Source organism: Loxodonta africana, chromosome 10 (assembly GCF_030014295.1).
Source record: "Loxodonta africana isolate mLoxAfr1 chromosome 10, mLoxAfr1.hap2, whole genome shotgun sequence".
In the NCBI taxonomy this organism is placed as follows: domain Eukaryota; kingdom Metazoa; phylum Chordata; class Mammalia; order Proboscidea; family Elephantidae; genus Loxodonta; species Loxodonta africana.
The window spans coordinates 14,732,051-14,846,865 of NC_087351.1; the positions used below are offsets into that span (position 1 = coordinate 14,732,051).

The window sequence follows — 114,815 nt, forward strand, 5'->3', positions numbered from 1 at the left end:
GGTCTTTTGGAAAGCTGCTCTAGCACAAGGGTTGGCATCCTTTCTGAGGCCATATTGTTGTTGTTAGGTGCCATCGAGTTGGTTCTGACTCAGCAACCCTCTGTACAACAGAACGAAACACTGCCAGGTCCTGCGCCAGCCTCACAATGGTTGCTATGTTTGAGCCCGTTGTTGCAGCCACTGTGTCAATCAATCTCCTTGAGAGTCGTCTTCTTTTTCAATGAACCTCTACTTTACCAAACATGATGTCCTTCTCCAGGGACTAGTCCCTCCTTCTGAGGGCATAAAAAACCAAAAAACCAACAAACCCGTTGCCGTTGAGTCGATTCCGACTCATAGCAACCCCGCAGGACACAGCAGAACTGCCCCATAGGGTTTACAAGGAGCACCTGGTGGGTTCAAACTGCCGACCTTTTTGGTTAGCAGCTGTAGCTTTTAACTACTACACCAGGGTTTCCTCTTAGGCCATACCAGTTGCTAAATAATTTAAACATCATTTCTGCTTGTAACTACGTAAAATAAGAATTTATATACGCGATACCAGGAAGAGGATTTGGAGTAATATTGTTTTTAATTGAATGCTTGTCTATTGAGTTCTCTTTTTATAAAGCTGTTGATGTTCATCATGCTCACGACTGTCATCATCACCATCAAACAGTAACACACACTCTAAGGTTATCCCCAGAGATCTGAATGGACCTCAGCAGTAGCAGGCCTCGGATTCCGTTCATGAGGAGGTTGTGGGCCAACCGAGCCAGTCTTCAGGGAGAAGCAGTTGAAGATGCGGCTGGGCCATGCGAACAAGTCTCTGTAGGATCAGGGAAGGTGGGACTGCCCGCCAGCCTTTTTATCATTTGCGCAAACCATGCAGGTTCCTCACCATTCATTTATTCACTCATTCACCCCATAAATAGTTAATGAGCTCCTACTAAGTGGGATGTCACTGTGCTGGAGCAACAAGATCTAGAAGGTATATATAAGACCTTCTCTGTCCTCTAGTTCTTACAGTCTAGTTGAGGTATGAGACAGGCAAACAGGAAACACAGAGTATTCTTAAAATTAGTGAAACAGGCAACTAGTTCAGAGAAGGGGTTACTGACATGGGGTAGAGCAAGGTTGGGGGAACAGGTGAGCCCTGTTTTGTTCACCACTGTATACCCACGGGGCCCCAGGGGCATAGTAAGAGCTCGGCTGCTAACCAAAAGGTTGGTAGTTCGAATTTGCCAGCTGCTCCTTGGAAAACCTATAGGGCAGTTTTACCATGTCCTATAGGGTTGCTATGAGTTGGAATCGACTGGGCAGCAATGGGTTAATGGGTATACCCACCACTTTCCATAGTGCCCTGCCCACAGGGGGTTCACAAACACACCTCACTGAATGAATAAATGAGAACCACACTACAATAATCCTACCATTCAGAAAGAATCACTGTTGATATGTTGGTGCATTTCCTCTTCTTTTCTAAATATACAATACATAATTTTTTAAATTTCCAATAACTTTTTTCCTTGCAAAAGTAACATGTTCATTGGAGAAAATACCAATAAGCAATATAACATTAAAAGCTACATGTGCTTATTAGTGCTCATTATATGTCAGGCAAAACAATTTTAGCAGAATTTCAAATTCTCATGGAATACAGACTCTCCGGAGCCACTGAGGCTAGATGAACCCCCGAACCATTGCCCTGAAATAATCTTTAAACTTTAAGCCTTAAACGAAAAATATCCCCTGAAGCCTTCTTTAAACAAACAAACATAGTTTAGCCTAATTAGTAAAGAATGTCTGCCTTAAGCATTGTGCTCTTTTAAAGAACTATCTATTATGTAAGATCAAATTGATAACAGCAACTCAAAAGGTTAGAGAAGAAATTTAAGAGGCAGTGAGTTTACATTAATGGAGGATGAATAATTTGGAAAAGGAGGGCGAGAATGGTTGCACAACTTGAAGGATGTGATCAATATCACTGCATTGTACATGTAGAAATTGTTGAATTGGTGTATTTTTCCCGTGAACATTTTCAATAAAACTGAACTAAATTATTAAAAACAAAAAACAAAACTCCACATTTTGATACAAGTCCCTCCTATTGGTCTCTATTTTATTCCAACAATTTTTTTTTTTTTTAATACTTGGGCTCAAATTGTTTCTACGATTCTGTATTTAACATTATCTTTTTTAAAATTGTTTTATTGTGGTAAAACTATATACAACAAAAACATTGGCCAATTCAACGTTTTTTACATGTACAATTCAGCTCATTTAATACTATAACATTTTCCCATTCTTGAAAGTTGTCATTAAGAATCATTTTTGGTGGCTGATTATTATTCCATCCTGGAGATGTGCTCTCATCCAGGACGTATGAAGCCACGTACACTCTATTCTGTGACTAACAGGGTTTCTCGGGAGGTTTTGGAGTAGAAGACGGACAGAATCAATTTGTTGTCTTAGGAAGTTTGGATGCGCTAGACATGAACAAGATGAAGACGGGGAGACGTGGATAAAAAAGAGAGTCAAGTACATCAGTCAGGAACTGAGGAGGAAGGAGTCCAAGTGGACTGTGAGTTCTGAAGCCCACTGAGTTTCCAATTCTTTCCAATTCATTAGATGGAGAGAATTGCCCTATCATTGTCAGAAATAAGGAAGTTAGAAGAGGGAGCTCAATTATTTAAAGTGGAAGTGAGTCCTTTGAGAGGAACTTTTAGGTGACAACTCCAGCAGACTTTTGAAAAATACTGGTCAGGGCTTGAATGAAAGGTCTGGGCAGGAAAAAGAGGTTTGAGGGGAACAACTGCAGTTGGGGTCAGTTGGATGGAGAAACCCAGGGAGAAGTGGAGGCTAATCCACAGTGTGAGGAAGGGAAAGGTGAAAGTGGAGGTGCCTCCCAGAGCAGTGGTGGAGGTGGGGGTCCTGGGCGCTAGGAGGCTGGCCAGTGGCTTCCTGGAGGGGTAGCGGGGTGGGGTAGGATGGGGTGCGGGAGGCCGAATTTGCCACAAACTCCCTCCTGAGACCCCAGCATACTGAGTAGGGAAAACCTCCAGTGACGCAATTAATGGGAAAGCTCAGAAAATGTGTGTTCTAATTATTACATTGTTATTATTAGGAGTCCCTGGGTGGCACAAGGAGTCCTGGTGGCACAGTGGATAAGAGTTTGGCTGCTAACCAAAAGGTCGGCAATTCGAATCCACCAGCTGCTCCCTGGAAACCCTATGGGGCAGTTCTACTCTGTCCTATAAAGTCGGCTATGAGTTGGAATTGACTCCATAGCAATCAGTGGGTTTGGTTTTTTGATGGTGCAGATGGTTAAGCGCTCAGCTACTAACAGAAGGTTTGGAGGTTTGAATCTACCCAGAGGTGCCCTGGAAGAAAGGCCTGTCGCTCTGTGTCTGAAATATTACAGACATTGAAAAACCTTAGGGAGCACCGCTCTATTCTGACCCAGAGGGTGTCACCACCAGTCAGAATTGACTTGTAGGCAACTGGTTTGGTTTTGGTTATTATCATTATTATGTTGGTAAATAAGTGTTAAATATGAAATGATTTTGTCTTTAATCTTTTTTTATTTTGAAGCTCTCTGACCCACCTAGCTCAGTCCCTGGGCTCATTCTGAGCAACAGGCCTGACTTGGGGGCTTAAAGTGAGGCTGGCAGAAGAAATGGAAAAGACTGGGGGAAGTACATTGCACTGTTTGAATCAACTTCTCAGGACTGGAATTCTTTTGGTAACCCCTTCTTCGGCAGCAGGATAATCAGGGTGGGGTGGGGTGGTTTTCCTTTCTTTTGGTGTGTCTTTGTGGAGCTGAAGTTTTGCTACAGATATCCCAGCAGGTGGAGTAAATTTAAATAAGATAAGGGAGGAACAGGAGTGCCTAGTGAGCTCCTGACCACACCTGAAGGTGGACCTGTGGCCTTAATACTCAGATTGCAGGTGCAGGGACTGTCTACACTTACTAGCGTCTTTGATCTTGAGGCAAGACTACTGACTTCTCTGGGTCTCAGTATACACACTGACAAAATGGAATATCCCCTAACACAAACACACACAGACACCACCTCCTATCCCCAAACCTGTCCTCCATACTAAAACGATTTTACACGTCTAAAGCCATGTGTTTGAGCAAAAAAAGACCAGACTTACTGCTCTGACAGAGACTGGAGGAACACCCAAGACTATGGTCCCTGGACACGCTGCTAACCCAGAACTGAAATCACGACTGAAGCCCACTTTTCAGACAAAGATTAGACAGGCCTACAAAACAAAAAACACAGGTGAGGAACGTGCTTCTTACTTCAATCAAATACACAAGGTCAAATGGGCAGCTCCTGTCCAAAAGCAAGACAAGAAGGCAGGAAGGGACAGGAACTGGACGAATGGACACAGGGAACCAGGGGTGGGAAGGAGGAGCGTACTGTCACATTGTGGGGATTGCAACCAATGTCAGAAAACAATATGTGTATAAACTTTTGAATGAGAAATTAACTTGAGCTGTAAACTTTCACCTAAAGTGCACACACACACACACACAAAAGCCATGTGTTTTGGGAAGGAAAACCACAGAGGTAAAATGCCATTCTTATCATATCACATCAAGAGTACAGGCTATCACCTTGACTTATTACTGTTGATGTTAACCTTGATCACCTAGCTGAGGTAATGTTTGTCAGGTTTCTCCACGTAAAGTTCCTGTTTGTTTTTTTTTTTTCACCCTTTCCATACCTGCAGTCTTTGGAAGTCACTACGTGTAGCCCACAATTAAGCAGTGGGGAGTTACGTACCATCTCCTTGAGGGCAGAGTATCTATATAAACTATCTGAAATTTTTCTGCACGGGAGGCTTGTTTATTCTCCCCCATTTATTTATTCAGTCATTTATTTCCATCAGTACGGACTTGTGGATATTTATTTTATACACTGGGTTATAATCCAAAACGACTTTGTTCTGTTGCTCAGACTGTTTCAGCTTGGGCCATTGGGGGCTCTTTCAGCTGGCTCCTGTGTCTCTTTGTGGGTTTTTTGTTTTGTTTTGGGTTTGTAAGCATTCTTTGCTCTTTGCACTATAAGATGCTCCAGGCTTGCCTTGTATATTTCCTGCTCTAGACCTAGAGTCAGTCACTTCTCCAAGGAGAAAGTGAGGCCAAGTTTTAATCCTAGAGACTGGCTGGAAGCTGGGCAGAAGATCTGGCAGGTGGGGAGGAATAAGGCCCAACCCACCCATAGAATGGGACTTTCCCAGCAGTAGCAGCCAGATTTGCAAGTCATTAGTGAGAAATAGGTGACTCACCAGCTCCCCAGGTTGTCTCCTCCCTCCCCCTCTTGCTGACAAGACTGTCCCTGAACCAGCTCCGATAAAGGGACCTAGGTAAGAAAGTGTCCCCACCCATGGGGCCGGAGAGGAATGACCCATTACAGGCAAAGTTAGCAGACACCACCACCACCCCCCCCCACACAAACGGAAGACTTCATTTCATACATTTATGTGTTATTTATGCCCTTCCTACCTGCAGGAAATATGAAATAACATTACTCTCAAATTTACAACTACAATAAAACTATTATTAAAACCCATGTAAAAGGACAAACCAAAAAACTAAACCCATTGCTGTGCAGTTGATTCTGACTCATAGTGACCCTACAGGACAGAGTAGAACTGCCCCACAGGTTTCCAAGGCTGTAAATCTTTACGGAAGCAGACTGCCACGTCTTTCTCCCTCGAAGCCATCGGTGAGTTTGCGAATCTGACCTTTTGGTTGGCAGCCAAGCGCTTTAACCTCTGTATCACCAGGCTCCTTGTAAAAGGACAAAAGCAGTATAAAAAAGAGAGTACAAGTGTGTGCACGTGTGTGTGTAACAATTTTATCCCACACACCTGGCTGAGGCAGCCTCCTGGGATGCCTGAATCACAGCTTGCTAGCACCAGGACTTTCAGAGATGAACAAGCTTCACCTGTCATTTTACAGAGCTGAAACTGATCAAGTGATTTTCGGGGGGGAGGGAAGTTGGGGCACTGGGCAGGGAGAGCACACAGCTAGGGAGCTGAAGAACTGGGAACACTGGGACAGGTCTCCTGATGTCCAGGTCTTTTCAAATTCCCATTCATGATTCCCTTTCCAGGAGAATAAAAAGAAGAGCTTATAGTTGGAATCCCCCGCTGCCGTTGTGTCGACTCCAACTCATAGTGACCCTATAGGACAGAGTAGAACTGCCCTATCAAGTTTTTGAGGAGCGCCTGGTGGATTTGAATGGCCAGCCTTTTGGGTAGCAGCCGTAGCACTTAACCACTACCCCATCAGTAGTGGTTAAGTGCTACGGCTGCTAACTAAGAGGTCAGCAGTTCAAATCCACCAGACGCTCCTTGGGAACTCTACAGTGCAGTTCTACTCTGTCCTGTAGGGTCGCTCTGAGTCGGAATCAACTCAACAGGAGTGGGTTTTTTATAGTCGGAATCCACTTGACAGCAACAGGTTTGGTTTTGGTTTTAGGGGGATACCATGGCAGGGCAACTTTGGGGCCCCTTTCATTTGCCAGATGAAATAGCTTAAGTGAATATGTCTGAGAAGTCTTTGGGGCTGTGGGGCTATAACTCGGCATCAGTAGCAGCCCCAGACATGCAGACATGTGGGGAGTGCAGAATGTAGACATTGGGATGTAGAAGTGGATACTGGGGACCCTACCATTTCCTCATAGTCAAGATTTTAATGGTTAAGTCAGCAACTTTCCAGCTGTTGCCTTCTTTAAAATAAAGAAGAGAAAAATCAGGGATCCTTCCTGCCTACAACAGCTCACGAACGAATGGCTATTCCCCGTGTTAAGGTGTCTTCCATGATCTTTGTATAGGCTACGATGAAAGACCGCCTTGGGGATCACAAGAAGGGTTACGGGCCTGGTGTCCCTTGGTGTGGCTGCAACAAAGAGATGAAATTAGCATTCACTCTACTGGTGACCTTTCTAGTGCTACCTGGGAGATCTTGTCTCAGTCTGCAAACTCCTTCTAGGGCAAGGAGAGTGGGTGGTCCAGAACACTATCTGCAAATAGGTAATCAATATGGTTTGGATGATGATAATATTATGTTCTTTGGGGATTTAGGGAAACCCTGATGGCATAGTGGTTAAGAGCTACGGCTGCTACCAAAAGGTCAGTAGTTCAAATCCACCAGGCACTCCTTGGAAACCCTATGGGGCACTCTGTCGTACAGGGTCAATATGAGTTAGAACAGACTCGACGACAATGGGTTTGGTTTTGGGGATTTAGAAAATATTCAAAAGGGGCAATGTCCTTGAAAAGCCACTCTGGCTAGTTTCTCCAGCACCCTGAGTCCCTCCAGGCTGAGTCTAGAGGAAGTCTTTCCATGGAAGGGCTGCCTGCTGTGCTCATGCTTGAGGTTCTCTGCCTTGCAGCTTTCATTTTCTGTATATTTTCAAATTCATTTTTTATTAATAAAATTATTATAAAAGTAATATATGGCTGTAAAAAAAATTCAAATATGTAACTATGAAGTAGATACTGAAATTGAAATCTCCCCACCCCAACTCCCCGAAGTAACCACTATTACCAACTCTGCGCATATCCAGCCAGACTTTTTTACGCTCCTACAAGCATCCCGACCCATTGCCATAGAGTCGTTTACGACTCATAGCGACCCTCCTACAGAACAGAATGGAACTGCCCCATATGATTTTCAAGGAGCAGCTGGTGGATTCGAACTGCCGACCTTCTGGCTCGCAGCCAAGCTTTTAACCACTGCACCACCAGGGCTCCCATACAAGCATATGTATAGATTTTTCTGTCTATACATTTGAACACATGTGGGCTCATACTGTATTACGTGTTCGGCACCTTGCTTTGTTCCCCCTAACAATACATCACGGATAGCCTTCTCGGCCTCATTTGAGCGACCCTTTGTCCTTGTACCTGGGTGCTGGCTGGAGCGTCAGCTCTGCGCCTCTCTCCCTTCCGGTGTTTTGGAGACCGCCGGGCCGGCCTCGTGCAGTGCCTGGCGCAGGTGGGCGGGGTCCCGAGCGGCTGGGTATGCAGATGAGGTGGGCGGGGCCTGGCACGTACCCGCGGTTAGCGGCGGACCCGAGCTCCCTGCCTCTACAGTCTCAGTCCGAGGCTGCCGGCGAAACCAGCTTCCCCAGCTTAGCCGCGCCTGGTCCCGGGCTGGCCCCTCTGCTGCCCCCTGAGCGGGCCATGCCCCCGCGGGATCTGAGCGAGCCTGAGCCACCGCCCCTCCGGGCCCCGACCCCTCCCCCGCGGCGGAGCAGCGCGCCCCCGGAGCTGGGCATCAAGTGCGTGCTGGTGGGCGACGGCGCAGTGGGCAAGAGCAGCCTCATCGTCAGCTACACCTGCAATGGGTATCCCGCGCGCTACCGGCCCACGGCGCTGGACACCTTCTCCGGTACGTTCAACGGCCCCGGCGGCCGCGTGGCTGGAGGGGGGGATGTGCACCCGGGAGCTCCGGGGAAGGGAGGCGGGCCTCGAGGTGGCGCTGATAGGCATGGTGGGGTCAGAGGACGCTCCTCCTAACTCAGGCTGTCCTTCGTCCCTGCAGTGCAAGTCCTGGTGGACGGAGCCCCGGTGCGCATTGAGCTCTGGGATACAGCGGGACAGGTGAGAAGCGGGGAGTAGCCTCTACTCGTCTGGGGCGCGGTGGGCTGGAGGCGGGGGACGGAACCCCGGATCAGCCGCAATGGGGAAGACCATGAGCTCTTGGTTACAGGGCTCAGGTTTTCCAGCCCCACGTGAGGGGCCAGTTCCTGTTCCATGTGGCAGGCAAAAATCCCATTAACTACCTGGCCTTCCCACCCCAGGAGGACTTTGACCGGCTTCGCTCCCTCTGCTACCCGGATACCGATGTCTTTCTGGCCTGCTTCAGCGTGGTGCAGCCCAGTTCCTTCCAAAACATCACAGAGAAATGGCTGCCGGAGATCCGCACTCACAACCCCCAAGCGCCGGTGCTACTGGTGGGCACCCAGGCCGACCTGAGGGACGATGTCAATGTACTAATTCAGCTGGACCAGGGGGGCCGGGAGGGCCCGGTGCCCCAACCTCAGGCTCAGGGTCTGGCCGAGAAGATCCGGGCCTGCTGCTACCTTGAGTGTTCAGCCTTGACGCAGAAGAACTTGAAGGAGGTATTTGACTCGGCCATTCTCAGTGCCATCGAGCACAAGGCTCGGCTGGAGAAGAAACTGAACGCCAAGGGCGTGCGTACCCTCTCCCGCTGCCGCTGGAAGAAGTTTTTCTGCTTTGTTTGAGCAGCTGTGGCAGCATAGCCAGCGGTGGACAGGTGGCCAGAGACTTCTGGAACCTGGGGCACTGGGCCTTGGAGGGGGCTGCTGACAGGGCCAGGCCACCCCGTGGGACTCAGTTGCCTTCTGAACACTGTGGGGCAGGAAAGAAGGCTCTGAGCCAGATTTCTGTGGTCAAAGCCCCAGCACTTTTATTTTCATGGGGTAGCCCCAACAATGTCAGCCACCTCTGAGCAGTTTGGGATCCAATTCCAGGTTTCTCATCCTGGGCAAGCAGTGCTGAATTAGGACCTCTTGTAATGATCCCCAATCCTTCCTCAGCGTGGAAGAGCCTGGGAACAGCTTGGGTGTCTTGGAGGGGTGGAAGGTGTCTAGCCAGATTTGGAAAGAAGTTTGGGCTGGACTGTGTCAGAGGTCTGAGAGACTGAAGCGAGCAGAAACAAGGCTTTGGAGCCGTGGGACTGCGGGCAGGCTGGGGTAGGAGGCAGGTCAGAGGGCTTGGCCTAGAAAGAGGATGAACAAGGAGGACAGCAGGAAAGCAGGGCAGCTGAGAGGAAGACTTGACACCTGGGCTGCCCTCAACCCTCAAGCCAGGGATGGCGGGGCAGCTGGTCCCTGGGAAGAGCTGGATCTCAGGGCTCCCTAGGCACTGCCCAAACTGGCTGGGCCAGAAGTGGGGCAGGAAGTGAGAGGCAAGCAGCAAAGGGTGGGGGAAGGAGTTGTAAATTAGAGCCCCAGGAAGGAGCTGGAGGTGACCCCTCTCCCCAGGGTCACAGTCTAGGGGGTATGACGGTGCATAGTGTACAAATAAAGCCTCAAGTTTCTGAAGCTGCTGTCTTCCAGTGTCATTTCCTAGATTGGTCAGCAAACCTATCTGCCTGTTGCCCAGATCACCCTCCTCAAGTCCCAACAGCCTGGATAGAGACAGGTTGAGCACCAAACAACTGTTTAAGTGCTGAGGCTGGACCGGAGGGTAGGGGCTGGACCAGGTGCCTAATGGGACAGTGTGATGGGAACTGGACTGGGGGGGCAGGCGTGGGGCTCCCTGCTTGGGGCTTAGCTAGTTCCCAGGAGAGCTACCGTGGGAAGCAGCCTGGAAACGGGTTTCCCCAGGTGTCAGCGCCAAACCTGCTTTCCCATGACCTCACCTGGCAGATGGGGCCCCTCCCCTCTCCCCCTCCTTTCCAGAGGGCAGTACTCAGTGCTGCTGCTCTGGGGCAATCTCAAGCCTTCTAACTTTCCTGCTTCAATCTGGCTGAGGCCTGCTCCTTCGGACTGTCCACAGGGTCTTGGGCTAGGGGGCCTAGGTTCAGGACCTGAACAAGGAGGGAACCCCACATAACCTAGATTTCAGCCACTAGACAAGACTTCCCGCTGGTCAAACTTCTTGGACTTCGGTTGGCTGGACCAGTCTTCAGCCATGGTCCTCAAGTCCACTTCAAGGACCTAGTAAAGATCAGATGTCAGTTGTGAGCAATTTAAATAGAAGTTTGGTTCTAGGATTCCTGTGGAAGTAGGGTTCATTGGAAGAACCCTGGAGAGGAGCAGGGGCCCAGAGAACATTCTCTGGAACTGAATCTGGAGGGAACTTTAAAGGCCACCTTGGCAAAATGGACAAACCTTGTTTTACTTAACCATAGGAAACAGGCCCAGAGAAAAAAAAAAGCCGTATCTCAAAAAAGATATTACAGGGTGCCTATAAGAGCACTTCGTAAATTCTAGAGTTGGGTACCATGGTAAGTGTTATTCTTGTGAAGAGGTTTTTTAAAGGCAAACTGGCATTGCCTCGGGCACAACCTGGTACACCTGCTAGGCAGCTGCCAGGTAAGCATTCACCTGTCCCAGCTCACCTCTGGACCAGCTCCCTCTGCTGGAAGCTACAGCTATGTGTGTGTGAAAAAGAGCATGGGTGAGAGAAATCCTAGCCAAGTGAAACCTCAGATAATCCCCAAATGCAGTTTTAGCCAAGACTGTGCAGCCCTTGTCCCACCAGGGCCCATCTTCCAGAGCTCCAGCCGTCTCACTCCCCTTGTTGCCTTATCCTCTCAGGTGGAGGTGCTGAGCTGCATGCATCGTTCCATCCAGGTCCTGAGGTTCCCCATTTCCAGGGCCAGCTGTCGCCTCAAGCCAGCCTGACACTCTCCTCCACAGCAGAGACCTGGATTCAAATTCAGGCTCTGACATCAACCAGCTCCATGACTTTAAACAAATCTTTTTCTTTCTCTGTGTCTCAGTTTCCTCATTTGTAAAATGAAGGACTTAGGACTCTGATTGGATTAGAGGTGCTATGGGTAGAGGAAGAAGCCTAGTCAGGTGATCTCTGAACCTCCCACCTCCAACTTCTTCCCTGCTTCTCTAATGGTACCAGCACATCCACGTCACCCAAAGGTGGTCACCATGCCTCCTCCCCCTGCCCAGTCACCAAGCCTCGTCAGCAGCACCTCTGTCAGTTTCACCCCCCCCATCCCTGCCACTGCTGCTTCCCAATCCATTCAGTGTCACTGCCTTCTCCTGGGGATCCACCAACTCAAGACTGGAGCCGGCCCTCACTGTCTCTGATGAGCTCCCAGCTCCTCATTTTATGTCTTTGACTGGTCTTCTTGAATCTGTCACCAAGCTGGGCCAGCTGGAGTTCTCTGATTCCAAACCTTTTGTTTTGCCAAATCCCCTAGTTCAGAAGGTACCCCCTCCCACCTCCCAGATGCTTTCTTTGTTTCTCTCTAACCATCTTCCAATACCTGCCTCTTCCGGGAAGCCTCTTCTACCTGTATTAGTGCTGATGACACTCCAAGTTTGGTCACTGACACCGGCTGCAGAAAGATACAACTCGAGAACGCAGTCCCTGGGTGATGCAAATAGTTAACACACTCAGCTGCTAATCGAAAGGTTGGAGGCTCAAGTCCACCCAAAGGCACCTGGGAAGAAAAGCCTGGTGACCTACTTCTGAAAAATCAGCCATTGAAAACCCTATGGAGCAGAGTTCTGTTCTGGCACACATGGGGTTGCCGTGAGTTGGAATTGATTCAATGGCAACTGGTTTTATCCTCCTAATGCCCCAGTAGGAAACCCTGGTGGCATAGCGGTTAAGTGCTACAGCTGCTAACCAGTTCAAATCCACCAGGCGCTCCTTAGAAACCCTATGGGGCAGCTCTACTCTGTCCTATAGGGTCACTAGGAGTTGGAATCGACTCAAGGGCAACAGCAATGGGTTAATGCCCCTGCAGCGTCTCGGACTTCAAATGCCCCGCTGGCTCCAAGTGCTTAAAAGTAAAAGCAACGTGACTTGGAGACAAGGCCCGAGATGGCTTGCTGGAAATGTCCTCTGAAGCCCGGCGTCTGAGCTTGTGCAGGCTGCAAACCCACTGGCTCTCTCAAGTTCTGTTTCTCTCACTAATATGGTATGGCTCTTTACTTTCTGGGACAGCTCTTTTGTTTTTTGTATCTTTGCCTGTCCTTCCTTTGCCTCTTTTCCCTGCCTTCTCCCCACTCTTGAATCGATCTTTAATGGGATATTTATGATTATATTAATTGGATAAAAATTCTGTGTTTCTTAGCCTTAAATATTTAAATCAAGGGATTTATATCTTCTATACATATTTTTTTTATACATATACATGTTCTTATCTACGTAAACTGTATTTAACACCTGTGTAATTAGCAATTGATTTCTTAAAAATGACATCATTTTTATTTTTGCCATAATAAATACTCATAGAAAAATTGGAAACATCCAAAAAATTAGGAGACTGAAAAATCACACATAGCCTTAACTGTCCAAAACAATCAGTAACAACATTTTGGTTTTCTTCTATTCCAACTTTTCTGCTATGCACATTTTTTTTGAGACTTTCTTTGTAATATATACAATTTTGTATTTTACTTTTTTCGTTTAAAATTACAATAATGTCTTTTCATGTTCTAAAATCTGACCAGAAGTCTGTTATGTTCTTTAGTATTTTTATCTTGACCAAAATTTCTTTAACTAGAGCCCCATTTGGGAACATTTAGGTTGTTTTCTTTTAACCTTTTTTCCTTACTAAAAATGATATCACACTGACAATTGATTTTTTTTCCCACCCATGAGTTGGTGATCAACTGCAGAAAAAAAAAATTTCCACCTCTAGCTTGGAGGCTGGGCCCCAGTGCAATCCCGAGTGGATCTTGGGAGGTAGCTTGGATTTCTGTGTGTGTGACTGTAGCGGGGTGGGGGGGGGGGCCTTTACTGTTGGAGCATGCCTAGCAGATTGTGGGTGTTCAATAAACACTAAATGATGACAAGGTGTGTATACATTTGTTTCACGTATGTTTCTCTGCGTCCATGTGTTTGCTCTTGTATATTTAAAGTAAGTGTCATCTTTGTGCGAAACACTGAATAACTTCGTATGTGCACGTGTCTGTGTATCAGTGTCTGTAAATGCGAGTGTCTGTCTTCATGCCAGATGTCCTTAGATCTGCATTGGATATGTCTATATATCCTTTGGAGTGTGTATTACAGTATATGTGTGTCTGGGTGTATATGTGATCTGTGCCTGTGTGTATACATTTTGGTTGGACCTAGTTTCTTGAGGCTGTGTATCTGTGTGAGACTGCTCAATTCTGTGTGTGTGTGTCTTTCTCCCTGCACCATTGTGCTGGGTGCATGCTGGGCCTAGGCCGGTGTGAGTGCACAGGATCTGTGTCCTTGCTTTCTCTCTGGGAGCACAGTGGTGCCCAGGGCAGAGGTGACGCACCCTCCCTCAGCTCCCCATTCTCTTGGGAACCAGCTCGTGAGAGTGAGACCGAGAGCAGACTGCGTCAGGAGCACCAGCCCCTTTTGCAACCAGCCCAGGCCCCAGGCGGTAACCGTGGCTCTCACAGGTCAGACCTGCCCACTTTGCCTCTGCTGCCAGGAAACCCGGCTCCCAGGCAGGGCTGCGCTGTCAGTGCCCTCCTTGGGTCTGGGCCAGATCCCCCGGTGAGCAGAACCTAGCCAAGGGGCCACATGAGTCACCCTGTGGCAACACAGGAAGTGATTTCCTGGACCTGGGCAGTGCTGGCTGTCCCAAGGAAGCAGGGCTTTCTGCCTCTGTATGCAGTCATGCGTAGGCAGCCTTATCTCTCCCATCATTGCTTTCCATCCTTACAACTGAGCTTCAAGATAGGTCAGACGGCTTTTATTAGCTCCACTTTAAAGATGAGGAGACCAAAGCACAGAGCCACATGACCGAGGTTAAGGCAGAGCTGGGCCTTGGACCTGGTATCCTGACCCCAGGCCTAGGCCCCCTCCCAGTATCCAAGGGAACAGTAGGTTCTGCTTCCTAGAAACTGTTCTCTTAGAGGGCAGGGCAGGGAGGCAGGGTTTATGGGGCAGGCTAGGTTATCCTAGGCTGGGGAATGAGGTAGAGGGAGACAAGCCTGGAGCTGGGAGTTTTAGACTCCCGGGACAGATGTCAGCACTGAACCAGGCCTGCTCTCCTAGGGGAATGTGCTCAAGGCTTTCTTCACTGAACAGAGGCTAGTAGATTTGCCCCATAACTGGGATGGCCATTTATGGTAATTCACTGTCAAACTCAGGACATTTTTTGAGACTGAATGGGACCTCTGTTACTAACTACATGGGACAATAGGCATAAACCTGGGCTATGGTCACCCTACTCATCACCTTTCTACAAAGCAGGAGTCAGTCGTTGTCATCAGCTCCATGGCCTCCTTGACCTTCACCTGTGTCAATTGCCCTTTCTCCCCAGGTGTCCAGATGACGCCCTGGCCCCTTGGCACCGAGGGGTAGCTGGGGAGTCTTTAGGCCCAGTGTGGGCGTGGGAATTCCCTGCGACCCCTTGAAGCTGGCAGAAAAGCAGGCAGCATAGACCCTACCCAGGGATCCCTGAACATGACTGCTTCCTCCCTGAGACCTCTATTCTCTGAGGCCATGTTCTGCTGCTTCTGCCTGTCTTCCCTCCTTTCCCAGTGCCCTGCACCCTCTGGGGAGCAAGGGGAGCTTGCCCCCACAGGTCTCCCTCTGGGACCTACGAGATCACTCTCCTGGTGAGACAAGGGGACCTCCAGGGGCTGTGTGAATTTCTCTCCCTACCACCCCCTCCTCTGCCCAACAGGCACTGTGGTCTGCTGACCACCCCATCTCCCACTGGGCCTCAGGCTCTGGCTCAGGCTCACAGCCCCATCCCTGACTAGCCGGGTGACTCTGGGCAAATTACCGCTTTCCTCCTTGTCTGAGTTTCTCCCAGGTGTGAAGTGGGCTAATACTGTCTGCCCCTCCTTGGCTCCCAGGAAACCCGCAGGGATAAGTGAGATAATAGCGGAACCGATTTGGAGGAAGTTATTGAGAGCCAAGTAAGAGGTATCAGTGCTGGCCTGTGTTTACGTGGGTGTGGACCTGTGGTTCCCAGCCTTCTGGGGTCTGTTCCAGCCCTGACAGCTTCTTGGCCTGCCGGGGCTCATGGCCTTTTTATACCATTTCCAGAGAACAGAAAGAACCCGGAGCCAGGAGCCTAGTCGTCTGGAGAAGGTGCAGGGAACAAAGAGTTTGGGGCTCAGGAATGCTGGCCTCCCAGCCTGCTCTGCCCCTAACTACGGGCATGTGGCCTTGGGCCAGTCACTGCCCCTCTCTGAGCCTCAACTCCTCAGCTCTGACAGTCTCTTCCAGTTCTGAACTCCAAGGACCAGAGAGCTTGGCCACAGTCATGGTTTGGGGACAGAAAGGATCTCAATGTTTAGTCAAACTCCATTATTTTTCATAGACCGCTATGGGTTCTCCCTTTGGGAGACACGGACTAACCCCATGGTCAGCCTGGTTAACTCACTGTCATAAAGTGGCTCCAAATGGGGTCGCCAGGAGAGTCTGAGGGGTCAGGGCAAACCCACTGAGAAGAAAGCCCCAGGTAAGTTCATGGGTCAACAACGCGATGACTCCATCAGAGTTTGTGTGTCCCTTGTATCTCCAGCCTCCCCCTCGTGCTGGTTCCTTTCTCGCAGACAAAAACCCAGCACAGGCCTCTCCTCAGCCTTCCACTCTCTGTGTGTGGCAAGGGCTCTGCTCTTTTTTCCTCTCCACTCCACCCAAAACAGCCTCCAAACCCCCGTCCGACTCCCGGCCCTCATTAGTTTTCTGCCTTGGTCACCCTTATAACGCTGCTCTCTCAACCATTAGCGATGGTCTGCCCACCTCCTCATCCCCAGCTTTCTTCTTCCTGACCTCCTGCAACGGTTGAAACCCCCGCCTTTTGAACTTCTCTCTCTCGTGACTCCTGTTTCCCCTGAGCCCTTCTCTTCTGCTTCCTCCTGCCACCAGTCCTGCCTCACCTTCTGCTCCTCCCCGCTCCCACCCCTCTATTGCTCTCACAGCAGTCTTGCCCACTCCTCCATTTCACCCTTACACCGACCACCCCAAATCCAGAAGCCCCAGCCTCTCCATGGAGCCCAGGCCCCTCAACTCTAGAATATTCACGTGTGGGGCCTCACCAGACACCAGACGGGAGGCTCAGAGTATGGCCCAAAGGCTTTAAGGCTCCTGTGTTTGCATCTCACCCCTGGCCCTATTTTATGTTTTCTCACTTTGTTTCCCTGGTTTCTATCTTATACTCAAGTTATTTCATAATTTATTAACCCTTTTAACCTGCCTTAAACCCTCCTCCAGTAAGGCAAGGCAGAAGCAAACAAAAACTAAGTAACCAACCATAAAAGCAATACGACCAGTCTCCATCTGGTACCTGGCAGCCCCTCACCTCCCTCCCTTCTCTGGGAGCTGCCCCTCCTCTGTTAGTGGCATTGCCAGCCCTCCAGGCTCCAGGTCAGAAAGCCTGGACGCTCCACTGACCAAGCTCTCCTTCTGCACCACCTAGAGTTACCAAGCCTTCAGTGTTTCCCTTCCCCAGATCTCTAGAAGCCCGCTGCCCTTCTCCATCCCTTGTCTCTATCCCATTTCAGGGCTTCATGACTGGATGATTCAATTTGTTTCTTTCTTAAGTATATCTGAATATTTAAAGAAAAGAAAAAACTCGTTACAAAAGCAATAGATGTTCATCATAGAAAATTTAGAAAATGCAGATTGACAAAAGAAAATAATCTAATTTTATCAATAAGAGATAACTCTATTGACATTTGGGTGAATATCCTTTATCCGTCTTTTTTTAAAGCTAAACATATACCTTTTTTTTTTTTTTTTTAACCCCACAACAAGGGGCCTCCTTATTTCTTCAGCAGTCTGTTTTCCTCATCTTTCTGGTTCTGGGCTCTGCTGATACAATCCCCAGGAGCGGCCGCAGGTAGAGGCAGGAGATACTGGCTCTCAAGCGAGGAGGCCATGTGGAAATGACACGTGAGACACAGGTGGGCTAGTTAGAGGGCTTAGGCAACCCCCAGGCTGAAGCTGGGCTTCTGGGTTTGGTAAGGAAGTCCAGGTGGGGCCATTGACAACCGCCCCCCCGCCCAAAAAAAGCCCATTGCCATCAAGCAGATTCTGACTCAGTGGCCCTATAGGACAGAGCAGGACTCCCCATAGGGTTTCTAAGGCTGTAAATCTATGGAAGCAGACTGCCACAATCTTTCTCCTGCTGTTCGAACTGGTGGATTCAAACTGCCAACATTTTGGCTGGCAGCCGAGCGCTTTAACCACTGTACCACCAGGGCTCCCTGACCTCTCTCCAGGGGAGTTTAAAGGTACCTTCCCAGGCTTTAGTCTCACTGCAGCTGGGCGGGGAAGGGAGTGGTCTTGTGCAATAGAACAAACCTCTCCTGGTTCAGGGCTGTTTGTTTAAGTGGGCAGGGAGGGGCTCAGGAGAAACCATCCAGTTTTTGTCAGTGTTTGTTTGAAATGTTGGGGCCAATGTGGTTTTAGAGACAACTCCCGAATATGGGGAAGGCAGGGTGGGTTCTAAGGGACAAGAGGATGGGGGTCCCAAAGCTGAATACCTGGAGGGTCCAGGCAAGCACCTAACCGTGGAAGCAGCAGCCTGGATGAAGGCTGTGGATGGGATGGCACCTGCCTGGCTAAAGAAGACCCCAAAACTCAGCACTTAACGTTACTGCTATGCGGGAATGTGGGTCGAGGACTGCCAGGTCCCCCACCTTTCCAAAAGAAGCTAGAAATACGGATTTTTATGTGAAATCTCTCGATTCTTTCAATGTTGGCAACCAATTCAAGAAATGAAGCCACTGTTTGGGTCAAAACAAAGCGTGGTTGCAGGCTGCCAGCGAGCAACCTCTTTAGCAGCCTTTGCTGACCATGTTACCTTGCTGAATTTACTGGTGTTTCCTCCCTCTGTCCTCCACATGGTGTGACCTTTCGTGGTGTGGCCTGCTTACCTGTCCCAGGCCCTCCGGCCAGATCCCCTCCCTTAAAGCTGAGTTTGGGTCTCTTTCCCCTGCTCACATCTCCAAGATCCACCAATGTGGCCTCTGGCCTCTTAGCTTTCCCTCTCACTGCCTGGTCCACACTAAGCAGCTTGCTGGCACCCAAACCCAACAAGGCCATGACCTCCACTGCCCAGTTTTTGCTATGATTTTGTCGTTCTTGGAACACCCCCACCCCACCCCTACCTGCTCGTCTCATTCTGTACCTCCTCCAGGAAACCATTTCTCCGCCTCCTCCTTAATCCTCACAGCTGGACCAGTCTCTGCTTTAGGTCAACAAGCAGGGTCCAGCCTGGGGGATACTGAGGTAAGTAAGACCCGGAGTCTGCCCCCAGGAGCTTCCTGTCTAGATGAGAGCAGACTTGCACTAAAAAAAACCAAACCAACTGCCGTCGAGTTGACTGTGACCCATTGTGACCCCTGTGTGTCGGAGTAGAATTGTGCTGCATAGGATTTCCGATGGCTGATTTTCCAAAAGTAGATCACCAGGCCTTTCTTCTGAGGTGCCTCTGGAGGGACTCAAACCTCCAACCTTTTGGACAGCACCCAGGGACTCCAGACATGCACTAACATGGTCCACATGTATGCAGCAGGGCTGTGAACAGTATGAGAATGGAGAGGGAAGTGAAAACCTCCTGCTGGAGCCGAGGGAGGCTTTTTGAGCTGGATCGGGGTGGGGGGGTAAGTCAGAGCTTTCCACGGGCAAAGGGTCATTTGAGGTAAAGGCAGCCACCTGTGCAAAGTTCCGAGAACGGGGCTTCATTTGGGTAGGTGGAGCAGAGGACGGCTGGGGAAGTCAGAGAGATGTGGAGTGGTCTGGGGACAAGTGTATTTCCATCCCTGCTGCCAGCAATCCGGAGTGTAAACTCCAGGAGAGCAGAGGCTTCATCGCAGCTTCATTGCTCCATGCACCAGACACCTGCCTGTGGGCCTCTCCTCAAACCTGTGCAGCAGAGAACACAGTGCCCAGAGCAGTGAGAGCACCCCCTAACGGCTCCCTGCAGGATCTTCTACCGCCAGAGCTGGCCCAACACCAGGTCCCAGCAGCTGGTACTAGGCATAGCACTTTGCCTGGCATCGTCTCACTTGCTCACTGCCCCACCCAGACAGCATGTTCACTTTGTACTATTAAGCACTTACTCTGTGTTGATCATTGTTCCTAGGCACTGGGATACAGAGATAGACTTTAATAAGTCATATCACCCCAGTCTGGGAAGTACTCATAGAGAAAGAACTAATAATGGGGGTTAGATCATGAAGGTGGATGAGTGGCTGGCAAAAGTAGGGTGCTAGAAAGGAAAACATGATGCCCCAGGTGCCAAAGCAGGGTAACTCAGCATCATTTACTGCAGATGGAGGGAGTATGGATGGAGTGTTGGAAACCAGGGATGACACTGGTCGCTTGGCGCTCATACCCAGAGGGAAGCCAGGTAAATGAAGCAAACGTTGCTCTGTGCCCAGGTCTTGTTAGCAGACATAGGCATGTGGAGCAGGGAGAGCCCGACCTGGGTGTGTGCAAGTTTCAGGAACGAGAGCATAGGCTGAGGGATGAATGGTGGGGAAGTGGTCTTGGCTGAGAGCACATGTACAAAAACATGGAGGTGTGACAGTGTGCCCCACCCAAAGGAGCTCCATCCTTCTGGGGTGCTAATGAGTCTGATCTGGGTGCTTGCCTCAGAGGGGTGTGCAGTTATGGAATTCATTCAGCTGTACGTTCATGGCTTCCTATGTAGGTTGTTTTCCACTTGCCAGGAAGTAGGCTCAACCTTTCACATTCCCATTTATGTTTCTGCACAGCCGTTACCACAATCTAAAGTTCTCTCTTAGGCTCTGGACCCTTACTGTAGGGTTTGAATCCAATTCTCCCAGGTGGTTCTAGGACCTTGGGAGCTCACTTAACCTTGCTGAGTCAGTCTCCTCATCTGTAAAATAGGGATAATAGTAGCTAGATCACAGGGCCTTGGAAACCCAATAGGGCAGTTTTGCTCTGCCCCACAGGGTCACTGAGTTGAAATCAACTCGATGGCAGTGGGTTTGGTTTTATATCACGAGGCTGTGTGCAATCACTTGAGCTATGTAAAGCACTTACATACTGCTTTCCATGTGCCAAGAACTATTTAAGTGCTTGTCTTGACAAACTAATTTTTTTTTTCAGTTTATTGTGCTTTAGGTGAAAGCTTACAGCTCAAGTTAACTTCTCGTACAAAAACTTATACACATATTGTTATGTGACCCTAGTTGCTATCCCTATAACATAACAGCACATTCCCCCTTTCCACCCTGGCTTTCCCGTATCCATTCAACCAGCTCCTGTGTCCATTCAATCAGCTCCTATCCCTTTCTGGCTCCTCATCCCACCTCCGGACAGAAGCTGTATTGTGTATCTACTTGAACTATGAAGCACACTCTTCCCGAGTATTATTTTATGTTTTATAGTCCAGTCTAATCTTTGTCTGAAGAGTTGGCTTTGGGAATGGTTTTAGTTCTGGGTTAACAGAGTCTGGGGGCCATCCATGTCTTTTGGGGCTCCTTGTCTGTCAGACCATTATGTCTGGTCCCTTTACTAGAATTTGAGTTCTGCACACTTTTCTCCTGCTCTGGCAGGGACTCTCTGTTGTTTCCTATCAGGGCAGTCACAGGTGGTAGCTGGGCACCATCTAGTTCTTCTGATCTCAGGCTGATGGAGTCCCTGCTTTATGTGGCCCTTGTCTCTTGGGCTAATATTATCCTTGTGTCTGTGATGTTCTTCATGCTCCTTCGTTCCAGGTGGGTTGGGGTCAATTGATGCATCTTAGATGGTTGCTGGCAAGCTTTTAAAACCCCAGATGCCACTCACCAAAGTGGAATGCAGAGCATTTTATTAATAAACTTTGTTATGCCAATTGACCTAGTTATCCCCTGAAACCATGGTCCCCAGACCCCTGCCCTTGCTACTTTGTCCCTCAAAATGTTTGGTTGTGTTCAGGAAACTTCTTAGCTTTGACAAACCAAATTCCTAGTGACTGGCAGTGCCTGGCACATAGGAGCTCAGCAAATTGTTGAATGAATACAAGTAGGATTTTTTGGAGGACTAGGAGAGGATCAAAGAATAAAGGCTGCTGGACAGGAGTGTGGAGCTGCGCAGGGGAGGGGGGCTGCATTCCTGTGAAGAAGCCAAGGTGTCTGTGAATGGGGGGACAACTGGTGACCTGGGCCAAATGGGACCCCCATTCCCAGCCACTACACCAAAGAAAGTTGGAACTAGAGGCCAGGGTTCAAATCTGCAACCCCTCCCCCATCCCCATCTAACACACTAAGGGTGCCCCAGCTACTGAACAGGCTTGTTGGGAGGCTCAGACCAGGAAGAAACTATCCTACACAGCAGCCCTGCAGCTTCTCTGGCCCCCAACCCCCATGGCCCTCTCACCCCTCCCCTCTGGTGGTCAAATTTAACACTTCTCTCCACCCTTAGGGGCTGGGGCAGTTTCGGGAGAGGTAGGAAAACCTGCTGAACAGGGTGGCCAAAGACTGAACCGGTTGGACTTGGACAGGGCGGTCCCATCTCCCCCCAAGCAACTGTATCCCTTCCCTGGCCCACAGAATGGAGGCAGAAGCCCACAGACCAACCCATTTTATTACACTGTGGGTGGACAGGGCCCTATGGCGAAGTGGGGAGGGGGTGGAGAGGTGAATGCAGGTGAGTGGTGGTGGGGGATGAAAGCATGCAGCCCCCCCACCCCTGCCCTACCCCTGGGCCTTTTCTGGCTCTGCCAGCCAGGCCAGGCCAGCTGGGGATGGTCAAGGTCAGAGGGCTCAATATTGGAGGAAGAGGAAGACAGAAGGCAAAGGCCAGACAGCAGTCTTCCACTCCTCTTTGCCCACCTCCATGGCATTAAATAAACAAAACTCTTTACAGCACAAAATATACAGAGAGGTCCTTCCCCCCTGGCCTGGATTGGGTGGAGGGGAAGAGGCAGGTTTGGAGGACAGGGTAGGGGGCCTCCAGCTTCTGACACTGCCTCAGGTCTCCCCACACCCTGCGGTGGCCACAGGGTAGGGGGTAGGCAGTTTTGAACAGGAAACAAAATGTCAGCTTCATCTGAAATCCTAGGCAGATGGCTGAAGAGACAGGTTCATCTGAGTACAGGACTCGTGGCTCAGGGGTTTTTCCTGTCCCAGGCCCTTGAGCCTTTTCAGAAACACCTGCCCCCAGCTCAGCTGAGGCACCTCCAGGAGGAGCTGGAGCCCTGGCCTCTGAGCAGAGTGGCCCTAGGGGACAGGCTGGAGAAATGTGGTCCCAAAGTTTTTCCCAGCCCAGGCCTCCATCTTGGAGAGGAGGAAGCAAGGCCAGGAGAGCTGGTGAGCATCCCAGCTGAAGGACCAAGGCAGCTCCCGGCTCAGAGGGGCCGGGTCGTGTGGTTATAGACCAGGTGCTCTGTGTCCTCGGTGGTGGAGACCGTGGAGCTGGCGGGGGTGGGTGGTGGGTGGTGGCGGTGACGGTGTCTGCGCAAGCCCTTCCTCTGGTTCTTGAAGAAGCAGTAACCCAGGATGGCTATCACCACCACAATGCAGGCGGCCAGGAGCACCGCAATGGCCACCTCCACAGAGCCTGGGGAAGAAGCAGCAGAATGAGGGGCTCCCAATCCTACACTGTATCCAAGGGACCGAGTCAGAATGGGTGCCAGCTGTGGAAGGCTGTGGGTACTCAACTCAAAGCTCTAGCACATGAAGAGCCTGACAACTCTTTAAGGAGTTATGATGGAGGGTTTCTGGTGGGCCTCAGGTCCAGGCTCCAGGTGGCTCTACTTGAAGGAAGCTTGGAGGAAGGCCCGGGACCCTGATGGCCAATACCCGGCATGCATTTTATTATAGTTTCCTCCCTTGCCCATTGCAGGCATCACTATTTAATTATGGCACTCGGTCCCTTTAGGCAACCTCAGGATCCTTCTCAACACAGCTTTAGGTAGTCCCCACTGATCCTGTGGAGTTGATCCTTGAATTGATACCTGTCCATCAACCTCAGCTACAGGGCAGTACAGGGCTTACCTACGCTGGGGGTGGGGTTTTCTCGCCGCAGACCAAACACATCCTTCTCTGCAAAGTGATGGGGGAGACAACAGTCAACGCTGAGGGGCTCTGAGACTCAGCTGCTCCCCAGCGTCCCAGATGCCCTGTAATGGATTGAACTGTGTCCCCCAAAATATGTGTTGGAATCCTAATCCCTATATCCATGCATGGTGTTTTGTTATGCAATGGAGCCACAGCAGTGTAGGGTGCGTCCTAAATCTAATCACTTCTGAGCTATAAAAAGAGAAAATCAGATACAGAAGCGAGCACAAGCGGGCGAAGACAGATGTCATGTGAAGATCACCAAAGAACTGAGGGACGCCAAGGCTACAGAAGCTGAAAGAGACAAGGTTTCCCCCTCAGAGCTGACACCCCTAGAGCTGGTGCCCTGAACTTGGACTTCTAGCCTCCTGAATTGTGAAAAAACAAATTTCTCTTCTTTAAAGCCACCCACTTGTGGCACTTCTATTACAGCAGCACTAGGAAATGAAGACACCCCCCACTGCCATCTCCCCCCACTCCCACTCCAGGCACTCTGGGGACAGCGGTGTGGTCAGCCTGCGCCTTGGGACAAAGCAGAGAGCTCTAGCTAAGTCCTTCCTCTCCCATTTCCACCACCCCTCCCTGCCTCTGCCCTGCTCACTGGAGATGCCACGACAGGACTCCAGACAGTGCTGCTCCTCCTCAAAGTTGTTCTTGTTGCCATGACAACCGCCATAGGTAAAGCGAGAGCAGTGCTCAGTGAAGGGGTTGTAATACCAGCGAGGGATGCTCTCCTGACAGAGTCCTGTGTCTGGCAGGTCCACGCAGTGCCCTGGGGGGAACAGCCAGCAGAGCGGCAAATGAGTCCAGGGGCCTCCCAGCACCATCCACCAGTCTCCCACCATCTCCCAACCTCGCCTCATGCTGGGAGGGGGCTGTGGCTCACGGGGCCTCAAGAGCCCAGGGCAGTGTTGCCAGAAGCAAGGGACACAGATCCTGGACAATAACCCTGGGCACAGAAGTAAACTACACTGACTCATAGAGTTATTTCCTTTTCCATTTCCTCCCAACTTTTCTAACTGCTGAAGAAGCAGCCTCAATTTTCTAACACGGGCTGACCTGCCTTTTTAACCAAGAGGATGGGCTTCAGGTCTGATCCTTGGCAGGTAACAAAATCCAGCTAAGACTCATGAACACTGATTTATTATACTTATTTTTATTGTTGTTCTCCACTTGTGGCAAGTAACAGTGGCTTTTCATTTATGGTAGTGATGTGAAATTTTCTTTTAAAAATGCATTAAAAAAAAGAGTTGATTTATAGAAAAAAATATTCATTAAATAACATCTCAATGCTACGTGGGCATGGCTGAAGTGATGACAGTGTTAAGACAGTGACGGAGGCTTGGGAACCATGAGCCGGAGAAGAGAGCCTAGAAGCTCATCTGGAGAGCTGGGCCCACCCCGGGATCCTTCTGCCCACAGCCTGGCACACACTGCAGGCCCCGTCTGAGCGTGACATAATGAGCGAGGCCGGAAGATCGGGTTGGCGGTGCCAATGTCGGCCCTGACCCTCAGGGGGTGGAGCGCTCTCACCTTTGTCACTGGGGAAATGGAAGCTCTGGAGCTCATCGAAGCCGCTGGTGTCTGCGGAGATGAAAGGTCAAAGGTACTGACCCAATGCGGGTCTCCCGGGGTACAGGGCAGAGCTGTCAGGACCCCTGCAAGCCTCCATGCACAACCCTCTCCCTTTCCCAGGCCTCACATTTTTCACAGGTGGCCTCGTCAGAGGCGTCAGGACAGTCGGGGGTGTCGTCACACTCCAGGAAGCCATCGATGCAGCAGCCATCACCACAGCGGAACTGGGTGGCCTGACAGGTGCCAGAGCATACTGCGTGGGGGTAGGACGGGCGGGGCGAGGTCAGGGGGAACACAGAGGTCACCACTTATCCAGCCTCTGCCCCAGCACAGCATCATGCAGGCCCACTCTTCCCCTTCCACCACCGCCTCGGCCTCTCCTACACACGAGCTGGGCGGACCCTGGCAGGGGTGTGCTGGGCCGGCAGGGGCGGGGTACGGGTGATCCCTCCACATCTTATTGGGGCAGGAATGGTTGGGGTGCGGACATCATATGGGGGTCCCCTATAGGGTCGTTACTGGGTTTTTATGGGGCTGTGGGAAAGAGGGAAAGAAGCAAAGCCCACCTGGATGTTGCCTTTCCATTGAGGGGCCTGGGAGAGAGAGAACAGAGACGTGAGCAGAAGCAGGGCCAGGCCCCAGCAGGGATGACATGTCGGGGAGAGAGCTGGGAACAGGGACGCCCACCACCCACCTCCCTGATCAGTAAGGAGACCACCCTCCCTGGGGGAAAGTTGCCTGAGCCCCAAAGTGGCCTTTGAAGGCCCACCTTGCACATCCCGGCAGGCGAGCTTGCACTCTTCTTCCCGAAGGTAGTTGTTCTTGTTGCCCAGGCAACCTCCGTAAATGAAGCTCTTGCAGACCTGTTCCGGAGGGCTGTAGTACCAGCGAGGGAAGGCGCCCCGGCAGCGGCCCACCTTGTAGGACGCAAGGCAATATTCTGGGGGGAGGGGAGTGTGTGAGAGGGGGGCGTTTGGGGCCAATCAGCAGAGTGTGGCTCCCAGTGCGGCCTCCCCTCCCCTCCCCTCCCTCTCCCTCACCTTCTGTCTGCTTGGCAGACAGCACAGTGACCGTGAGGTTGGCAGTGTTATCTGGCTGGTCTGAGTTGGTCACTGTCAGCTGGAACAGGTAGGTGCCTTCTTGGAGTCCCCATAGCTTCACCTGGTCCGGGTCATTTTTCTATACACAAGAGTGGCCATCAGGCCGGATGCCACCTGATGCCCTTGGGCTTCCTCAGGCTCTCCCAGCCCAATATCTACCCCTGGGGAGAGCAGAGGAACCGGCCATTAAATGCATCCTCAGCTTCTATCACTCCCACCATGTCCCCTGCCACTGGCTGGCCTAGCCTCCAGATAGTTGAGGAGGGTCAAGGACCCAGCCCGGTGCCTTACCTCTACCCTGACAGCCGTGTCACCTTGCAGCAGGTGCCACTCTGTGTTCTCATCACTCCTCAGCACCAGGGGTTCCTGGGGCTGTACCTTCAAGTCCATGCCCGCCCAGGCCTTGGGGACCCGGGACTCTGTGGAGAAGGGGAGGTTAGGTCAACTCCCACTACGGACCAAGTGTCTCCTGGGGGTCAGGGGATCGGTATGGGCCAAACCTAGATCCTACACGGGGTGCAGGCTGGAGCTTACAATTAAACCATCTTTTCTGCTCTTCATTCAGAGATATTGTCTTTGGTATGTTGAAGACATTTTTATGTTGTAAAACCCTTTTTTTTTTTTTTTAAAGCAAATTACTGAACAGCGTATGCCATCTGTCCCACTGCAGGGAGAATATACATATTTATGGAGCCCTGGTGGCACAGTGGTTAAGAATTTGGCTTTTAACTAAAAGTTCAGTGGTTCAAATCCACCAGCCACACGTTGGAGACCCCTATTGGGCAGATCTGCTCTGTCCTATAGGATTGTTATGAGTTGGAATTGACAGCAATGGGTTTACACACACACACACACACGCACACACACACACACATACATATGGAGCCCTGGTGGGCCAATGGTTAAGCGCTTGGCTGCTAACCAAAAGGTCAGTAGTTCAAACCCACCAGCAGCTCTACGAGAGAAAACACCTGGTGATCTGCTCCTGTAAAGATTACAGTCTAAGAAACCCTATGGGGCAGCTTTACTCTGTCTCATAGAGTCACTATGAGTCGGAATTGACTTGATGCTCCCGACATACATGCATACACACGTATATATATATTTTTTGGCTTGTTCCTATTTCCTACGATAAGCAAGTACTTGTGCTGTTTAAAAAGTAACAATATTTTCAGAAAACCAAATAAATAAATGTGTGATTAAACCCATCACCCCTCACTCTGCTGGCCAGAGGCTGGGGGAGGCCCCTGACTGACCACCTGGATAGCGTCCTTAAGCACAGTCTCTGGGCAAGAACCTGGCAAACCCATGGTGCCCCAGGGTGAGCAGCTGAGGAAAGAGAGTGCCTCCTCTGCCACTGTGAACAGACTCTGCCCCTAGGTACAATAGGTCCTGAGGCTACCGTGCCCTGCCTCTACCTGAGGTTTCTCCAGTCTCAGGGTTAGGGGCTGGGAGAGGGAGAAAAGCACACAGCAGGATTTCTGTCTCTAGTGGGCTGAATGGTGGCCCCACAAAATACATGGCCACATCCAATCTCTGGAACCTGTGAATGTGACCTTATTTGGAAAAAGCATCTTTGCAGATGTAACCAAGTTAATTATCTCAAGATGGGATCATCCTGGGTTACCTGGGTGGGCCCTAAACCCAACACCCAGTGTCCTCACAGAGGCAGAAGAGAAGACAGGAGGAGAAAGACAAGTGAAGGTGGAGGCAGAGATTAGCCCAAGCCAAGGAACGCCTGAACCACCAGAAGCTGGAAGAGGCAAGGAAGGTCCTGCCCTAGAACCTTCAGAAGGAGATCTTGGACTTCTGAGCTCCAGAACTGAGAGAATAAATTTTTTCATTTGAAGCCACCTAATTTGTGGTCATTTATTACAGCTGCCACAGGAAATTAATATGCTCCCCTTCAAGAGATTGCAGTCCATTTGGGAGATAAAAGCCTCAGAACTCCAACAACATGAGCAACAGGTGCTAAGTGTACACAGAGAAGGTAGTGGACATTCGGAGAAGGGAGAGACCACAGCAGGCTAGGGGGATAAGGGAAGGCTTTCTGGAGGAGGGAGAAAGGATGTCTTTGTTTGGCTGTGAGGAAGAAAGTGTGGTGTCCTTGATGATGGCAGAAAACATGATAAACCAAAGAGTGAGGAATTTGCAAGGCTAGTTTGGTGGACAAGAAGGAAACAAGCTAGGCTGGGACAGAGCTCAAGGGTCCTGGAGGCCAGACCAGGACATTTGGACATAGGCCCACAGCGGCAGTGACTTTTAAGTATTTAACAACTAGGTTGTTTGTTTGTTTTTTTGTTACAGGAAGGGGAGAGACACTGCTGTGGATGGTGGGTCCAGGAATCCTAAGGGAGGGGTCAAAGGATAGGGGCAGCAGGGGGCACTCAAGAGCTCTCTAGGCAGTAGCAGCTGTTTACCAACCCCCATTAGGAAGTATTCCTATGGGGGTGGGAGGTTGAGTGGAGCAGTGCAGCGGGAGTGGTCTGACTTGGAGGGCCAGCCAAGGAATGGGAAGAAAGCAGGATGTGAGAAACAACTGGGCCACTTCAGGCTCCTGGGGAGTCAGCACAAGAGGAAGGGAAACCAGATTTAGAGGGAACATGTACATTCGGTTACACAGAAGTTAGATTTGAGGGAAGAAAGACCATCCAGAGAGGAAGTGAGCAGCCGGCAGTGGGAGATGTGGTGGGAGCTCCAGAGAGGCCAGGGCTGGAGACAGACCTGGAGTTGCATATTATACTCTGTGAAGACATGTGGTAGGTACTTTAGATTCTCATCATGTGTTCTGTCTGTTGTGATATTACATGCCATGTTGTCATTGTCAGTTGCTCTCGAGTCCAGTCAGTTCCAACTCGTGGCCACCCCAAGTGTGCAGAGTAGAACTGCTCCATAGGGTTTTCAAGGCTGTGACCTTTTGGAAGCAGATCGCCAGGTTTGTATCCCCAGGCGCCTCTGGGTAGGTTCAAACTGCCAACTACTGTGGTTGACTTAGTAGTCAAGGGCTTAACTCCAGCATCTAGGGAACCAGAGACAGGTACTTCACCTGCATTGCCTACATCAGGAGTTGGAAGACTATGGCCCAGAGGCCAAATGTGACCCACTGCCTATTCCTTTTTAAATAATTGGAAAAAAAAATCAAAAATTAAAAGGAGAATAATATTTTGTGATACCTGAAAATTACATGAAATTCAAATTTCAATCTCCATAAACTGGAACACAGCCACACCCATTTGTTTACATACTGTCTATGGCTGCTTTCCCACTATCACAGCAGAGCTGAGTAGCTGTGACAGAGACTGTATGGCTCACAAAGCTTAAGACATTTACTATTTGGACCTTTACAGAAAAAGCTTGCTGACCTGCATCACCTACCTTCATAACCACCTGCCTCAGCTGCGTTCCCAACCCTCTTTACAGATGAGAAACTACACCAGGTGAAATGGCTTGTTCAGGGTCTCCCAGTCACTAACCGGCAGAGCTAGAATTTGAACCCATGTCTGTCTGATTCCACATCTTCTTCTCTCTCCAAAACAGCTGCTGCAGCTCACTCACCTGCTTAGAGATATGATTTTGACTGCTATTCTAATCTCAGGTTGTCGTTTTTTCTTAACGTAGGCAATACATTTACATGATATAAAACGTAAAAAGTACAAAAGTGTAGTGGAAAGTTAGGTCCTATCTTTTTCTTAACCCCTCAGGTTCTTTCCTCAGAGGTTTCTACTTTCACCGGTTTGTTTTTGCGTGTATGTGTGTGGATAACCATAGATATTCTTTACATTCACACGCACGCAAGTTCTTCATCTTGTTTTTCCCTTAATACGGATTGGAAATTATTCCCTAGCAATACAAATGGAGTTCCCTTTTGTTATTGTTGTTGCATAGTATTCCACTGTATAATTTATTTAACCATTCTGGAGCCCTGGTGGTGCAGAGGTGTAAGTGTGTGACTGCAAACCAAAAGGCTGGTAGTTTAAATCTACGAGCTGCTCCTCGGAAACTGTGAGGCAGTTCTACTCTGTCCTATAGGGTCGCTATGAGTTGGAATCAACTCGATGGCAATGGTTTGGTTTTTTGGTTTACCAGTCCCCTGTTGCTTTAAGTTAATTAATTCTTCCTTCCTTCTGCAACTAAGAACTACGCCATGCTGCTTTAGGTCTGATTATAATACTCAATTATAGGGTGTGTAGACAGACATGTAGATTCTTTCCAATTCTTTGCTGTTATAAACAATGCTACAGCCAATGACTGGCTGGCCAGTTGTTCCACACACATACAGGTACAGCTGTGAGATGAAATCCTAGAAGTGAACTGTGTCAAGGCTTATGTGCATTTGAAGTTTTGATGGATATCGTCAAATTGCCCTCCAAAGAGGTTCTACCGAGGGTTGCTTCCAGCGTAAGAGCGAGTGCACAGGAAGATGAGAAGGTAAAGTGATAAGAACAGCTGGTAGGAGGCTGAGTCACAGGGATTCCTCTTTGATGAGACAGAGAAAGCAGGGCCAGTGGGGAACTCAGAGTCACAGACAGGGAAGACCAGGACATGAGTGACAGCAAAGAGAAGGGAGGGGAAGAGTTTCCACAGAGCTATATGTCAAATGCTACAGAGGATTGCTGTTGATAGTTGTTATCTGTAGATTCTGACTCATGGTGACCCCATGTTTGCAGAGTAGGACTGCTCTATAGGATTTTTAAGGCTGTGATCTTTCAGAAGCAGATCGCCAGGCCTGTCTTCCAGGATGCCTCTGGGTGGGTTTGAACCATCAACCTTTCTGGTAGTAGTCAAGCACTTAACCATTTGTTCCACTCAGGACTCTGGTACAGAGGGAGGCCTACAAAAACGCAAAAAGGGAACTTGGTATCAGGGGTTCAGAGGAAATAAGACAGGGAGTGTGGGAAAAGAAAGTGCCTGTCTTGATCTAACCCCCAGCCCAGTAGTTAGGTTGGTAATCAGGTGAAGAGGGGCCAGGCCCTAAGACAACCCCAGAGAGACAAAGCCAAGAGGCAACGCAAGGGGTCTTTGAGCTGGGAGGGCCCTGTTCCTCCCTCCTTGCATTTTTCAGAAAATAATTCGCTCTCTGAAAAAGGTCTACCTAGCAGAAGGCTAGCCCCACTAGGCCCCCATCGGGGAAGCGGCAGGCAGTGTGATGCATCAGAACTTGGGCCAAGTCTGGAATGACCTGTCCCCAGGTAGCTCTGTCCTCTCAAGCCCCAGCCCCAAGGACCAAGGGGCAGATGCCCAGCCCTACCACTCCCTCTTCCCAGCCCCCAAGAGAGCAAAGGGCTCAAGGTAATAAAGCCAGCCCCTCCCCCAGCTGCCAGACCTCAAAACATCTCCAGGAAAACACGGGCTCCACCTCCTAAAGCCACTCCTCTAAAAGAAAGAGCGGGGAGGGGAGAAGGGGCAAGGAGGAAGGAGCAAGCTCCTCCAGCCTGCTACCTCAGGAATCTGGACTGAACTGGCCTGGCCGCAGGCAGAGAAAAGGGAACAAACCAACCCATCCTGGGGAGGATTTCTCTACCCAACACAAGAATCAAAGGTTTAGAAGGTGTGACCACCCTCCTCCCTTTGCTTGCCTTGTCCCTGTCCCCCTAGCCTCCCAGAATGCCTTTACCCAGGTCTTACCCACCTCCAACCTCTCTAGCTGAACCCAGCTGAGAATGGACCCCTTAACATAACCCAACTTCCCCCATTTCCTAGAGTGCCATCCAGGCCCTACCCAGCTCCCGAAATGCCCCAGGAAGTCCCCACTCCACTTTCCTGTGCCAAGCAGGCCAGTCCTGGGGGTTTCCAGGTATGGAAGGTTGGTCCCAAGGCCATGTGGCCTCAGTCCAGCTAGCTCCCTGAACAGCCCTCAGAGTGTGGGGCTCTGGCCTCTGTTGGAGAGGAAGTGCACAGGCACCGCAGGCCAATTAGAGGCATCACCACCTACACTACCTGCCACTTCCTGAGAAACAGGCTTGGGGCCCAGCCTGGCCCAGAGATCATGGCCCCCTTGTCAAAGCCCCATTCCATTCCATCCCATCTCTCCTCGATGACCCAGAAGAGCCACTGCAAGGATAGGGAGAAATGAGGACCCTCAGCGTGGGGGAGGGACTGGCTCAGGAAAAGGCCAGAGAGCTGACAGAAGAGTCCCTTCCCCACTTTACAGAACAGAGACCACCCCCAGGCTCAGCCCAGCCCAGCCCAGTTCTGGGCCCTGCTGGGTTCTCTTCCTCTGGTCTGTCCTGTTCTGGGCTGTCTCAGGTCAGAGTGCTAGGTTTCTACCAGGAAAGTGCTCTGATATGAAAAACAGCACAGGCCCTTTGGGGTGGCTTTGGGTTGGAGGCCCAAGCCTACCATTTACAGGCATGTTACCCTGGGCAAATTGTTTAATAACACAGTCTTAGTTTCTTGATCTAGAAAGTGGGTTGACTGCTGAGAATGTGTGGGGCAGCACTCAGTAAACTGTAAAGTGCTAACAGAAGTTAACAGTCTAGACCTGCCTCTGCACTGGAGCCCCACCTGGCCAGAACAGCAGGTAAAGAGAATGGGGAGCAAAGGTCTCTTAAGGGACCTGGCCCCCACTTTGAACCCTTATCCCTGGAGGTAAACAAGGTGAGTAGATAACTTGGCTACTAGACCCTAAGCAGGGACAGCCCTGTCTGGCTCATTCTAGAAGTCAGCTGGGTCAGCTGGGTCCACACACACACACCTGCCAGGACAGCTGACATCCCTCCCCTACCAGGTATACATATCAGGTGAGCTGACTCACCCAGCAGCCCTCCTCACCCCCCCACACCCAAGAGCCTCCAGGCTATTATGCCTACAACTCCCTTCCACTCTCTTGGATTTGGGTCCACTTCAGACTGGGCTTAATCTCTGGGGTCTGGTGGCCCTTCCCAGACCACCAAAGAGCTAATATGTCCTGGGAGGTGGGAAGCAGAGAGATGCTAACCAGTTCCAAACCAGCCACTGGAGGAGACTATCAGGCTCAGCTGACAGGGCCCCAAGGTACCTAGGGCAGTGCGTGTCCAGAGGCACCTTTGTAGTCACCAAGCTGCATCAAGACACCTCACTCCCAGTCTCAGCCCATAGGTGCCAGAAGTCAGAAAGCCTGGGTAGTTGCCTCCTCTCTCCCATACCCATACCCATAGCTGAAGGTCTTTCTCCAACATCTCTGAACATCTTGAATTCAGAGCCTGGACTGTAGGATGTCACCCTCCCACATCCCCTTTCCTCTGTTTACTATTTTATGCTGCCTATTTCTGAGGAGAAAACCCTGGTGGCATAGTGGTTAAGTGCGGCTGCTAACCAAACGGTCGGCAGTTCAAATCCACCAGGCCTTCCCTGGAAACTTTATGAGGCAGTTCTATTCTGTCCTATGGGGTTGCTATGAGTCAGAATCCACTAGATGGTAATGGGTTTATTTCTGGGGAGGAACTGAGGTAGCATGGATTCTCCTCTTTAACTCTTTTCTGATGCTCACTGTCCCCAGGCCTCCTCAACCAGCCCCTTTCCCGAATCTCCGAATCCACCCAGCCCGGCACCCTGCTCCTTACCTCCAAAGCCCTGGGTCTGAAGCTCCCGGTACGAGCTATAAACCTCTCGCATGAGGTAGTTGATGAAGCCCTCCCTGGGCGCGAACTTGCACACAAAGTTCTGCTCGTAGAGGCAGTTCATGAGGAAGCAGGAGGGGGTGTCGTCCTCCAGGCCGTTGGGCCGCAGCTCCACCAGCGCTAGGTTGCAGCTGTGTGTGGCACAGCAGGCGCGGACGCAGTCCCAGTCGCGGCGCACGGCGGGGGAGCCCAGGAAGGTGGCCCCGTTGCTGACCGAGGCCTCGGTGTCGAGCACAAAGGCAGGCACCCCGGCGGTAAAGAGGTCCAGGCAGGCGGTTCCGGCCGGCGGCCGGAGGGGCAAGGGCGGCGGTCCGGCCTCGGTGCCCGGGAGGCCGAGCGCCCACAGGAGCCACACCGCGGCGGCGGCGGCAGCGGAGATGCGGGCCTGAGCGAGGCGGGCGCCGGCCATCGTCCTCCCGGGGGCCGTCGGCCTCCTCCCGCAGGGGGTCACCTTCACAGTGCCGGCCTCTGGACTCCGAGAGCGCTCGGGACCTGAGAGAGGGGAGGGGACAGAGGAGGAGACACACCTGATCAGCCCGGGAGACCTCGAGGAAGGCGGTCTGCGGGGAGGAAGTGAGGGCGAGGGCGGGGAAGCAAGGGGCGCCCTGCCAGCAAAGTGGGGTTCGCGGGCCCTGCCCTCCCACGCACCGTGCGGTGACCAACCGCCCGACGGACGTTCAGGTGGACGGCTAAGAAACTCGTACCCGGACACACGCACGAGCGCAGAACAAAAGGCCAAACACGCTCCGAGCCCGCTCCGCCCCGCGCTCCCGGTCCCAGGTTACCTGCGCAGGTGAGCGGGGTGGGGCCAGGCCCGCCGAGGTTCCGGTCCCGGCTTCCTGCGGGGCTCCTGCCGCCGCTTCCGTACCGGTGTCCGGCTCGCTGGCGATCAGCCACCTTCTCCCGGTAGTTTCTGGTGAAACTGAGTCACCGCGGCGGGGGCGGGGCCGGACATTAACCCCTGCGCCGCCAGTCCCGCCCCCGGCCGGTGTGCGGCGGCCCTGCCTCCCAGGGCGGGCTTCCGGGCGACCTCCCCGCGGGCCTGCGGCTCCCAGCCCCCCCCCCAGCCTGGTCCCCCGAGGGGCTCCGGGGCCTGCGGGCGCCCTCCTCGCGCCTCGCCTTAGAGGCTGCTCTCCGCCGACTCCTCCGAGCCCGGCCCCGCGAGGGGCCCCGCGTTGCAGAAGTGCACCCCGACCCGCGGAGGCCGGGACACGGCTGGGGCGCTCCAGCGAAGTCGAGCACGCACGGGTCCGGCGCTCTGGGGCGGCTGCCGCCAGCCTCCCTTTCCCGTCCTGGGCAGCATTCCCAACCCCAGGCCTGGGGCGCTGGTGGAGGGGCTGGGGGAGGTGAAACTGGGGAAAGCCCAATGCAAATTACTTCGCCGCCCGTCGCCTGCCCTCGGGAAATCGTTTCCATTGCTCTGCAGGAAGAGAACCTTTGATTATGGAAATTCGGGATGCCTGTTTTCTGGCCTTGCCAGCGTTGGGAAACCCTTCTTTCTGCCTCAGAGAGAAAACTGAGGCAATTTCCTGAGTCCGGGCTTAACTGCTTGACCCACAATGGTTCCCTTTTGTTTGAGGCCCTTCCTCATTTTATATTAAAGTTTACCTTCCCGTCTCTTGTGGAAGCGGAATCTCAGTTACTGCGGATTGGCCCTTTTCCTTGAAGTTCACGTTCCCTCGCCTTTCTTGGTTAAGAGCTGACCACTTTTTTCCCAGTAAAATTGCCATTTTCAACCCCTTAGACGCTTAAAGGTTCAGTTCGCCAAAGTCACTGAGTCAATGCCCTTCACCGAACCGTGGAGTCCTTGAAGCCAAGCTCCTTGCTCTTCCTGGATGAAGAGCCCCTCTTAAAAGACCATTCACTTCAGAACCAGATTGGTCTGGTCTCCCCCCAAAAAAGGAATCCCACACCTTTCCATGATGGCTTAACATCCTCCGTCCAATGGGACTGGTCTTCTGGATTTCTCACCTGGGGCAGCTTTATCTGGCCATCCTGTAGCCAACTTTTTGAACCTTTCCCTTGCTAAACTACAAGATCCCCCAGCTGCCCACATTATGGGTGTTGAGTATGGGAATCTGAGGTCTGTGTCTTCCTTTTTCTGGATTTTCTGGACTTCCAGAGCCCCTGGCACAGTGGTGGACATAGAGCAATGATGGTGTGCTGGGAATGGAGCAAATGCCTGTGCAGTTACCAGAAGTAAAGGATTTTGTTGTTCCCCACTGCACCCCTAATACCTTAAGCATACAAGGACCCTAACACAGGAGGATATTACCTTATGGGCATGTTGTTTGTGCATGTGTCAGTCAGTTACAAAGACCTACATTTATCAAGCACTGACAACGTCCCAAACCCTTGTTTCTTAGCCATTCCCACACTCTATCCCATTTCATACGCAAGCCAAGGAAGTGGATACCATTTTTGCCCCCATTTTACAGCTGAGAAACAGGCTCAGACAGGTGAACTAACTTGGGTCATGCAGCAGCCAGGTGGCAAAGCAGGGAACAGAGCCCAGGGAGGCCAGCTTCATTGCTTTGATGACCAAACATTCACAGCACTTGGAATTCTCTCTTCATCTGGAGGTTCCACCCCCTCCTCGATACAACTTGGGTGGGACTAAAACTCATTTTCAAGTGGTGAACAGCCATCGTTTCTTGAGATGGCTACTGTGTGCCGGGTCGTATTTAACATATGATTGCTAATGCTTACAACTAAAAGAATTGTTTCCACTTTGCAGAGAGGTTCAGTAACTCCATCAAGGTCCCGTAGTGAGGAGTGGGAGACAGGTTATACAGGAGTTGAGTTTGTGGGCTCAGAGTCAGATTACTGGGTTCAAGTTTTCATCTGCCACTTACCTATCTGCGTGACCTTAGGCAAGTTATCTAACCTTTCTGTGCATCAGTCTCTTTGTATATGAAATGGAGCTTCATAGGGTTGTTGTGGGGATAAAATGAGTTAACACAAGTCAAACATTTGACAGCACGAGTGCTCTGTAAATGTGACCCGAAAAGAAAGTGACAGCCAGGATTTTATCCCACTATTCTCTGACATAAAATATCACACTTTCGCCACTACCTCATGCTGCTTCTTACACGTAGAAAGAAAATCTACTCATGAGGAACAAAGACCTTAAAATAACCCAACCGTGTTGAAAGTGATTGTTGTGTAGACAGTAGATAAGAATTATCCTAGGTGAAGGGGAGGACAACACACAATACGGGGAAAGTCAGCACAACTGGACTAGACCAAAAGCTAAGAAGTTTCCTGAATACAACTGTCTTAGTCATCTAGTGCTGCTATAACAGAAATACCACAAGTGGATGGCTTTAACAGACAGAAATTTATTCTCTCAAAGTCTACAAGTCCAAATTCAGGATGCCGACTCCAGGGTAAGGCTTTCTCTCTCTGTCGGCTCTGGAGGGAGGTCCTCGTCAACAGCCTTCCCTTGGTCTGGGAGCATCTCAGCACAGGAACCTCGGATGCAAAGGATGCGCTCTGCTCCTGGCACTGCTTTCTTGGTGGTATGAGGTCCCCATGTCTCTCTGCTCACTTCTCTCTTTTATATCTCAAAAGAGATTGGCTTAAGACACTACCTAATCTTGTAGACCTTGTCAGTATAACTGCTGCTAACCCATCTTACCACATCATAGTGATAGGATTTACAACATATAGGAAAATCACATAAAATGGTGGACAACCACACAATACTGAGAATCATGGCCCAGCCAAGTTGACAGATATTTTGGGGGGACACAATTCAATCCATGACAACAACCAAACACTTCGAGGGACAGAGTAGCAGGGGCAGGGGTCTGGTGACCATGGTTTCAGGGAACATCTAGGTCAATTGGGATAAAAAAGTTTATTAAGAAAATGTTCTGCATCCCACTTTGGTGAGTGGTGTGTGGGGTCTTAAAAGCTAGTGAACAGCCATCTAAGATGCATCAGTTGGTCCCAAAGGAGAATGAAGAAGACCAGAGACACAATGAAAATATTAGCCCGAGACAGAAAGGACCACGTAAGCCAGAGACTCCATCAGCCTGAGACCAGGAGAACTAGATGGTGCCTGGCTACCACCAACGACTTCCCTGACAGGGAACACAACAGAGAGTCCCTGACGGGGCAGGAGAAAAGTAGAGTGCAGACTCAAATTCTAGTAAAAAGACCAGACTTAATGATCTGATTGAGACTGGAGGGACCCCAGAGATCATGGACCCTGGACTTTCTGTTAGCTGAGAACTGAAACTATTCCCAAAGCCAACTTTTCAAAGATTAGACTGGACTATAAGACATAAATGATAACTCGTGAGGAAAGTGCTTCTTAGCTCAAGGAGATACATGAGACTTAATGGGCAACTCCTGTCTGGAAGTGAGATGAGAAAGCATAAAAGGACAGGAGCTGGTTGAACGGACACGGGAAATCTGGGGTGGAAAGGAGGAGTGTGCCGTCATATTACAGGGATTGCAACTAGGGTCATAAACAGTATGTGTTTAAATTTTTGTACAAGAAACTATCTTGAACTGTATACTTTCACTGAAAGCATAATAAAGAAAAAAAAAAGTGTTTTGAATGGAATCATATCCTCCCAAAATATGTGTTGACTTCCTAACCCCTGTACCTGTGGATGTGATCCTGTTTGGAAACAGGACTTTTCTTTTGTTGCATTAATGAGATAAAACCAGTATAGGGTAGACCCTAAAACTAATCACTTCTGAGTTATAAAAACACCAGCATAGACACACAGAAGCACATACAAGGGGAAGACAGACTCTAAGGAACACCAAGAAGTACCAAGGATCGCTGACAGATACCAGGAACTAGGAGAGAGGCTCACAGAATTGATGCAACCAAGACCCTAAATTGGACTTTTAGCCTCCTAAACCGTAAAAAAATAAATTTCTGTTCTTTAAAGCCATCCACTTGTGGTATTTCCATTACGGCAGCACTAGATAACTAAGATAGTGATGGTATTTGAATGGTGAGAATATGATGTAAGATTTTCTTATTTCTAGTTTTTAAGATACTTTCCAAGTTCCTGTTAATGAGCACAAAATGCTTCAATATGAAGAAATAAACACATTATGACAACCTCCGTATTCATCATAAAACCAAACCCATTGCTGTCGAGTAGATTCCAACTCAAAGCAACCCTACAGCGACCCTATAGGACAGAGTAGAACTGCCCTAGAGGGTTTCCAAGGAGCAGGCTAGTGGATTTGAACTGCTGACCTCTTGGTTAGCAGTGGAGCTCTTAACCACTGTGCCACCAGGGCTCCACATATTTAGGCTCAAATCTCTCTTCTCTCCACTTGTCTCCTGTTCTCACTGTCCTAGTCACATTGGCATTATCTGTGCCCCTGCTTTTCCTTGGGCTTTCCTCACAAACACCCAACCAGCCCCTGAGTCCTGATTCTCTTCCTTGGTAGTCGTTCCCATCCATCCCATCTTGTCTATTGTCACTGCTGCCCTTGCCCTGAGCTCTGTGCCAGCTTCCTGAGGGACTCCAGGCCACCCTGCACACTGCCACATGGTTCCTTCCTTTGGCCCTGTCTTCATCTGCCCTTCATATGTTCAGACCTTCAGTGACCCTAAGATCCTCTCTGGAAATATGCCTAGAGCCAACTATTCCCTGGATGGATTCATAAAGTTTGGTTTGTGAAGAGGCAGAGAGTTTCCGAGCTGTAGGGGCCTTAATTAAATCTCTTTCTCTTACATATAGGGAACTGAGGCCTAGAGATGTCTTGATTTGTCCAGGAACATTGAGCTAAAATGTAACAGAGCGAGCTCCAGACCCCAGGTCTCCTGACTACCAGTCCTGGGCCCTTTCCATTATTCTGAGCTGCCTTCCTGCAAAGCTTTTCCAAATGATCTCATTTTCTAATTCTATATTGCAGGCAGAAGGACAGTTATCTGGGTGAGTAAGCTCTTTTGTTACACCATGTGGCTCATTTTCCCTCTGCGAGGTTTGGGAAGAGAATGGCCTAGGTTCTGTGCCACAGACTTCATTCTTATTTGCTACATCACCAGTACTGACCATTGTTTTTAGGTATGGGCAGTTTGGTGACAATATTTAGTCCTCAACACCACTACTAAAAAGGGAACACTGAATGCCTTGTCTTGGATGGTGGTCTGCTGGCATCTGTGGGAAGGTGTGGTGTCTTGTCTACAAAGGTGGTCCACCAATAGTACCTGTTTGTACTGTAACTTACTTTGACTAATAAAAGAAACCAATCCACTGCCATCAAGTCAATTCCAACTTGTTGCAACCCTGTAAGACAGGGTAGAACTGCCCCATAGGATTTCCAAGGAGTGGCTGGTGGATTTGAACTGCCAATCTTTTGGCACCAGGGCTCTATTGCGCCACCAGGGCTCCACTTTGACCAATAGAATGTAGCAAAAGTGGCTGCCATTTTTCCCTCTTGGAGACAGTTGCAATATAAATAAGATTGACCACCCTGCAGGAAAGGCCACCTGAAGCGAGCAAGACCTTAGAGAATGAAAGACTATGAAGGGAGAGAGAGGCCCGGTTAGCTCCCAGTCATTCCAGCTACCCCAGCTCAGGAGCTGGGTGAAACCATCTTGCATCCTTATTGTCCCAGCAGAGGCTAGCACTGTGTGCCAAGTTCTGCCCAAATTGCAGAACTGTGATCAAATAAATGTCTGTTTGTTTTAAGCTTCTAAATTTTAGGGTGGTTTATTACATGTCGGTAATAACTGAAACAGAGGGTAATATATCATAAAAATGATATGTAGGGGACGTCTGACCTCCTCTAACTTCACAAGAGGGAAGGAGAATCAAGATCAACAGCCCAAGGCTGATTGGTATGCCGTGGGCGTCAGACGTGCCTCCACCCTCCAGCCTTTTTGCCAATTCTGACACCATCCATCCCTCCCACAGCACTTGTACTTCTCTGCTGGATTCAATTAATTCCTTGCAATGATTGCACAAGAACTCACAGACCATACTCTTGATGATGGGGTTTATTAGGGAATTAACAGGTTACAATTCAGGATCAGAAACAACTCAGGATAGAGTTCTTCAGTCAGGACAGACTCTTTTCAGCCATGCCTATAGGCTCACCTCTGCCTAGACCTCGGCCTCTGTCCTGCTCAGGCAAGTGTTACAAAGCTCTTTTAGCTCTGCCAGTAAGTGTCCAGAGGCATCCCATTCCTCTAGTAAGCCTCCTGCCCAAAGGTGCTCAGCGTTCTCACTCCATTGGCTGGGAAGCCCACCATGCCATCTCCTGCCTATCTCCTGGTTCTGCTCTCTCTATTGCCACCATTTCTCTGCTGCTGCTTCTTGCTATATTTTGCCATCTCTGATGTTACAGCTCTCTCTCCGTCTCCTGAATCTAGGAGGTTCTCAGCGCAGGGATCCCGGGTCCAAAGGATGCTCTCCACCCCTGGGTCTTCTTTCTTGGTGTTGATGAGATCCTCCCTTCCTGCCTCTTAGATGGCTCATTTTAAGTCTAGCAGGATGGCAAAACTGATCAATCCCCTCATTAGGGTTCCATACACCTTGTTTGGGTGGTACTACCCCCAAGACGGTACCACGTACCTTATTTACATTATTAGCAAGCTATCCAATCCCCTTGGTGGGCCATAATCACCTCATTTGCATAGCCCCACCCAGTCATTCTGTGAGAGCTACAAAGACTATGAGTAGAAGGGATGTATTAAGTAATTCACTGTACCATATATATTTACAGAATAAATTTTTCTTTTAACGCTCTAAGTAAAAGCCCGCTAACTCCCTTGATAACACAGAAACAAGGATTTTTGTTAAAGAACTGGGGGAAAAGTAATACAGGCCTGCATCCTCTTTGTTGCCCTGCCCTCATATGGCCCTTCAGTCCTGGTGGCTTTTCCTTCCCATCTTATCTGGGATCCTGAGCTCCTTTATCTTGTGCAAACTTACTGATGAATGGTGACACGACACGAGTAGGCCTGTGAGATGTGTATCAATGCCAAGATGGAAGAATGTAAATAAGGAGCCTCGCACTACAGATAATGGATGTAACTCATTTGTGTGCAATTGAATTTCAGTTTATAGACGAGCAAACAGGTTCAGAGAGGCTCCTTGCTGCTGGGTGTCTGTGCGTGAACCTGTGTCCCTGTGTAGGCATCCTGTGATGTCTGCATCTTTGTGTCTCTCCAATCTGTCACCAAGTTCTGTTAAATATTACCCCTAAATAGCTCTATCCCCTGTCCACTTCTCACCATCAACAGAAACCCCTTCCCCAGCCAAGCCCTACTGCAATGGCCTCCTGACTATCTCCTTGAACCCTTCTGTACCCTCTGATCCTTTCTCCACGTAAAAGCCAGAACACTGTTTTGGAAATTTAAATCTGAATATGCCTACCTGCTCAACCACCACTGCTCAAGACCCTTCGGTGATTGCCCAGTACCCTTGGAATGGAGACAAAACTCCTCAACCAGCTCACAGAGCCCTGCATGGTTACCCACATCCCCTTTCCTGCCTCATGGCTCACTTTTCCCTCCTTCTCCTCTCTGTTTCAGCCCCACTGACCTTCTCTTAGTCCCTTGTACTCACCATCTCCTTCCTGCCACAGGACCTTTGCATATGCTGTGCCTTTGGCCAGGCCCACTCTTGCTGACCTCTTTGCTTAGTTAATTCCTACTCACCCTCAGAACTCAGTTTAAATGTTGCCCCTCACTAGGTCACACCCTCACTAGACACTCATACAGCACCCCCTACTTTTTCTTTACATTGTTAAATGCAGGTGTAGTTTTACATTTATTCATTTTATTATTTGATAATGTGAGTTTATTTTCACACTAGAGTGTAAATTCTAGGAAGGAAAGGATTGGTGATTGATCATAATGCTTGGCTTATTGAAGGAGCTCATACAATCTTTGCTAAATGAATGAACAAAACCCAGTAACTCTTCTAACTCTGTTCCTTTTTCTAGAAAGGGCCCCAAACCCTTGGGAAGGTAGGAAACAGAGGAGGGAGGGAGCTATCATAATAATGTCTGCAGGTCACAGAGTGTCAAAGTAACAACTGTGTCTACAAGCTGTGTTAGTAGGGGCATGTAGAGGCCGCCCTACCCCTACTCATCTCCATCCTCTTCTGGACTTCTGGCATTTTCCAAAGAGTACACAAAGAGAGACACTGCAGGTAAACCCCAGGGCCAGCCTTCAGCAGGCCACACCCTCACCAGGAAGACAGGGAGAATGGGAGGGTGAAGAGAAGGAGGGAATGGATGTCTCCTGAGAAGGAACTCTGTTTTGGACGCCATGCTGAATATTTCCATATATCCCTCACTTAATCGGAAACCCTGGTGGTGTGGTGGTTAAGTGCTATGACTGCTAACCTAAAGGTCGGCAGTTCAAATCCTCCAGGCGCTCCTTGGAAACTCTATGGGGCAGTTCTACTCTGTCCCATAGGGTTGCTATGAGTTGGAATCGACTCGACGGCAATGGGTTTGGTCTTGGGTTTTTCTCACTTAATCCTCCTAACAATTCATCTTTGCAGATGAGAAAACAAATTCAAAAAAGTTGTGAAACTTGGCTAGTTACAAAATGAATGAGTGGTAAAGCTAACTTTGAAGTCAGACCTGTCATCCTTCCTTCCAAAGCCTGGTCTTTTCCAGTCTATTATCCTGGCTTCCAGCCCTTGAACACCTCTCCCACTCTGTTAACTTAGGGCCTGAATTCCATCATGAAAGGCTGTTTCACTGCTCTTTTCCAAAAGCTCTCTTTTAAGGTGTCTTGGTCATCTAGTGCTGCTATAACAGAAATACCACAAGCGGATGGCTTTAACAAAGAGAAGTTTATTCTCTCACAGTCCAGTATGTTTGAAGTCCAAATTCAGGGCACAAGCTCCAGGGAAAGGCTTTCTCTCTCTGTCAGCTCTGGAGGAAGTTTTTTTGTCATCAGTCTTCCCTTGGTTTCTTTGCTTAGGAACCTCAGGTCCAAAGGACATGCTCTGCTCCTTGCACAGCTTTCTTGGTGGTATGAGGTCCCCCTATCTCTCTGCTCGCTTCTCTTGTATATCTCAAAAGAGATTGGCTTAAGACATTATCTAATCTTGTAGATCTCATCAATATGTTGTTGTCCTTAGGTGCCCTTGAGTTGGTTCTAACTCATAGCGACCCTATGCACAACAGAACAAAACACTGCCCGGCCCTGAGCCATCCGTACAATCACTGTTATGCTTGAGCTCATTGTTGCAGCCACTGTGTCAATCCACCTCATTGAGGGTCTTCCTCTTTTCCTCTGATCCTGTACTCTGCGAAGCATAATGTCCTTCTCCCGGGACTGATCCCCCCTGACAACATGTCCAAAGTATGGAAGACGCAGTCTCGCCATCCTTGCTTTCAAGGAGCACTCTGGTTGTACTTCTTCCAAGACAGGTTTGTTCGTTCTTTTGGCAGTTCATTGGTATATTCAATATTTTTCACCAACACCACAATTCAAAGGCGTCAATTCTTCTTCAGTCTTCCTTATTCATTGTCCAGCTTTCACATGCATATGATGCGATTGAAAATACCATGGCTTGGGTCAGGCATACCTTAGTCTTCAAGGTGACATCTTTGCTCTTCAACACTTTAAAGAGGCCCTTTGCAGCAGATTTACCCAATGCAATGTGTCTTTTGATTTCTTGACTGCTGCTTCCATGGCTGTTGATTGTGGATCCAAGTAAAATGAAATCCTTGACAACTTCAATCTTTTCTCCATTTATCATGATGCTGCTTATTGGTCCAGTTGTGAGGATTTTTGTTTTCTTTATGTTGAGGTGCAATCCGTACTGAAGGCTGTGGTCTTTGATCTTCATTAGTAAGTGCTTCAAGTCCTCTTCACTTTCAGCAAGCAAGGTTGTGTCATCTGCATAACGCAGGTCATTAATGAGTCTTCCTCCAATCCTGATGCCCTGTTCTTCTTCATATAGTCCAGCTTCTCGTATTAGTTGCTCAGCATACAGATTGAATAGGTATGGTGAAAGAATACAACCCTGATGCACACCTTTCCTGAGTTTAAACCAATCGGTATCCTCTTGTTCTGTCCAAACAACTGCCTCTTGATCTATGTAAAGGTTCCTCGTGAGCACAGTAAAGTGTTCTGGAATTCCCATTCTTCGCAATGTTATCCATAATTTGTTATGATCCACACAGTCGAATACCTTTCCATAGTCAATAAAACACAGGTAAACATCTTTCAGGTGTTCTCTGCTTTCAGTCAGGATTCATCTGACATCAGCAATGATATCCCTGGTTCCACATCCTCTTCTGAAGCTGGCCTGAATTTCTGGCAGTTCCCCGTCAATATAGCGCTGCAGCCATTTTGAATGATCTTCAGCAAAATTTTGCTTGCATGTGATGTTAATGATATTGTTCTATAATTTCCACATTCGGTTGGATCACCTTTCTTGGGAATAGGCATAAATATGTACCTCTTCCAGTCAGTTGGCCAGGAAGCTGTCTTCCATATTTCTTGGCATAGATGAGTGAGCACCTCCAGCGCTGCATTTGTTTGTTGAAACATCTCAATTCATAGTCCGTCAATTCCTGGAGCCTTGTTTTTCACCAATGCCTTCAGAGCAGCTTGGACTTCTTCCTTCAGTACCATCGGTTCCTGATCATATGCCACCTCTTGAAATGGTTGAACATCGACTAATTCTTTTTGGTATAATGACTATGTATTCCTTCCACCTTTTTTGATGCTTCCTGAGTCATTTAATATTTTCCCCATAGAATCCTTCACTATTGTACCTCGAGGCTTGAATTTTTTCTTCAGTTCTTTTAGCTTGAGAAACCCTGAGCATGTTCTTCCCTTTTGGTTTTCCATCTCCAGCTCTTTGCACATGTCATTATAATACTTTACTTTGTCTTTTCAAGCCGCCCTTTGAATTCTTCTGTTCAGTTCTTTTACTTCACGAATTCTTCCTTTTGCTTTAGCTGCTCGATGTTCGAGAGCAAGTTTCAGAGTCTCTTCTGATATCCATCTTGGTCTTTTCTTTCTTTCCTGTCTTTCCAATGATCTATCGCTTTCTTCATGGATGATGTCCTTGATGTCATTCCACAAGTCCTCTGATCTTCGGTCACTAGTGTTCAATGCATCAAATCTATTCTTCAGATGGTCTCTAAATTCAGGTGGGATATACTCAAGGTCATATTTTGGCTCTCGTGGACTTGCTCTGATTTTCTTCCGTTTCAGCTTGAACCTGCATATGAGCAATTGATAGTCTGTTCCACAGTCGGCCCATGGCCTTGTTCTGACTGATGATATTGAGTTCTCCATCGTCTCTTTCCACAGATGTAGTCAATTTGATTTCTGTGTATTCCATCTGGCGAGGTCTCTGTGTATAGTCGCCGTTTATGTTGGTGAAAGAAGGTATTTGCAATGAAGAAGTCGTTGGTCTTGAAAAATTCTATCATTTGATCTCTGGCATTGTTTCTATCACCAATGCCATATTTTCCAACTACTGATCCTTCTTTGTTTCCAACTTTCACATTCCAATTGCCAGTAATTATCAATGCATCTTGAATGTATGTTTGATCAATATCAGACTGCAGCAGCTGATAAAAGTCTTCTGTTTCTTCATCTTTGGCCCTAATGGCTGGTGTGTAAATTTGAATAATAGTCATATTAACTGGTCTTCCTTGTGGGAAAAAAAAAGAATTTTTAGAATTTTTTTTTTTTTGTAGGTGTATGGATATTATTCTATCACTGACAGCATTGTACTTCTGGATAGATCTTGAAACGTTATTTTTGATGATGAATGCAACACCATTCCTCTTCGAGTTGTCATTCCCAGCATAGTAGACTATATGATTGTCCGATTCAAAATGGCCAATACCAGCCCATTTCAGCTCACTAATGCCTAGGATACTGATGTTTATGTGTTCCATTTCATTTTTCATGATTTCCAATTTTCCTAGATTCATACTTCGTACATTCCAGGTTCTGATTATTAATGGATGTTCACAGCTGTTTCTTCTCATTTTTAGTTGTGCAACATCAGCAAATGAAGGTCCCGAAAGCTTTACTCCACCCACATCATTAAGGTCGACTCTACTTTGAGGAGGCAGCTCTTCTCTAGTCATCTTTTGAGTGCCCTCCAACCTGGGGGGTTCATCTTCCAGCACTATATTAGACAATGTTCTGCTGCTATTCATAAGGTTTTCACTGGCTAATGCTTTTCAGAAGTAGACTGCTGGGTCCTTCTTCCTAGTCTGTCTTAGTCTGGAAGCTCAGCTGAATCCTGTCTTCCATGGGTGATCCTGCTGGTACCTGAATAACAGTGGCATACCTTCCAGCATCACAGCAACACACAAGCCCCCACAGTAGGATAAACTGACAGACACGTGTGGGCTCATCAATATAACTACCACTAATGCATCTCATTACATCATTAAAAAAAAAAAAAACCCGTTGCCATCGAGTGGATTCCGACTCATAGCAACCCATAGGACAGAGTAGAACTGGCCCATAAAATTTCCAAGGAGTGCCTGGTGGATTCGAACTGCCAACCTTTTGGTTAGCAGCCGTAGCTCTTAACCACTGTGCCACCAGGTTTTCCCAATACATCATAGCGATAGGATTTACAATATATAGGGAAATCATATCAGATGACAAAATGGTAGACAATCATACAATACTGGGAATCATGACCTAGCCAAGTTGACAGATATTTTGGGGGGGACACAATTCAATCCATGACATAGGGGTCAATGTATGATAGTTGGAGTTGATACAGTGGAAACAGACATTCAACATCATAAAGACAACCACTACAAGACCTAAAAGGAAGCACATAAACAAAAATTGATATGTGGGACAAATGTGCCTGATGGTCCCACGAATCTGTCTCTTGCTCCAACAGCATTTGGACAGAACAGACCCAGGGACTCCACACCTCCAGCCTGTGACCACCATCCAACGTCTTCTCCAGACTCGATTTCTGGGACCATCTTCTCGGTCAAACCCTGTTTCCAGGACCACTTAACACTGTTTTATTTGTTTCGTTTTTCTTATTGTTGACCAACCATGAGCTCCCAGATCCATCAGAATTAATCCAACAAAATAGAGGCCTTTGTCAACCGCCTGGTCAACCTGCATCTGCAGGCCTCTACATCTACCTTTCTCCGGGCTTCTATTTTGAATGTGATGATGTGGCCTTCTAAGGGGCCTTCCACGAGTTGGTGAAGGAGAACTGCAAGGTGCCCAGCATCTCTTTAAGATGCAAAACTAGTGTAATGGTGTGCCCTCTTCCAGGGCATGCAGAAGCCACCCAATGTGAATGGGGTAGGACCCTGGATGCCATGGACACTACCATGGTCCTGGAGAAGAATCCGTATCAGGCCCTTTTGGGTCTGCATGCCATGGGTTCTACCTGCACACACCTCCATCTCTGTGACTTTCTGGAGAGCCAGTTCCTAGGCGAGGAGGTGAATTTCTTCAAGAAGGTCGGTGCCCACCTGACCAACCCCTCCATCTCAGGCTGGCCTGGGAAGTATCTCTTGGGAAGGCCCACCCTCAAGTATGACTAGGGGCCTCCAGAGCCCAGTGGCCTTTGAGGGGCTCCTCTGCATTCTCTTGACATCTGGGCTTCTGCCTGATCCTCTCTCTCCAGCCAAGAGGCAGCTTTTAAAGCACCCTGGAGCCCTTTCCTAAACCATGGACCAAGTGGAAATAATAGAGCTTCTTTCACAGCAAAAAAAAAAAAATTGGTTTGTGTGTAAAAATGGCATGACCTCTTCTAAATCTCACAAGGGGAAGGAGAATGAAGACCAATAGCCCAAGGCTGATTCCTGAGGCAGAGATCAGACATGTCTCCTCTCTCCACCATCTTTATCAACTCTGATACCATCTATCCCTCCCACGGTATCTCTACTTCTCTGCTGGGTTCGATAATTCATTACAATGACCACACAGAACTCATAGACCATACTCACGATTACGGAGTTTATTAGGGGAGTAACAAGTTACAATTCAGGTTCAGGAATGCTCAGGATACTGTTCTTCCATCAGGATGGCCTCTTTCCAGCCACACAAGTCTCTCCATGGCCCTCAGCCTCTGCCCTGCTCAGGCAAGTGTTTCAAAGCTCTTTTAGCTCTGTCGATAAGCGCCCGGAGGCACCCTACTCTACCAGTAAGCCATGGCCCGAAGGCGCTCAACTTTTTCTCTCTGTAGGCCGGGAAGCCCATGTACCGTCCCCTGCGAGTCTCTGCTGCTGGTCTCTCCTGCCGCCATTTCTCTGTCACCGCTTCTTGCTGTCTTGTGTTCTAAGCTCTCTCTCTCTCTGTCTTTCTTGGTCTCCTGGTTCCAGGAGCTTCTCTGTGCAGGGATCCTGGGTCCAAAGAACACACTCCACCCTTGGCTCTCCTTCTTTGGTGGTGGTAAGATTCTCTTTTTCCCCCGCCTCTGGAATGGCTCATTTCAAGCTCAGCAGGATAGCAAAATTGACCAGTCCTCTCGGTGGGCCTCATTATCCTATTTGCACAGTCCTACCCAGTCACTGGAGTGAGAATTATAAGACCATGGACAGAAAGGCCACACAAAAGTGATCCATCACATTGCAGGCCGCCCCTTGGCTTTTCTAGCCCTGATTCTTTCATATTGAAGGGTCACTTCCCCCTCCCAGTCATTTTACCAGTCCAAAACAGTTATTAACAATTAGTCCTTCAGTAGATCAAAAGAGTCTTCAAGGTGAGGGTACTCAGGTACCAGCCATTCAGGTCTGCTGCAGGTGTCCATTTGACCTGGCCAGGTTCTCCAAAAGTCACCTTGGCTTCACCCTTCCTGGTGTCTGATAAAATTTAACTGAGAGAAGATTATTCCCTTACTCTGAATCTCATGAGGTATCAGCATAACAAAACCTTTAAGAGACTTTAGGTTTGGTCACTGTGCTTGAGTGCAGAAGTGCCTCCCCCTTAGTCCACTCCTTCACACTTACAGCTTCTACAATTACAGTCTTTACAATCACAATAAACCCTGTTAACAATCAACCCTCACAATTGAATTATATAATCCTATTAACATCTCCTCCCAACCTCTCCTCCCCTCCCAACCTCTCCTCCCCAGACCCATCAGGAAAAGAGGAATCTACTCAGTGGAGATCCTCCCTTGTCCCCCTCATTTAATATAAGTACACTCACGAAAGCATGTAAGTCAGCCACTTCATCCCTTTATCTCCCCCCATTTTAGATGGCCAATGTTTAAATTGCCCGTCCCTTTCAAACCAGTATTCTGAGAAGACAAGCATGTTCCTTGGTCTTGAAGAATCTTATGTTATGGTCGGAACTTTGAGCATCTGCATCCGTAAGTCCAGTCCTGAGCAAGGCATCAAATTGCAACAGTCTACACCGGCTCACAGTGTCAAACATCTTTCTCTTCATTCAGTCACGTTCTGGTTAGGTCAGCCCTAGCCATCTAAGCTAGGTCACAATGGGTAGCAGCCTCAGGCTCAAGAGTTCACACACACCTCCTGGCACTTCAGACAGCCCTTTCACACTGTCTCTTTCCTAGCCCTGCCTTGGGCTCGGTCAAGGGGTTCCACCCATAAACGTAGGCGTCCATACGACTCCCTTTACTTCTGAGCAGCCAGCCCTTCCTCTCTCCCTCTCATCCCTAGCCCCCATGGGCTGGGTCAGTGGGTGCCAGTGGGACATGTCCAAACTCAGCACATTACTTCATTGCTGCACTTTCCCCACTTTCACTCGTAAGTGGACACAGGTGGTCACCACAAGCAAGGGTATCAAGCTGTCTACGCAATGGTTCCCTTTAATTTCCAGTCCTGAAAGGGGTTTTCTTCTGATGGGCACTGACTCTTCCTGCCTTGGTGCACCCAATGGCAAACTGCTTGCTTGAAATTCAAAAAGCAAAATGGTCACTTTTTCCCTTGCAGCTCTTTCCTTCAAATGCAAATCTGTTCTCTCAGCAGTTCTGCATGTCTTTTCAAATGCAGGTTTCCTGACTCTGAAGGGTTCCAGTGGGGCTCAGGTGTACACAGGGCTACTGCATTCAAACAGCCTGTTTCTTCCAGCAAATTCTAGTTCCTCTTTTAGCATATCCAGTCAAGTATTGGCTGAAGGTGGAGTTACACACTCTCTGTAATCTGTAATATCCAGTATTCATTCCTACCGTACATTTAGGAGAAACATTCAATATCCATAGGACAGTCAGATAAACACATAATCCTAAACACATAACCCTTAAAAAACATTTCAGTTTCATCTTCTCTTCTCCTAACCTTAACTATCTTTCCATTCATTTGCATATGGCCTTGGACTTCTGGCTGGGTGGAACCAGTAGACCCTGGCCCTCTATCAGTTATCCTGCTTATCTGGCCAGGCTTTTGCCCAGGCCACTCCAGATATGGCTTTTTGGCCATTACAGGTAACAACAACCCAAATAACCATCTAAGAGTCAACAGTTTCACTTCTCAAGCCCCTTCATTCTTTCTCTTACAAAATCCTATGCTTTCATGAGTCTGGAACCATTGCAAAGAATCCCACTTCCGACACCAACTGTAAAAATGGCATGGAGGTGGAGTCTGACCTCCTCTAACTTCACAAGGTGGAAGAAGAATGAAGATCAACAGCCCAAGGCTGATTCCTATGAGGTGAAGGTCTGACATGCCTCCTTTCTCTGCCATCTTTATCAATTCTGACACCAACTGTCCCTCCCACTGCATTCTCTACTTCTCTGAGGGGTTCGATAATTCGTTGCAATGACCGCACAGAACTCACAGACCATACTCTCAGTTATGGGGGTTATTAGGGAAGTAATGAGTTACAATTCAGGCTCAGAAATCCTCAGGATACAGTTCTTCCATCAGGACAGCCTCTTCCCAGCCACACAAGCCTCTTCCTGGCCCTCAGCCTCTCCCCTGCTCAGGCAAGTGTTTCAAAGTTCTTTTAGCTCTGCTGATAAGCACCGGGAGGCACCCCACTCTGCCAGTAAGCTTTGGCCCAAATACACTCAGCTTTCTTCCTCCATGGACCAGAAAGTCCTCTGCATTGTCTCCTGCTGGTCTCTGCTGCCAATCTCTCCTGCCACCATTTCTGTGCCACTATTTCTTGCCATCTTGTGTTACAGCTCTCTCTCTCTGTCTCCTGGTTCCACGAGCTTCTCAGCGCAGGGATTCTGGGTCCAAAGGACACGCTCTGCTCTTGGCTGTCCTTCATTAGTGGTGGTATAATCCTCTTTTTCCTGCCTCTGAGATGGCTCATTTCAAGTTCAGCAGGTTGGCAAAATTTACCAATCCCCCTGGTGGGCCACAATTACCCTATTTGCATAGTCTCACCCAATCATTTGGATGGGAGTTGCAAAAACATTGGGAGAAAGGCCACACAAAAGCAATCCATTGCACCTCAATGTGGAAGGTAAAGGGGATATGGCAGTAGTGTGAGTTAATTTCTCATACTTCATATTGAGTAGACAAGAGATATTGTCTAAAATCAACAAATTCAGGCAGATACTACATAAAAGGATAATGATGATCACAGGAAAATGAAAAACAGAAGCTGTTGATAGTGGTTGCCTCTGGAGATGGAGCTGGAGAAGGGAGAGAAACTTTCATTTTTTATTCGTTTGTCCTTTGAACAACTCTTTTTTAAAATTAGTTGTTCTTTTGTTCTGCAACTTTTTTAAAAAAAGGTTTAGAAAGGACTAAACAAACAAAAATACCTGTTCTTTAGAATGTATGTCCGAAAGTGTTACATTCGGTATAAGTTTTCTTTTTCCACTGTCTGAAAGAACCTGAATTAGGGGAGGGTCGTGTGATATAAAACATGGTTTCCTAAGCAGGGAGAGTCATACGATACAAAACTGGATTCCTAAGCAGTTGCCTTTGGGGAATGGGCATGGCAGACAAGCACATAGGGCCAGGCAGACAGAGGAGAGTCTTCCTTCACATACTCCTAAAGGCAGGTTACATTCAGACATGAGAGAGCACTGGGCCCACAACGGCCAGAGATAATCACCCGTCCCAGTCCATCCCCCAGTTCAAGACTTTGCCCCCAGTAGAGCAGCACTCCAGCAGGAGCTGTCTGACCTCGACTCCTCTGAGGTCCAGAGTGGATCTGGTCCCAGGAAGGTGAAATGCAGAGGATCTCAGGTGACTGTGCCTCAGGTCCTGTTCCAGTGCTGGCCATAGAGCACTAATTGCAGCCCTGAGCCCCTCAGGACCCAGGGCCCCTTCCTCCTCCCAGGGCATGGCACCCTCTTGATCTTTGCTCATCTGCAGTTTATATCACTTTGGGCCCTAGCAGCTGCAGAAAAAGAGGCTGAGGCACAGCTCTGGAGTGCCACTCACTGGCAGCAAGGAGGGTCAGAGACTGGTATTCCTACCACAAAGGCCTATTGCTCTTTGACCCCTGCCCCTCCCAGGGAGGCTTGTCCCTCCCTCACTCCTTCCTGCCTTCTGTGCTTCCTTTCCCCCTGTTTTTTACGTCCTCATTTCCCTCCATGCCCTTGACTGACTGGTGATTTTTCTTAGCTTCTTGCCCAGGCCAACCCTTCCATGCTGTCTTCAAGCCCTCCTTCCTGTACGTCTCCCAACCCAGACAGGGAGAATCCAAGTAAGAAGGTCCAGTGGTCTTCTGGGAGAAGAAGGACATCATCCACAGACTCAGAGTCAAAGCCCCATCCTGACCCCTCCAAAGTGCCCAGGTCCCGGAGACCCAGCCGGCTAACAGTGAAGTACGACCGGGGACAGCTCCAGCGCTGGGTGGAGATGGAACAGTGGGTAGACGCACAGGTTCAGGAGCTCTTCCAGGTGAGTAGCAAGGTGGACGGTGGGAGGAGGGAAGGCTGGGAGAAGATAGGGGACTTCAGGCCAGCGAGGCACTGGGAGAGAGCCTGCATGGAGACCCTCAGAGGAACTGGAGGGGTGAATGCAAGATGCTCCCGTGGAAATAAAGCTTTTTCTAACAGATGGAAGGAAGAAACGTGGGTTTGGAGTCCAGAAACCTGTCTCCTTCTGGTCCTGGGTTGGCCTATAACTCTCATTTATGATTTGGGGCAGATTTTTTAACATTCTTGAGACTTAGTTTCTTAATTTATGAAATGGGGCTATTAATGCCTGTCATCTCCTTCAGAGAGCTTTTTGAGGCTTAAATGAGATAGTAGAAGGGAAAATGCTTTGAAAAGTATAAAAGATGAGGTTATTTTTCTTTGTTTTATGTTTTTATTTACTCTCAACCTCAGCACACATACAAATCTACAGCTATGCTGTCCACTATGACAGCTACCAGCCATGCGTAACTATTTAAATTAAGTAAAAGTAAAAATTCAGTTCCTCAGTCACACTAGCCACATTTCAAGTGCTCAGTATCCCCATATGGCTAGTGGCTATTGTACTGTCAGCACAGACATGGAACATTTCCATCATCTCAGAAAGGACAGGGCTGGACTAGAGTGTTGTTGTTAGGTGCCGTTGAGTCAGTTCCAACTCTTAGCAACCCTATGTCCAACAGAACAAAATCCTGAGCCATCCTCACAATACTTGTTATCCTTGAGCCCATTGTTGCAGCTACTGTGTCAACCCATCTCATTGAGGGTCTTCTTCTTTTTCGATGACCCTCCACTCTACCAAGCATGGTATCCTCCAGGGACTGGTCCCTCCTGATAATATGTCCAAAGTATGTGAGACAAAGTCTTACCGTCCTCACTTCTAATGAGCATTCTGGCTGTACCAAAAAAACAAACTCATTGCAGTGGAGTGTATTCCAAATCATGGTGATTCTATGCATTACAGAGCAGAACTGAACTCCATAGGGTTTTCTTGGCTGTAATATTAACAGAAACAGATTATCGCACCTTTCTTTCATGGTGCTGCTGGGTGGGTGGGTTTAAACTACCGAAGTTTGAGTTAGCGGTGTGCAAACCTTTCGTGCCACCCAGGAACCAAGCGTAACCAAAAGTGAATGCTAATACCCGGACCTAACCTAGCCTTGATCTTGGCTCTGAGTGATCCCTGCCTTCTCCCCTTGCGAAAAAGCAGGTCCTGGCTCTTTGTCTTGGAAAGTGGTACTTTCTTACTTAGATACCACTGAATCTGGCTCCTAAGGTAGTAACAACCACCACTTCAATAGCAAGAATAACGTTTTGAGCACTTATCTATGTCCCAGGCACAACGCGAAGACTTGACATGCATTATTTCATTGAATCTTCCCCATAGCTCCATCAGGTAGGTACTGTCTTACGGCTGAGAAAATGGTGGCTTGGAGATGTTGAGTATCTTGCTTAAGGTCACATAACCAGGAAGCGGTGGGACCAGGAGCTGAAGCTGGGGCTCTGGCTGCAGAGCCTGAATGCTTATCCATGCGTCCAGTGGTTCACCACTCCTGAAGCACTTAAAAAAAATTCCGATGCCCCTGCTTCACCTCAACTGAATCTAAATTTTATGGGGAAGGGCATAGGCATTATTTCTTTTACAAGCTCCACAGCTGATTTTGACATGCGGCTGAGGAATACCAGGAATCCCACCTTGTGCATAACACATGGTCTTTGTTGCTCTTCCTTCTTGTCTCAAGTCATATATTTTTTCCTTGGAACTGGGAGCAGAAGAGGCACATACCCTAGGCCTGTGTCTGTCCTGACCTTGCAGGACACCTCTACACTGCCCTTTAGTATTTCCAGCATCTTCTCTTTCTCTCTGTCTTCACAGAACTAGTTTCAATTTCAAATTCTTGTGCACTTGCATGACAAATCTTGTATTACAGACACTTCAGGGAAAACCCTTTTAGACTTTGGACAGTTGCCAAAGAACCTTGTTTTGCAAGATTAAGGCAAGGGGGAAAGCTATACAGTAACGAGCCCATAACATTGGAAAACAGGACATGTGGGAGGACCACTCCCAGGCAATGGCCAGAATAAAAGGCCAAGCCTGTGGTTGCCATGGCAATTGTCCAAAGGTGCCAGGTGGCAGCTCCCCTCCCAATCCCTGTGCTTCTCAGCAGGAAGCAGCTGAGCGACTGGGGAAGCCCCAGGTGGCTGGTCATCTTGGGCACAAGCCACGGCAACACAGTCTTCAGCCTTACCCTACTCCAGCTGTAGCCCCATAGAGCCCTTCCCCAAACACCAGGGCTCTACCCTATATGGCCACCTTGTCTGGCACCACTGGGAATGTTCCCAGGATGCTTCCTTTTACTTGTTTTTTTTTTTTGGGGGGGGGTTAGTTTAGTTTAATGGGACCAAGTTTTCCCTTGTTGGAGGGCCCCACCTCTTTTCCCTGAGTGTATAGCCTGGTTTGGGGTCCTCAGAAGAATGAAGTAAATCTGGGGAATACAAACAGACTTGGAGCTCTGGAGCTCCTGTTGTCCAGAGATGGAATGTGGATTTGGTTTATAAGCAGGAACTTAAATGCCCAAGAGTCTCTATCCTATTTTATGGAGACCCTTGCTCAATAATATGCCACCTTGTGGATACCACTCTCTCGTTCTTGTCTTCCTTACCGCCAGACTCCTTAAAGGATTCGTCTACATTCACAGCCTCTACTTATTTTTTCTCTTCCTGTCACCCCTCAAATCACTGAAATCTGGCTTCTGCTCCCATCGTTGTATTGAATGGACTGTTCTGGGGCTAAATCTCAAGGACACATCATTAGGGAACACTGTTCATTCACCAAGAGTCTTGAAACATTCTTTTCCTGTCGCTTCCGTGACACTCTTTTTCTAGGTGGCAGCTGGCATTTTGATGCAACCTTTTTGATAGTGGCAACATCTTATAAGAAACAATGTATTAAACTTTCAACTTTAGAAAAGTATTGTCAGTTAATGTATGAAGCAAACAATTCTTAGCACATCTCTCAGTCTTAACCATTGCTGGCCCCCATGATGGAGAGATCAGGGGTAAGGGGTTTGGGGATAGAGTGGAGGTGAGAAAGGGGGTCAAATCAGGCAGTGCCTGGCAGGGAACTACCATCTGTAATATAATGCCACACGTTTACCACTTGCTCATCTCAGAAGCAGTTGTTTGATATATCCCCTCATTTTCTGAGAATTCACATCTCAAATGATCTGATGTTTTCCTAGAAGTAAAAGATACTTGAGGGAAAAACAAACAAAAAGTAATATTTGAGGAAAAGAATATTTGGACTATGATATGAGCCCATATTTTCAACTCCAGACTTTAGTGGCAATCTTTCAGTAATATGCATACCTTACATTTAATGTGCACATATTTAATATCATAAATTGTACAGTGGTTTGGGGGGAAGGACCCATATATTTTTAGCGGTGGAGTTCTAATACTTAGAATGTATCTTTATTTTTATGCCCACTCCAACTTCTGGGATTACAATTACACATATATTATTAGGCTGCTTGATGTGGTCCCATAGGTCACCAGGGCTCTGTTCTGTTCCCCCCATCAGTTTTCTTTCTTTCTGTGATTCATTTTGGTTAATGTCTATTGCTACATCTTCAAGTTCAGGGGATCTTTTCCTCTGCAGTATCTCATCTGCTATTCTGTTCAGTACATTTTTCATTTTAACCCAGTGACCCAGTGCCGTTGAGTCATTTTTTAAATACTGTATTTTCATCTCTAGATGCTTGATTTGGTTCTTGTATCTTCAATTTTTCTCCTTACTATGTTCATATTTTCTTTGTCTGCTAATTCCATCATCTCTGTCATCTCCGGGTCTGTTTCTATTGACGGATTCTTTTCTTGGTTATGGGTCCCTTTTTCTTTCTTCTTGGCATGATTTTTAGTTGGATATTGGACATTGTGGATTTTATGTTGTTGAGTAACTGGATTTGTTTCTTCCTTTAAAGAGTGTTGGGCTTTGTTCTAGTAGGCAGGTAAGTTACTTGTGATTCAGCTTGATACTTCTGAGGCTTGCTTTTAAGCTTCATTGGGGCGAGTCTAGAATAACACTTTATCTAGGGAATAATGTACCTCGCTACTAAAGCTTGGCCTTTCTGAGGTCTCTACTGAATTCCTGTGTTATTAATGATGATCTCTATCCTGACTGGTTGGAACTTGAATATCTCGCAATCCTGTGTGAGGTTTGGGAATCATTCAGCTCAGTGCCTCTATTTCTCTTTGCCTGGCCTTGTGAAGGTTTACCCTATGCATGTACATCTTATGTTTCAGCAAAGACTCAAGGGAATCTTTATGCAGATCCTTGGAGGTCTCTTTCTGTATAACTCTGTTTTCTCCAGAACTTTGCCCAGCAAATTCCAGTTCAACCTCCCTGAACTCTGATCTCTGTCACATCCATTTAGCAAGACCACTGTGTTCTGCTTGGAATGTCTCTCTCTGCTCTGTTGCCTTCAGAAAGAAATCCAGAGCAATTATGGAGTTTATCTTTTTTGTTTCTCTTCCCTCTGGAATCACAGTGCTGAGCTACCTGTTGTCCAATGTCTGAAAACTTTGTTCATATCTTTTGTCTAGTTTTCTAGTTACTTATGTTGGGAGGATAAATTTGATCCCTGTTCCCCTACCTCACATCATATATGAAAATTACCTAAAAATGGATCAATGACCTAGATATAAGAGGTAAAACCAGAAAATGCTTCAAAGAAAACATAGGAGTAAATCTTCAGGACCTTGTATTTGGCAATGGACTCTTAGATATGACACCAAAAGCAGAAGCAACAAAAGAAAAAGCAGATAAATTGGACTTTTTCAAAATAAAAAACTTTTTGCATTTTTGGGACATTTTCAAGAAACTGAAAAGATAACCCACAGAATGGGAGAAAATATTTGAATATCATATATCTGATAAGGGTATAATATCTAAAACATGTAAAGAACTTCTACAACCCAACAGCAAGAAGACAACCCAATCAAAAAATTGAAAAAGACTTGAATAGACATTCCTCCAAAGAAGATATGCAAATGGCCAATAAGAACATGCAGAGATGCTCAACATCATTTGTCATTAAAACCCAAACGCATTGCCGTCAAGTTAATTCCAACTCACAGTGACCCTACAGGACAGAGTAGAACTGCCCCTTAGTGTTTCCAAGGAGCAGCTGATCAATTCGAACTGCTGACCTTTTGGTTATCAGTTGAATGCTTAACCACTGCGCCACCAGGGTTCACATTTGTCATTAAAGAAATGCAAATCAGAACTGTTGACAGTAGAAGGAGCAAGGGAGGGTAGAGGGGGCTTTAATTTTAATTTTGTAAACTCTGTATTGTTTAACTTTTCTTCAATGATATAACTTTTAAAAACAGCTTTATAGAGATATAATTTATAAACCATACTGGTCACCCATTTAAATCACACAATTCAATGGTTTTTAGACATTCACAGGGTTGTGAAACCATCCTCCCCAAAGAAACCCCATATCCATCAGTAGTCATATTCCATTCCCCACCCCTCCCCCCCTCCCCGCCCCTGATAACCACTAATCTACTTTCTGTCTCTACACACGTGCCTATTCTGGACATTTCATATAAAAGGACTCATACAAACATGATCTTTTCTGACCAGCTTCTTTCACTACCATAATGTTTTCAAGGTTCATTTATATTGTAGCATGTATCAGTACTTCATTCATTTTTACTGCTGAATAATATTCACTTCACTGTATAGCTTATACCAGAGTCCCTGGGTGGTACGAATGGTTAAGTGCTTGACTTCTAGCCAAAATATTGATGGTTTGAAGCCACTCAGGCACCTCAGAAGACAGGCCTGATGATCTGCTTCTGCCTTGAAAACACTGTGGAAAGTTCTACTCTGCACACGTGGTGTCGCCATGAGTCAGAATCAACTTGATGGCAACTAACAGTTGATGGACATTTGGGTTGTTTGCACTTTTTGGCTGTTCTGAATAATGCTGCTATAGACATCCACGTGCAAATTTTTGTGTGGATGTATAATTTCATTTCTCTTGGGTATGGACCTAGGAGTGGAAATGTTGGGTCATATGGTAAGGTGGCATAGTGGTTAAGTGCTATGGCTGCTAACCAAAGGGTCAGCAGTTTGAATCCGCCAGGCACTCCTTGGAAACTCTATGGGGCAGTTCTACTCTGTCCTATAGGGTCGCTATGAGTCAAAATCAACTTGACAGCACTGAGTTTGGTTTTGGTTTTTATGGTAAATCAACATTTTGAGGAACTGTTTTCCAAAGCAGCTGTACCATTTGACATTCCACTAGCAATGCACATAATAAGTTTTGAAATTAAGCAGCTTTTTTCAAAGAACCCTAGCATCATTTCATGTAGAACATAGTTAAGTGTTCAGTAAGTATTTATTGAATGGAAGAATGAATGGGTGTTTTGAGTAAGGTGGGGAGAGGGGCTGAACTTGAGAAATAGGAGGAAGACAGGGAGGGAGGTAACTCCTGTACCAGCTGGCCAGGTCTCTGAGCCCCAGGTGATTCCTATCCAGGATCAACCAGCCCTGTCTGAGCCAGAGATTGACCTGGAGGCGCTCATGGAACTACCCACAGAGGAGCAAAAGACTCATTTGGAGGTTGGATGGGGGCCTGGGCCCCATGCCCAAGTGGTGAGGGGTTGGAGATGGGCTTGGACCAAGGGCAACCCAGGAACCTAGGCTCTGTCTCCTTGGGTGGAGTGGGGAAAGCCAATTCAGAGGTGAGAGAATTCCTGGGGTTCTGAGTTGGGCTATGACTTGGTGACCCACTCTTTGTTCTCTTCCATCCAGGCCATTCTCCAAAACTGCCCCCGGCCCACAGAGGTAAGGGACCCTCTGCTGGTCTGGGGATAAGAGGCCAGTGAGGGAGGTAGCTAAAGAAGAGTGTTTGAAAGGAAGACTTGGCCCAGGGTCTTTATCCCCTTCCCCAGTTTTGGAGAAATGGGGTCAAGGGAAATCAGGAAGGGCAGGGTGGTGAATGGATGTAACCCCATGTCTTGATCTCACCTCTGTCCGTTTCTCCATCAGTCCTTTATCTCTGAGCTACTCAGTCAACTCAAGAAACTCCGGAGACTCAGCAGGCCTCAGAAGTAAGCCTTGTGAGACCACCTTCAACAGCCTCAGCAGTGCCCAGGCCTGCCATGAACATCTGGATCCTGGGCTGTGGAGAGTCCTCCTTGGGACACAGACAAGGAAGGTGGCAGACAAGGAGGGACATTTGGACACTCCTAGTAGATGTGCAGTCACAGCTAGTTCCTGTCCACTGGGCTTTCTGGGAGCCAGACATGCTGTTGCCCAGGGATTTCCTTGGCAGCAGCCAAGTGGATAAAACCTTTAGGAGCTCAGTTGAATGGAGTGTGGACCACATCTGTGCTGAGGGGCGGGGGAAGGGGAGGGTGAAGTGATATACTGGAAGGCCAACATCCTGAGTCACTGGGACTAGGTTCTACCCACTTATCTCATTTATTCATCAATTCATTCATCCAAACAGGCCTTGAGAATTCAAAGATAAAGGTCATAACCCTGCTTCAGAGAGCTAGCAAGGTCCAAAGGCCAAGCAAAACACGCCTGGTTAAGACACTCAGCATTCTGGCATCACCAACAGGAAGGACACAAATGGCAAAGGCTAGTTTTGAATTCCAGAGGAGAGGTAACAGGAAAAGCCTACATGGGCTTGAGGGCATCAGTGAAGGCCAAGCTTTCCTCTACCCCCAAATGATGCAGGAGGCCTCAGGCTCTTTCTTGAGCTGGCTCCAGCCAGAGACAGGAAGAGAGAAGCAGAGGCTATGAAGAGGAGGGTAAAGGGTATAGGCTGAGGCCAGAGGTTGGGAGGTGGGAAGTTGCTGAAAGACAGACACGGGGTCTGAATGGCAGCCAGATCAGGGCATGTGCCCCAGGGATGGGGTCTTTTGGGAGTAAAGCCGCAAGCTGGGTCTGCCCCATTCAGACACACATATTTCCTGCACACCTTGTTTGAATACTAGAGGGGCTTAGAAACCCAAGATGGTGGGCCTGGTGGCTAAGCTGGGCTGCCCAGAGCAGGAAGCATAATTCAGATTCAGTTCAGTGGAACGAATATTCATGTCTACCAGGATGAGGCCACCTAATCAGGATGGGACTGCTCCTTCCTAGAGGAGCTTCCAGAATAGCTCAACCTTTCCCCTCATACCACAGGACTAGGTTTGTAGCCTACTCTGCTCTTGCTGCCTTTCACAGGGCCCAGACTCAGGGCTCACAAGCTTCAAGAGATAAGAAATGCTGGGTACAAAGAATCAATGTTCTTTATTAAACCCAGTTAAGTGCCGGGGCTGGGCCCTGGGCCCTGTAAGCCAGGTTTCAGGGCTCATCCTTAGATTCAGTCTGGTCCTTTCCCCATCATGCCTCTCACTTCCAGCCCAGGCTTCTCTGCTCGAGGGCTCCCGAGACTGCCATCCTTCTCGTTTCACCAATCATCGTCTTGCGTGGAGAATCTTTCCTCCTTCCCGGAATACCGAGGCTTAAGAAGGGGCGCAGCCATCAGCAGTGTAACCTGCTGATGCCAACAGTCCCCAGCATGGGCGCCCCAGCCTGTGGGGCTACCTGTAGGACTGCCTTTCTGGGTGGGCCACGGTTTCCTCAGTGCTCTCGGCCTGCTTGCGGTGGGCAGTATGCATATGTCTGGTGTTCTTTAAGCTCAGAGGCATCATGGCCCTCCCTGTGGAGGGAAGGAATGCATTTCAGGGTTCCCTGCCAGCCCTCGAGCCCGCCCAGTCCCACAGAGCACTCTGCCTGCGCTCACCGGAAGCAGCGGGCACAGTAGAGATCTCCGTCGCAGCCAGCACAGCGCAGGGTGGCGTCCTCATTGCAGATGCAGCACCAGGGCAGCTCCTCTGCCTCAGACTCAGGACTGGAGGTTGCAGCCTGGACCTTCAGGGCGTGGGGAAGAAGAAGGAAACAAGGTAGCCCATGGGCCATGGGAGCAGTTGGCCAGGCATGGGGAAGGCTGTGATGACGACTTGGAGGGCTATGTCTGGGGCTTTTCTCACCTCAGGCTCTGTCCTGTGGGGTTGGGCCCGGGGCCGGTGAGCTGGCTCTGCAGGGATGTTAAAGCCACTCGCCTCATCCAGGGCAGCTTCTTCAGTGAGCTGTGGACAGGGCCGAGAGGTCTAACTCCCTGCTCCAGCCCCAGGCACCCTGTCCTGGCATTTCTGTGCTCTGTAACCTCAGCTTCTCATCTTCCTTTACCTGCCTGTGGCTGCCGACTCCCCATCTTAAGGAACTAGGAGCAGGCCTGGGCCACAGGAGCAGTGGGGCCCCAGCCAGAATTGGAGCTGCAGAGTGACTGCCCATCCAGCCTCAGAGTGGTGATAGGGTGAACCGGGCCAGGTGGGTGGTAGGGCAATGAGGCAGAGAGGACAAGGGCTGCTCTGGTGGGTAAGGCAGGGCCCACCTGCTGCAGGACTCTCTGGATGGCTGTCTCCTCATCCTCATCGTCATCACTGTCTGGGAGGCGATAGTCCTGGAGGGTCACTTAAAGAGAGAGGCGGGAGCAGGAGAAGGGAGAGTGAGGTTGAGACCTATGACCTGACTGGCTGTACTCTTGCCACTTCATTAAAATGGAGGAAGCTGTTCGCTTCCCAGCAGCACTTGTTTCAGAGTTGTGCAGCCTCTGCAGCCACTCTGATCAGCCTTTGTGCCACCCAGAGACCCTACCCATCTCTGCCCCACCCCTGCAGGGCTGGGCCATCACTGAAGTATGAGGGCTGGGGGCTGGGGGACAAGAACAGAAGTCTCAGCACCCAAAGGGACTGAGGGTTCCGTGGTCCCTGATTTCTCATCCACTCCTTTGCCCCAGCACCTCCTGGGGCAGGGGAGGCCTTGCTCAACAGACATGAGAGAGCGGCTGCTCCCCATGCTCTACCTCCTTCAGGGTCCAGGCCTCGCAGCACAGCCAGCCGCTTGGCAAGGGCCAGGATCCGCTCCTGCCTTGTGTTCTCCTCACGCAGCTCCACTGCTGCCTCCGCCAGCAGCCTGCTCTTCTCCTCCTCCAGGGACCAGGCGGCCTGCTCCTTGGGTTGAACACTCTGGGTCCCCCTGGAGCCACCCTGATTGAGGTCGTTCTGGATAGAGGCAGCTGAAGGAGTGACAGTCAGGGAGGCAGAGACATTCCAAGGCCTCTCATTCAGAAGCCACTGGGCCCATTTCTCAACTTTTTTTTTTTTAACTATAGGTCATCAGCTTTCTGTTCAAGCACTAGCTCCTGTGGTTTATGTTCATTTGAAATGAAATCAGTATTTCCTCCATTTTTCCAAACATCAAATACTAATAATCTCGGACCTGCTCTTTCCAGCCACAGCCATTCCCACCCTCCTGATATTTGAACATGCTGCTCTTCTGGTAGATGCCCCACAATTGAGGATCACTGCCCTAAAGCAGGGATCAGGATATGGGGCAGCAGGAAGCCAAGGCTGAGCCAGCTCTTTGCTGTTCAGGGCTGGGGTTAGCATTTCCCAGGAGCAGCACGGACAGGACAGGAGGGAAGCCTAGGTCTTACACATCACTGGGCGGAAGGGTTTTACCAAGGCAGATGATGTGGCTCTGACATGGTCGCCTTTAGCTTAGTTTCAGGGCAAGCAGGTTTGAAGCCAGACAACCTTAGTTTCAAGGCTCTACCACTTAGTAGCTGTGTGACTTTGGTGTCTAGCCCAAGGTGTAAGTTACAGGCAGAACCGAGGCTGATTCTAAAGCTCATGACGTAACCACTAGTCTTACACTGGCTCCCTTTGGAGGGAGGACTCAATAAATGCTAGCTCTTATAATGTTGACTGTTGTCTGATTTATATTCATCTCCCCGTAGGTGGGCAGCAGAGCCTCTTCCACCTGGGGAAGGAGGTGGGGCAGGTCCCTAGGGAAGCCAGGTGCAGGGCTTACCTGGGCCTCTTCGTTCCCCGCTCTCATCAATAGCCACCTCGGCTGCCAGCTGTGTCAGCAGATCCTGTGCCTGCTGGGGCTGGGTCCTGGTGTCTGGTGGCTGATGGACCTGCCCAGAGGACAGAGCTTCAGTGTGCAGGGAGGGGAAGCGACACCATGAGGCCCAGAAGCAGTCTTGGTCAGGGGTGTATACTAAGGAGTTCTCAAAGCCCAAGGAGTATCAGTACCAGTAGCCGTAAAGATGATTCCAACTCATTGCGACCCCCTGTGTGTCAGAGTAGAACTGCACTCCATAGAGTTTTCTTTCAGAAGTAGATTGCCAGGCCTTCCTTCTAAGGTGCCCCTGGGTGGATTCAAACTGCTAACATTTTGGTTAGTAGATGGTACTTAACCATTTCACCACTCAGGGAAGGGGGATTAATTCAGGCCCATATACTCTAGTGGGTCTGGCAGTGCCCAACAGGACTGAGGGGCCACCTTTTCGTGCTCCACCCAATCCTGCTGCTCACCCCTGGTTCCCTGGCCTGGTAGCAGAGCTGAGGATCAGGGGGTGGGGGTGGGAGGCTTTGCTAACTCTGCAAAGTACATGACCGAATGTGCATCTGGGCTTCTGCTGGGCCCTCTCCCTAGGACCTCCTTCCCACCCAAGCCATGGCACCTACCGGTTGGGGGGCCTGAGAGGGCAGAACTCTGCCCTGCAATGTGGCAAGCCGTGCCTCCATCTCCTGGGTGGATGGGATGGAACCCTGGGCTTCGTCCCTCAGTGCAGCCAGCCGGGCTTCTATCTCTGCCTGTGAGGGCACTGACTCTGGAATTGGCATGGGAGGGAGCTCTGTAAGGCCAGAGGAATCCCAATCCCGGGAGCCCCTGGCTGTGCCCTTCAGACCACCCTGCCCACCCCCACTCACTGGGCTTGTTCTCCTGGCGGAGCCGTGCCAGGCGCTCAGCAATGACCTGGTCTTGTGGGGTCAGTCCCTGGCTCCGGGGAGTGCCGGGCTTCTGCTTGGCTTCCAAAGCTGCCATGCGTCTGGTGGGACATGAGACAGAGGCTCTTGAGGAAGGCAGGGAGTAGGGAGGAAGGTGACCACTTACTATTTCCCATTCAAATCATTTCTGTGCATCTGGTCGGGGGCGGGGGGTCTCTAATGGGCACCTTCTGTGGCCCTTGCTCATGTTGCCCTGCAGCCCAACCCGGCTTTAGCAGACACGGCAAGGTCTACCAGGCGCCTTTTCTGGGGAGAGGGCTGATGACCTGCTTTCTAAGCCCAAGAGGGAAGTCAGGAGCCTGAGACAGGGATTCTCTTCACCCTGTGCTTGCTCATTTATTCTAGGAGCTGGGAGGACAGTCCTACCCTGATGGTCTTTTGTTCTCTACCCATCCCCGTCTCTTTCTCTTTAGCACTTACTTCTTATAGTTCTGAGGTGGTGACCACTTAGAGGTGTTGGCAGGAGCGGCCCCTCTATAGTGAAGAAATCTAGTGTCAGAATTCTGCCACCCTGCCAGGCAGTGCCCTTTCCTCCCCCACTCCCAGTTTCCTGGGCTGACACCTGATCATAGAGCACAGGGCTGTAAGAGCTGTCAGCTGTCCACTGCCATGCTTGGCTGGACCCTGGCCACCTCGCCTCTCACCTGGTCAGGACCTCGTGGCACTGCTTGCAGACTTTGTGCTGGGTGTTCCCAGCCCGGGGCACTACTGCACTGTAGCTGAGGCAGCCAGAACAGAAGGCCCGGCCACAGTTCTTACAGCCGCACTGCAGGAAGAAAAAGGAGGCTATACCTCTCACGTGCCCCTGCAGGCTCCTCCCTGGGACTCCTCAAGCACACAGACAGGGAAGACACTGATGTGGTGACCAGTCACTGAGAGGGGGAAGAGGAGTGGGGCCCCTGACGCCTGGGGAGAGACAGGGGCTGCAGGTGGGGCAATTCCTCAGTCTCCAGTCTCTTATTCAAATCAAGTACAGCTTCATGCAAAATTCCCAGTGCTTTCTACCCCAGCTTCAATTCCCAGGCACAGGGGTATAGAAGGCAGAGAGACAAAGTCTCATGCTTCAAGTCACTGACCCTTCAACAAAGGAGAATCACAGAGTGCAGGGCCCACGCCTTCTCTGCTCTAGCCAAGTGGGCGGGTGGCTTGGTTTGGCATAGAATAGTAACAATAGCCTCTATTTATTAAGCACTTATTGTGTGCCAGGCACTGAGCTCAGTACCAAACATTCATCTGATTTAATGCTCACAATTTACATACATTACCTTAATAAATTTTTATAACCACCATTTATTGTCCCTATTTTAGACGGGGCCAGAGAAGTTACATGACTTGCCCAAACCAAGGAAGGTCATCGCGTGAACAGGACAGCAGAACTCAAATTTGAACCCTGACCACCCTGGCTCCAAAACCCAGGCTAAGTGCTACACCATCCTGCCTCCCTGTGTGCCATAATTCATTCCATCTGGTCCTCATCTCTTGGTCAGATGCCCTGGACATAGCTAAGGCACAGGAACTTGGGAGGTCCCTGAGGTCCCTGCATGTCTTTGCAATGGTGCCCTGGGGGCAGGAGGAAGGACAGTAATCTAACTCAAGAGACCCGGGAAAGGCAGGCTGCGATGGAGAAGAGAATAAAGGGCATGTGTGATGGAGAGTGATCACAGGGCATTAACTAAGACCGGGCTGCGGAGGAGCAGGTTGGAGAAGGAAACTGCCAGACCGTACATCTGGCGGACAGAAAGGCGTAGCTTTCCAAAAACGACAGCAGCATGCTTTACAGTTTATAGGGCACTTTCAACTCCAGATCTCACTGGACCCTCACAACTCCGAATGCGAGGCAACATTAGTCCCATTTTACGGAAATGGTAACTGAGGCTCAATGAGTTCATCAAAACCACACAGCTGGAAAGGGGCTGAACCGGGCCGTAAACACTGCAGTCTTCGGACTGCAAACCCCGTGTTTTTCCCTCCGCTCCGCGTCCTCCCTGGCCCTCCTGCCCCCGGGGAGAAAAGACTCGCCTCCTTCTTGAAGAGTGTGAACTTGGCTGCGCAGCCGTAGCACCTACTGTCCATCTTCGCTCCCGAAACGTCAGGTTTGGCAGAGCTGAGGTCACGCAGGCCAAGCCAAGGACCCCTGGACTTTCACCCAGCACCGCCCGGCACTACACGCCCACCCGGGCGTTGCTGCTGCGGCCTCTGGCCGGGAGTCTGGACAAGCCACGGGTGCCTGAGCGCGGCCGCGGCGGGGCGGGGACTGCTGGGAGTCGTAGTTCTTTCACGACAGCCCGCCTCCCTCAGAGTCAGGCCAACCAGACCCAGAACACTACAATTCCCAGGGGGCTAGACGCCATTAAGCCTGGCCGAGCCGGGAGGCCCTCGGGAGTCCGGACGCACGCTTAGGCTCTTGGGAGTTGTAGTACCAACCGAGCCAGGGTCGTAACCATGGCGGTGACCAAAGAGCTCTTACAGATGGACCTGTACTCGCTGCTAGGGATTGAGGAGAAGGCGACGGACAAAGAGGTGAGAACAGTGGCGAGGAGGGCCGATCCTGAGCCGTCCTTCCTGTCTTAGCACCTCGTCTGCTGCTGGCACTCGGTCTCGAGGTTCGACCGGACGCTGGGCGGGAGCGAGGGGGGCCCGACGGCCTCAGAAGATGGGCTCCCAGACCTTTCCTGGGTCTGAGGGCCTCGAGGGGAGGGGCAGGGCGCACAGAGGACTCCTCGCGCCGCGTGACCGTGCTCTGTGGCCCCGGTCTGGGAGAGGCCCCGGGGTGAGCCTCCGGGGGAACCCTAGCCTCCTTTCTGCGCCTGCGCAGTCGCAGCCTCTGATTCCGCTTGACTGTGGACTGTAGCTGGAGGTGCTTCGTTCAGTTTCGATTGAAGGCACATTTCACTCCACTTAGAGCCTTGGGAGGAAGACAAGCCGGGTCTCAAGGCGCCCCCACTCTCACTTCATCCCCCCTTAGGATTGTGACCTATGACTCTGCCGGCTGTATTTTCTTTTCCAGCAAGCTCATTGACTCTTTTCAAGTAGTAGATGTTTAGGTGTTGTACTTCTTAGTGGGCCAAAAGAAGGAGGGTCAGAAGACTCAGGCAGGTAGCCCGGGGTTCCACAGGAAGGTTTTAATAATATACCAGGGAATGGGACACTGATCAAGACACTGACCAAACTGTACTTAAGATTTCTGTTCCGTTTTCCTGAATCATGGTGGCAGTTATAGCCTGGTTGGAAGGAGAGTCCAGTAATTCATTGGATGGAAATTAATGCCAGCTATTGCGCATTAGGAAACCCTGGTGGCGTAGTGGTTAAGAGCCACGGCCGCTAAGCAAAAAAGGTCGGCAGTTCAAATCCACCGGGCGCTCCTTGGAAACTCTATGGGGGAGTTCTACTCTGTCCTATAGGGTGGGTTTTTTGGGTTTAATGCCCATTAATGCCCTTGTGCTTCTGGGCTGCCCTGCTCATGGGCTGAATGAGCTGTGAGAAGCAGCAGCTCTGGGACAGAAAAGCTGTCCGCTTGCGCAGTACTTTCCACCGCAGCTACAGCTGAAATCAGAAGTAAGTTACAGCGATGCCTAAGACCCATTGCTATCAATTTCAACTCATAGACCCTGCAGGACAGGGTAGAACTGCCCTGTAGGGTTTCCAGGACTGTTGTCTTTATAGAAGCAGACTGCCACATCTTTTCTCCCATGGAGCCACTGGTGGGTTCAAACTGCTCGACCACTGTGCCAGCAAGGCTCCTTCAAGGATGTCTGCAGGGCACCAAAACCGTCTACTACATCCCTTACCAAAAAAAACAAACCCGTTGCCGTCTAGTCGATTCTGACTCATAGTGACCCTACATCCCTTATAAGTCATAAAATTGCAGTGTTAATAATGCCTAATAGGTATGTAATGCCTACTATGTGGTGTAGAGGTTAAGAGCTACAGCTGCTAACCAGGAGGTCAGCAGTTCAAATCCACCAGGTGCTCTTTGGAAAGCCTATGGGCCAGTTCTACTCTATCCTATAGGGTCACTATGAGTCAGAATTGACTTGATGGCAACAGGTTTTTGTATGTGCTGAAGTTGTTAAATCATTTAATTAGTACTTTATTAATACTGAGAAATTATTTGGGACATTTCACACCGGATCCATCCAGTGTGTTGGAACCCTGAAGCTGAGAACTCCTGATGAAGGCAATTGGGAGCCAGTGATGTATATATATAAAACTATATATATATATATAAAACTATATATATATATATATATAAAACTATATATATATATATACATACATACCTGTTGCTGTTGAGTCGATTCCAACTCACAGCGACTCTGTAGGACAGAGTAGAACTGCCCCATAGAGTTTCCAAGGAGCTCCTGGTAGATTCGAACCTTTTGATTAGCAGCTGTAATTTAATCACTGTGCCACCAGTGTTTCCATACATACATATATATATATATATATATATATGTAAAAACCAGAGAAGTAACATAATTGGATTTTTAAAGGAAATATTCAATATCAGTGTGCAGAATGGACACGGGCATGTGGGTGGAGGAGCTGCCGCGAGGGGGTCAGGTGGAGCTGTTGTCTAGGCAAGAGACCAATGCCTGAGCTGGGCAGAGGTGGTTGGAATCAAGAGCTCCCTTAGATGGGATAATGGATGTGTGAGAAGGTTCTTTGTAAAGGATAACAGTGCTAATATTTATGGGTTGCTTTCCATGTGCCAGGTCCTTCCCCTGCCTTTTAGTAGGGGAGGCAAGATTCATGCACAATTAACTACAATAAAAGGAGAACATGATAAGTCTTCTAAGACAAATACAAATAAAGTGTTGTGGATGTTCAGAGTAGGGTGAGATTACTTCTAATTTGGGAGGAGTTGGGGAAATAGAAGAGGCATTTGAGGCCTTGAAGGAAGGGCATAGTTTACCCATGTGGAAATGGAGGAAGGGCATTCCAAGAAAGGGGAGAGGAAAAAAAGAAAAAGGAGAGTATGTACAGTCCAATTTTTCTGGAGCATACACCAAGAAGAAAGGGTAAAAGAAGATAAAACTTGTAAAGTAGGTTGGGGCCTTTGAATACACTGGCTAGCTTCATAGTAATGCACACTTTTTGGTAGACAGCAAGAGAGACCTAGGTTCTGGTGTCCCTCCTCCTTGGGGGGGACAACACCTGTCACATTCTCTGGCGGCAACTGAATGTCTCCTAAACCTTGGTCATCTGGTCATATAGTCCGTGAGTTCTTAATTTTGGCCCACAGAAAGGTTCTAAGAGCTGCTTAAACCCTTGAAATCATGCATTATATGTTTTGTGCATTCATTTTGGGGCAGAGGAGGTAATTCTTATCCAAAAAAGGCCAATCTCCTTGTGTTACTGATGGTGAAACTGAAGCTCAGAAACTCAGGTTGTTAGTGACAGAATTGGAACTAGATCCCCTGATGCCCAACCCAGTCAGTGCTCTGTCCCCTGTGTCACCCTGGCCCTGTCACGCACCATATAGCCCAGTGGTAGTGATGGGTACCAACATCAGATTTAACTTCCGTTCAGGCCACGTCTCACAGTTCAAAGTCCATATATTCATCTCTCTACTTCTCTCCAGTTGGATGTTTCACAGGGGTCTAAACCTTACTACATTCAAAACTGAACTCTTGAACTTCCCTCTGGAAACCTGCTCCTTCGATGGACTTCCCATCTCAGTAAATCACCCAGCTACTCAAGCTGGAAACTCAGGGTCATTCTTGATCCCTTTTACCCTCTAACCCCTGCTATCTAGCCTGTCACTTATGCCCTGAGTCAACCTCCTAAATATTTCTCAAACCTGTTCACTTATCTCCTGTCCACCACTACCAGTCTAGCCCAAGCCACCACCAACTTCTAAGTGAACGATAAGGGCAGCCTGCCAACTTGTTTTCCTCCTTCAAATCTATTCTATCCCAGCTTATTGTCTCCCTCCAATATATTCTCACAGAAAATAGAATGATCTTGGTACTCCCTTAAACCCTCTGGCACTTATAATAAAAGCCCTGCATATATGCTTTCCCAAGCTCTGCCAAGAATGTTTTTCCTCCCCTTCTTTAACCTGGGTTACTTTTACTCATCTTCAGAACTAAGTGTAGATGGCACTTCCTTGCCTGTTATTTTCTTTCCAAGCACCCCATTCTTCTGCTTTCCAGCACCGTCTCAGCTTGCAATTATGTATACATTTGTGTAGTTACTTGTCTCATGTCTTCCCTCCGTCTGTACTCTCAGCTCTGATGACCAGATCTGGTCCTTTCACCTCATAGCAGCCCCTTACCTAGTGACTGGCACATCGTAAGTCTTAGTAAATACTTGTTAAATGGGAAGAATCAGGAGTCCTTTCTCAGGGCCTGACCTTCCTCAAAATATAAAATGAGGGAGTTAGGCAAACTTTGACTCCAGGGGTCAAACAGCCTGTTTTCTAAATGGTCCGTGAGAGTGGTTTTTACATTTTTAAAAGATTGTAGACAAAAACCAAGCAAAATGTGTGGTAAAGACCATTCAGGGCCTTGCAAAGCCTAAATTTTTTACTATCTGGCCTGTTACAGAAGTGTGCCAACCACGGCTAGAGTTAGGGACAAGTCCAACTCTACCGTTTTGTCTGTGGAGATAGTCCTTCTGCAAATGTTTTTCTTCATATCACACAAACCTGGGGGGCCTGAAGGGGACTAAACACCATCATTTGGGTGAATTTAGACAGTCCACAGTTCCTGAAGGTAGACATTTTTTTTGTTCCCTACTCCATCCCAGAGGAGTCAGGCAGGGCAGGGTGTTCCCGTCTTACAGGAATGTCTTGGGTTGAGGACCTAGGTTTGGGGTGGAAGTGCTCCTGGGGAGAGGACCTAAAACCAAACCAAACCTGTTGCTGTGGAGTTAATTCCCACTCATAGTGACCGTATAAGCCAGGGTAGAACTGTCCCATAGGGTATCTAAGGCTGTAATATTTATGGGAGCAGACTGCCATGTCTTTCTCCCACAGAGGTGAGTTCTAACTACCTTTTCAGTTAGAAGCTCAGGCCTTAACCACTGCCCCACCAGGGCTCCTCGGGGAGAGTATAATGGCCTGGGAATTCAGTGTCCTGCTAGAGCCTGAAGCAGTGAGCCCCAAACTCACTGTCTCTGTCAGGGCAGGGCAGCAAGGCCTGCCAAGGGGAAGAGTAGGTCGTCAATTAATGCCGTTTACAAACCCTCAAGAGATTCTGAAATAATTTTAGGAATTTGTTTCTGCCTACTTTCTTTTGGATGTCGGAAGAATCCCGGGAGAAGTGAGTTGCCTTCCTGATTACATCTCCTTCCTCATTAAATTTCAGTCTTGAATGTCTCAATACTCGCAGTTCCATTTTTTTTTCTCGCTTTCTCAAGTATAATTTTTGTTATTATTTTGAAACAATCTCAAATGTATAAAAATGTTGCAAGTACAGTACAAAGAACTTTTTTTCCCTGAACCATTCCAGAGTGACTTGCTAACCTAATGCCCCATCACCTCCCACCTCAATACTATTAGTGTGTATTTCCTACAAACGAGGGCCTTCTCCTATACAACCACACAGTACAATCATCAAAAGCAGGAAATTCACGTTGATACCTTACTACCATTTCATCCTTATTCAATAAGCTTCTTATTGTCCCAATACTGTCCTTTATAGCCAAAGGCTCTAATTCAGCGTTAATAGCACGTTGCATTTATTTACTGTGTCTCTTTAGTCTCCTTTAGTCGGCAAACGTTCCTGTCTTTCCTCGACTTCCGTGACGTTGGCATTTGAGGAGGATAGGCCAGTTACTGTGTGGCATGTCTCTATCATTTTGGGTTTGTCTGCCGCTTCCTCATACTTATATTGAGATTATACATTTTTGGCAGGAATATCACAGAAGTGATTCTGTTTTTCTCATGGCATCTGTCAGATGGCATGTGATTTCAATTTGTCCCGTTACTGCTTCTCCACTGTAAGGTTAGTCTTTTTCCTGTTTGTAATTAATAAGTGGAAACCCTGGTGCTGTAGTGGTTAAGTGCCATGGCTGCTAACCAAAGGGTCAGCAGTTCGAATCCGCCAGGCGCTCCTTGAAAACTCTATGGGGCAGTTCTACTCTGTCCTATAGGGTCGCTATGAGTTGGAATCGACTCGACAGCACTGGGTTTGGTTTTTTTTTTTTTTTTTTTTGGTAATTAGTAAGTATTTTGTGGGAGGTATTTTTAAACTATCTGAATATTCAATTCTTCATCAAACTTTCAATTTACTCATTCATTTATATCAGTATACCCGTTGCCATCAGGTCTGTTATAACTCATAGCAACTGTGTAGGACAGAGTAGAACTGCCCCCTAGAGTTTCCAAGGAGCACCTGGTGGATTGAACTGCCGACCTTTTGGTTAGCAGCTGTAGCTCTTAACCACTACACCACCAGGGTTTCCTATGTCAGTATGGACTCAGGGTTTCCTGTTTTATTCAGCGGGTTACTATCATTATCTATATGATGTTCCCAGAATTGGTAATGGGAGGCCCTTTAAGCTGGCTTATTATCCTGTTGTCATGATTCCTTCATCCTTTGAGGACTGCCTTGCCTTCTGGCACAGTAAGACGTTCCAAGCTCATCCTGTACTTTCTTTGCCCAAGCCCTGGAATCAGCCATCTCTCCAACAAGTCCTGGTTCTTTTTAGTGGAAAATGGAACTGTATTTAGAAACAGGGCTTCCGACTGGCTCCTTCCGGTTTGAACTTCTGCTAAGAATTTGTATGTCCACTCCAGATATACTGAATCAGAATCCCCAGGCGATTCTTATGTAAAATCAGTTTTGAGCACCACAGCTGTACTAGTGGTTCTCAGAATTCGTCCTTAACCAGCAGCATTAGCATCGCCTGGAAACTCGTTGGGCAGTTCATACCTACCAGCCACTCCACTGGAGAAAGATGTGGCGGTCTGCTTCCATAAGGATTTACAGCCTTGGAAACACTATGAGGCAGTTCTACTCTGTCTTACAGGGTTGCTATGAGTCAGAATTAACTCAACGACAGACATTGGGTTTTAGGGTTTGGAGAGCTTGTTAGAAATGTAAGTTCTCAGCAGGGGTTCAAACCAGAACAAACTGGTTCGAAGTCCTGTTTAGAAATCCAGGCCTGGGTGGTGGGTGTGCTCAACACTGTTCGGGAATCACTTCTCAGGCCCTGTCAGTGGCCAGAACTTGGGAATATGTATGCGTATGTATGGCTGTGTGAGTATATTTACATCTACAATAATTTCTGCATCTATCTGTATCTACGTATTAGAAACTATGAGTTCACACCAATACCTTCAATTCTATTCCGACACCAGAGTTCATTCTAGTTTTCTCCTTTTCTATATTTGTAACTCCCTTCTCTGACAGTGAAAAACCTAGCTGCCAATATTCTTAATAAAAACCAGTTGCCTTCTAGTTATTTCAACTCATGGTGACCCCATGTGTGTCAAAGTACAGTTGTGCTCCATCGGGTTTTCAGTGGCTGATTTTTTGGAAGTAGATCTCCAAGTCTTTCTTCTGAGGAACCTCTAGCTGGACTTGAGCCTCCAACCTTTTGGTTTGCAGCCATTTGCGCCACCCAGAACTAATATCCTTTAAATATTTTTATCAGTTCCTCTGTATCTCCTATTACTTTCTTCCCATTACCTCCCCTGGCCTCTCCGCATTCCAGTCAAGCTCTGACACCCCGTGCCAGGCTGCTCCCCTGTGTGGGCACCTTCCTCACCTCTCTCTGGCTCCAGCACCCCACACCAGGTCACATCTCCCCCTCCCACGGGTACCCTCTTCAGTCCAATCAGGCTTGGATATGCCTTCCTAGACTGTCCCCCCGTGAACACCTTCCTCAGTTGTCTCCGGCTCTTACCCCTGTTGGCCACTTCTTCATGTGGACATCCTCCTTACCTACTTGGGCTCCAATCCCTCGAGGCGAGTCCCTCTCCTATGTGGATGCCCTTCTTTTTTTTTTATTAATTTTTATTAAGCTTCAAGTGAGCATTTACCATTCCAATCAGTCTGTCACATGTAGGTTTACATACATCTTACTCCCTTCTCCCACTTGCTCTCCCCCTATTGAGTCAGCCCTTACAGTCTCTCGTTTCGTGCCAATTTTGCCATCTTCCCTCTCTCTCTATCTTCCCATCCCCCCTCCAGTCAAGAGTTGCCAACACACTCTCCAGTGTCCACCTGATTTAATTAGCTCTCTCTTCATCGGCATCTCTCTCCCCCCCACTGACCAGTCCTTTTCATGCCTGATGATTTGTCTTCGGGGATGGTTCCTGGCCTTTGTCATCAGACGTTCTGGGGAGCATTGTCTCTGGGATTCCTCTAGTCTCAATCATACCATTAAAAATTAGGTATGTTCTTTTCATGAGAATTTGGGGTCTGTATCCCATTGGTCTCCTTTTCCCTCAGGAGTTGTCTGTTGTGTGTGGATGCCCTTCTTAACCTGCCCAAGCCCTCACGCCCTGTGCCAGGCTTCCTCAGCTCCCCCACCTCACACAGATGCCTGCCTGGCTCAGTGCACCTCAGGGCTTTTAGGCATTTGATCAGGAACGGAAGGAAAACGGGAGACATACAATTATAAAAAGTAGGTTCTCAATGTAAAAAAATTGAAAAACAGAAAAAGAAATCACTCATAATCCCATTACCCAAAGATAACCATTATTAACTTTTTGGTATATGTGTCCTTTTAGTTTCTTTCTCCCACATAGAAATAGGGATATAGATACACACACATTTTTACATATTTTGTCTGGGTTTAAAAAAAATTTTTTATGTAGTGTTTTAGGTGGAAGTTTACACAGCAAATTAGGTTTCCATTTAACAATTTTTGTACAAATTGTTCCAAGCCATTGGTTACAGTTTTTACAATGTGTCAACATTCTGGTTATTTCCATGCTGTTTGTTCTGTTTCCATTGATCTGGCTTCCCTTCTCCTTGCCTTCTTATCTTTGCTTCTGGGTAAATGCTGACGGTTTGGTCTCATGTAGTTAATTGTTTAAAGGGGCATCCTGTGTGTATGTGTGCGTGCATGTGTGTGTGTATCTTGTGAACAGTTTTTATTTGTGAACAACTTCTATCAATAAATATTTTTCTCTGTTTAGATTTTTAAAGAAGAAATCTTGATGGTTTCAGCCTCACCGAGACGGCAGTGAGCCTACACTCGTGTATCTTTCCTGTGAGGGAAACCAGCCTGCACATGTGGTCCCCCTTTGCAGACGTAAACCTGCTGCCTCCTGGCAAAGTTTAGACCTTCTCAGTCGTGGAGCCCTAGCACCAGGCCTTGTTGCTAGTGCTTTTCGTTCCCACCTCGCTTGTTTAATGTCTAATTTGAGTGTCTTCCTGGGGCATCTGTTTTGGGCACCCCAGGGCTGTATTAAGTATAGGTGTTGCAGCTTCCACACCCCTGTGAGCAGGCGATTTTGGTCCTTTGCCACCAGCCATTGTTGCCACTGCCCCTTGAGGAGACCTAGGCAAGGTTTCTGCATCACGTCCACACCTGCTCCAGCCAGGGAATCGCCAGCAGCAGGTTCCTAGGACCTGCTGAGGAGCAGTACCTCTGTCTTGTCTTTCCTGGCCTGAACTAACATTTTTTGTGCTGCATGTTTTTTCTTTGTAGTTGTTTATCCAACTGTTATCAGCATTTCAACTTAGATGTCTGTTGACATCTCCAGACTGAATCCCTCACCCCCTCCCAGCCTGTGTCCACTCCATTGTTACCCATCTCATTATGTAAATGCCAACTCAATTCTTGTATTGCTCAGGCCAAAATTTTGGGAGCTGTCCTTGGCTCCTCTCTTTCTCTTATACCCCATATCCATGTGATCCGCAAATCCTGTCTACCCTACCGTCCACATATATCCGGAACTGGATTGACCACATCTTACCACCTTCCGCCTTGACCACTCCAATTCAAGCTACCGTCGCCTCTCACCAGGTGGCTGTAGTAGCCTACTATTTCTCTCCTTTTATTTCTCTGCTTGCCCCCTGGAGCCTCTTTTCCACTCAGCAGCAGGAGTGAGCCTTTCAGAATATAAGTCAGATCTAGTCACCTCTGCTCAAAACTCCCCACTGGCTTCTCATCAGACTTACATAAAACCCGAGGCTCTTAGGCTGGCCCTTGAGGCCCTTCTTGGGTCTCCTATGTCATCTCCTAGCATTTCCCCCCTTGCTCACTGTGCTCTAGCCATGTGAGTCCTCCTGGGATGTTTTTTTCAAACTCTTCAAACACATTCATGCTTCAAGGCCTTTGCACTTGCTGATCTGCTTAGAACTTTCTCCAGGTAGCTGCAGATCTCATTCCCACAGTTCACCTAGCTCTGCATTCAAATATCACTCCCTCAGAGAGGCTTTTCATGGCCACCCACACCCTTACTCTGCTGTATATGTCTAAGCAGTACATATTGTTGTTGTCACTAGGTGCCGTTGAGTTGGTTCCGATGCATAGCCCCCTCATGTACAACGGAACAAGCTTTTGAGTCATAATGCAAAATTCCCTTTTGGAAAGATTGTACCAATTTATGCTCCCACTTAGTAGTTACGAGATGGCCCATGTCCCTGCTCGGCGGCCACCTTCCTGACCCTTGAAAGCAGATGCTCTATGCCCAGCGCCTTGCCCGGAGCACGCACACAATGAACACTTGCCAAATCAAACTTTACAGTATTCTCCCTGGTTCTCTTTAGCCTCCTTTCCCTGGTCTCCATGTGTGTTTTAGAGAAGGATAGAAACATTGTCCATAAACAACATCTGATTCCACATTTTAAGTGCCTACTGTGTGCCAGTCTCTGAGTGTGGTGCTAGGACCACAAATACGAAGAGAACTGACCTCCAAGCCTTGTCTGCTCCCAGCTTCTCCGTCTCTTGCTCCTATGGCCTATGATTTTGAAATGCAGAGGCTAAAGTTGGTAATTCCCCTAGAAGTTGACATTTTCTGATCAGCTGACGATTTCCTAAAGAGTGCAACTTGCTGCAGAAAGTAATAATTTTTATAACTAATCTTAACAAGTACGGCCCAGAATGATTACTTGTTATATCCACCGCGTGTTGAGAATAGATGGAAATCCTAAAACAGAACATTGAGCAACGCTGGGAGTTGTGAACGTACCTGTGTAATCAATCACCTTTATACTTAGGAGCAGTTAGAGTTAAGAAAGTGGGCTTTGGAGTCAGACTGCCTGGTTACTGGCTCCGTGACTCACCAGTTTGCAGCCTCTCTATGCCTTGGTTTCCTCATCTGCAAAATGGGAATAATGATAGGTCCCTACTTGATAGCATTGTTGTGAGACCTGATCCAGGTAAATCACTTAGTACAGCGCCTGGAGCAAAGTGAGCACTCAGTCCACTTGGTGTTGTCGTTGTTATCCCCCTATCCGTACATGCTAAGCTTTAAGGTCAAATATAAATCTCCCACAGCTCACATCCGAGGTTGCCCTCTCCGCCTCACCCCTTCCTCATTCCAGCCCTGACAGACAGATCAGTGCTGACATACCTAACAATGCGCCAGTGATTCTCAGTGAGGAGCAGTCAGTGTAGAAAGGGGTAGGGAGTCATGTAGAATAAAGCTGAGGATCACAAGCGTTTACTAGTTAGTTCAGATCAACAGATTAGTGGAGTATATTACTCTGGGCGAGGTACTGGGTGGGCATGGTGAGGCTTGGAGCTGAATAGGCCATCACTCTGCTTTCTGACCGCTCACACTGACAGCCGTGAATTCTGAGGCAGGATGAAAGAGGTTCAGTTAAAGTAGATAAGGAAAGTGCTGTAGGAATTGAGAGGAAGACATGATTCATATGACTGAAAGAATCAGGGAAGGCTTCCCTGAGGAGGTGTTTTTATGCAAGACCTTGAGGGCTGAAAAGAATATATTGCGGCAGAGTTAGAGGTCTCCTTTTTTTCCCCAGGAGAACGGAGGTTCAGAGAGGTTTTGAAGCTTGCCTGAGACCGCCCAGGCTATGAGTGAGTGTCAGGCTGGGACTGGGGCCCAAGTTTTATATTCTTTCCACTCCTCTGCAGCCTCTCTCTGTCTTTCTCTTCTGTCACCAGCAGCCTGGCCTTTCTTTGAAGCCCTTGGAAGGGTGTGTAATGCACTCCGTGGGGTGTGTATTACTCAGTGAAGCCAGCTGCTTGAAATGCATTTTGTTAAGCTCCTTCAAGACTCACATTTTAAGTCTGTTTACTGGGAAAACTACCAGAGGAACTTAGGACTGATGCTTGCAGGGAGTTTATGTTCTAACATGTGAGTTAAGTTACTTTGGGAAAAGACTAAACTGTCTGTGCGCTAGGCAATACGTGTAAGCTACGGATTTCTGGTACACCCTAGAACGGTACCCACTAACATTGTTTCTTATGAATTTAAGAAGAGTAGGTTTTTGGGGACATGAAGAGGACAGAGAAGGGCGTGAAGGAGCCGCGTGAGCATGAAAGCACAGAAATAAAAGTGCCTGGAATTTGTTGAGGGTGCAGCCGGAGATGAATCTGAAAAATGTGGTGTGTTTGGGCCTCTAAGGCCCTGTAATGATTAGACTTGGCTCTATGGGCACCTGGAAGCCATTTCTGGATCTGAGGTGTGCCTGACTCAGTCTACTGTCTCCAACAGGATCCTTTCCCAAAGCTTCCTATCTCCAGACAGGGCACTGAGGCCTCGTAGCTGGTCAACGAGCCTGGTTTCACGTTCGGAGAGTTGCTCATTCACCAGGGGCCTGACTGATGCTGGGTGGTTCTGGGAGCCAGCCCTCCAGTCCTCTCGGTATCTCTCTGATGGTTAACTCGCTCGGGTTTGGTTGTCTGGCTGAAACGAGGCTCTGAAGTTTTTAAGTTACTTCACTGCCTGTAAGTCAAAAGGAATGATTTGTTTTGTTTGTAAGCTGTAAGCTATTCATTAGCATTCAAGATAATAGCTCACATTTATATGACACTAAAGTGCCTTCACAGAAATTATCTCATTTGAGGTGATCTTCAAAACAAGCCTGTGAGGTAGGCAAGGCCTATTAGCTCCAGTTTATAGGTGAGCTTAGACTCAAAGAGTCGCATTGATTTGCCCGGTGTAAGATGGCTAGTTAAGGCAGGGCTACTGTGCAAACCCGGATTTTCTGCTCCTTTTTCAGGCCTTTTTCCATGACCCATACTTCGAGAGAAATGAGGGTGACGAGAGACGGGCCTGTGGGCCTCAGAAAGCCTCCCAACTCCATTTGTGACACAGATGGAGATTGGAGTCTGTCAGTGAAGCTGTACAATGCAAGTCCACACTCAGCAGATAGAAGCCAACCTGGATAGCCTGAGGAAGTGTGTTAAAATCTGTGTTAAAACCAGTACAGTGCCATGGTGGGGCTTGCTACCAACATCACAAAACAATTTGTGTATAAATTTTTGCATGAGAAACTATTTGTGCTATAAACCTAAAGCACAATTAAAACAAAAACCTACTACAGTGCAGTTTCCATTTCAGCTAAGGTGGCATTCAAAATATTATTTTTGTGCATATCAACTTTCACAATTTTTGTTGTTCCCAACTATTGTACTTAGCTATTTTTCTTTAAATCAACTCACTTCTTCTTACTAATATAAGTTTGTTTGTAAAGGAAACCAGGCCCTGTGCACGTCCCAGTTGTTCCAGGCTGCACAGCTCATTCTCCTGAGCCCGGACCCTGGGCTGGTTAGCAGCCTGGGCTAGATGTCTGCGTCAGGTCCGGGTTGTCCTACAATCGTCTAGATACCACCAGTAGAGCTACATTTTGGGAGTGTTGAGCTGAAGGGATTGGTCTAGAAGGTGGCTGGCTTCCTGCTCGCCGTAAGAACAATCCATGCTTCTGTAGTGACCAGGCATTTGGGCATTTCTCTGTCGTGCTATCTCAGTGTGGGCCCCAGCTTGAAAGAAATGCAAGTGACTGAACTTTCAGGCAGAGGAGGCTTTTAGGTAAGAGCTCTGTGGTTTACTTCCTGCCTGGGACATCAGGCAGCCACGTAACCTCTGATGTTGGGGCCAGTGAGGAGATGAGATCTCTGCCTCCCCCGGGCTTGGGAAAAATTACCGCCCAGGCCGTGATTACTAACTGTTCGCATTACTGGAACCTGGCCTGGTAATGAATGTCTAGCTGATTCACCAGCTGGTTGGTTTCTTCATTCGCTACCTGTTGTCGGCTAGAGCTGCTGTGTGTTCTCCTTATCTGAGCCCAGTCTGTCAGCCTGGTTTTTGAGAACTGGGCCTAATTACTTGTACCAACTGGCTCCAACTATTATTACAAGAAAGGACAGCACCCTGTTTAAAAATCATGATCTCTTCTTTGCAGGATGAGGAACCCTGATGGCAATGTGGTTAAAGTCCTCAGCTGCTAACCAAAAGGTCAGCAGTTCGAACCCCCCCTGCTCTGCAGGAGGAAGATATGGCTGCCTGCTTCTGTAAAGATTTCAGCCTTGGAAACTCTATGAGGCAGTTCTACTTTGTCCTGTAGGGTCGTTTTGAGTTGGAATTGGGTTTAGGGTTTCTTTGTAGGGCACCTCAGTGGTGTCACTAGGGTTGGTGTCACCCAGTGTGGTAACTCCCCCCGTGCTAATTTACCACAATACACCAAATAGTGTAGCTAAAATCCTAGAAATTTTGACAGAATCAGCAACCATAAAAACACCGACAGCAGTGGAAACAGCGCCTGCTTGTAGTGCAAGCAGAGGACACCAGGTAATCAGAGCCTGATTGTGATCGGGTGATAACGACAGCTCTGACTGGGGCGCGTTGGAAGGTTCAAAAAGTAAATTAGCACAGAGTTTTAGCCTTGTTGGCATACTGATACATGGAAGCTGGGCTTAGGAAAATTTTTTGTTGTTATAACTGTAGGGATATTTTTATAAAAATCATAAATTTCGTCTGAAACACTGCACAAAAAAATTTATAGGCAGTCATTTGGCGTCACCTCCTCTGACAGTGTCACCCAGTGGGTCTGCACCCCCCTAGTGACGCCACTGGGGCACCTTTTTTCAAGTTAATGATGACTGTTTTCCATTTATTGGCCCCCTCAGCGCCTTGCTTTTTTGGGTGTGTCAGAGTTCATTCCCCTCGGGAGGTGAAACTGAAGACAAGTGGGTCATCGGAAGCTCCTCTGTGTGCCTGGGGCAAAGCCCAGAGGAGGCGGCAGGAAACCCAGCTCCCAGCCCCCTCCCTGCTCTGGGCTTCTGTTGCTGCAAGTGGTAGAACCAGTTACAGGGCTTCGGAGCTTCCGTGAGAAGGGCTGGGTGTCTGCTAACTCCTTACTCATTCTTGCCCTCTGATGTGGGCTGTGGGGGATAACCTAGTTCCTCCTGTGGTTCTTTTGGTAGTCTGCTATAGTGATTTCTTCCCTTTTTAAGACTTGGTTTTTCAAGAGGAGGTATATTAGCAGGTAGAAAGGGAAATTTTGAAATGGTGGTAAAGCCTCCTAGGATGCAGACAGCCCCCACTTCCTTCTCCTCAGTGGGCCTGAAGTAATTGCACAAAGTTGAAGTCTTCTAAATGTGTTTTGGCTGAGAACACATAAATGTTTGCACCTTTCTTTCAGTAGATACTTACTGTGTGCCTAGGTTAAAAGCTACAGTGGCTAACCAAAAGGTCAGCAGTTCAAATCCATCAGCCACTGCTTGGAGACCCTGTGGGGCAGTTCTACTCTGTCCTACAGGGTCTTTATGAGTCAGAATCAACTTGACTGCAATGGAGTACGGGGACTGAGTGCCCAGTGTTGCAGAGTGCAGTATTCTGGGCCCTGAGAATAAGTCATACTCCCTGCTCATTTGCTTTATTTGTAGGGGAAACCTCCATTGCTCCCTAGGGTGCCCGTATGCTCTCATTTGAGGTTATCAGTATAACCAGTGTATCTGTTTTTCCAGACCATGTCAGCAAAGAAAGAGCAGATAAGGTGCACTTCTAGGGAAGTGCTGGCATCAGATACATCCTAGCAGAGGCTAACTAGGAAAGAGATAGAAAAGCTATAAAAAAGAAAGAAAAGAATCTAAGATTTAGCCCCTCAGGGAAGCATAGGAAAAGCATCCTAGCAGCACCTGAACATGTTGTTGTGCTCAGTAGTTTATGCTCTGGATGACGGCCCTGAGACACTGACAACAGGCCAAACTCAAGTCGTGTCTCAGGTTGGAGAAGGGGAGGTGGTAGGCAGGGGCATTTTAGAAGGCCATTAGGACAAAGTCCAAACTTCTGTAAAATAGAGTGTATATCCATCTGAGATCCTTGTCCTTCTGGAGCTTGGCCCTTGGAGATAGTCTGATTTTCAGAAAAACCATGGTCTGGACAGGGGGCGTTGGATGGGAAGCCCCAAACTGTCACCCAGTGAAGTCTCAGGAAATGCAGATGAGTCTTTCCAAGTGCTAGAGGGACTGAGGGGAAACCTATAGTTATAGAAGGGAAGTGACCAAGTGTAAGAAATCTAGTAGCCTTGCCAACTTCTCTGGGCACTTCTACTCCACCTCAGTGATCCCAGAACTGCGACTTAGTGTCATAGAAAAGCTTCCAACCCCAATTCCTGGGATGAGACAGTCCCGCCTTTATCTTACATCGTTATGTGTGTGGTCCCTCTATTTCTTGTCCTTTTGAAAGTTCCTCTCCTTTCTAACCTTATCGTTATTACTGTTGCTCAGTTCCAATGCACAGCGACCCCATGTGATAGAGTAAAACTGTCCCATAGGGTTTTCTTGACTGTAATCTTTATGGAAGCACATTGCCAGGTCTTTTTCCTGTGAAGCTGCTGGTTGGGTTCCAACCACCAACCTTTTGGTTAGCAGCTGAGAGCTTAGCCATTGTGTCCCTGGGCACCTTATCATTGTTGTTAGGTGCCATCAAGTCATTTCTGACTCATAGCAGCCCTGTGTACAACAAAATGAAACACCGCTCGGTCCTGCACCATCCTCACAATTGCGGCTGTGTTTGAGCCCATTGTTGCGTCCACTATGTCAATCCATCTCGTTGAGGATCTTCCTCTTTTTCCATAATCCTCTCCTTTACCAAGCATGATGCCCTTCTCCAGGGACTGGTTCCTCCTAATAACATGTCCAAAGTACATGAAGTCTCACCATCCTTGCTTCTAAGGAGCATTCTGGTTTTACTTCTTCCAAAACAGATTTGTTCATTCTTCTGGCAGCCCATGGTGTATTCAGTATTTCACCAGCACCATAATTCAAAGGAGTCAATTTTCTTGGTCTTCCTTATTCATTGCCCAGCTTTTGCATGCATATGAGGTGAATGGAAACGCCATGGCTTGGGTGGGGCGCACCTTAGTCCTTAGCACCTTGCTTTTTAATACTTAAAAGAGGTCTTTTGAAGCAGATTTGCCCAATGCAATATGTCATTTGATATCTTGATTGCTGCTTCCATGGGGGTTGATTGTGGATCCAAGTAAAATGAAATCCGTGACAACTTTCTCCATTTATCACCATGTTATTGGTTCAGTTGTGAGGAGTTTTGTTTTTTTTTATGTTGAAGTGCAATCCATACTGACCACTGTAGTCTTTGATCTTTATCAGTAAATGCTTCAAGTCCTCTTCACTTTCAGCAAGCACAGTTGTGTCATCTGCATAAAGCAATTTGTTAATCAGTCTTTTCCAATCCTGATGCCTCGTTCTTCATATAGTCCACCACCCCACCACCCAACCCACTGCCGTTGAGTCAATTCCAACTCATAGCGACCCTATAGGACAGAGTAGAACTGCCCGATAAGAGTTTCCAAGGAGTGCCTGGCAGATTTGAACTGCCGGCCTCTTGGTTAGCAGCTGTAGCACTTAACCACTACGCCACCAGGGTTTCCTCATATAGTCCAGCTTCTCCAGTTACTTAGCATACAGCTTGAGCAAGTATGGTGAAAGGATACAACCCTGATGCACACCTTTCCTCATTTTAAACCACACGGTGTTCCCTTATTCTGTTAGAAGGACTGCTTCTTGGCCTATGTACATGTTCTGCGTGAGCACAATTAAGTGTTCTAGAATTCCCGTTCTTCTCAATGTTATCTGTAATTTGTTATGATCCACACAGTCGACTGCCTTTGCATAGTCAACAAAACACAGGTGAACATCTTTCTGGTATTCTCTGCTTTCAGCCAAGATCCATCTGACATCAGCAATGACATCCCTAACTCCACGTCCTCTTCTGAATCTGGCTTGAATTTCTGGCAGTTCCCTGTCGATGTACTGCTACAACTGTTTTTGAATTATCTTTGCACATTTCATTTTAATACTTTACTTTGTCTTCTTGAGCTGCCATATCTTCCATTCAGCTCTTTTACTTCATCATTTCTTCTATTTGCTTCAGCTACTCTGCATTCAAGAGCAAGTTTCAGAGTCTCTTCTGTATTCATTTTGATCTTTTCTTTCTTTCCTGTCTTCTTTATCATAAAACCAAAATCAATCTTCTTGCCGTTGGTTAGCAGCTGTAGCTCTTAACCACCTGCCAAAGCCTAAGGCCACCTGATACATTCCAGTGCACAGTGGTTAAGAGCTCGGCTGCTAACCAAAAGGTCGGTAGTTCGAATCCACCAGCTGCTCCTGGAAACCCTATGGGGCAGTTCTACTCTGTCCTATAGGGTCCCTATGAGTTGGAATCGACTTGATGGCAATATGTTTCCTTATCATAGTTAATAAAAAACTGTACATTTTTACCCTGAAACTAGCCTCTTAAGCTGCTGATAAGTAAGGTTGTTTAACAGTAAACAATCTTGACACCAGAAGCTTTTTCAAAGGCCTGCTTTCGACAGTTGTGTTTACATATCGAGAAGTTCTTTTGGCAGCAGTCACTCCAGGAGGGTTGGGTAAAGTTGGGAATCCAGTTTGTAGCATAAAGTACCAAACTCCAGGCCAACTGGTTGGAAGTCAAAACTGGCCTTCTGGGCTAAAACCAAGGAACGGGCCCTGCCCAGGGTAGGCTTAGCAGCTAAATATGGCAATAACTAGTTAATCAGGCCAGACACACTTGACCAGCATTCTTAGGCCAGTTGGGTTTTGGTTCACAGCCACTGTGGAAGATCTCAGGCTACCTACCATTGCCCTGTACTCTTTGAGTGAGAATATTTCAAGCCCCTGGAGGCTAACTAAAGATTGAATTTTAGGACTACCACCCGGGAGACTTAAAACCAACCCCGTCCACCTAGAGAACAAGTCAGATTTGCCTGGGCCCACTGTGGACCCAGCCAAGTCCATCCCTGGATTTCCTGTTAGGAACTGGATCAGGGTCAGAGTTGACCTCCCTCATAGGGAGCCTGGAAGGTCTGGTTTGGCCTAAAGTAAGGGACTCCTAGGTCCATAGCAGTCTGTTGGCTCACTTAGAAGACTCTTAGGCGCATTTCATCAAGCAGGCCATATTCTTTATAAGAATCAGGAAAGGAAATGGCCTGTTTGGCTGACAGAAGGGAATTTAGGAAAAAGACTGGTTATTGCTAACTGAAGACACATTTACCAGCTGAAGTAACTCAGCCTTCCAGGGTGGACAAGGGAGAGGTCTGGGAGCTTACATTGAGAGCCCAGATTCTGTTGGTACTTCATTCACACGGTCATTTCCTTTAATCCTCACAACAGCCTATATGTAGGGATCATTATCCTCACTTGGTAGCTGAAAAGGGAAAGGCCAAGTGAGGTATCTAAGGCTGAGTGAAATTCAGTCATCTGCCCAAGGTCGTTCAAGTATGTGGACGATTCACAATTTGAAAACACAGCTGTGAGAACCTTCTCTGTCACAGTGAACCATGCTGTCTCCTAGCTTGGTGCAGTGGAAAGAAGCTAGACAACCTTGTTTATTTGCTTGTTTTGTTAACAGTTTGTTTTCCTCATGCAAAAAGTAATACATTTATCGTAGAAAATAAAAATCAAATTTAATCCTCTCTTCCAGAGATATTTTTATACTTTCTTATTTTCATTTGGCAGGGATGAAAGTCTGGGCTCCCTCTGGCAAGGTGGAAGTCTAGGCTCCCCACTTGGCCTTTGATGGTGTGGGTGGGGGTGGAGACCACAGTCTATTTCTGTGGTGTTTGGCTGGAGTGGAGGGTCGTTATCTAAAATAACGACTGCATGGTTTTTCATGGAATGACTTTTCAGTATCATCATTTACTTAACCTCTCTTTTTGTCACATTTTCTTCATCCTTAGGGTCATTTTGAGGGTTAATTAAGTTAACGTATGTAAAGCGCTTTAAACCGGGGCTCCCTACTGTTGTATAGGGTCTGGCTACTATTTTTGTTATTGTTTTGAAATTGTAATTATTTCTGACTGTATTATGAATAATGCTACAATGAACAGCACTGTTTATAAATATTGTTTGACTTTCTAAATCTTTCTTTAGAACAGACTCTTAGAAGAGGCCTTGCATTGTCAAAGGGTATGAACTTTGTAAAGCCTCCTGATAAGTACTGCCAGATGGCCTTCCAGAATCATTGTGTCAGTTTACCTATTCACCACAATGCCACCAACATTGTGTCCTTTTTTTTTTTTATTGTTGTCAATCGATAGGTGAAAAATGACTTAAGTTTTGTGCTTGTGAAGCTTAACATTTTTTATGTCGTTAACCATTTATACCTGTCTCTTCATGTTTTCTCTATTCTGTTGTGGTTTGTTTTTCTTTTATGATGTTGCATGAGTTCTTTATATATTAAGGATGGCATTGTCCATCATATTTGATGCAGATACTTCCTCAGTTTTCTTTTCCCCTTTTAATTTTGTCTATGATTTTTGACTTAGAGAAACCAAAACATTTCTCACAGTCAAATCCATCCATTCTTTGTGTACGTGCGTGCATGTGTTTGTGTGTGACTTCTTCCCTTGCTTGTACGCGTAGGCATTTCCTTGCCATCCTGAGAGTAGGTAAAGAGTCCCACCGTTTTCTTTCTTGTAGATTCTTTTCATTTTACTGTGTTTATATTTAACTTTTTGATTCATTTATAATTATTTTGGCATATGGTTTGAGATGAAGATTTTAATAAAGTACCTTTTACCATATGTTACATTTTTACACTTACCATGGTTTGTTTCCTGGCCAGGCTTATGTTCCATTCGTCTTGGCTGCTGCTTTTATGCTTTATGATACGTTTTCCTAGCAGAGAGAGAAGGTCTAGGTTCTATGAATTGGAATCGACTCCAGGGCAATAGGCTAGTAGAGCTACACCTAGGTGATCTCGCTCCCCATCTAGGTTCCTCAGGGATAGAGAGAGACCCCATCAGCCTCGTCAGCCATCCATCCCATTTAATCACCCTTGAACTCTAGAGGGCTCTTCCCATCTGGCCCTGCTCAGAATGAGCACGCTGTGGCTTTCTCTTCTCATTGTTCTGCTCTCTGCTTTCTGAGTCACACATACCTTATGAATCACATCTCGTGTATTTTCAGTGTCATACCTGAGCTAACTTTGTTATCTTTTTATACTGGCTTGCTCCTCTTCTCAGCTCAGTTTTCATATCTTTGCTCATATGTATACTCTTATTCTCTAGCATTTCTTCATCCTAAGTCTGTGCATCAAACCTGTTTGTAGTAGTTTGTTCTTTTGCCACTGTTATCTTCTACTACTTTTCTTTGGTCGAAGTTTATTAATTAACCAAAACATCCTTTGGCAAAAACGTCATTTTCTTTCCATGTTTTATTGCACCTGTGTCCTTTTCGGTTCTCAGTACCTTTTCCTCACTGAAGCAAAACTTCTAAGACGTCCCTGTGTGGTGCAAGCAATTAAGTGCTCAGCTTCTGACGGAAAGGTTGGAAGTTCGAGTCCACCCAGAGGTACCTGGAGGAAAGGCCTGGTGATCTACTTTTAAAACATCAACCATTGGAGCACAGTTCTACTCTGACACACACGGGGTCACTATGAATTGGAATCCACTCCACGGCAACTGGTTTGTTTTTTTTTTAAAGCTGGTCTGGGGCTTGAAGAGAAGTCCACACTCTTTCAGATTCTCTCCCTGCATTCTGCTTGGAGATCTCCTTCTTATCTTTTAAGGCCCAGCTCAGACATTGCTTCCTCTGGGAAGCCTTCAGGGTTGAGTTAGCCATTCCCTTCTCTGTGTTCCCAGGCTTAGGGACGGTCTTATGCCACCTCCCAGATGGTAATATAATTTTCATGGCCTTCTTCCTCACTAGGCAGGGTCCCTCCTCTTCAGTGTTAGGGAATATGCCTGATTTCTCTCTGTATCCCCGGCCTCCAGCTCAGCATCTGCACATTCTAGGTGCTCCTTGTGGACCCATGAGATACGGAGGATTCAGGGCTGTACTGAGGGAGCATTCAGAGAACTCCTGCTGTCCTCCCTCAGATGAGTACCAGCCTTACCCTGACTTCCTGGGCCTTGCCTCTTCCCCTGCTAATACCTAACCGATGCATGAGTCTGGTAATTTTTTACCAGAAAACCTGGAAACACAGAGCGCCCAGCCCCCTACACCTTTAGATAGTGGTTTGAATACAGGCACAGGCAAGGCCTTGAGTGAATGGGAATCCAGGATAGACCCGTTTGACTAGGGCAGTAGTGTTTGGTTGTAAATGTTGGGGGTGTGGGGGTCTGGATAGTTGGAGATTCAGATGGGAAGCGAGATCACCTAGGTGTAGCTCTACTAGCCTATTGCCCTGGAGTCGATTCCAATTCATAGTGACCCTACAGGACAGAGTAGAACTGCCTCATAGGGTTTCCAAGGAGCTGCTGGTGGATTTGAACTGCCAACCTTTTGGATAGCAGCTGAACTCTTAACCACTGTGCCAGCAGGGCTCCGTAACTAGTTGCTTCAAATTCAATTTGATGAGACTATGTAAGTACAGTATGGAGTCCCACTTCTCACACCAACTGGAAGGATATCAAATCCCACCTCTCTGACACCAAACTGTGTTGCTCGATGCAAATCAGATTATTTTCATTTCTGTCCCACTTCTGTTCTGATACCAACCGCACATGCATCTTTCTTCCTCTGACCCTAACCACGCAGAGCAAGGTCAGATCTCACAAGTAAGGGGCGTGGTCCTCCAGACCGCCAAGTCTGTGTAAGACCTCAGATGCCAGATGCAAGCTTTGCGAGCCCCAGTGACACCCTCATGTCTGACCTGCTGGGTACAAATTGGGGCGTTCCCTCTACTCCCTCAGGATACTAGCTGTAACCTCAGGTGCCCTTACTTCTGTAACCTCAGGCGTCGCCAGGATTCCCCTCATCTCTGACCTGCTGACTTTCACTCCTCCCTTGGGTTCAGTAATCCACTAGAAGAATTCACAGAACTCACAGAAGGCACCATACCTATAGTTTTATTGTAGCAAAAAGGATGCTAAAGAAGAGACACATAGGGCGAGGTCTGGAAGGGTTCCCAACGCAGTTTCCACATCCCCAAAAGGGCACCCCACCCTCCCATGTGCTTTGATGTCTGTCATCAACCAGGAAGCCTGTGGAGCTTCCTTGTCCAAAGCCTTTATTGGGACCTCATTGTATAGGCTTGATTGATTGAACTCAACCTTTAGTTCCCCTCCCATGAGGTCACCTGATAGTCACAGTGGGTCTTTCTGGCCTGGCAAGCCCAGAAGCACGAACACTATCATAAACCCTCGCTGTGGTCTGGAAACCTCTTCAAAGACATTTCAGTCACCGGGAAATGCCAAGGTTGTACAGATTTATCGCTCGGAAACCAAGGACAAAGACCAAATTCTTTGGGTAAAGTTAAATTCTGTACCTCACAGACTTTTTTTTTTTTTAAATAATTTTTATTGTGCTTTAAGTGAAAGTTTACAAATCAAGTCAGTCTATCACACATAAGCCTATATACACCTTACTACATACTCCCATTTACTCTCCCCTTAATGAATCAGCCTGCTCCCTCCCTCCAGTCTCTCCTTTCGTGACCGTTTTGCCAGTTTCTAACCCTCTCTACCCTCCCATCTCCCCTCCAGACAGGAGATGCCAACACAGTCTCAAGCGTCCACCTGATACAAGTAGCTCACTCTTCATCAGCATCTCTCTCCAACCCATTGTCCAGTCCCTTCCATGTCTGATGAGTTGTCTTTGGGGATGGTTCCTGTCCTGGGCCAACAGAAGGTTTGGGAACCATGACCACTGGGATTCTTCTAGTCTCAGTCAGACCATTAAGTCTGGTCTTTTTATAAGAATTTGGGTCTGCATCCCACTGTTCTCCTGCTCCCTCAGGGGTTCTCTGTTGTGCTCCTTGTCAGGGCAGTCATCGGTTGTGGCTGGGCACCCTCTAGTTCTTCTGGTCTCAGGATGATGTAAGTCTCTAGTTCATGTGGCCCTTTCTGTCTCTTGGGCTCATAGTTATTGTGTGACCTTGGTGTTCTTCATTCTCCTTTGATCCAGGTGGGTTGAGACCAATTGATGCATCTTAGATTGCCGCTTGTTAGCATTTAAGACCCCAGACGCCACACTTCAAAGTGGGATGCAGAATGTTTTCATAATAGAATTTATTTTGCCAACTGACTTAGAAGTCCCCTTAAGCCATAGTCCCCAAACCCCCGCCCTTGCACCACTGACCTTCGAAGCATTCAGTTTATCCTGGAAACTTCTTTGCTTTTGGTCCAGTCCAGTTGAGCTGACCTTCCCTGTATTGAGTATTGTCCTTCCCTTCACCAAAAGTAGTTCTTATCTACTAACTAATCAGTAAATAACCCTCTCTCACCCTCCCACCCTCCCCCGTCTCGTAACCACAAAAGAATGTGTTCTTCTCAGTTTATACTGTTTCTCAAGATCTTATAATAGTGGTCTTATACAATATTTGTCCTTTTGCCTCTGACTAATTTCTCTCAGCATAATGCCTTCCAGGTTCCTCCATGTTATGAAATGTTTCACAGATTCGTCACTGTTCTTTATCGATGGGTAGTATTCCATTGTGTGAATATACCACAATTTATTTAACCATTCATCCGTTGATGGACACCTTGGTTGCTTCCAGCTTTTTGCTATTGTAAACAGTGCTGCAATAAACATGGGTGTGCATATATCTGTTTGTGTGAAGGCTCTTATTTCTCTAGGGTATATTCCGAGGAGTGGGATTTCTGGGTTGTATGGTAGTTCTATTTCTAACTTTTTAAGAAAACGCCAGATAGATTTCCAAAGTGGTTGTACCATTTTACATTCCCACCAGCAGTGTGTAAGAGTTCCAATCTCTCCGCAGCCTCTCCAACATTTATTATTTTGTGTTTTTCGGATTAATGCCAGCCTTGTTGGAGTGAGATGGAATCTCATCGTGGTTTTAATTTGCATTTCTCTAATGGCTAATGATCGAGAGCATTTTCTCATGTGTCTGTTAGCTGCCTGAATATCTTCTTTAGTGAAGTGTATGTTCATATCCTTTGCCCACTTTTCGATTGGGTTGTTTGTCTTTTTGTGGTTGAGTTTTGACAGAATCATATAGATTTTAGAGATCAGGCGCTGGTCAGAGATGTCATAGCTGAAAATTTTTTCCCAATCTGTAGGTGGTCTTTTTACTCTTTTGGTGAAGTCTTTAGATGAGCATAGGTGTTTGATTTTTAGGAGCTCCCAGTTATCTGGTTTCTCTTCGTCATTTTTAGTAATGTTTTGTATTCTGTTTATGCCTTGTATTAGGGCTCCTAACGTTGTCCCTATTTTTTCTTCCATGATCTTTATCGTTTTAGTCTTTATGTTTAGGTCTTTGATCCACTTGGTGTTAGTTTTTGTGCATGGTACCTCACAGACTATTAATGACATTTGTCAGAGGAACAAATTCTGAAAAGAGAATCAGGAAGCAAATTAATATTTGTATATTAATTTCCCATTATTACGTAATTGATATTTTTCAGTTTAAATAATTTTGTTTCTTTATTTCAGTGAAAAGCCAATTTTCTGATATATAACATCTTAATAGGAGCCCTGCTGGTGCAGTGGTTAAGCACTCGGCTGCTAACCAAAAGGTCAGTGGTTCGAACCCACCAGCTGCTCCCTGGGAGAAAGACATGGCAGTCTGCTTCCGTAAAGCTTTACAGCCTCAGAAACCCTATGGGGCAGTTCTGGTCTGTCCTATAGGGTCACTATGAGTTGGAATCAACTCAATGGGAACAGGTAAATGAATTATAAAACAGAAAACAATGTTTAATATCTTTCTTTTAGAATAAAGGAGCCCTGGTGGCACAGTGGTTAAGAGCTCAGCTGCTAACCCAAAGGTCAGCAGCTCGAATCTACCAGCCACTCCTTGGAAACCCTGTGGGGCAGTTCTACCCTGTCCTATTAGGGTCACTGTGAGTCAGAATTGACCAGCAGCAGGTTTGGTTTTGGGTGTTTTAGAGTAAAATCCATATTCTCTCGAATAACAATAAAAAAAAGAAAATGAAGAATATGCTGCTACCCAGCTCATCCCTCCCTCTTTTACTTTCTCATTGGCTCTTCTCTTTCTGCTCTCCCTCTTAGACTTACAAAAAGGAGCATATGAGCCACTGTAAAGGAGTTCCTGGGTACAGAAGAAACAAATCCACCACATGAAAGGCATTCCTTCTAATCCTAGTCCTGAGAAAGTTCATTTCCAGGTGTTACAAATTCAGCCAATAGACACCCAAGGAGATGGGCCCCTTCGCCCTGCTCCTTCCTCTCACACACCTCAGAGAGCGAGCAGAGGTGGGATCAGAGAAGGAAGATGAGATAGAAAGAGATGCCAGAAACAAAACACAAAAGACTTCAGTAAGTGTATGTAAGTGCGTGTGTTTGTTTGGATGATCAAGGAGGAAGGTTCAGGAGGGTAGCCGCCATCCAGTTAATGCTGGAACTTTGAGGAGGGGACAGGGAAGTGGGGAAAGAGCATTAGCTTTTTAGCTTTTTCTTTGTATATTTTTTATATTGTTTGACTTATTGGAAAAAAAAAGTCAAAGGACCCTAAAATATAAAAAATATATAATAAGGATTTGGTTTAAAATAAAAAAGTCAGGGGCACAGTGAAAGGAAATGAAGTCAGGAGCACAAAAGAAAGAAAAAGGGAGAAAAGATGAATAATGAGTCATGAAGAGTAAAGATGACATTTAAATCATAGGACTTTGTATAAAGCTATCACCTCCCCTCCCTCCATTTTTTAAATATATATATATTTTTTGATTGTGCTTTAATACACATATTGTTTTGTAACATTGGTTGGCAGCCCCACAATGTGCAGCTTTCCTGTCCCCTCCTGCCTTCTCGTGCTTGTCCCTGGGCTGGTGTGCCCATTTAGTCTTATATACATGGTTGTGTTTGTGTTATGGGTCTGTCTAATTTGTGGCTGAAGAGTAAACCTCAGGAGTGACGTCAGGACTGAGTTGAAAGGGCGTCCAGGGGCCATTCTCTTGGGGTTTCTCCAGGCTCTGCCAGAGCAGTAAGTTTGGTCTTTTTTTGTGAGTTAGAATTTTGTTCTACATTTTTCTCCAGCTTTGTCTAGGACCCTCTATTGTGATCTCTGTCAGAACAGTTGGTGGTGATAACCGGGCACCATCTAGTTGTACTGGACTCATTGTGGCGGAGGCCATGGTAATTGTGGTCCATTAGTCCTTTGGACTAATCTTTCCTCATATCTTTGATTTTCTTCATTATCCCTTGCTCCAGATGGGGTACGACGAGTGAAATATCTTAGATGGCCGCTTGTAAGCTTTTAAGACTCCAGACGCTACTCACCACAGTAGGATGTAGAACATTTTCTTTATAAGCCCTTCATTTTTTAAAAATAGTAAAAACAGAGCTAATGAGGGTTGGGTAGGGTGGGAAGGTGAGCAAGCGGGTCAGGTATGTGTAGAGGTGGGCTGTTGGACGGTACATCCACTCTCTTGATACCCAAGGCCTGTCCTAGGCCTAGGAGTGGTTCCTGCTGCCTCCAGCTCAGTCAGGAGAGCCACAAGTGGCCTTTGGTTGCCTTGGCAGGTGAAGGTCTAGTGCTCACCATGGCCCAGCAGGTGGCAGCACACCCGCAGAGGTCCTGACTTGGCTGACTTGGCTGTGAAGGCAGGAGTTGAGCTAGGCACCTGCCCAGCAGGCCTCTCCTGGCAGACACTGGCTGAGTGCCTCAGGAGACCCATATTTAGCACTTTGTCTTAGAAGTATTTGGGTCCATCTGAGAAGTCGGGAAAGCTTAGGTGCTTCTGGAAGTTCTAGGTCCAGAGGCTCCTCCTCCCAGGAGGCTGGAGCAGCAAGTAGCCTGGGCAGGGCTGAGGTGGGAGGCCAGAGGCCTGAGGGGGCAGGGGCAGATTCTGAGATCTCTGTCTTTGCTTAAACCAGCAAAGTAGGAAATACATGAAAGAGAATCTTGGTAGCTATTTTTGTTTATTTTTACCAATACAAAAAATATTAGGGTTTAAAATTTTAATACAAGGAGATGCAAAAATGAAAGCTAAAAACGGACTGTAAACTAATCTCCCATCAGGATAACCCCTGTTGACAGTAAAAAATGATAATACAATAAGCCTTGTTTACAGTTTGAAAATTTGAACTACAGAAGGCATAAAATGAGAAGGAATATATACTTGCTTGCCAAGCACCTTCAGTCTCTCCAAAGGAAACCACTGTTGTGTTTCTTATGACTGCTTTCAGAAACAAAACAAAACAAAACTATACATACCCGAGTATCTATCTGTAACCATTGATATTTCGTTTATTTGTTTGTCTTAAACTGAAAAGTGATCATGTTATATTCTCCGTTCTGAGCCTTGCTCTTTTCTGCATCATACCTTAGAGATCTATGTCAGCACAGAGAGACAGACCTTTCTCTCATAATTTTTTTCATGGGTCTCCCTGTTGATGGGGATTTGGGCAGTAGTTTCCAGTTGGGGACTGTTAGAAACACTGTTGCAGTGAGCATCCATGTATATTTATTTTGGCTTCTGCAAGTCCCAATTCCTTGGAGTTTTTAAATTTAATGGCTCAGTTTTCTTCCAGAAAGCTTGCTCCGTTGTACACTCCCACCAAGAGTGTGTGACAGTACCTTTTTCCAAGTGGCTGTAGAAACCCAAACTCTATGGGGCAGTTCTACTCTGTCCTACAGGGTCGCTAGGAGTCGCAGTCGACTCCATGGCACTGGGTTTGGTTTTTTTGGCTTGGTAGAAACCCAGAAAACTGTACTGCTGGCCCTTCCAGGAGCCCTTTGACGTCTGCAGGGGTGAGATTGGCACCAGCTGGAGGCAGGCCCAGCTCTTGTGCTGGTGGCCAGTGGCGGGCTCCCTCCACAGCCGGCCTCCTCCATTGTAGATCCCCATGGTGGCTATGAAGTGACTGTCTCTGTGTGGGAGCCAGCAGCCTCTCTTTTAGATGGTGATGGCAGGCGCCCCCTGCATTTCCCTTATCACTTTAGCAAGGTTTTCCTGCTCATCCCTGGGGCAGAGACCTGAGCCAGCAGCAAGTGACCATGTCTTCTGACTGTTTCAGGTGAAGAAGGCATACAGGCAGAAGGCCCTCTCCTGCCACCCGGACAAAAATCCGGATAATCCCAGAGCAGGTGAGCCTCCTGTGGGCACAGGCAGTGTGTTTTCCCTGATCTAAGCTCTCCAGTGAGTGCTGTGGTATGTAGCTGCACACAGCCTGCTGTTTGGGCAGTGGGGCCCAGGCTTCATGTCCCAGGTCAGGGACATCTGCTCAGCTGCTAAAACACTCACCCTTCCTTGCTGGCCCGTCAGCTGCTGATGTTGGCTTTTCTGCCAGACTGTGGCTTCTTTGAAGTGCTGTTTTGAGGGAACATTCCATCACCGAGTCTAACTCTGTTTTTCTCCTCTTTGTTTTGATCCTGTGTTTAGCTGAACTCTTTCATCAGCTTTCTCAGGCCTTGGAGGTTCTGACCGATGCTGCAGCCAGGGTAAGCGCCTCCTCCTTTGTCTGATTGGCCCTGGGGTTTCTTTGCTTGACCAACAAATGGTTGACCCCTTGCTTCCTTCAGCCTTGGTCCTCTGCACTCTGCCATGTGGCACGGTCCTTGTGCTCAAGCCTGGAGACCCAGTCACCAGGCTGCCTTCCGATGGCTCTGCAGAGAAGGCCCTTGGGAGGCACCAGGGAGATTGCTGGGCTTTATTCTCATTCCCTGGCTGACCCGCTGCTCCATGTCCCTTTCTCCCGCCAGGCTGCGTATGACAAGGTCAGGAAAGCCAAGAAGCAGGCAGCAGAGAGGACCCAGAAACTTGATGAGAGAAGGAAGAAGGTGAAGCTTGGTAGGTGGCCTGGCATCTCTGGGCTGAGGTTTTACTTCCCCTGGGCGTGTTCATCCATGTCTCCTTTCTTCCTGGAGGTTCAGTTCCAGCAACTCCAAGCCTCTCCACCCAGGCTCTGGCAGAACCCTGTTCCTAGTTGGGGGATTCCAAGGACACTCTTAGTAATAATAACAACTGCTAGATTTACTGTTAGCTAAGCATTGGGACCCTTGAAATGGATAGACACAGTGACTACGACAATGAGCTCAAACATAGCAACGATCTTGAGGTTGGCACAGGGCCGGGCAGTGTTTCCTTCTGTTGTACACGGGGTTGCTGTGAGTTGGAACCGACTCGACGGCATCTAAGAACATTGACAACAAGCATTGTGACATGCTTTATTGTTTCCTTTAATTATCGCAACTATTCAAGAAGGTGGGTGTCCCTAAACCCATTCTTTATAGACAGAGAAGCTGAGGCACTGAAAGGATGAGAACTTGCCAGAGCCAGGATGTAAGCCCACGCAGCATGACAAAAATCTGCCCTGTTCCTCATCATGCCACGCCACATCTTTTTTATTTGTCTCAGCCTCATTCCTGCCCAGAGCCTTCGCTCTGAGAAGCTCCCTCAGAAGGATCCAGGACGTCCAGGTCCAGGCATTTTTTCTTTCTTTCTTTTTTTTTCACAGCTGTATTGTCCCTGGAGCCCTGGTGGCGAAGCAGCTAAGAGCTCAGGCTGCTAAACAAAAGGTTGGCAGTTCGAATCCACCAGCCGCTCCTTGGAAACCCTATGAGGCAGTCCTACTCTATCCTGTAGGGTTGCTATGAGTCCGAATCGACTCGACAGCACACAACAACAACATATTGTCCCTGGGTGATACAAATGGTTAATACACTTGGCTGCTAACCAAAAGGTTAGAAGTTCAGGTCTACCCAGAGGCACCTTGGAGGAAAGGCGTGGCAATCTATTTTTAAAAAATTAGCCATTGAAAATCCTATATGGAGCTCACCTGGTGGTGTAGTGGTTAAGAGTTACGGCTGCTAACCAAGAGGTCGGCAGTTCAAATCCACCAGACGCTCCTTGGAAACTCTATGGGGGCAGATCTATTCTGTCCTGTAGGGTGGCTATGAGTCAGAATCCACTCTGTGGCAATGGGTTTGGTTTTTTTGGTCTACTCTGACACACATGGGGTTCCCATGAGTTGGAGTTGATGGCAGCTGTTTTGTTTTTATATTGAGGTACATTTTACATATCATAAAATTAGTCCATTTCGAGTATATAATTCAATAATTTTTAGTAAATTCACTGAGTGGTACAACTATGACCATAAAATCAGTTTTAGAACATTTTCGTCACCCCAGTAAGATTGATCAAGCATTCTTTACTCAATTTCCCCCTCCTCTTGCTTATTCATACTCATGTATTAATACATGTATATGCCATCCAGTACTCCCATTTCTCTATCAAAACAAAACAAGGTAGTTTCTAGGTAAGTAAAGGGCACAGGAAGGAAAGCAGCGAGTCCCAGCCTGAGAGACAGTCTGTCACAGCAGCTGGCCTGGCGTTGGACAGCAAGCAGGTTTCCTTTGGAAGGCAAGAAGGACCTGGGGTGAAGACCTCACAGAGAACCTGCCCATGTGGGCAGGAGCCACTGTAGCCAGGCCACAGTGAGGCTTGGTGAAGATGAGGAGGAGGTAGGAACTCAGCCAAGTGGTGGGAAAAGAATCAAGGCAAGGTCTGTAGCGCCAGACCATAGGAGCAGAGGCCAACAGCTCCACCTACTGGTATCCCCTGACACATAGCCCCGGGCTGCTGACACAAGCACCCACCTGCACCCTGTGCAGTGACTGGAGAGAACCAGCTTGGTTAGGGCTAGCACCAGCGGAGTCCATACTTCTGTGCTGACTTTTCTCAATAGAAATCACCTCGAGGGCCTGTGGCATGGAGGGAGGGGGCAGAATTGCTAGGCAGTTTTGTTCTATGTGGGACTTTTGGGGGAACAGCCAGAGCTGGGGTGGCTGAGGCCGTGTAGAAACTGCTCAGACCAGCGATTGGGTCTTTCAACCCTTGTGCCTAGACCTGGAGGCCCGGGAGCGGGAGGCCCAGGCCCACGGAAGTGAGGAGGAGGAGGAGAACCGGAGCGCCAGGACGCTGGAGCAAGAAGTGAGCATCCAGTCCGTGGGCCACCTGCTGGGGGAGGAGGTGGCTGTCCCAGGCCGGGAGGGCTTGTGCTTTCTTCTGTGGAATCTGGGTAATTTGTCCCACCCACAGGTTGCTGAGCCCTAGCCTGCAGGTGGAACTCAGGGACCTTTACAAGGTGAGAAAACTTGGATCTGCACAGAATTGTCATCCTCCAACCCCTGCTCTGCAGATCGAGCGCCTGCGAGAGGAGGGTTCCCGGCAGCTGGGGGAGCAGCAGAGGCTGATCCAGGAGCAGATACGCCTGGAGCGGGAGCAGAGGTTGAGAGGTGAGAGCTGGTCACACCCCCCTGTCTCCCCGTCCCAGGCCACTCTGGATTGCCTGGAGTGGCCACACTGGCTGCTAGTGGAGCCGCTGTGGGGCATCCACCTCCTGGAACCTTGGGGGGCTTGTGCGGGAGCAGAGCCTGGCTCCCCACTCTGACTGGGACACATGCACTGTCTTTTCCCGCAGCTTCTCTGGGGCTACTTGTCACTCTGCCTGAGGCTTCCTGGCCCCCTTTGTCTTAGTCCCCAGGGAACTGGCTTTGTTCTGGAGCAGATCACCAGGGGAAAAGGCATGGTTATGCTTTGGGCTCTGGGATACTTTGTTTCAGTAGAATTGTGTGGTTTGTATCTACCTCCTACTTCCTCCAGCCTCGCCAGAGGTGTTCACAGCACTTCATGTGGAGAGTGCTAATGACTAGGACCTGCAACAGGCAGCTGGCAGACCTCCCCTGGGGTGGCAGCTCTCTGGGATGGGGGTGGGACTGCATCTACATCCCCACCAGGCTCCTCACCAGGGCAGGCACATACTGCCCTTGGTCAGGAGTGACCGTTTCTAGGTCCCAGGCCCAGGCTTTGACTCCTTTGGGAGACCCTCTGACTCCCTCCTACTCTACGTTGCTTCTTTTCCCAATTTTTCTAGGAAAGTCAGAAAATACTGAGGGCAAAGGAACCCCCAAACTAAAGGTGAGTCCTGGTGGGATCCATGGGCTACCTCACACCCCCTCCTCTCAGCAAGGACAGATGCTTCCTGTGGCTCGAGGAGCTCTGGCTGGGGAGGCTAGGTCCCTGGGGATCCAGGACCACTGCCCAATCCTTTCCCTTCTCCAGCTCCTGGAGTCAGGATTCCTCTGAGAGCTCTGCCCTGGAAGGTGGCTCTAAACCCTGATGGTAGTGGATAGAGCATCCCCTAGAAGTTCTCTAAGGGCTGGGCACATCGCTGAGGGTGAGGGGACGCCCTGCCCACCAGAGTTCAAGGGGAATGTTTCTGGGTGGTCCTCCCTAGACTCCACGTGCTTTGAAGATGAGGAGGGTGTCTGCTTAGACTATACAGCCCAGGTGTGGGGTCTGGTACTGTTCAACCACAGGTCAGTGTTTAATGATGGCACCACTGCTGTCTTTTCAGCTAAAATGGAAGTGGAAGAAGGAGGATGAGTCAAAAGGTGGCTACTCCAGAGATGTCCTCCTGCGGCTCTTTCAGAAGGTCTGCCTGCTGACTTCCCTTCTTTCTCCATCACCTCGGCCCAAACCCCAGGACGCTCCATGCCTGAACTTCCCTGTCTTATAGACCACTGGGCAGCCTGGAGACTTCTCCCAGGCCCCGGTTCTCCTGTCACTGTGCCCTCAATCCCCTCCAGCCGGTTTCTCCCTCACTGCCTCGGCTGAGTCCTTGCCGTCCTTTTGGAAGCAGAGGGCTTGGCTGTGTGTTGGGGGCGGGGAGGTGGGATCTGACGTGAAAGCCCAGTCCTCTTTACTACCTTCAACCCACTGAGGCTGCTCTGCTAGGCTACCAACTCCCCAGTCCTTTGCCCAGCTCCTTTTTGCTGTTTTTCTGCATTCCTGGAAAAAATTCTTTCTTTCCCGTATCTGATATTCCTTCTCTGGGATCCTAAGAATAAGAAATTATCCCTGAAAATTTGACAGTGATTATTGGTGAGGGTTGCGTAACCTGATTAGTGTAATCGATAACTGCACTTCAGTTGTACATGTGGAAAACATCACATCAGCAAGGGTTTTGTTATATATATTTTTACAATTAAAAAAAAAAAGAAATTACGCCCCGGCCAACAATGCCTCAGTGGGCCTCAGGACAGCCCGGCCTTGTCTCAGGCATGAGCTGGCCCATGCTGCAGGCTGAGCCATGCTTACCGGGACCTCTCTTGTCCCCACAGTATGGTGAAGTTCTCAATCTGGTGCTTTCTAGGAAGAAGGCAGGCACTGCAGTGGTGGAGTTTGCGACCGTTAAGGCTGCGGTGAGTGCTGCTCCAGGCTTTGGGGGACCATTGGCAGCCCTGTCACTCTAGAGCAGGGGACCAGATTCTCTGGACCCTCTGAGCTCAGGTGATCCACACTCTCAGGGATCTCTGGGCCAGGTCAGGTCCAAGGCTCCCCCGACTCCCAGGAGTAGATGCACTGGGTGAAGGGCTGGATGGGAGATGCCCTGGGACAACAGGAGAGTGCAGACTGACTTTTCCCTGCCCCTGGCTGCTGCCTCTATACCTGCCATCTCCAGTGGAGATAGCAAGCACCCCTGGCTTGTCGGCTCCAGCCCTGCCTTCTCCCCCTTTGTGCTTCCCCTCACTCCTGAAATTCAGAAGTCGCCTGCGAGAAGGGTTAGAGCTTCAGCATACCAGTGTTTGAAGGTTGCTGAGGTTGCCCACCTCTGCCTGGATAACTAGAATGCTGATTCTGGTTCTTTCTGTGGGGTAGAGAGAGCCACTTCCTAGCTGACTGGGTTGATGGGAACCAGGACTGGATGCTCTGTTTGGCAGGAGCTGGCTGTCCAGAATGAGGTGGGCCTGGTCGATAACCCTCTGAAGATTTCCTGGTTGGAAGGACAACCCCAGGGCACAGTGGGCTCCAGCCACCCAGGACTGTCACAGGTAAAGAGCCAGGCTTTACCAAGTGAGTCTGCTCTGGATTTGGGGGACCACTTCCTGTTTGGGCTTTTCTTAGGACCCTTTCTCCCAAATTCAGGTCGTCAGGGGACTGTGGTTCTGTGTGGAGCCCCTTTCCTCTCCAAGTACTCTTGGGACTCTACCCTACGCAGTATCCTTAGACTTTACCTTGCCTTCACATCCAGGCCTCCCTCATCACCCAAAGGGATTATCCTGGCCCCTAGGTGGCTTGGTATGGTGTGGAGCATTTGCTACCTAGAGGCCCCAGTGCTGCAGGGAAGCAGCAAGTGACAAGTGACTAGGTAGCCACTTCCTTCCCCCAACACTTCATTTTTCCAGGTAACGTCTGTGGCTGCCCCAGACAAGGACTAATGTCAAGAGGCAGTATCTCCTCTTTGGGAAAATCACTGGCTACCCTGCTGATGGAAACCCTGGTGGCGTAGTGGTTAAAGAGTTTGGCTGCTAACCAAAATGTCGGCTGTTCAAATCCACCAGGCTGTCCTTGGGACTCTGCAAGGCAGTTCTACTCTGTCCTATAGAATCGCTATGAGTTGAAATCGACTGAATGGCAATGAGTTTGGTTTTTTTGGGTACCCTGCTGACACTGGGGTGCTGCCTGCCCAGAGTCTGGTGCCCAACTTGTGGTGAAGAATAGACCTTCCAGCTGACGTGTGCCCAGTACAAACACGTAGTCCTCACAGCTCCATGTAGGCTTTTGTTAAGCCCCTCCATGGCCCTGGATGCAGGTCTCAGGCTGCCCGCCTCCTGGCCACACCTGCGCCAGGCCTCACCTGCCCCTGCTTTGGTGGGACAGAAAGCTTTGGGGGCAGGAGCTAGAAATCTGGCTCTTACCAAAACCAAAAACCAAACCCAGTGCCATGGAGTCAATTCTGACTTATAGCGACCCTATCTATAGGACAGAGTAGAACTGTCCCATAGAGTTTCCAAGGAGCACCTGGTGGATTTGAACTGCCCACCTTTTGGTTAGCAGCCGTAACACTTAACACTTAACCACTACCCCACAAGGGTTTCCGTTCTTAGCTTCTGGCCCTTAGCTTCTCTGAAATGGGGGGGCGGGGGGTGGGGGGAGAATGGGTTCTGTGTGTGAGCCTCAGGCTGATGGTATATAGCTCCCTCTGGGGGGTGGAATGTCCCTGGGGCTTGGCAGGCTCTCTACTCCCACTGCCCTCAGGCACACCAGCCCTGCCTCCTGCGGCCCCTCCACCTGGCACGAGGATCGGAAGCGTTCTGGGAGTACGTCCCAGACTCTGACGGGCAGGAGATGAACCGGCTCGGAGCCGAATTCGGGACCTTTCTTTAGAGGCCTCATCCCCACACCTTTAAGTCCGAGCATTTCACAGCCCCGAGTAACGCTGCACAGGTTGTGTTACAAGAATTTTATTATCTCCAGCATTCACCAAGGAGCCTTTTCGTTTGGGAAATCCACGTGAGGGTTAGGAAAAAGAGGCTGCAGGCATGGGCTGTAGGAACACTGTGGGAGCTTCCCTCTCTCCTTGCTTGGAGGGGCCTGGAGGTCAGAACCACACAGCCAAAGCAGAGAGATTATTGGCTCTGGTTTCAAGACTTCCGGCCAGGGCCTGTGACCCTGACCCAGTAGTCTTGGCCCGGGCTGGCAGGCCCCTCGTCAGAGGGTTTGGGCAAGGCAGATCTCCCCAGTCCTGCTGCTGATCCATGCCCTGATCCTGTCTTCTAGTTTTGGGGGGAGGGAGGAAGGAAATCTGCTACTGTTTTTGCTGCATTTTCCCAAGGGCTTTCATCACTAGTAATTCTGGGAATTCCCCAGAGTACCTCTTTGTAAGCTGTGTCTGATGCCTTTGGCTGACATTCCCCAGAGTTGCTTCCCTTGGGCACCAGGGATTGCTCTGAGCAGCTGTGCTGGCAGGTTGAGTCTCATGGCTCCTGTTCAGCTAATGGTGGGTTTTGGTCTCTCTTCCTCCTCTGCCAGCCCCTCCCCTCCCCTTGCAGCCCCCGTACCATTCTCCCTTCCCCCACCAACGCGACCAGTGGGCTCTGGGCCATGGTCTACCTCAGCGCTGTCCACTAGGACTTCCTGCAGCAGTGTCGACGTTCATTCCGCGCTGACCACTGTGGTAGCTCCTAGCCATATGGGGCTATTGAACGTCCGAAATGTGGCTGCTGCAACTGAGGAACTGAATTTTTAATTGTATTTCATTTCAATTTAAATGGCCACATGTAACTAGTGACTACCACACTGGACAGTGCAGGTCAAACCTGTCCCCTCCCTTTCCTCTTCGGCCTGGGTTGGACCACTTTTGCCTCAACTTTCCCTGTGACCGTTGACAGTGGCATGCATCTATTCTGCCCAGTCTGTGTTCTCCCACCCCGTGGCTCCCCCACTGCCATCCTCGCCCTCTGCTGGCTCTCTGCTGGCTCTCTGCCTAGCTGTTGTGGTTGCAGGGTGTGGCCTCCCTTTCCCGGCCTTGCTAGCTTCCTTCAGTGCCCCTGCCAGGAAGGTCCCCTCACAATGCTGCCAGTTTGCCTCTGCGCCTCTGTCCCCCAACTCTGGGGTGACTTGGAGGACTGTTCAGCGCCCAGAGGGCAGGCATCCAGGTACCCACCTTCTCCTCAGTCCATCGGTGTACCTACTGGGCCCTCAGGCTTCCAGCTCTTTCGGTCACCCACCTGTTCCCACCCTCACCCCATTCAGAAGCTGGGGTCACTGGGAAATTGCTCCCTCAGTATCTGTAGAACTTCCTCGAGAAGTGAAATCCCCAGGTCCACTTTGAAGGAGAAGAAGGGGTCACTGAGGTCCGGGCCAGGTGTCTCCTGGAAGGGGGGAGTGTCCAGAAGGTCGTCCTCTGAGTACTGGTGGAGGGCGCCTGCCAGGGAGACTGCCGAGGGCAGGGTAGCCGAGTATGCAGCAGTGTAGGCGGGTGGGGGCTCCAGGATGTTGGGGCAACTGGAACTCTCTCGGTAGAGGCGTGGGGGTTTAGGTGGGGCCAGCAGGGTGGCCCGAGGCTGCTCGTCCCCCCACAGTGGCAGGCGCCGGCCGTCTGGCCTCCCTTGCAGCTCCCGAATGACCTCTCGGTTGCTGTACTCCTCATGGTCACCACCGGCCGTGCTGGCCTGGCTCAGCATGCTGCCCTGTCGCTGGAGTCGCCGTGGCCGCCCCAGGCTCAGCCGCTTGAAGAAGGAGGCGTTGCGGAAGGAGCCTTTCCGCCAGGTCTCCATGGGACCAGGGGAGCCAGCAGACAAACCTGGCCCTCAGAAGCCCGGCAGGAGCAGCCAGTGACCATCTGGCCCCAGCTGGAGCCGTGAATTGGGAGATTCAGGGAGATAGCTTTAGTGGGCCTGAGGCAGGGGCCCCGGGGTGTCTGCTCAGCACAGCCCTTTGGCCAGCATCTCAGAGGGTGGAATGAGGCCCAGAGCGGAGGCTGATTTTTGTCCAGGAGAGCAGAGAGCTGGGAGTTCCTGAAGAGGAGCTTCCCAGAGGAACAGGAGTGGCCTGGCTACTCGATAGGGCAGTGGAAAAACCCCAAGATGCAGGAGAAGCACTTACTGGACAGGCTTGAGGTGTCAGAGAAGAGTCTTCGCAGGCTGGGCCAGGGCAGCCAGTGTGCTGGGTCCACAGAGCTGGGCCGGGGCCTGCGCAGGTGGAGGGGTCAGACAGGCCGGGATGTCCCCGTCTGGTGGTTTCTTTGGCCCCTCGTTGGTCTCTAGGGCAGTGTGGGCTGTGCCCTCTCTGCCAGCGGCGCCTGGACTCTGGTTCGTGGCTGGCTGTGTATGCCGGCGTGTGGCAGTGGAGATGTGCTTTGTTTTCAGCTGACTCAGCCAGTTGCGAAGCCAGGTTTCATGCTGAAGTAATTGCAGCATCCACAGGCAGGGCTTGGGGTGGCCGTGGCCCACACCCCAGGGCAGTGAGGAGCTCCAGATTCCTCTGAGGACTGGTCCAGGGGCAGCCCTGCTTGATGCGTCACTCTTCACCCCTGCTTCCTTTCTGCTCACTATCCTGCCACCGCAGGCCGGCCCTGTGCATCTGGGAAGGAGGAGCCCAGGGAGGGCGGGCACTAATTGAAGGGCAGGAGCGTAGAACTATTGTCCGGGAGGATGAGAGACCAGTCGCTAGTGTGGGTGACTCAGCCCGGCAGCCTGGTGGCAGGCCCTCATTAGCAGAGCCTGCAGGTATGGGGGAAGGAGGCAGAGGGTGTGTGAGCGGGGGAACAGCCCCATGCCTGTAAAGGGCTCAGCTCCTCCCAGGACTGTGTTGGGGACATGCCAGCCCATGGCTGGGTTGGGGCCATGCCAAGGGTGACTCCAGGTTCCCTTGGCAGAGCAGGTTAACTTGGGGAGGGGAGCGTTGCTCTCCCCTTGGCCTGACACCCAGCCTGGCTGCCCACTTTCTCATCCTCCCTGGCTTTCTCCAGATGGCTTTGTGGCAGGAGCAGAATCACCTGCGGATCTTGTTAAACTGTAGATTCTAAGGTGGAAACACAAATTCTCATCAGGGGGTCGAACGGGGCGGGGGAGAGGGGTCATGCTGTTTCCTACCCCACTCACTCTAGTCCTTCCCCTCTGGCTGTCTGGGCCTCCTTTGGGCTCCCTCTTCCGAAGGAGGGTGGACCACCGTGAGGGCTGTTGTGAGCTGTCAGCAGTGCTGGGGGTCAAGCTTAGGTAGGGGGGCCTGGCTGGGAGGGAGTGGAGGAGGGGTGGAGCAGGTGGGAGGAGGCAGGGGGAATCCAGGCTGAGTAACATTTCCTGTTTCTCTACAGCCCTTACTCCAAACCAGTTGGCCAGGGCCTGGCATCTTAGCCCCAGCCACTCCCTTATTATTTCCTGGGTCACTGACCACCAGGCTTCCCTCCCGGTTTGTCCCATGAGTGTGCCAGCATGGAACAGGCCCCAGCAGCCTCCTCCTCTGATAGAGGGCCAAGCATCATGCATCCCCTGGCTTGGCACTCCACCTCCTCCCCGTGCCAACTCAGGTGGGCTTCACACGGCTTCAGCTGCACTGAGGGAAGAAGTGATTTAATTCCCACTGCAGACCTTATCAGGGCGTGGGGTTGGCAGCTCCAGGTCAGCTACAGAGCTGCTTCTCCACCCCACAGCCTCAGCCCATTGAGAAGGTTGTTTATTATTCTTTTGATTATTAAAATATAGCACTCCTTAATCTTCTGCACCGAGCTGCCAAGGTCATAAAAGAAAAAGCCATGGGCCCTGCCCTGCAGGAGCCCTGGTGTGTATTTTTAGGAGGCCAGTGGGACCCAGGCTTGTTTATCTCTCCTTCTAGGGTGGAGCTATTTGAGGCCATCTCTAGGGTAGGGCTCCCTTCTGAATCCTCAACAGGAGCCAGGTCACAGGGAAGACAGGTAGCTGGGAGGGGATGGTGCTGTCGCCTCCACGGGGCAGAGCGGCTGTCTGCACCTCTTACAGCTTCATCAGAAACCTGTGAGAGGCAGAGCCATGGGTGGAGGGAAGGAGTGGCGAATAAAGGGCTGAGAGGAAATGGAGACGAGGGCCTGGCTAGAGCAGGGGAAGTGATTCAGGCAGAGCAGATCACCCAGAGCTGACTGCAGATGTGGAGGGCCGGGTGACAGGGACCCGGGCTAAATGTTTGAGATGGACTGGAGGGGGAGCCGGACGGGGAGAAGCCCGGCGGGAGGCCAAAGGCCGGCTTGCTGCGAAGACTGGGCCTTTCCTGGGTACCCCTGCCCTCCCCCCTCCTTGACCCTTAGGCACCATCCTCTGAAGGCTGGTGTCTCTGGCCGTGCCCCTGACCATGTCCCTGCTCTCCCTTCCAGGGCTCAGTGCTGTCTGAGAGGGACTACGAGAGCCTCGTCATGATGCGCATGCGCCAGGCAGCTGAGCGGCAGCAGCTGATTGCCCGGATGCAGCGAGAGGATGAGGAGGGGCCACCCACGTAGCCCCGGGCTCCAGCCCCTCCCACCTTACAGCCCTTTTCTTAAACATCATCAATAAAATTTTGTTTTTTTTTTTAAGAGTCTGTGCCTGTTACGTCCCCGGGTTTAGGGTGCTGCCTGCCCAAGCATGGCCTGGTTTCTGGGCTCTACCTCAGAGGCCCCCACCCAGGCCTGGGTCTCCCTCTCTGGGAGTGGGCTGACCCCAGGGAAAGGCTCGCATAGTGAGAGTCAGTGGCACGCGGAGCAGAGGAGTAACCACTCATCATAGCCCTTTATTAGTTTGGACTAGCTACGCAGGACCCACCCTGGAGTCATCCTTGACTGGGGTGCCTGGCTCTGGGCCGGGCTGCTCATCCTGCCCACAGAACATGGCCTACTCCAGGGTCCTCAGGAGCACCAGGCAAGGAGCCCTGCTCTCCCTCACTGACTGGGGCAGGGTTTCAGAGAAAGCCATCCCTGCCCATCGGTGCTGGACAGACAGTGATGGTTTGGGAAGAGGGGCAGTGACAGTTTGGGAAGAGGGGCAGGGCGGTCAGTGAGGCATGCCTGGGGGCTGGGTCCTCAGTAGCGGCTCCAGGGCTGGGTTACCCCGTTCACTCAGCGTGAGGTCACTCCTTGTGCAGGCACCACACCAGCGTCTGGCCCACCCCTGTCATGCTCAGCACACGGAAGCCCCTGCGTTCCAGCTTGTCCAGGACTATGCGAGGAGGGTCATTGACGTAGTATTCACAGCTGCGAAGAAACCAGGCAGGGGTGGCAGGGGCGGGGGTACACAGAGCAAGCTCCCAGTACTAAGCTTGGTTGGCCTCAGGCGCGGCAGTGCCAGGAACACTCGGTCCTGACATCCAGGTGCTTCATGCGCCTGGCTGAGTACACGGCCCCCACCCCTCCTGGCTAAGCAGTTCACACACAAAATTTCACTTATCCCAACAACCTAATGAGGGACTAATATCGTCTCCATTTTGTAAGTGAGAAAACTTTCCCAGTGTCACAGATAGTAGGACCCATGTTAGCCTGACAGCAGCCACACGTGCCTTGAGCCACCATGCGTCAGAAAGAGTGGTCTGCTCTCCCAGCTTGCTCCTCTGGCCCCTCCTGCTGCCCTGCAGTCCTGGAGCAACAAGGTTGGGCCCTGAGAGGTCCCAGCTTTATGTGCCATTGCCTGGCATCAGGAAAGCATGGCTCCCCTTCCTTCAGATTGAACTAATGCTCAGGGCCGGTGAGAGATCAAGGGCTCAGAGCCCCAAGCCAGGGATCTTGAGGCAAACCTCTCAGGTCAAAACGGTTAGGGTTGGCTTCTGCTTCCAACCTTGATTTAAGGGCTGGGATCTGCTTGCCTTCTCTTTCCCCATTTGAACTAGAGACTCACTCTGGCAGCTCCTCGCAGGAGTTCCGAGCCTGTGTAGCCAAAGTGAGAGGGGTGAAGGAGCAGGAAAGGAAGTTGTGTTCAGTGCACACACAGAGATGGTGTGAAGGATGCCAAGGGAACGGCCGAGTCCCCAGGCAGCGGAAGTAGGACCCAGGCTTCCTACTCCCCATTTCTAGGGCTTGGCTTCATTGTTCATTCAGCTCTTCTGGGACAGAAATCCTCCTTTCTGTGCCTTTGCCTTGACAGGGTCCAGCTTAGAGATTAAAGGCAGGGCAAGGAGCGTTTGCTTATGGAGTCCCATACCCAGGGAACTGGACTCCATGCTGATGATCTAAGGATGGCTTGTGAAGTGATGGCCAGTGGGAAAGCTTTCAGAGTGAGCAGGTCCTGGGGGGACAGGACAGACCCTACAGAGAACAGAGCCCAGGGCACAGGTAAACAGGCCCCAAGGCTGGGCAGTGGCCGTGGCCGTGGCCGTAGCCCTGGGTTCGATGGTTGTGTAAAGGGAACAGGGGCAGGTCTAGGAGCAGGCAGGGAGAAGACACTGAGGGATGCCACAACTTACAAGTTGTTTCCCAGGACGCTTCTCTTCGAGGCCCCCAGATGCTGCATCAGCTCCGGATCCGAGTGCTCATCGCCCACCATGGTGGGGCCCACCTCCTACAAGGGAAGCCACAGTGGCTTGGTTGGCTGCTAAGTAGAGATGGAAGGTGTCACTTCTCCTTCCATCCCTGCCTGCTGGCCCTGAGCCAGCTCCTGTTAAAGGCTGGAGAAGGGGGGAAGGACTTTGGGGATTGAGCACAAGCTGGGAAGGAAGGGGTGGAGCCTGTCACTGTCCCATGAACAGGCTGGCGCTGGGGGAGTCCCTAGCCCCCTCTAAGCTGAGCTGGGTGTTGCCTGACTATTGGCACCAGCACCCATGCTTGTGTGTGTCAGAATCACCTGGGGAACAAGAGAAATGCACACAAATGTCCACGCAAAAACTTAGTACATGAATGTTTATGGCAACAGTATTCAAAATAGCCCGAAGGTGGAAATAACCCAAATGTCCCTCAACAGGTGAATGGATAAATAAAACGTGGTATAGCTATGGAATATTATTCAGCAATAAAGAGGATGACGTTCTGATACAGGCAACAATATGGTTGAACTTTAAAAACACGCTAAACGAAAGAAGCTGGACACAAAAGACCACATATGGTATGATTTCATTTATATGAATGTCCAGAATAGGGACAGAAAGCAGATTAGTGGTTGACTAGGACTGGGGGATGGGGACTGGGGGAAACGGGGAGTGACTGCTAATGGGTGTGGAGTTTCTTTCCGGGGTGATAAAAATGTCCTAAAATGATGGTGATTGTTGCCCAACTCTGAATACACTCTTGTGTGTTGTACACTTTAAATGGGTGAATTGTACGCTACATGAGTTATGTGTCAATAAAGCTGTTATATTTTCAAAAGGAAAAGAACAAAATCATCCTAGAGTGTCTCAGGAGGTCTAGAAAGCGCTCCGGAACCCACATTTTAACCACTCCTCAGATGCTGGTTCTTGAACCACTGCCCTAGGGCACCACCAAGATCTCTCCCGGCCGTGGGGTGACTACCTGCTATTTCCTTCACCCCAGGGGAACTGTGTACCCTCTGACGGGTCACCCGAGCACTGGAGAGTTGGAGGGGGCGAGGAGCATCCTAGGAAACCCAGCCACATCCTTCTGAAGCTAAAAGGGGATTCCCGGGGCAACAAAGGGAGGAGCCTGCGCCCAAAGACCATGATTTCTGAGTCCTGGACCGTGCTCTCCGCACCTCTTAGCCCCACCGCCTCGCCTCTTCTTCCTTTCTTCACAAGCAGCAAGTTCTTCCCTTGCCTTTCCTTTCTCAAGGCCTCAGGGATAGCCCTTCCTGGAAGCGCCTAAAGGTGCACCTAGTGGCTGTGTGGGGGCCAGGGACTCGGCACAGGCTAAGCGCGCCAGCTTGTCCTTTTCTTTTCCAAGGCTCTTTTTTTTCCCCCTGAGAAGCGGCTCTGCGTGGGGTAGAGAGGGCGGCTGCACGTGTGAGGCCAGGGCTCTCTGGGTCGCTCCCGGAGGCTAGGAACTACCGGACAGGTAGGAGGGAGCCGGAAGCGCCAGAGGACGCTCCTTGGCCGGGACGCATGCACCCAGCCCCCTTCGCAGCCAGGGAGACTCCGGGCGGGCCAGAGCTTCCTGGGTCTCGGGCCCCGGAGCAGGGCTTAGTCCGCAGCCCCGGTTTCCCTCCCGGCGGCCCGAGGGGGCGTGTCCGGGGGGGACTCCGGGTCCAACCACCGGTGGGCGCTGCCCGGGAGGGAGGCGCGAAGGTGCGCCCGCCGCCACCCTCGGGCCCGGGCCGGGCTGGAACTCCCCGGGCGGCCGGTACTCACCATGCGGATCTGGGTGCTGATGAGCAGGTAGGGCATGGTGCGTGCGTCACGGCCGGGCCCCCACCGCGCGGCCTCCGACTCCGAGCCGACGCCAGCCCCCCGGGCTTCGGGACTGCGACCCAGCCGCCCGCGTCCCGTTACTCCTGCTCTGGCCGCGGGCGGCGCCCATCCCGGCGCTCGGGGCCGTGACCGCCGCCTCCGGCCAATCAGGAGCGGGCGCCGTGACGCGCCCCGCCACTCGACGATTTGGGGCCCGCCCCCCGCCCTGGGGGCAGCGGACTTGGACCCGGGGTCTTGCCCGCAGCTTCCGCCGGCTGGGCCACCGCGGGGAGGGGTGTGTGTGCCAATGCGCCGGCACCACGACCGGGGGGCGGGGGCGTCTCGGCTGGCTGCGGCCCGCTCTTGCGCCAAGCGCGCGTGTTGATCCTGCGCCCGCTTAATTCAACACTTCGAGTAACACGTTCCGAAGTCCTGTTGGTCCCCACCCCCGTACCTGTGAATCAGAGCAGAGAGCAAACGGTGACCATGCTCCAGCCCAACCTGCCCAGGGTCGCCTCCAAAGCTTTTAGCGGATCCCCACTTCCTGCCCCAAGGCACTTTTGCTAACTGTGGATTGATTCCTCGGCGCGCGGGAGATGAGGGTGGGAGGCTTGTGGCGTGTCCTGAATGCTACAACTAAAATACCCCCCTCGCGCACTGGGCATTCCCGCCCCACCGACTATAATGCCTAGCATAGCTGCGGTTCCTCGAATTTGGGCCGCCCTACAAGCAAATCTATAAAGGAACTGAGTGCTTGGCTGGCTTCCAGGGCTGGAGTACCTTAAATGGATGGAACCTGGCCCTTCCCCTTCTGAGAGCTCCCCCCGCGGCTGGAGACATCGGGCGCACGCGCAGGAGACAACAAGACAACACCTGGTGCAAATGACCCAATCTTACCAGCACCTGCTACCAATGAGAGCGCTGCGAGTTCCTAGCGGTGCGTCCACGCCGTCATCTGGATGTATCAAAATGTAACAACTCAGCGTTCTTGATCTGCATTGTTGTGACTGGGTGTCTAAAAAAGACATCAAAACAAAGAAAACAAAACCAAAACCAAAACAAAACAAACCCATCCTATAACCTTCCCTCCTCTGGCCCTTGAAAAATCAGCACTTCTTTCAAGGAGTATTTATAGAGCATGCTCTGTGCCTGCAGCACTTTTGACAGATGTGGAGAGAGCTACAAGGGACATAGGAAGGTGTAATCCTTTTTTTTTTAATTCATTTATTTGTGGTAGGGCATTTTTTTTTTTTTGAACTTTAGATGAAGGTTTACAGAACAAACCAGTTTCTCCTCAAACAGTACACACATTGATTTATGACATTGGTTAACAACCCCACGCTATGTTAACACTCTCCCTTCTCAACCCTGGGTTCCCTATTACCAGCTTTCCTGTTTGGTCCTACAGAAGGTGTAATCTTAAAGACCCTATAGGATGGAGTAGAACTGCCCCATAGGGTTTCCAAGGAGTGGCTGGTTGATTCTCGAACTGCCAACATTTTGGTTAGCAGCCGAGCTCTTAACCACAGGACTAATGAGTTAGCTGGAGAGATAAGACATATTCATGCTTAACAAAGGGTTTGTCAAAACCCACAATGGATTAGTGCCCAGAATATACAAAGAACTTCTACAAATCAGTGAGAAAAAGATAAACCAACAGATGAAACTCAGGCAAATGAATAGGCGCTTCACAAAAGAGGAGACTGAAATGGCCGATAAACATATAACAAAACGCTCAGTATCATCAGCCACTGGGAAAAGGAAATCAAACTACATTTTGAACCACAATGAGATACTGTTTGAGAGATTAGCACACACACATCAAGTCTGTAAATATCAAGTGTGGGTGAAGATGTACAGCAGCAACTGGAACACTTTCTACTGTTGGGAATGCAAATTGGTACGACTGATGCAATCACTTTGGAAAACAATTTGACAGCACGTAGTGAAGCTGAATAGGAGCCCTGGTGGCACAGTTGTTAAAGCGCTGGACTGCCAAGCAAAAGATCAGTGGTTTGAACTGACCAGCCACTCCTCGGGAGAAAGATGGGGCAGTCTGCTTCCGTAGAGATTTACTGCCTGGGAAACCCTATCGGGCAGTTCTACTCTGTCCTATAGGGTCGCTAGGAGTTGGAATCCACTCGACGGCAATGGCTTTGGTTTGGTTTGAGGAATGAAGTCAGAGATGTGTATACCCTATGACCTAGCCCAAACTTCTCCTACGTAAAAACTTCAGGAAAACTCTCATTCAGGCATGTCAGCACACACGTACAAGAATAGTCTCAGCAGCACTGTGTGAAATTAGCAAAAAACTAGAAACAAT

General features: G+C 49.0%; 7 protein-coding genes across 15 annotated transcripts; 3 read left to right on the plus strand and 4 right to left on the minus strand.

Annotated features, from left to right (window-relative positions):
• The first annotated feature begins 8,121 nt into the window (after nucleotides 1-8,121).
• On the plus strand, nucleotides 8,122-9,387 carry RHOV (ras homolog family member V). Its single transcript, XM_003418662.4, has 3 exons — nucleotides 8,122-8,398; nucleotides 8,552-8,610; nucleotides 8,811-9,387. Exons 1-3 carry the CDS (start codon nucleotides 8,191-8,193, stop codon nucleotides 9,252-9,254), a joined length of 711 nt encoding a protein of 236 aa, XP_003418710.1. The 5' UTR covers nucleotides 8,122-8,190; the 3' UTR covers nucleotides 9,255-9,387.
• Nucleotides 9,388-20,071: 10,684 nt separating this feature from the next.
• On the minus strand, nucleotides 20,072-34,366 carry SPINT1 (serine peptidase inhibitor, Kunitz type 1). Its single transcript, XM_010598349.3, has 10 exons — nucleotides 33,901-34,366; nucleotides 26,651-26,778; nucleotides 26,300-26,438; nucleotides 26,029-26,199; nucleotides 25,826-25,852; nucleotides 25,387-25,512; nucleotides 25,218-25,268; nucleotides 24,286-24,456; nucleotides 23,622-23,669; nucleotides 20,072-23,184 (listed from the first exon to the last, which is right to left on the minus strand). Exons 1-10 carry the CDS (start codon nucleotides 34,364-34,366, stop codon nucleotides 22,973-22,975), a joined length of 1,539 nt encoding a protein of 512 aa, XP_010596651.2. The 3' UTR covers nucleotides 20,072-22,972.
• Nucleotides 34,367-34,443: 77 nt separating this feature from the next.
• Nucleotides 34,444-60,965, plus strand: PPP1R14D (protein phosphatase 1 regulatory inhibitor subunit 14D). Of its 2 annotated transcripts, XM_003418660.3 has the most exons (5): nucleotides 34,444-34,750; nucleotides 53,428-53,706; nucleotides 60,277-60,360; nucleotides 60,553-60,585; nucleotides 60,790-60,965. In XM_003418660.3, the coding sequence occupies exons 2-5, from the start codon at nucleotides 53,452-53,454 to the stop codon at nucleotides 60,853-60,855; spliced, it is 438 nt and encodes a 145-aa protein (XP_003418708.1). In that variant the 5' UTR covers nucleotides 34,444-34,750; nucleotides 53,428-53,451; the 3' UTR covers nucleotides 60,856-60,965. The 2 variants fall into 2 exon arrangements, with proteins under 2 accessions (XP_003418708.1, XP_064148257.1); XM_064292187.1 differs by lacking the exon at nucleotides 60,277-60,360.
• Nucleotides 60,964-68,027, minus strand: ZFYVE19 (zinc finger FYVE-type containing 19). Of its 6 annotated transcripts, none has more exons than XM_064292184.1 (12): nucleotides 67,677-68,022; nucleotides 66,302-66,423; nucleotides 66,078-66,131; nucleotides 65,580-65,698; nucleotides 65,334-65,479; nucleotides 64,672-64,780; nucleotides 63,662-63,874; nucleotides 63,191-63,270; nucleotides 62,787-62,885; nucleotides 62,540-62,667; nucleotides 62,341-62,455; nucleotides 60,964-62,239 (listed from the first exon to the last, which is right to left on the minus strand). In XM_064292184.1, the coding sequence occupies exons 1-11, from the start codon at nucleotides 67,728-67,730 to the stop codon at nucleotides 62,377-62,379; spliced, it is 1,203 nt and encodes a 400-aa protein (XP_064148254.1). In that variant the 5' UTR covers nucleotides 67,731-68,022; the 3' UTR covers nucleotides 60,964-62,239; nucleotides 62,341-62,376. The 6 variants fall into 6 exon arrangements, with proteins under 6 accessions (XP_064148254.1, XP_023414432.2, XP_064148256.1 ...); XM_023558664.2 differs by having other exon boundaries at nucleotides 60,964-62,257; XM_064292186.1 differs by lacking the exon at nucleotides 63,662-63,874 and having other exon boundaries at nucleotides 60,964-62,257; nucleotides 67,677-68,023.
• Nucleotides 67,976-108,767, plus strand: DNAJC17 (DnaJ heat shock protein family (Hsp40) member C17). 2 transcript variants are annotated; one of them, XR_002787866.2, is made up of 12 exons: nucleotides 67,976-68,177; nucleotides 96,957-97,026; nucleotides 97,322-97,380; nucleotides 97,642-97,729; nucleotides 99,786-99,871; nucleotides 100,080-100,176; nucleotides 100,815-100,858; nucleotides 101,298-101,375; nucleotides 102,064-102,144; nucleotides 102,664-102,774; nucleotides 107,541-107,753; nucleotides 108,570-108,767. XR_002787866.2 is itself a non-coding variant. In XM_003418658.4 (11 exons), the coding sequence occupies exons 1-11, from the start codon at nucleotides 68,100-68,102 to the stop codon at nucleotides 108,690-108,692; spliced, it is 915 nt and encodes a 304-aa protein (XP_003418706.1). In that variant the 5' UTR covers nucleotides 67,981-68,099; the 3' UTR covers nucleotides 108,693-108,767. The 2 variants fall into 2 exon arrangements, 1 of the variants encoding a protein (XP_003418706.1); XM_003418658.4 differs by lacking the exon at nucleotides 107,541-107,753 and having other exon boundaries at nucleotides 67,981-68,177.
• C10H15orf62 (chromosome 10 C15orf62 homolog) lies at nucleotides 104,147-106,005 on the minus strand. The gene has a single exon (XM_023558667.2). It carries the CDS (start codon nucleotides 106,000-106,002, stop codon nucleotides 105,475-105,477), a length of 528 nt encoding a protein of 175 aa, XP_023414435.1. The 5' UTR covers nucleotides 106,003-106,005; the 3' UTR covers nucleotides 104,147-105,474.
• GCHFR (GTP cyclohydrolase I feedback regulator) lies at nucleotides 106,837-112,606 on the minus strand. 2 transcript variants are annotated; one of them, XR_010323112.1, is made up of 4 exons: nucleotides 112,454-112,606; nucleotides 110,624-110,718; nucleotides 109,236-109,421; nucleotides 106,837-106,947 (listed from the first exon to the last, which is right to left on the minus strand). XR_010323112.1 is itself a non-coding variant. In XM_003418657.4 (3 exons), exons 1-3 carry the CDS (start codon nucleotides 112,487-112,489, stop codon nucleotides 109,298-109,300), a joined length of 255 nt encoding a protein of 84 aa, XP_003418705.1. In that variant the 5' UTR covers nucleotides 112,490-112,606; the 3' UTR covers nucleotides 108,934-109,297. The 2 variants fall into 2 exon arrangements, 1 of the variants encoding a protein (XP_003418705.1); XM_003418657.4 differs by lacking the exon at nucleotides 106,837-106,947 and having other exon boundaries at nucleotides 108,934-109,421.
• Between the last annotated feature and the right edge of the window lie 2,209 nt (nucleotides 112,607-114,815).

Coding starts and splice junctions, on each gene's coding strand:
- RHOV (XM_003418662.4), top strand. CDS start 8,191: ATGCCCCCGCGGGATCTGAGCGAGCCTGAGCCACCGCCCCTCCGGGCC. Junction 8,399..8,551: donor GGCGCTGGACACCTTCTCCG/GTACGTTCAACG, acceptor TCGTCCCTGCAG/TGCAAGTCCTGGTGGACGGA. Junction 8,611..8,810: donor TCTGGGATACAGCGGGACAG/GTGAGAAGCGGG, acceptor TTCCCACCCCAG/GAGGACTTTGACCGGCTTCG.
- SPINT1 (XM_010598349.3), bottom strand. CDS start 34,366: ATGGCCGGCGCCCGCCTCGCTCAGGCCCGCATCTCCGCTGCCGCCGCC. Junction 25,269..25,386: donor CGAGGCCACCTGTGAAAAAT/GTGAGGCCTGGG, acceptor TCATCTCCGCAG/ACACCAGCGGCTTCGATGAG. Junction 24,457..25,217: donor CCATTTCCCCAGTGACAAAG/GTGAGAGCGCTC, acceptor TGTTCCCCCCAG/GGCACTGCGTGGACCTGCCA.
- PPP1R14D (XM_003418660.3), top strand. CDS start 53,452: ATGCTGTCTTCAAGCCCTCCTTCCTGTACGTCTCCCAACCCAGACAGG. Junction 60,361..60,552: donor AGCAAAAGACTCATTTGGAG/GTTGGATGGGGG, acceptor TCTTCCATCCAG/GCCATTCTCCAAAACTGCCC. Junction 60,586..60,789: donor ACTGCCCCCGGCCCACAGAG/GTAAGGGACCCT, acceptor TTTCTCCATCAG/TCCTTTATCTCTGAGCTACT.
- ZFYVE19 (XM_064292184.1), bottom strand. CDS start 67,730: ATGGACAGTAGGTGCTACGGCTGCGCAGCCAAGTTCACACTCTTCAAG. Junction 66,424..67,676: donor TCACACTCTTCAAGAAGGAG/GCGAGTCTTTTC, acceptor TTCTTCCTGCAG/TGCGGCTGTAAGAACTGTGG. Junction 62,456..62,539: donor TACTGTGCCCGCTGCTTCCG/GTGAGCGCAGGC, acceptor TTCCCTCCACAG/GGAGGGCCATGATGCCTCTG.
- DNAJC17 (XM_003418658.4), top strand. CDS start 68,100: ATGGCGGTGACCAAAGAGCTCTTACAGATGGACCTGTACTCGCTGCTA. Junction 101,376..102,063: donor TCCTGCGGCTCTTTCAGAAG/GTCTGCCTGCTG, acceptor TTGTCCCCACAG/TATGGTGAAGTTCTCAATCT. Junction 102,145..102,663: donor TTGCGACCGTTAAGGCTGCG/GTGAGTGCTGCT, acceptor TCTGTTTGGCAG/GAGCTGGCTGTCCAGAATGA.
- C10H15orf62 (XM_023558667.2), bottom strand. CDS start 106,002: ATGGAGACCTGGCGGAAAGGCTCCTTCCGCAACGCCTCCTTCTTCAAG.
- GCHFR (XM_003418657.4), bottom strand. CDS start 112,489: ATGCCCTACCTGCTCATCAGCACCCAGATCCGCATG. Junction 110,719..112,453: donor TCAGCACCCAGATCCGCATG/GTGAGTACCGGC, acceptor CTTCCCTTGTAG/GAGGTGGGCCCCACCATGGT. Junction 109,422..110,623: donor AGCGTCCTGGGAAACAACTT/GTAAGTTGTGGC, acceptor GTTTCTTCGCAG/CTGTGAATACTACGTCAATG.